The 133430-nt window shown below is 38.9% G+C and overlaps 1 protein-coding gene, 5 long non-coding RNA genes and 1 gene segment (V, D, J or C); 5 read left to right on the top strand and 2 right to left on the bottom strand.

The window, feature by feature from the left end:
• Positions 1–10952: 10952 nt before the first annotated feature.
• On the bottom strand, positions 10953–12474 carry LOC127506578 (uncharacterized). The gene is made up of 2 exons (XR_007928041.1): positions 12225–12474; positions 10953–12130 (listed from the first exon to the last, which is right to left on the bottom strand). It is a non-coding gene; the product is annotated as an uncharacterized LOC127506578 (long non-coding RNA).
• Positions 12475–23013: 10539 nt separating this feature from the next.
• On the bottom strand, positions 23014–111713 carry LOC127506549 (uncharacterized). Of its 6 annotated transcripts, XM_051883128.1 has the most exons (4): positions 28585–28780; positions 28016–28468; positions 26296–27026; positions 23014–23586 (listed from the first exon to the last, which is right to left on the bottom strand). In XM_051883128.1, the coding sequence occupies exons 3-4, from the start codon at positions 26938–26940 to the stop codon at positions 23257–23259; spliced, it is 975 nt and encodes a 324-aa protein (XP_051739088.1). In that variant the 5' UTR covers positions 26941–27026; positions 28016–28468; positions 28585–28780; the 3' UTR covers positions 23014–23256. The 6 variants fall into 6 exon arrangements, 5 of the variants coding, with proteins under 5 accessions (XP_051739088.1, XP_051739089.1, XP_051739091.1 ...); XR_007928013.1 differs by having other exon boundaries at positions 23014–23210; positions 26296–28468; positions 28585–28782; XM_051883129.1 differs by lacking the exon at positions 28585–28780 and adding an exon at positions 111229–111713 and having other exon boundaries at positions 26296–28468.
• On the top strand, positions 35721–37454 carry LOC127506595 (uncharacterized). Of its 3 annotated transcripts, none has more exons than XR_007928066.1 (5): positions 35721–35856; positions 36461–36588; positions 36694–36819; positions 36954–37080; positions 37322–37454. It is a non-coding gene; the product is annotated as an uncharacterized LOC127506595 (long non-coding RNA). The 3 variants fall into 3 exon arrangements; XR_007928067.1 differs by having other exon boundaries at positions 36901–37080; XR_007928065.1 differs by having other exon boundaries at positions 36898–37080.
• LOC127506562 (uncharacterized) lies at positions 71155–75046 on the top strand. The gene is made up of 2 exons (XR_007928021.1): positions 71155–72644; positions 73818–75046. It is a non-coding gene; the product is annotated as an uncharacterized LOC127506562 (long non-coding RNA).
• Positions 82840–128588, top strand: LOC127507692 (immunoglobulin lambda constant 7-like). The segment is given in 3 exon segments: positions 82840–82848; positions 85061–85109; positions 128094–128588. Coding segments are annotated over 3 exon segments (375 nt in total).
• On the top strand, positions 92589–93120 carry LOC127506610 (uncharacterized). Its single transcript, XR_007928091.1, has 2 exons — positions 92589–92862; positions 92965–93120. It is a non-coding gene; the product is annotated as an uncharacterized LOC127506610 (long non-coding RNA).
• On the top strand, positions 114473–116861 carry LOC127506613 (uncharacterized). The gene is made up of 2 exons (XR_007928094.1): positions 114473–115537; positions 116121–116861. It is a non-coding gene; the product is annotated as an uncharacterized LOC127506613 (long non-coding RNA).
• Positions 128589–133430: the final 4842 nt, after the last annotated feature.

The raw sequence follows: 133430 nt of genomic DNA, 5'->3' as shown, positions 1-133430 counted from the left end.
TGCACTGCTGGTTTTACAATTTATTCTGACTTCTTGTCCTGGTTGAGCTGTTAGTATCGATGGAGTCTGAGTTACAGTGTACTGTCCTCTACACTCTGAGAGGAAAGAAAAAAAAAAACAAAAAAAAAACATATTACACATTTTAAGACAATTAATAATGATTGTAAAAATTGTATTTCACAAACCTTGAGCGATCAGTGTGAGAGTCCAGATGAAGAAGGTGATTTTGTTCATTGTTGTTCTTTTGTCTTGTGTGATGATGAAGATTGTGTTCTGTTCTGCTCTCAGTCATGAAGTGTTAAACTCACAGCACTATAAACACTCTCAGAGCACTGAAGCATGTGTGACAATGCAAAGAAGTGGGCAGGATTTACAACAGTGTGTGCTGATAACAAACTAATAAACTCTACATATAAGATTTTACTTTCAGAATGTTGTTGAAACATTTAATGATTAATTGTTCATATTGATTAATTGTAAAATATTTTTGTTTATGTTTTGCAGACTGATAAGACACTAGTCTTTGACTTTATATGAACATCTGTCAGTGTGGATGAAGCATTTTCAGCTTTCAGTGCCGCTGTAGAAATAATCTATTCACTCTCATGCATGATTCATTTATGTAAGGTGAATGTTTCTGATAATATGTGACCAAGATAAAGTGAGCAGCATTCATCTGGTCATGTAATCTCAACATGGTGGCCACCATAAGGAGGGACAAAAGAAGATTTTTCTAGGCCACTGAAATGACTGGAGAATCATGAGTGCAGATCATTTTATACGTATTCGTCAAACACAATAATTATTTCGGTAACACTTTCTATGCTTACCATGCTTATAATGAATTATAGCTCCATTTATACTTATTTATAAGCAAGTATTACTATTTTATATACATATTTATAAAGACTTAAGACCTATACCACATAAGAACAGTTGTAGTTACAGTTACATTTATATTATTTTTATAATTACTTATAAGTCATGCATTTTCTATGGAAGCCCGTTTCCGCCACTAAATAAAAAAAATAAAAAGACTAATTGCGACTTTTTATCTCAGAATTCTGACTTTTTTTTCTCGCAATTAACTGACGGACAGTTTCTCTGTCTGTAACAATTCCGGACATCCAACATTTCTGGTACATCCGACGATAGCCATGCTGCCGTTCTGATGTCTGAAGCTGTTGGTGTAGAAAATGTGCCACTTCAGCTTCGTCTGTTTTATTGCGCCTCCGCCACAGCTGATTCTTATTATTATTACTATTATATTGTTATTGTGTCAAATTCATTAGTGTATCCATTCTGTTAAAAACAACTTTTATTCACCAAATACTTCCACTGTATTTGCAGAATTGCATGATTCTACCCTTGAATGCCCCCTTTTATGGAGCCACCAGACTTGAGTTGCAAAGTTACAAAGTTGATGAAACATGATAGGTATTGGTGTTTTAGTATTAAGCCCACTAGATGGCAGTAAAAGCTGTTTTTTCTCCTTGAAACGCTGTACTCATGTACAAGGTTACCGTGGAAACATGCTATATGCATATTCCTGCATAATGCATATGTCCGGAGACTAATCTTTATGTGTCTCCTCCAGTAAAATCAAAATTTCTTTATTGGTAAATCCGCGCTAAAAATAATCCTTTATAATGTCTTCCATTTTATATAGAATGATAACGAAGCAGCAATCCTGATGGTCAGTCGCAATGAAAGGAAACACAAGCAAAGTAAGAACTGTGAGAAATAAAGTCAGAATTGTGACTTTATATCACGCAATTGCGACTTTATATCTCAGAATTGTGACTTTATAACTCGCAATTGTGAGATAAAAAGTCAGAATTCTGAGATAAAAAGTCGCAATTACTCTTTATTTTTTTATTTAGTGGCGGAAACGGGCTTCCATAATTTTCCTTTTCAATGCATGTTCATAATTCATTATGCACTGATTTATAAGTATTAATTAGTCCGTCGTATGGTTCCATGAATGTATTTATAAAGATGCAGCTTGGATTGCTATAATGTTATATTATAGTTACAATGACTTCTTATTCAGATTTATTTCTGTCAAATTAGTGAATATATTGTTATTAATAGCCGTGTTGTGTTCTTATAAATACTTACTGTGAGTAATATTAGTTACTAATCTCTATAAATATATCATTGTTGGCTTTAAGTAAAGTGAAAACATAAATCAAATGTTAAGAAATCACGAATATGTGCTCATTTTACATTTTAAGTTGCTTACTTGTAAATGTAACTAATAAACAACAATTCCTGTAATAAAAAATAAATAAAAAAAATCATTAATACAAACAGTTGAAAAAAAAAAAGTATCTTTTTTAATGTTACATACTAGCAAAACACTGCAATAATATTTTTAAAGTATAATTCCAAACTGCTATAAGCAATACAAATGGCTGAGGAGATATAGAGTTTAACAAATCAAAATTACCATTCATCACCTCTAATGCAAACTTTAGCCATTAAAGACATAATAACTAGTTGATACAGCAAACAAGTGTCTCTGGAACTATTTTATATGTGATAATTTATAAATCAGTGTATAATGGCTTATGCACTGTCAGAAAAAAGGGTACGGTTGGGGTACAATTGTGAGCACTTTGGGTACAAATGCTTTGGTTGTACTCTCAATGGGTCATATTTAGAGTAGCATCTGACTGCACAACCGGAGGCTGCATTTTCAGGACCGCAGTCCTAGGACCCTAGATGTTTAGTGACAACGCCACCTACCAAATTACAGGACCAGTGACCGCATGTTTTTCTGGATGATGGATGATATTCAGAGTGTGAGTATCAAATGTGAATCAATTTTTATTTGTTTAACATTAAAAACAATTGTGATGCATTTAAGTGTGAAGTGAAGCGATCGTGAGTTGCTAAATAGTCTTGAATGCACTTTATAGCCATCATACATTAGCTTCTAATGCTGTAAAACAAATTTGTTAGCATATTCGTTTAACAAAACTGTAGCACGACTGGCAAGCTTGTGTTGACTTAGTGACTATGGTATGATTATTAATCCTAGCCAGTACAATAACCTGTAGCACGCTCGTTGTAAAAGCTTGTTAGTTACTCAATGTTTTTCCATTTTAAGTAAGTTAAAATAATCTTAATATTTTAACTGTCATGTGCGTGCTCACTGTCAGCCTGCCCAGGTCAAAAAATACTATAGTAAATACTATAGTTGTTACAACACAGAAGGGTCGGAGACAGGAGATCACAGACAAGGATGTTTATTGATACCAGCAGAGGTTAACAGCAGTGCAGGTGAGTATGTGACAACGTGAAGATGACAAACTGAAGTGAAGATAGATGATACTGTCCTTTTGTGGTTGCAGACGTGGAGATCTTGAATGGCGTTGGAATGGATGAACGTAGAACACGGAGAACACTCACACACGGACTGAAGATCACACGAGGAGAACAGGAGACGCTGGAGACTGGTAAGTAGTTTAGTAGGAGTCCTTGAGGTAAGCATACAGGTAAGTTTACATGCAAATGAGACCGGACAATGTGGCTGTGTGTGTGAGTGCTCTTTATACTGGTGTTGATGAGGTGGCGATGAGGTGCAGGTGCCGGTGATCAGTACTCGGGAGAAGTGGTGCGCTGTGATTGGTGAATGGTGGAGCCTGGCGTGTCTGTGACAGTACCCCCCCCTCCACGGCCCGCTCCTGAGGGCCGAGGACCCCGACGTCGTGGTGGCCGTCCTCTTCCACGTGGGGCAGGTCTGTCAGGATGGTTGGAGTGGAAGGCGTGAAGCAGGTTGGGGTCGAGTATGTCGTTTCTGGGGACCCAAGAGCGTTCCTCGGGGCCGTAGCCTTCCCAGTCCACAAGATACTCCAAACGACCACCACGGCGTCGGGAGTCCAGGATCTCGTGAACCTCGTATGCAGCTCCATCGTCCAGGATAAGTGGAAGGGGGGGGTTCAGCAGCTGTTACGCCAGGCCCTGTGGAGAGAGGAACAGAAGGGTGGTGAGGTTTAAGGAGAGAAACATGGAATGTGGGATGAATCCGATATTGTGGAGGTAATTGGAGTTGATACGTGACGGGGTTGATCTGCTTGATGATGGTGAACGGGCCAATGAATCTGGGACTCAGCTTCTTGCAGGGCAGATGCAGTCTGATGTCCCGTGTCGACAGCCAGACCTTCTGTCCCGGTTGGTAGGAGGTACGGAGGAAGCGGCCGATCTCCTGGATCTTCCTCTCCGTCTGCCCGTTCGACTGAGGGTGGTAGCCAGATGAGAGACTGACGGTCACACCTAGGAGCGAGAAGAAGGCCTTCCATACCCGTGATATGAACTGGGGTCCTCTGTCTGAGACGATGTCCTCGGGAATTCCGTAGTATCTGAACACGTGATTGAACATAAGTTCAGCGGTTTCCATGGCAGTGGGTAAGCCCCTCAGGGGAATCAGACGACATGACTTGGAAAATCGATCTACGATGACGAGAATGCAGGTGAATTCATCGGATGCTGGCAGGTCGGTGATAAAATCGACTCCTAGGTGTGACCAGGGTCGATTAGGAACGGGCAGAGGATGGAGCTTGCCGGATGGAAGATGGCGAGGGCTCTTGGAGATGGCGCACTCCCTACAACCCTGCACGTACCTTCTGACGTCAGCTGCCATGTTAGGCCACCAGAAGCGCTCCTTTAGCAGCGAGAGGGTTTCATTGACCCCCGGGTGGCCAGTGCCAAGTGAAGTGTGGGCAGAGTGAATGAGTGGGGTGCGTTGTGCCCTGGTGGTGTAACGCAAGCCTGGTGGACAACCCGACGGAGTGTTGGTGGAGGCATTGGAGGAGGGCAAAGTTTCCTCTGACCAGGTGATAGGACTGACGAGGATGGTTTTACGGAGAATGGTTTCTGGTTCTTCTGGTCTTTCCTCAGGAGCATGGAGACGAGATAGGGCATCCACCTTGACATTTTTGGAGCCGGGACGATAGGAGATGGAGAAGTCAAAACGGGTGAAGAATAAAGACCAGCGTGCTTGCCGAGGGTTCAGTCTTTTTGCAGCTCTTAGGTACTCCAAGTTCTTGTGGTCAGTGAGAACTATAAAGGGGTGTTTAGCTCCCTCCAACCAATGCCTCCACTCCTCAAGGGCCAACTTCACGGCCAGAAGCTCGCGGTTTCCGATGTCGTAGTTGGTCTTGCGAGAGAAGAAGGCGCATGGGTGAAGTCTACTTGGGGTCCCCTGCTGCTGAGATAGCACCGCTCCCACTCCCGTGGTGGAGGCGTCCACCTCTACTACAAAGGGCAGGTCTGGATTGGGGTGGACGAGGAGGGGAGCGGTGGTGAAGGCTTCTTTAAGGGTTTCGAAGGCGTTGGTGGCAGCCGATGTCCAGGACAGAGACTTGGGCTTATTACGGAGCAGGTTTGTGAGTGGATGGGCGATGGAACTGTAGTTTTTGATGAAACGGCGATAGAAATGAGCAAAACCAAGGAAGCGTTGGAGTTCTTTAATAGTGGAAGGAGTGGGCCAGGTCTTGATGGCTTCCACCTTCCCCTCATCCATCCGGATGCCACTGGTCGATGATGTATCCCAGAAAGTGCACTGAGGGCTGATGGAAGGAACACTTTTCAGCTTTCAAGAAAAGGTGGAATTTTCTCAGGCGTTGGAGGACCTCCGCAACGTGGTGGCGATGTTCGGCCAAGCTCCGGGAGTAGATTAAGATGTCGTCGATGTAGACTAGAACGAACTTATGGAGGAACTCCCGGAGCACCTCGTGGATGAAGTCCTGGAATACGGAGGGGGCGTTGACCAGGCCATACGGCATAACAAGGTATTCATAGTGGCCGGTAGGTGTCACGAAGGCGGTCTTCCACTCGTCCCCCTCACGTATCCGGATGAGGTTATACGCGCTGCGGAGGTCCAGCTTGGTGAACACAGTGGCACCACGGAGATGTTCCAGGGCCGCTGGGACGAGAGGAAGGGGATAGCGGAACTTGACGGTTATCTTGTTGAGTGCACGGTAGTCAATACATGGCCGCAAGCCTCCGTCCTTTTTTGCCACGAAGAAACTCGAAGCAGCAGGGGAAGTAGACTGGAAGATGTAACCTTGAGCTAGGGCCTCCTTGATGTATTCTTCCATGGCTTTCTCCTCCGGGATTGACAGGGGGTAGATCCTTCCCCTGGGCACTGACTCACCCGGAAGCAAATCGATGGCGCAGTCCCATGGCCGGTGTGGAGGCAGCTTGGAGGCTCTTTGCGGGCAGAAGACGTCACTGAAGGGGGCGTAACATGTTGGGATGTCGATGGAACGTTTCTCCACAGGACTCTCGATGGACGTGGCACAGATGGAGATTTCTTCAGAACGAGGAGACGAAGGAACTGGAACTTGGAGAGACATCTGGAGAAACAGGTTTCGCCCCACTTCAGGATCTCGCCGTTGCTCCAGGAAATGACGGGGTTATGCTGGTCCAACCAGGGACGCCCTAGGATCACGTCAGAGGTGGATTCCTCCAGAACCAGCAGATGTATGTTTTCTTGGTGCAACACTCTGGTTCGAAGCTGTATAGGGCCAACACAGCAACTCACGTGTCTTCTGCTGAGGAGTCTGCCCGTTACGGAATGAATTTGGTAGGTGGTCGGAGATGGCGTGGTCTTAAGCTTGAGTTGTCGGCAGAGGGCGCCGGAGATGAAGTTGCCGGCTGACCCTGAATCGAGGAGTGCCACCACTGGAAAGAAAACATCAGCGGCAGTAAGGTTTACTACAGTGGTGAGTGGCTTCATCTTATTCATGGAGGGAATGATAGCACTCACCATAGGACGTGGAGGACGAATTGGGCATGCAGAGATTAGATGCCCAGGGGAACCACAGTACAGACATAGATTCAGGGTCAGCCGCCGTTGTCGCTCAGCAGAAGAGAGGCGTGAATTTTCCACTTGCATGGACTCACTGGCTGGTTCTGGAGGGCTGACGGGTTCTGGCCGACGGAGGAGGGTGTTAAACAGTGACTGGCCCTGGTGTTCTTCAATACACGACTGCATACGGGAGGCAAAACGGATGGAAAGCTGGATGAAGCGCTCGAGGCCGATGGAATCCTCGTATGCAGCGAGATGCAACCGCACCCGAGGATCCAATCCTTGTCGGTAGGTGGTAATAAGGGCTTGTTCATTCCAACCACTGGAGGCAGCTAGCGTTCTAAATTGTAAAGCATATTCGTTGACAGACATAGCACCTTGTTTGAGATTGTATAATTTCTCACCGATTGACCTTCGAAGTGATGGTACTTTATGTAACATTATATAAGTTGACATTTGTGCTGGCTACTGTATACAGGCCACCAGGACACCATACAGACTTTATCAAAAAATTTGCTGATTTTCTATCGGAGTTAGTACTAGCTGCAGATAAAGTCCTTGTTGTTGGTGATTTTAATATCCATGTAGATAATGAAAAAGACGCATTAGGATTGGCATTTACAGACATTCTAAACTCTATTGGAGGTAGACAACACGTGTCAGGACCCACTCATTGTCGTAATCATACTTTAGATCTAATATTGTCACATGGAATCGATATTGATGCCGTTGAAATTCTGCAGCAGAGCGACGACATCTCAGATCATTATCTAGTCTCGTGTATACTACATTTAGTCAAGGCTGCTAAACTGCCTCCCTGCCATAAATATGGTAGAACCATCACTTCTACCACTACAGATCGCTTTATAGATAATCTTCCTGATCAGTTTCATCGTCTTAGCATACCAGACAGCTTAGAAGACCTCGATGTTGCAACAGAAACTATTGCCTCTGTCTTTTCCAGCACATTAGACTCAGTTGCTCCTTTGCATTTAAAAAAGATTAAGAAAATTAATCCAATGCCGTGGTACAATGAGCACACTCAGGCCCTAAAGGTAGCAGCCAGAAAAATGGAAGAAAACAAAACTAGAAGTTTTTCGCATTTTGTGGAGAGAGAGAATGATTGAGTACAGGAAGGCCTTAAAAACTGCTAGATCTGCCTATTTTTCAAAACTTTTAGAAGAAAATAAGCACAACCCTAGGTATTTATTTGATACAGTGGCTAAATTAACAAGAAATAAAGCTTCAACTTCTGATGTTTCCAAAGAGCACAGCAGTAATGACTTTATGAACTTCTTTACTTGCAAGATTGACAATATTAGAGAGAAAATTATAACCATGCAACCATCTACTACAGTATTGCGTCAGACAGTGCGTTGTAGTGTCCCTGAGGAAAAATTCAATTCATTTACTGCTTTAGAAGAGGAAGAATTGTCTAAATTTGTTAAATCATCAAAATCAACAACATGTATGTTAGACCCTATACCGACTAAGCTATTGAAAGAGATGCTTCCCGAGGTCATAGATCCTCTTCTTAATATCGTTAATTCATCTTTATCACTAGGATACGTACCGAAAACTTTTAAGCTGGCTATTATTAAACCTCTTATTAAAAAAACACAACTTGATCCTAGAGAATTAGTCAATTACAGGCCGATCTCAAATCTCACTTTTCTGTCAAAAATACTAGAAAAGGCAGTATCATCACAACTATGTTCCTTTTTAGAAAAAAATAGTATCTGTGAAGATTTCCAGTCAGGATTTAGACCGTACCATAGTACTGAGACTGCTCTCATTAGAGTTACTAATGATTTACTCTTATCATCAGATCGTGGTTGTATCTCTCTATTAGTGTTACTGGGTCTTAGTGCTGCATTTGACACTATTGATCACAATATTCTTTTAAATAGACTCGAAAATTATGTTGGCATTAGTGGAATTGCACTGTCATGGTTTAAATCATTCTTATCTGACCGTTATCAGTTTGTAGTAGTAAACAAAGAGATGTCATATCGATCACAAGTTCAATATGGAGTACCGCAAGGCTCAGTACTAGGACCGTTGCTGTTCACTCTGTACATGCTACCCTTGGGAGATATCATTAGGAAGCATGGCGTAGTTTTCACTGTTACGCTGATGATACTCAGCTCTATATTTCTTCGTGCCCTGACGAAACTTACCAATTCACAAAATTAACGGAATGCATAGCTGATATAAAAAATTGGATGACCAGTAATTTCCTACTACTAAATTCAGAAAAAACAGAGATTCTAATTTTTGGACCAAAAACTTTTTCACGTAATAACCTAGAATACTGTCTAACACTTGATGGCTGCTCTGTTAAGTCTTTGTCATCAGTTAGGAACCTGGGTGTGCTCTTTGATACCAATCTTTCATTTGAAGGCCATGTTTATAGCATTTGTAAAACCGCATTCTTCCATCTTAAAAATATATCTAAACTACGACATATGCTCTCAATGACAAATGCAGAACAGTTAGTTCATGCGTTCATGACCTCAAGGCTAGATTACTGTAACGCTCTACTGGGTGGTTGTTCTGCTCGCCTGTTAAACAAACTACAGCTCGTACAAAATGCAGCAGCCAGAGATCTTACTAGAACTAGGAAGTATGACCATATTAGCCCAGTTCTGTCAACACTGCATTGGCTTCCTGTTAAACATCGTATAGATTTTAAAATCTTACTAATTACTTACAAAGCACTAAATGGTTTAGCTCCCCAGTACCTGAGCGAGCTCTTAATGCATTATAGTCCTTCACGTCTATTGCGATCTCAGAATTCAGGCCAGCTGATAATACCTAGAATATGAAAATCAACTGCAGGCGGTAGATCCTTCTCCTATTTGGCACCTAAACTTTGGAACAATCTTCCTAGCATTGTTCGGGAAGCAGACACACTCTGTCAGTTTAAATCTAGACTAAAAACGCATCTCTTTAACCTGGCATACACATAACACATTATCAATTTATTTTTTCAAATCCGTTAAAGGATTACTGGGCTGCATAAATTAGGTCAGCCGGAACCGGGAACACTTCCTATAACACCAGATGTACTCATTACATCAGAAGAAGAATGGCATCTACGCTAATATTAGTCTTTCTGTTTATCCCGAAGTTTACCGTAGTCAACCGGATCCAGGCTGTATCCAGGTGAGATTGAGGACCTACGCCTTGACACGACCACAACGCACCCCTGAAGTGTCAGTAGAGATTGAGTCAACTAGATCATCCATTGTGAAGGCCTCATTGACACGACAGCCAGTGGCACAGTGAACTGAAATAAATACTTTGAATGTTGCGATCCTATCGGGCTTATGATAGCTACCTGAATCGTAACAAAGCACTGTTTGCCAGAGGAGAACTGGCCCCCTGACTAAGCCTGGTTTCTCCCAAGGTTTTTTCTCCATTTTAACACCTATTTGCCACCTGATGTCACCTGTTGGAGTTTGGGTTCCTTGCCGCTGTCGCCTTTGGCTTGCTTAGTTGGGGACACTTGACATTTGACATTTGATATTCAACAGTGCTTTGCATCTGCCTACATTGACAGCATTTTCTTTAAGAGCTGCTGTGCAGCCAAAATTATATACCATTTATCACTGTAAAGCTGCTTTGACACAATCTGCATTGTAAAAAGCGCTATATAAATAAAGGTGACTTGACTTGACTTTAAGGCAAGTCATTTCACTCGGCGGCCATCTTTGAAACGCCTCTCGCGCAGCTGTTTCAGTCGTGCAGTACAGCTCCTATCTCTTTCAATGAGGAAACATCAAATTCTCCAAAGCTGTTCACCAAGCTTATGATTAAATTGCATTTTTTAAATCGCCAATGAAATCTGAGATCAACTGTCTCATCAATTTTGCTTCTAAACGCTCAAATCATGAAAAAAAAAAAAAAAAAAAAATGTATTTTTCAGGCCGGACCAGCCAATGCACATGTGCTGTTATAAGTCTCAGAACACTGACTGTTTCTATAGCAACCGGAGCTTCTAAAGGCAGCTGCAGTGACCCAATGACTTTATCAATCAGCGATTGGCTCTTTTATTTAGAAGGCGGGACTTATTCCACCATATTTCTCTCATAGAGTGGTGCAGGTATGACATCAGAACCCAGAAGACTAAGATTTTGCAATGAGGTTTTATTATGTGTTTTTTTTTTTTGTTTTTTTGTTTTCAAAATTATGAGTAAAATAAGGTCTGTGGTAAACATAACTTGACTATAGTGTCAAAGATAAATTTCTGCTCCGTGACAAACAGAATGAACAATAAAGTTAACTTAAGCTCAGATCATTTTGACTTGTACGAATTTAAATGGACTATTTCAGACTTTGGCAAATCTGAGCAAAGTTTGAGACGATGTTGAGACATATTTGAGGAGAGCAACCCAGTCTCTGACAGTAAATCATTCAGTGGTGTGAGATTTGAAGATGTGGCTTACATTCACTGTTGAAGAGTTGAGCTTGAGAACATGTTTGGATTGAATTCAGATCATTGAATATAATTTACAGAGAAACTCAAGTGAACATCATGTGGAACAGAGAGATGATGAAAAACAGTGAAGATGGAGAAGAGACAAACACAACAGAAGAGATCCACAATCTCTACATACAACAAATGAAAACATCACTACAATCATTCTATAAAAAAATATAAAAATGTAATTAAATTATGACAATCATATTATTAAACTGGTTTTGGCAATCAGTCCTTACTATGAAACACTAATAAAACAATAACAGTCCTTACTGGAATAAAAGCCATGATCACATCAATAAAATATTCATGTTATATACAAAAATACTGATGAGCTTCAAGCAAATTTATGTTCATTTAGATGATCTAGTGTTATTAGTGTTTGTCTGTGATCAGTGTTGTGTGTGATTGTGTTGTATGAGCAGCTGCAGTATCTCTCAGCTGTATCAGTGCATCACTGTGACGTCTGACTGACCGAGGTTTTTGTACCACTCTTTATCACTGTGTGAACACATCTTTACTGTTGATCCAGTGGTAACTCTGACAGTAATAATCTCCTGTATCTTCAGTCTGGACTCCACTAATGGTCAGAGTGAAATCACTGTCAGATCCACTGCCATTGAATCTAGATGGAGTTCCAGTATAATGGATTGATGCATCATATATGAGGAGTTTAGGAGCTTCTCCAGGTTTCTGTAAGTACCAGGCTAACTCATTACCATTATACACTCTACTGTTGGTTTTACAGTTTATTCTGACTTCTTGTCCTGGTTGAGCTGTTATTATTGATGGACTCTGAATTACAGTGATCTGTCCTCTACACTCTGAGAGAAAACACAAAAAATGAAAATGATATTTGACATTTTAAAATAATTAAAAATCATTGTTAAAAACAAAACAAAACTGTATTTCACAAACCTTGAGCGATCAGTGTGAGAGTCCAGATGAAGAAGGTGATTTTGTTCATTGTTGTTCTTTTGTCTTGTGTGATGATGAAGATTGTGTTCTGTTCTGCTCTCAGTCATGAAGTGTTAAACTCACAGCACTATAAACACTCTCAGAGCACTGAAGCATGTGTGACAATGCAAGGAAGTGGGCAGGACTTATAACAGACCAACTAATTTACACTAGAGTTACAGAATGATGATTTACATTCTCACTAATGTTATTTTTAGTTATTTTGCTAGTTTATTTTTATTCTGACTACTGAGACACTGAGGATGTGCAGATGAACGTCCATCTCTGTGTCCATATTCAGTCATGTGACCATCATCACTGCTACACTTCCACTAGATGAACCTCCATCACTAAAGTAAGATCATGAATCATGAGTCTGTTCAGAAAGTATCAGGACTGATTGTGAATCTCTAATCTCTAACAGAAACATCATTATGAGAAACTCCACAACATCATCAATGATAAAAGAGGTCAAAGGTCACCTCAGAGGTCACAGATCATCAAATTTATTTCTTTAAACAGTGTAATATCAGCACACGACAAGAGAAAGAATGAGAAATATAGGATATAAAGTCAAAACAAATCATGTCTATTGTAAACAAGATCAATTAACTCTTTAAATCAGTGGTCGATCTTTATCATTGTCCCAGTAGCTCCCGAAAATAACATAAATATTAGTACAAAAATACATTATATTTCTCCAGTCTTTGTACTGTATGTTTGTATTTATTTTTCTGTTATTTTCGGGAGCTACTGGGACAGCGATAAATGTAAATAGCCCAGATCATGCCTGAGTCTGTAAACGGCTGTTAATAAAAGAAAATATAAATATTGAATTGGGGCTGAGGGGTTATATGAATGTATCTCTGAACTTACTGTCTTCAGAAAAGTTTCGAAGGCAATAGCATTATATTTTCCTCTTACCTCCGAATAAAGTAGTAGGTCTATTTATAAGCGCAGTGCTGCTTTGTTTACAGCGGTAACCAAGGAAAGGCTGTATCAATGCTCTTCCATAAGCGCCACCTGGTGTCAGATGCTGCGTCTCATTCAGTCTTGAAATTTAATCTAATTCAAATCAAAAACAACTGCTCATGTAACGTGTGTAGCATCTTTGCTTGGATCATGAGTGGTTAGCCTACCTATAATTTGAAATGGCTAGATATTTTTGTTTATAATAATAATAATAATAATAATAAAATATATGCAACCAGTATCAGAATCGGCCAGTTTGCTTGTAAAAATAAATAAATAAATCAGAATCTGAATTGGCCATGAAAAAATCCTAAATACAATCCGGGCTGTCTTTTTCTATCAATTCTTCAATAGGTAGATCTTGTCTTTCATAAAGGTCAAGGTCAGGGATCTTGGGCTTAAAAAGGTTGGTGACCAGGGGTGGTTTCTTCATTAGGGCATTAGGGCGACGCATCACCAGTGAGAAAGGGACGGATTTTTTTCAACCACAGTGTTACGCTAGCTGTCACTGCTAGGCTGTTCTGTTCTGCCTCTGGATATAGGCTATAGTCCAATCAGCCTCAAATTACGTTCTGTGGAGTACCGCCTCTTTTTGGGCGATATCACTCTGGCCGAGATTTGCCTCCAGTGCTCCCATAAACTTCCATTCAAAAATTTTTTTTTTTTTTCGAACTGCAGGCACTGCAATGCATTCTCTATGGGTTCCGGGAGGGCTAGCACTAACATGCTTTCGTCATCATACGTAACCTTAACTTGTGCAGCGATTGGTGGAAACGTCTCTCTCAGTGCATAACTTACATTTCACAGACATTTTCTCCATCTGTAATGTTAGAAAGTCAAGAAAATATTTCCATTTTGCTGTCCAGGAGACAGGAGTGGAAGCACAAACTTCCGTGAACGAGCGCTGCCGTGCGCATGCGCGCCAAACAGACGGAGCGCAATAATTCTGACTAAAATATACATTTAGCTAAAATATTTGTTGTTGATTATTTGTTTTTGTTTGCGAACATAAATGTGGCATATGTAGAATTTCGAACCTACACCTAAGTGTATTTTTATGATAGCATAACTGTAAAGTGATTATTGTAGGGTAATCATAATAGATTAATAATTAGTCTGTGCTTTTTTTATTTTCAGTTTTAGTTTAGTGAATGTAACTTCTGCTTTAAAAAGCATTATTTTGTTTTTAGATTGTAGTGTCACAATGTTAGGATGTAATTTGACCCCTTTTTTGCGCATAATATAACATAGACTACATGGTTACATTCATGTTTGTTTTCATAGCCTTCAATACGAACATTGTTTGTAGGAAAATATTGGGCAGGATATGAAATAAAAAATTTTTTTTTTTTTTTTTTTTAATTAAATACAAATTTTATATCGCCCAGCCCTATGGCATGCTTTAAATACTGAATTTTCCATGTTTTAGATAAGCAGTAGTGATACATTACATCACATTATTTAACAATTAGCCCATTCTGCATCTCTAGGCTAATTCTTTTTTTTTTTCTTTTCTTTTTTTCTTTGTGCCCCCCCAAAAAAATTTAGCACCAGCCGCCACTGTTGGTGACCACTGCTTTAAATGATCATGAAAATAATTAAACTGTTTTTCAAGCAATAGCAAACATTTTGTGTGAAAGAGTTTGTTTTTTTCTTTTTGAGAATCATTTAGTCCAAACTGAATGTTTGAGTGTTGAGAAGATCTGAGTTTCTTCTAATATCAGTGTGTTGAAGTGTTGTTTCTCTCTCTCTGCTGGAGTTTGTGTTCACTCGAGTGGAATAGAGGTTTTTGTACGACCGTTTCATTAGATTGTATCACTGTGGTGGACTTTCGGTGGAGGAACTAAACTGGTGCTCGGTAAGTCCTTTAAATTACATATTTAAAAATATATACAATTTAGATTTCAGAAAGTGTTTTACAGCTGAAACAAGAACAACATTTTTAAAGAATAATAATTATTAGATTTCGGTAAGACTTTACTTGAAGCCTTAAAGGTATTCATAATGTACATTATAATGCCTTATATCTTTTCATAAATAATTGTACCCAAAGTTGCATTATAATATTTGCAAATTTCTTGCAAATCTCTACATCTGAAATTGGTTGTTTGTCATGTTTTTTAATACATTATACATTCTAAAGGTGTAACAATTAATAGAACCGTACAAAAAAAAAAAAAAAAAAAAAATGTTGAGCTAACTTAATAATAATAATAATAATAATAATAATAATAAAGCAACCTATCCGGATTTAACTTTTTACTTTTACTTTTTACTAACTAATTTGCTCCAGTTAAAATCAACATGAAAACTTTTGTTCATCTTAATGAGTAGCAGGTAGTTTTTTGAACTGAAGACGTCTTGTCAAGACAACTAAAGAATATTTAGCATTTATCAATGCGAGCAGCTAATCCTTGTTTTTTCATCTCCATGTTTTATTTTCAAAGCTAGCTAAGTTGAAAAAAAAAAAAAAAGAGGTAATTATTATTAAAAAAGGATTATTGCTTTACATTTGCTGGCTTGATTTATGCTGCTGCTGTTGTTTTTGTTGTCAGTTATTCTGCTGTCATATGGTTCAGAGTTCATATTTTTACTGGATTATAATTGTTGATCATCACCATGTTTGAGATTTGTGTGTTGAGGTATATGTTCTTCTCACTGCAACTTTTGCAACTTGTTTGCCTGGGTGAAATTGGGTAAAATGTGTGCCTCTAGTTTTAAGAGGCAAATGATGTTCATGTCGTGTAGCTTTGACAATAAAACATGGAGATGAAAAAACAAGCAGTGCATTGCTAAATATTCTTTGACAAGAAGTTAAAAATACTACCTGTTACTCATTACATATTAGATATAATCAGAAACAAAAGTTTTTACATTGATTTTAACTGGAGCAAATTAGCTGAATGCAATAGGTTGCCTTATTTTTTTACAGTGAAACTGTGGTTACAATTATTCATGAGATCATACATTATTATAATGTGTATAACAATGCTTAATTAATACATTAAAATACTTTTAAAATGCATTGTGTATGAAGGCTTTAAGTAAAGTGTTACTGATATTGTTTTATAATTATTCAATCTAAAACAATGATATTGTCATGTATATTCATTCAGAAGAACAGCATTATTCCTTTAAAAAAAATCTACACATATTTACATAATGTATCTCACTATGAGTTTAATCTGTTTTTCTTTGTGTTTGTGAATGTGTTGTGTTTGTCTCCTGCAGCTGGTCCCACAGTGAAGCCCTCAGTGTCTCTGCTGCCGCCCTCTTCTCTGCAGATCTCTGGAGACTCAGCCGCACTGCTCTGCCTGCTCAGCTCTTACTCTCCACAGGGGGCGCTGGTGAGCTGGACACTGGACGGGTCAGAGGTCACCGAGGGGGTCGTGACCAGCGCAGAGAGCCAGCGGGACGGCCGCTACAGCCGCAGTAGCGTCCTGACCCTCAGCAAAGCACGCTGGGAAAAGGGAGAGGTGTACGTCTGCAGAGTAACACATGATGGAGCTCCTCATGAGGTCTCGTTCCACAAGAGCTCTGAGTGCTGATGTTTCTCTCCTGAAGATGAGCCGTATCTGAGTGTCCTGTGTCAGGCAGGATTCACATGAGTCTAGTGCTGCAGCTGTAGTGATTTACAACTCAATACTGAAAGAGAGCTGGCGTGTCAAAGCACTGTGTGATCTTTCAATCTGCTGTAACATTCAATAAAGCTTCTCAACAAGTTCACTTTGTGTCTGACAACATCATTCAACTAACAGATGAAGATGCAGGTGCTTTTCACAAGCTTGATGTAAATGTCAAATAAAGCTCTTGGGGTTTGAACATGGTCTCTGGAGACAGAGCTGCTCTATTCTGAGAGGATCAGAATCACTCCACCCTGACAATGCAAATGGGCTTTTCAGTCTCACTGTTTGATTGGTCACATGATCTGGACTGGAACACACCAGTTTCACTTCTGCTGAAAATGTGGTGATGAAAATATATATGAAAATGTCATGAAAATCAAATGGAAAGCATCACGTCCAGACAGCAGAAGTGACTGAATTCAGTCTGTTCAGTTTGATTGACAGGGATCATATATTACACCTAAAACATGATGATCATATTAAACACTGACTCATTCTCTTCATAAACACAAGATTGATGTTGATAATGATCTAGTGTTATTAGTGTTTGTCTGTGATCAGTGTTGTGTGTGATTGTGTTTATGAGCAGCTGCAGCTGAAAGTCATGTTTGTTGGTTGATGAAGAAGAGCTCTTGATCATGTCATGTTCAGTTCATAGAGCTATAAACACATTCAGAGCAGTGAAGCATGTGCCGCTCATGTAAAACACCCTCTGAATGCAAAAGACAGAAGAGAGATCAGGACGATATACATTCAGAGTCCAATAGTTTTACTGACAGGGTTAAAAGAAAGGCTTTACATTGCCAAAGCACAGTAACAGTAAATATACAGAGTCAGACATACACATTTACACATCATTCTCTACAGGACACAACTGAATGATTCCTGCTGTATCAGTAGTCAATGATCTTGCTGCTCAACATTCAAACACTTGTCTATTGTTTGCTGTAGCAGTGCAGTGTACTTTCAGAAACCCTCCACCTCCCCCAGCTCCACCTGTCCAGATCTGCTATGGGGTGATTCATGTTTGCTCGTACAGCAGCAGCATGTTGTGTGTGTTTTGGCAGTGGAAAGTTCTGTACTCTACAGCAGATATAATCAACAGCAGCAGACCAAACACATTAACATTGTCATATTCATTACCATGACAAACTCTCCAAGAATTGTCATGTCAGAAATCTAGTTCAGTCATGAAACTGAAGATGGCACAGGCTTCGATCGGTCCTTTACATGCAGTCTGTAAGCAATCACATCAATACCAAATGACTCAGGCTGATTGGTCTCTGCTGATCCTGCAGCCAATGAGATCCCTTGCTCAACATTTAATAGTCTGGTTCAGTGTTTGCTGTAGGCTAGTCCCGCAGCGCTATAAGAGTTCCTCAGAAATTCAGACAATTAAGATAAGTCAACAATGTTTTACCATTCCAGATACAATGTTACAAACAAAATGCAAATGTTTTATTAGGGCCCGAGCACCGATGGTGTGAGGACCCTATTGTAATTGCTCAACCAATTATTCTTATTCTCCGAAATAAATCGCATTTTTGAGGGCCTAAACGTGCTCGAAAACTCATGAAACTTTGCACACACGTCAGAAGAGGTGAAAATTTACATCTGATATGAGTTTCAGAATTAGGTGTGGCACAATGGCTCGATAGCGCCACCTACAAAATTTCAATTAAGCACCCTTCGTGCTATGTTTCACGTACAGTTATGAAATTTGGTAGACAGATGTAACAGCCCAATACCTACAAAAAAGCCCCAAAATCTGAAAACCCAACAGGAAGTGAGATATTTTGAATTTTCTCTGCTAAATTTTGGCAGTTTTTGATGTTTTCTGATATATCAATGAATATAAAGCCAAACATACACATGTTCAAAATGTTTGCTGTAGTGATGAGAGAAATTACGTTTTTGAAAACTTTATTATTATTATTATTAATTATTGATGATTATTAATTATTAATAAATCGGTTGACGAGCATAGTTCCTGCATGTGTGCTGGGTCGGGACTGTCCTCGTTCATGTCTGTGGCATGTACAGCAGAGACAGCCTGTCCAACAGCATTAAGTTCTTGTTATCAGGGACGACGTGAACCGACAGGCTTTAGATGGGAGTCTCAATCGTTCTGTTGGCACAGATGCAATCACTCGACCTGGATAACATCAGAGTATTATAATTTAGCAGAGGGATTTCTTTTAAGTTATAAAGCATAGCTGTAATTTACCAATTATGTTTTCAAAAAGAATATTAAAGAATATTACAAAACATGCAGTAGAAAAGCAATAATGCAAACAAATGTTAATAAAAAGGCTTAAATACAAACACTTTTCTCTCTTTGCTGTGGAAGTTCAGTATAAGAGGAAATGTCAGGCATCTTAGGGGGGCACTGCAGTATTGATCTGGTGAAGGAGGAGGCCATCGAGTAAAAAAGGTTGAGAAACACTACACTAGTGTCATCACATCGACACAACGTCAAAGTGACTGACAGATAGGGAACTCAGTTATGTAACAGACACGCCATCTAGTGATGAAGCATGGAAGTGCAATTAAAGTGACGGACTTTCCTGCAGTTTGATTACATTGTAATGGCAAGTTTTGCAGGGCCAGGCACCACTAACATTTATATAATATAAAGATTATGTTACATGATTAGTACATCAAAATAAATAAATAAATAATGTTTCTGAAAGGTTTGATACAATATTGTGTTGTTTGTGATCCTCCATCAGCAGCTGCAGTATCTCTCAGCTGTATCAGTGCATCACTGTGACGTCTGACTGACCGAGGTTTTTGTACCACTCTTTATCACTGTGTGAACACATATTGACTGTTTGGATAGTGTGCACTCTGACAGTAATAATCTCCTGTATCTTCAGTCTGGACTCCACTGATGGTCAGAGTGAAATCACTGCCAGATCCACTGCCACTGAATCTAGATGGAGTTCCAGTATAACGGCTTGTTGCTGCATATATGAGGAGTTTAGGAGCTTCTCCAGGTTTCTGTAAGTACCAGTGTAACTCATCACCACCATACACTCTACTGCTGGTTTTACAGTTTATTCTGACTTCTTGTCCTGGTTGAGCTGTTGTTATTGATGGACTCTGCGTTACAGTGTACTGTCCTCTACACTCTGAGAGAAAGAACAAGAAGAAGAAGAAAATAATAATAATATTACAATTATAAATTCTAAAAAAATATTATATAAAATTATAAACATTTAATATTTTAAGAGAATAATTGGAGCTGCATTACACAAACCTTGAGCGATCAGTGTGAGAGTCCAGATGAAGAAGGTGATTTTGTTCATTGTTGTTCTTTTGTCTTGTGTGATGATGAAGATTGTGTTCTGTTCTGCTCTCAGTCATGAAGTGTTAAACTCACAGCACTATAAACACTCTCAGAGCACTGAAGCATGTGTGACAATGCAAAGAAGTGGGCAGGATTTACAACAGACAAACTAATATACACTAGAGTTACAGAATGATCATTTACATTCTGACTAATGTTAGTTTTAGTTAGTTTAGTAGGTTTTTTTTTAATTTTTTTATTATTATTATTTTTTTTTTATTCTGACCACTGAGACACTGAGGATCAGTGTTGGGGGTAACATTAGTAATCAGATTACTTTTTTTCAAGTAGCTAGTAAAGTAACGCATTACTTTTAAATTTACAACAAAATTTATTTTATTTTTTCAAATAAGTTACTCAAGTTACTTGTTTTCCCATGTATTGACTGACAGCTCTCCTGTCCTCATGCTGAGAGAAATAAAGTGCAGAGGTGTTGTGTGTGAATGATGGTTATTGTACAGACTAAATGTGAATATGCATTTATTCATCTCACTTACACAAAATCAGAGTCAGTATTCCTCAAAATGAATAAAAACAGTGAAATGCAATCTTGAAATGTATTTATTTTTAAGTTTTATTGCTGAAGTAAGAGTGTTGAACTTTCTTCTCCTGCATCCTATTCTTCTGCAATCCAGAATGGCAGCACAGCCTAAAGGTTTGTTTGAGCTGCGCCCTCTACTGTACAGCTGGGAATTTGCATTTCCTTCAGTCTGAGGCTTATTAATTTCACTTTTGGTGTGAAATGAAACTTTTTTGTTGTTATTAAAAACAAGCAAGCCCAGCCCAGGTGAGAAAAGGTAACACAAAAGTAATGTAATGCATTACTTTCCACAATTAGTTACTTTTTTAGGGAGTAACGCAATATTGCAATGCTGAGGATGTGCAGATGAACGTCCATCTCTGTGTCCACATTCAGTCATGTGACCGGTTTGACTGACAGTTTGACTCCGGCTTTAATAACACAGCTGTGATTGGTTTATTTATCATCAGCACTGAGAAATTTATGAGGAATCATGTGACCAAGTCTCTGCTACATAATGTGAAATTTACATACATACTATTTACTATATCAGAATAATATTGTGACGAGCAGGGCGGGGCGAGAGCCGTGAGAGAACAGCACCAGGCCGCTGGAGTGATTGGAGTGAACGTCACCTGCGCACTGCACCGATCTCGTATCACTCATGGAGGAGCGACGACAGTGAAGGATGAGAGAGGAGGAGGCCTGGACTTTATGTTATGCTTTATTTATGTTTGTGTGGGCGGCAGTCGCCCACGAGGGACTGCCACCATTTTACTTTCGTTTTGTATTTGTTTATTTTATATTTAAGTAATGTTGAACATTTGCCGGTTCCCGCCCTCCTTCTTCCCACAACAATGAACTGTGTTACAAATATCTATGAACTTTAAGGGAGTTAACTAGTTAGCTGAGGTTCGGGAGCGGCGCCGCGCCTCAACCAATCACCTGACTTCTCAAATCCTACAGTACTGTTTGTCTTGTTCTCTTGAACCCTCCCTTCCCCTCCCTCTCTCTCATCCATTCAACCATCCTTATCATCCCCTCTTCTCTTCCTTTCTAGGTTGTATCAGGGGTCCTAATCACTCAGATCAACCTGATTACCATCCCTTTCCCTTCCCCTTCATCCTCTCCCTATTCATCCCTAACTTTCTTCAGAAAATAATTCTCCAACATTCATGGTTGTGGTGTGGTCATATTAAAATCACACTTTCAAACTCCAAAAATTACAAACAAAAAAAATTTGAATGAATGAATGAATGAATGATCATGTGTATCTCAGCAGGTTTTTATCAGATGTGCTTCAGTAATTTCCACAGTTGCTTTGGGATCATGCAAGTTTTCCTGAACTTTGGTGTGTATTACGAGGGACAAGAGAAAAAAAAAGGAAAAAGTGGATATGAAACAGATAAACAGTTCATTGTCCTTTATTGGGGTAAAACACAACTGCATCTAGCAGAAACAAACACATCCTTACTGTAATGTGGGCGACAAACCCCGCTGTTAACAAACACTAAACCTGCGACTGCTTCATCTACATTTATAACCTGATCTCCAGTAATTATTTGAGTCAGACACGACTGTTTCTTCAACATCAGACTTTTTAAAATGTGAAATGGGTTTATTTATTTATTGTTCCTTTTAGTAATAACAAGGTGTTATCTGAACTTTCCCAGTGTATCTCCAGAAACAAGAGAAGCAGTGGATTCCAGTAACATGAAGCTCCTGTGAGGACGCTGAACATCTGCTGATGGAGCTGCTCTATTCTGAGAGGAACAGAATCACCTGATGATCAAATATGAGTTTCACTGTCCACACTTTATTCTCTGAAATGAGTCAGAAGAGTTGGACTAATGGAGAGATGAGGTTTGTTCATGTTCATCAGTTTATAATGAAACACTGTCAGTGTCTGAAGCCTCTGGACTGCTGAGATCATCCTTGACTCGGTTAGAGAGTAAGAGCTCCAAGAGTTCAATCCACAAAACTATTAATGATACGCTGGATTCAGAAAACAGGTCACGTCTGTGAGCAGTTGTGTTTGTATGAATGAATGAGGGTGAGTGTGGTCTGAAACAATGACAAATTATGCAAATTTGACATAAATATGAACAATCTTTCTGTTAAACTGTTACAGATATTAAACATTTCCCATCATAAACATAAATGAATAATAAACAATCAACCATCATGTGAACTTCACTGACACTTCCACAAATATCATGTAGTGTGATAAAGTAATTGTAGCAAGGTTCAGGATTGAGGAAGGAAGAGGACAGGGTCGGCTTGACTAGTGACTGCTTTATTTGAACCAATTCACCATATACAAAAACCAAAGGGGTGCAGACAGGCACAAAGCGGTCATAAATCATTCACAATTCTCTCTCAAAAAGACATATCCAGCGGGGTAGCAGTCAGTAGTCCTTCTCTCTCTCCTCCACTCCTGTTTCTCCTGGTGTTATATACTCTCTCCACACCAATTACTGAAACAAGAGACAGGTGTTCGTCATTTGCATTTAACCCACTCACTCACCGTTCGTCTCCTGACTCTCTCTCCCGCTGCTGACTCCGCTGAACCATGCCCCCCTCGCCACATACCCCCACCGCCCGACTCAAGCCGGGGAGCCATCCCCCCCCCCACTGCAGGGGGGCATGGTCCGAACAGAGGGTGAATTTCCGTCCCAGGAGATAATAGCGGAGGGTGAGGATGGCCCACCTGATGGCAAGACACTCCTTTTCTATGGTGCTGTACTTAGTCTCTCTCTTCGAGAGCTTCCGACTAATGTACAGCACCGGCCGTTCCTCCCCCTCTATCTCCTGGGACAGGACGGCACCCAGCCCCCTGTCCGACGCGTCTGTCTGCAACAGAAAAGGGAAAGAAAAATCAGGAGAGTGTAACAACGGCCCGCCACATAAAGCAGCCTTCACTTGGGTAAAGGCCTGCTGGCACGGCTCCGTCCACTGGACCGTATCTGGTGCCTCCTTTTTAGTGAGATCAGTCAAAGGGCTGGTGAGGTCCGAATAATTAGGTACAAACCTTCTATAATATCCCGCCAGCCCTAGGAACTGTCTCACCTCCTTTTTGGTCTTGGGACGCGGACAGGTCGCAACTGCTGCCGTCTTATCAATTTGGGGACGCACCTGCCCATGTCCCAAGTGGAAGCCCAGATATCTTACTTCCACCCGCCCAATTGCACACTTCTTCGGGTTGGCCGTGAGCCCAGCCTCTCTCAGCGACCTCAAGACAGCCCTCAAATGCTGTATATGCCGCTGCCAGTCATGACTAAATATAATTATGTCATCTAAATAGGCAGCAGCATATGCAGCATGGGGCCGTAAAATCCTGTCCATGAGACGCTGAAAGGTAGCCAGAGCCCCGAACAGCCCGAACGGAAGGGTAACAAATTGGTGTAATCCAAACGGCGTAGTGAAAGCTGTCTTTTCTTTAGATAATGGAGACAAGGGGATCTGCCAATATCCCTTTGTTAAGTCCAATGTCGAATAAAACCGAGCCGTACCGAGCCTATCAAGCAGTTCGTCCACCCGTGGCATTGGATACGCGTCGAATTTCGACACAGCATTCACCTTGCGATAATCCACACAGAACCGAACCGAGCCGTCCGTTTTCGGAACTAAAACTATCGGGCTCGCCCAGTTACTGTTGGATTCTTCTATTACGCCCATGTCAAGCATTGCCCCTAATTCTGCCTGAACCACTTTTTTCTTATGTTCAGGCAAACGGTACGGCCAGCTGCGAACTACCACGCCCGGCTCTGTCTCGATATGGTGCTGAATCAAATTAGTACGGCCCGGTAGGGGTGAGAACATGTCCGCAAACTCTGCTTGTAATTTCGTTAGGTCAGTGAGCTGGGAGGGCGAGAGATGATCTCCGCCGGGGGCCAGTGCGAGAGATTGGTGTTTGGTATTCGCCTCTGGCCCGAGATCATCCTCTCCACCAATTACCATCGCCAACATCACTGCCTCTGCCTCATTCCATTTTTTAAGGAGATTGAGGTGATAAATCTGACGTGCCCCTCTCCTATCAGACTGTATAACCTCATAATCGAGATCTCCAATCTGCCGTGTGACCTCAAATGGTCCTTGCCACTTTGCTAATAATTTAGAGCTTGACGTTGGAAGCAATACAAGCACTTTCTCTCCCGGTGCGAATTTACGTAAGTTAGTTCCCCTGTTGTACAGCCGGCTCTGTCTGTCCTGGGCTTGTAACAAATTCTCCGTTGATAGCCGCCCCAAAGTGTGGAGTTTTGTTCTCAAGTCCATTACATACTGAATTTCGTTTTTACTCTGAGATGGTCCATCCTCCCAAGTTTCTGGCGTCCGTAAAGAAGCTCGAAGGGGGAAAACCCCGTGGAGGCTTGCGGGACTTCTCGCACAGCGAACAACAGGGGTTCTAACCATTTATCCCAATTTTTGGCGTCTTCGTGCACGAATTTACGAATCATGGTTTTAAGCGTGTGATTAAAACGTTCGACCAGCCCGTCAGTTTGTGGGTGAAAGACGCTGGTACGGACCGTTTTAATGCCCAATAATTCGTAAAGTTTGCATAAAGTACGTGACATAAACGCTGTGCCTTGATCGGTGAGGATTTCTTTTGGAATATCCTGAAGCCACTGCTTCAGGATATCGAGTTGCATAATCCACAATGACTAATGCAAAGCGATGTCCCCTGGCTGATCGCTCTAATGGCCCGATGAGGTCCATACCAATTCTCTCGAAGGGGACCTGCATTAATGGGAGGGGGCGCAAAGGCGCTTTTGGGGTGGCTGGTGGATTTACCAACTGACATTCACGACAAGACGCGCACCACCTGCGCACATTCTCGTGAATGCCCAGCCAAAAGAATCGGGTCATGATGCGATTTAGTGTCGTTGCCTGCCCTAAGTGTCCAGCCATTGGATTAGAATGAGCTGCTTGGAAAAGCATTTCCCTGCGGCTCCTTGGAACTAACAACTGGGTTGTATCTTCTTTTGTCTGGGTGTCTTGGGTCACCCGATACAACCGATTTTTTATAACTGCAAAATATGGATAGGTAAGCGCCCGTCCAGGCTGGAGAGGCTGACCGTCGATGGTTTGGACCTGCTCAAATGCACGTTTTAGTGTCTCATCCTGAGACTGCTCCAGGGGAAAGTCATTGCGATCCGAGAGAATTATTCTCTCAATTTCACTCTGTTCCCCTGAAGCAGCACTCAGTGGTCCCCGTTCAGTCTCTCCCGCCTGTACTTGCGCATCCCCAACCATCGCCTTTTTCCCCCAAGAGGCATCCGTGCATAAATAACCCAATAATTCAGAAAATGCTGGCCAATTTGTCCCCAAAATTAACGGATGCCGGAGGTGCGGATTAACTGCCACCTCAACGCTATGCTTTTGGCCCCTGAATTGGATAATGACCGGCACTACCGGATATACCACCACATCCCCGTGTACACACCGCACCTTAACCACGCGGCTTGTATCCAATGCCCCGGATGAAATCAGGCTTTGATGGATCGAGGTTTGGTTACAGCCTGAATCCACCAAGGCCTGATATGTACCCCCCTTGATACTCACAGGTATTTGATACCAGCCAGCTTGACCGGGGGCAGCCTGCGGGGCGTCCGGGACCCGGACCATTGTCCCAACCTCCATCACTGGGCACCTGTCCACGAAATGCTCCGGGTCCCCGCAATGCCAACAGGCTGTCCCAGACCTCCCCGCCGCCCCAGTGGCAGGGAGTGGGGTAAATGATTGGCGTGGAGAAAGCGGAGAAACAGGAGCGGGGTCCTGTCCAGCGGAAGTCAGTCCCGCCCTCCTGGGCGGGGCTCTGGGACCCCCAAACTGGCTCTGGTCAAACCCGCCCCCGGGATGGACAGGTGGGCGGGACCTGGAGAGAGGGACAGGACGAGAGAGAGGAACAGAAGGGGAAGAAGGAGAGAGAGAGAGAGATGGGAGGGGTTCGCCGACCCCTGGGCATGCCACCATATGGTCCTCCGCGAGGTGGATGGCCGAGTCCAGCGACGTGGGGCGGTGGCACTGAACCCACTCGGCTGTCCTCCGTGGGAGCCGAGTAATGAACTGCTCCAGTACCACTCGATCGACAATCTTCTCCACGTCGCTTCCCTCAGCCAACAGCCATTTGCGGCAGGAGTCCCGGAGCTGTTGGGCCAACACGAACGGCCGGACTCGCCCAGTTCCAGGGAACGGAACCGCTGGCATTGTTCTTCAGGGCTCCGGCCGACCCGCTGGAGGATGGCCCTTTTCAGGTCGTCGAAGACCAGGAGATTCTGCACCGGCATCAATTACTGAAACAAGAGACAGGTGTTCGTCATTTGCATTTAACCCACTCACTCACCGTTCGTCTCCTGACTCTTTCTCCCGCTGCTGACTCCGCTGAACCACGCCCCCCTCGCCACAGTAATCTTAATCTGAAATCACATACTCTCTTCAGTAGGCACTTATTTTGATCAAGTAATTACTTCACGATCGCTAAAAAAGTATGTTTTGTATAGTATGAGTGTGTGTATGAATGTAATCTGGACGTACTACATCTGCCATGTTGTCATTATCTTCAGTATTACTCAGAAGTCTTTCAAATATAATTAATTCGAAGTGATGGTGCTTTATGTAACGTTGTCTAGCGTACGATCCTGTTTGACATTTGTGCTGGCTACTGTTTACAGGCCACCAGAACACCATACAGACTTTATCATAGAAACATTCAGACTGTGAATTCAGACATACTTCTGTTGTCACATACTGTTTTTGACCTACTATATAGAGAATGTGAAGAATGTGATTTTGGATGCAGTCACGGTCTTAAAGGAAAGGAGTGTAGATCTCAGTTATGTTAAAGACATGTGACCCTCTAGTGGTGAAGTATAGAAGAGCAATTAAAGGGATTGACTTTCCTACAGTAAATAATACAGATAATATTGTAGTGTAAAGTTTTGCAGGGACGAGCACCACTCACATTTTCTCCAGATTTTAGTTAAGTTTAGTAAGTGATATAAGATTGTACGTTACATGTTTACTTAATAAATCATAATAAATAAAGTCTATAAAATAAAGGTTTGACACACCATTGTGTTGTCATCAGCAGCTGCAGTAACATAAAAACAAAAGTCATTATATTCTATGTAAAGCTGTGAATCTAAGCTTTCAAATGGTACCATATTAAGGCCAAAAGTGTTAAAAAATTAAGTGTAAATGTTATGACGTCACACTGCGGCCCACCCACGGGCCGGTGCGGGTTAAGAGGTTAATACATCATAATAAATAAAGTCTCTGGTACTTGAATACTGCAGTTCTTCTTTACACCATTGTGTTGTTTGTGATCCTCCATCAGCAGCTGCAGTATCTCTCAGCTGTATCAGTGCATCACTGTGACGTCTGACTGACCGAGGTTTTTGTACCACTCTTTATCACTGTGTGAACACCCATACACTGTTTGGATAGTGTAAACTCTGACAGTAATAATCTCCTGTATCTTCAGTCTGGACTCCACTGATGGTCAGAGTGAAATCACTGCCAGATCCACTGCCACTGAATCTAGATGGAGTTCCAGTATAACGGCTTGTTGCTATATATATGAGGAGTTTAGGAGCTTCTCCAGGTTTCTGTAAGTACCAGTGTAAGTAATTACCACTATACACTGCACTGCTGGTTTTACAGTTTATTCTGACTTCTTGTCCTGGTTGAGCTGTTATTGATGGTCTCTGAGTTACAGTGATCTGTCCTCTACACTCTGAGAGAAAAAAAAAAAAAAAAAAAAAAAATTATAAACGTAATATTTCAAGAGAATAATTTATATATAATATATTTTAAAGGAATTATTAATCATTAGACTATTTTACTACAAACCTTGAGCAAACAGTGAAAGAGTCCAGATGAAGAAGGTGATTTTGTTCATTGTTGTTCTTTTGTCTTGTGTGATGATGAAGATTGTGTTCTGTTCTGCTCTCAGTCATGAAGTGTTAAACTCACAGCACTATAAACACTCTCAGAGCACTGAAGCATGTGTGACAATGCAAAGAAGTGGGCAGGATTTACAACAGCGTGAGCTGCTTACAAACTAATATATGCTAGAGTTACAGAAGTAAGAAATGTAAATATTTTTTAACAGTAAGTTTTTCTTGACATTACATACATTTGTATAAATTACACTGAAAGCAGCTTCACTCCACTGTAGTCACTGTAATAAATAAATAAATAAATAAATAAATATCCTCTTCACAGTTTTATTTTTGTATCAAACAGTGTGTGATAGTTAAGGTCAGTTTGTCATGTCTGTCGCTGGTTCTTCTGTCGACTCTAAACTCTAGTCAGTCTGTCTGTGTCTCCATCTGTCTTTGGACTGTGTTTTTACTGTTTCAGGATTCTTCGAGTTTTTGTCTTTATTATTAAACTTTTGGTTTGATCTGCATTTGATAACAATATGTTAGTGAAATGTGAACTTGCCTTGCATAATTTGAGATTTTAGTATATTTTTGAATTAGAATCACAGCTCATGAAATATATTTCTTTAAACAGTGTTATATCAGCACATGATAAAAGAATGAATGAGAAATATAGGATATTTTCACAGTTAGCATGTATAAACGATCCAAAAAGAGCAGAATGCACAATGAAGATACCTTCAATGAAACAAACATTACTTCAATAGAAGATGAAGAACAGAGGAGAACTCAGGGTTTAAATACACAGAGGAAGAGAATTAACTGAAACAGAACAGTGTGTTCTTAATTAGAAACCATGGAAACAAACTAGAGCATGATCAGTAACCAAGGGAACTAACAATGAATGAGAACACAGGCAAACAGGAACAGGGGAAACCAAACTAAGGCCAAGTTTACACTACAGGATTTTAAGCCCGATTTGCAAGTTAACGAGCTCGCCGACAGGTCGGCTGTGATCGGGGGAAAATCAGCGAGTGATCGGCGCTCGCCAATCTTTATGTGTGAACTACTCAACGACGCATCGTTTATTCCATATCAGATACACATTGTGTAAGAAACTATAAAGCTCAGGACAAATGGATGAATTCACGTTATATAATATTAAGATCATTATATAGGTTTTTAAATGACAAAACACTCACTTGCACATATTTGAGAATCAGAATATCAGATAGTTGATGACATGGTGAGAAAAGCAATACATCTGTCATACAGTGTGGCCGGCTGGGCGCGGTGTGTCACGTGACAAGCATGACGCGTCGTCATGGAAACAATAGAGGGAAACGTTCTAAAATAACAGTCGCCTTAACTCTGGGAGGTCAGCCAGAATGTTTTAAACTTATTATTATATATTATTATTTTAATTTTAATTAAATTTAATTCAAAAGTTTTCAGATTTATAAAACCATGGGTACGCCAGAACCTGCGCAAAAATCCCTTTATCAAACCCAGTCAGCGGAAGATTGTGCATACATGAATCTCCACCCCGTCTCCTGCCCGAAATCACCATATATGGAGCTTACAACGCCTAGTTTTACTCTGCATTACGTCATCTGCATATCATTAGGTGTGTTCGTCATCGGCTGCGGCTGGATGTAACCGATCGGTGAGAGTATCCGTGTGCAGGCGGGGAGGAGCTGAAAACAGAGACGTGAAGTCGGACACTTTCTGCTTCTCGTAGTGACGCTCGTGCTGTGTTTGCATACTTTATCACAGCTGAAGTGAAATAAATGCAATATTGGACTAATACACTGATGTTTCAGATACATTTTAATTCAATACTTTATGAAGCTTCAGAACCCAGAAGACTAAGATTTTACAATGAGGTTTTATTATGTGTTTTTTTCTTTTTCTTTTTTTTCAAAATTATGAGTAAAATAAGGTCTGTGGTAAACATAACTTGACTATACTTTGACGTATTGTTCTACAAAGTAAATTACACACCCATAGGTGTCATTTGTGTGGGACAGGTAGAACATGTTGTCCCCACCACTTTTCTAAACATCTTGCGCCACGGATGTACTGTAATGAAACATCTCCAGTTTCAGAGCAGAATATTAATTTCATTCGTTTGTTAAATAAGAGGCTTTATTATGTGTACTCTCCATTCATTGTTATATGAGCGAACCGTCTTTCTATATCTAAAGTGTTTGTTCTAGTCAGATACATTCTGATTTTTATGTCAATTTTGATATTATTCTTAATAGTATAAAAGCTCTTGTGTCTCGTCTCTCAGCACAGCTAATAAAAATTTGTTCATATTTTGTTAAAATATGTTAAAAAAGAATGTTTTGCTAATGTTCCCATTAAGTTATTTCTGAATGTTCTCTGAACGTTAAAAATGTCCAGTTTTTAAAATGTTTTAAAAATGTAGTTATATGAATGCATATGTTACAAATGCCAGCGAAGATCCACCGGAGGTCTCACTCTCCCGAGTATTAACTGGACTACAAATCCCAGCACACACATTAGTTATTATTATTTAGTCACCACTTGTAGTACACTTATGGGTTCAAGTGTAAGCGGTAACTAAATACATTTTTTTTTTCTTAAAATACAGAGATAGTATGTTAAAAGCACATTTTAGTTTATATTCATGGTGTCTCAAAATAACAGTTGAGTACACTTAGATGTTCTTAAGATTATCTTAAGAAGTACTAAAGAAGAATTTATTAAGTACAAAATTAGTGTGCGAAAATAGAGCACTTTAAGTACATTATAAAAGTGTACTCTTTTTTTTTCACCTGGGGGAACAAGTAAGGGATATAAGATTAAATGTCATGTTTACTTAAATAAATGTATGTTTCTGAAATGTTTCATACACCATTGTGTTGTTTGTGATCCTCCATCAGCAGCTGCAGTATCTCTCAGCTGTATCAGTGCATCACTGTGACGTCTGACTGACCGAGGTTTTTGTACCACTCTTTATCACTGTGTGAACACAGCACTAGTAGGACAGTGTCTACTCAGACAGTAATAATCTCCTGTATCTTCAGTCTGGACTCCACTGATGGTCAGAGTGAAATCACTGCCAGATCCACTGCCACTGAATCTAGATGGAGTTCCAGTATAACGGCTTGTTGCTGCATATATGAGGAGTTTAGGAGCTTCTCCAGGTTTCTGTAAGTACCAGGCTAAATGATTACTACCACACACTCTACTGCTGGTTTTACAGTTTATTCTGACTTCTTGTCCTGGTTGAGCTGTTATTGATGGAGTCTGAGTTACAGTGTACTGTCCTCTACACTCTGAGAGAGAGAGAAAAAAAACTGATATATTACACATTTTAAGAGAATTAATAACCATTGTAAAAATTGTATTACACAAACCTTGAGCGATCAGAGTGAGAGTCCAGATGAAGAAGGTGATTGTGTTCATTGTTGTTCTTTTGTCTTGTGTGATGATGAAGATTGTGTTCTGTTCTGCTCTCAGTCATGAAGTGTTAAACTCACAGCACTATAAACACTCTCAGAGCACTGAAGCATGTGTGACAATGCAAAGAAGTGGGCAGGATTTACAACAGACAAACTAATATACACTAGAGTTACAGAATGATCATTTACATTTTCACTAATGTTAGTTTTAGTTAGTTCAGTAGTTTTATTTTTACTCTGACTATTGAGAAACTGATGATGTGCAGATGAACATCCATCCCATGTAGGAAGGGACGTTCTCGTGACCTTGCACACCGTTCCCTAAAAGTTCTCTAAATGTGACGGAAATCCTGAACCTTCACATTAGAGATGTTTGTAAAACATCCTCTTTTGGTAATGAAAGTGCTGCAGTTCAAGTTTCTTTATATGACTTTAGAGGGACGTTCCATATTGGTTAATCAATGGTCACATAAGATCGTTACAAAGAGGACATTTGGGACATTAACAGAACGTTCCCATACGGTTCTCTGTTAGTCAGATGGGGACGTTTCATTCGGGACCGTGCTGCTCCTGAACCTTTTTTGAAACGTCGTTTAAGAAGCACCCATTTCAGGTGAATTGAAAATTTCTCATAAAAATAATAAAAAATAAATTACATTCAAATAGTAAATCCTTACTATCTGTAATTTCCCTATATTTGTGGACCACTGGATACCTGGTGTTTCTTTAAACCAATTAAAAAGGTCCTGGGTGGCATTTACGCCCCAATGGACACAGTCACTTCCACATTTTTCCTCAGGCAGCCTATTTACATCGGCGCGGCATCGGAAGTCATTGTTTTTAATATTAATATTATGTAAAGTAGTTTTATCGCACCATAATCCATTGCTACAAACTCCTGTACAGTAGGTGGCGCTATGCACCTGATAAGTCATGATTGCAATCCGCCAAAAAACTAAAAGAAGAAGAAGAAGGAAGTCATTGTTCCTTACGCAGAGCTTTCAAAATACTTACTTCAGCTTACAAGAACATCGCTGGATTACTGTAAATGATGTTCATCATGTTGCGAGTCTGTCAGCTGTCACACCTAAATGGAGAAGATCATTAAACATTTCAAGTAACATCAACAACTTTAGGGTGAGTATTGTGCTTTGTCTACTAGCAAATCTAGTTATTAAAGTTGACTTTGACATGCTAAAACTACATTTTTTTTCAGTCATTTTACTTGATTAGCTAGATTTAAAACCTTTTCAAACTTTCAAATGCAGATTGACCACCCAAATCAAGACTAGGCCTACATGGTATATCAGCTGGTATGTAATCATATTATGGTAATATGACCATAATATGATAAATTTTATAATTGTATAAGTTATTTTTGTTAGGCTATATAAAAAGAACAAAGAAGCAAATTAGCAAATTACAAATACAATAGTAAATAGCCTAAACTCTTTTTTCAGATACAGTAGGTTTATTTAACATTTATTTAACATCTTCTGTTGTTTGATTTACATTAATGACAGACAGGTATTTAATTGGGCTGCTGAATGCATGTATGATATATACTGACACATATCCAGTTTTTACCCACCTGTTTACGTCCACCTGAGCCAGAACCGACTGTATTCACGCGAGATACTCCAGACGATGGACATTTTGACATCTCTGTGTGTGCGTGTATTTGACTATTCAGGCACAAGGAGATCTGATCGCGCGAGAGAGAGAGCACTTCTGTTGTCATTCAATGCGATTCCACCTTCACTAACTGCAAGTTAATCAATAAAGAATTGTGATTGGATTGTAATTTTGTCTTGATTGTAATTTTAATTGGCTACCTTTGATTAGGCTGTAAGCTGAAATTATATTCAACCTGCCAAAGTGGCTGTCTTACCCGCCACAGCTGAAATCTACCCACATTTGGCAGGTTGGTGGGTGTTAATGTCAAGCCCTGTGTGTATATATATATATATATATATATATATATATATATATTATTGTTTTATTGACCACAATATCATTGATGATGATTGTTGTGAGGGGCACTTTTGGTTCATTTTGAAAAAGGGCAGGGGCTCGTTATTTGAGCACATTTTCACTGAAGATTGAAGTCTGAAGCTGCAGGTTTTTCTGTGAATCATGATGATTGAGCTTCATATGAAGAACAGAAGATCATTATGAGAAACTCCACAACATCATCCATGATAAAGAGGTCAAAGGTCACCTCAGAGGTCACAGATCATCAAATATATTTCTTTAAACAGTGTTCTATCAGCACACGACAAGAGAACGAATGAGAAATATTGGATATAAAGTCAAAATGAATCATGTCTGTTGTAAATGAGATCAATAAACTCTTCAAATGATCATGAAAATAGTTACACTTGATAACAAACATTTTGAATAAAAGTGTGTTTGTTTTTCCTTTTTGAGAAGCATTTCATCCAAACTGAATGTTTGAGTGTTGAGAAGATCTGAGTTTCTTCTAATATCAGTGTGTTGAAGTGTTGTTTCTCTCTCTCTGCTGGAGTTTGTGTTCACTCGAGTGGAATAGAGGTTTTTGTACGACCGTTTCATTAGATTGTATCACTGTGGTACACATTCGGTGGAGGAACTAAACTGGTGCTCGGTAAGTCGGTCTATTTATTTCCTTTTAAACAAATATAATTTAGATTTTTAAAAAAGAACAACATTTATTAATTATAATTAGTATTAGATATTGTGGTAATGCCTTACTTGGATGCATGTTATAATGCCTGATATCTTGTCATAAAGTATTGAAAGATAAAATGCATTATAATATTTCTAGATTCCTTGTTAGATCTGAAACTGGTTGTTTGTCGTGTTTTAATGCATTATACTTTCTCAAGTCGTGACAATGAATAGATTATATTATTATGAGGTATAACGTGGTTACATTATTCACAGTATCAGACATGCATTATGATGTGTATTAAAATACATAATTCATCAAAAATACTTGGTAACATTAACTTAAAGTGCTGATATATAAAGCATTATAAACATATTCGTAATGTACATTATAATTCATTATATATTTTCATAAATAATTATAACCAAAGTTAAAATGCATTGTAATATTTGCAGATTCTGAAATTGCTTTTTTTAAAGGAATTATACTTTCTAATGGTGTGTTCAATGAATAGATAAGTTTTATAATGTATTATAAATATGGTTACAATTATTCATGAGATCAAACAGTTCATTATAAGGTGCATTAAAAAAAAAAAAAAAAAAAGTAAAGTGTTACAAAGTGTTTTATGATTATATAATCTAAACATTCAGAAATGTCATGAAAATCAAATGGAAAGCATCACGTCCAGACAGCAGAAGTGACTGAATTCAGTCTGTTCAGTTTGATTGACAGGGATCATATATTACACCTAAAACATGATGATCATATTAAACACTGACTCATTCTCTTCATAAACACAAGATTGATGTTGATTTAGATGATCTAGTGTTATTAGTGTTTGTCTGTGATCAGTGTTGTGTGTGATTGTGTTTATGAGCAGCTGCAGTATCTCTCAGCTGTATCAGTGCATCACTGTGACGTCTGACTGACCGAGGTTTTTGTACCACTCTTTATCACTGTGTGAACACCCTAGTGCTGCCTGGATAGTGTAAACTCTGACAGTAATAATCTCCTGTATCTTCAGTCTGGACTCCACTGATGGTCAGAGTGAAATCACTGCCAGATCCACTGCCACTGAATCTAGATGGAGTTCCAGTATAACGGCTTGTTGCATCATATATGAGGAGTTTAGGAGCTTCTCCAGGTTTCTGTAAGTACCAGGCTAAACGATTACCACTATACACTTCACTGCTGGTTTTACAGTTTATTCTGACTTCTTGTCCTGGTTGAGCTGCTGTTATTGATGGACTCTGAGTTACAGTGTACTGTCCTCTACACTCTGAAAGAAAGATCAAGAAGAAGAAGAAGAAGAAGAAAATAATAATTATAATAATACAATTATAAATTCTAAAAAAATATTATATAAAATTATAAACATTTAATATTTCAAGAGAATAATTGTGGAGCTGCATTACACAAACCTTGAGCAAACAGAGTGAGAGTCCAGATGAAGAAGGTGATTTTGTTCATTGTTGTTCTTTTGTCTTGTGTGATGATGAAGATTGTGTTCTGTTCTGCTCTCAGTCATTTTTAGTAGCTATTGTTGAATCCAGTGGCAGTTCAAGGGTCTCAGAGGTTACAAACATAAATGCAGTCTTTTGAAAAAAAAAAAAAAAACTCAAAGTTAATCATCATCAGAAACTCAATAGGTCTCTGGTTTCATTTAACTTATTTCCAGTCATATTTCAAATCTGAAATTTCAAATCTGTCATTTATCTTGTTTGGCTTCTGTAAATGTTTGGGTTGAACAACAGTGGAGCGTTGAAAGACCCTCATCCAGAACTATCGGATCAGGAGCTCTTCTGGGCAGTGGATCAGTATGACTTTGTCATCATGCTGTGTGCCGGAGATCTCCAGTGCTTCTGGCACTTTGCTCACTATGGTGAGAGCTTCTACTTACACTTCATGGAAGGACATTGTTCTGCATTTAAATATTAGTATGAACTTGAATAGTTTGAATGTTTCAGCTCAGTATGTGTGTGTTCAGGTCCTGCTGGTGACTGTGTGGCCCTTGATAGACATCTGTCTGTGATTGTTAATGCTCCGAGCGGATTAATAATCGGCACAGCTGACGATGAAAGTGCTCAGATTGTCTTCAGTGTTGAGGAGACTGGTGAGTCTCACCTTGATACGTGTAAAGTAAAAATTATACTAAATTGAATGAATGAATGAATGATCATGTGTATCTCAGCAGGTTTTTATCAGATGTGCTTCAGTAATTTCCACAATCGCTTTGGGATCATGCAGGTTTTCCTGAACTTTGGTGTGTATTACAAGGAAGAGAAGAAAAAGACAAGAGAAGAAAAAGGAAGAAAAGAAGAAAAAGAAAGAAGAGGATATGAAACAGATAAACAGTTCATTGTCCTTTATTGTGGTAAAACACAACTGCATCTAGCAGAAACAAACACATGCTTACTGTAATGTGGGCGACAAACCCCGCTGTTAACAAACACTAAACCTGCGACTGCTTCATCTCCATTTATAACCTGATCTCCAGTAATTATTTGAGTCAGACACGACTGTTTCTTCAACATTAGACTTTTTAAAATGTGAAATGGGTTTATTTATTTATTGTTCCTTTTAGTAATAACAAGGTGTTATCTGAACTTTCCCAGTGTATCTCCAGAAACAAGAGAAGCAGTGGATTCCAGTAACATGAAGCTCCTGTGAGGACGCTGAACATCTGCTGATGGAGCTGCTCTATTCTGAGAGGAACAGAATCACCTGATGATCAAATATGAGTTTCACTGTCCACACTTTATTCTCTGAAATGAGTCAGAAGAGTTGGACTAATGGAGAGATGAGGTTTGTTCATGTTCATCAGTTTATAATGAAACACTGTCAGTGTCTGAAGCCTCTGGACTGCTGAGATCGTCCTTGACTCGGTTAGAGAGTAAGAGCTCCAAGAGTTCAATCCACAAAACTATTAATGATACACTGGATTCAGAAAACAGGTCACGTCTGTGAGCAGTTGTGTTTGTATGAATGAATGAGGGTGAGTGTGGTCTGAAACAATGACAAATTATGCAAATTAGACACAAATATGATATATATAGTCTATATGTATAGTCCGATTGTCAAATATGTGCAAGTGGATGTGTTTTGCTGTTTAAACACCTTTATAACGATCGCGTTAGTTGAGCCGTATGCTCGATGGGCGCCGCCATGTTAGTTTGCGCCGCACAGAGAATCGGATCTGTTGGATTTACAACACGTGAATTCATCCACTTCTCCCGAAATACATGAAAGTAAGTGAGCCGGTGAACTGGGGAAGAATAGAGTAAACTTTAAAGTTACTTACACAATGTGTATCTATGAATAAAACGTGTCGTCTAATTAAAATGTAATGTAATTTACAAACTCTAAATATATTGTTTTGTTAGTACTCATGTGTATTCAAATGTCTGAAACCTAAAATAAACATTATTTGGTTGAAAACACTGCATATATGTGATATATGAAAAGCGCTGCGCACGTCCATCTCTTGTTTAACGCCAGCCAAAGTGCGCAAGCACATTTGAATTTGGCAGTTGATCACGTGAGGTACTGAACGTTCTAATCACACCGGTGTGATCGTACGATCATACGCATACGCAAAAGGTTAATATAACAATAAAGTGTATGGAGTATCAAGCACATGGGCTGCGTCTGAAATCACATACTCTCTTCAGTAGGTACTTATTTTGGGTAAGGAATTACTTAACGGCTGCTAAAAAAGTATGTTCTGTATAGTATGAGTGTGTATGAATGTAATCTGGACGTACTACATTTACCATGATGTCATTATCATGTGACCTACCAGCATCAGTTGGGTCACTTCACTTTAACAAATCCTTTCCTGTGGCCTCATGGGATAGTAAAGTGTCCATCAGATGCACAGTTCAGAATCTCACTGAAAGCAGTAGATCATCTCGGTACTTTTTGCCTGTTCTATAAATACTGTGAATTCAGACATACTTCTTTTGCCACATTATGTGATTTTTGGATGCAGCCACAGTCTTAAAGGGGACCTATTATGCCCCCATTTACAAGATGTAAAATAAGTCCCTGATGTGTGTATGTGAAGTTTTAACTTAAAATACCCCACAGATAATTTTTTATAGCATGTTAAAATTGCCACTTTTTGGGGTTGAGCAAAAACGCGCCTTTTCAGTGTGTGCCCTTTAAATGCAAATGAGCTGCTGCGCTCGGGCTAAGAGGGCGGAGCTTCAAGAGCTCGTTCTCCGGTGTCAGGATTAGTGATGGGAAGTTCGGTTCTTTTCCACGAACTGGTTCTTTCGGACAGTTCGATTCAATAAACCGGTTGAAAAAAACGGTTCACCGGTTCTTTTACGCTCCGACGTAATGACGTCATCCACAATGAAAAAACACTTAACACATTCAAATATATAAAGTCAGTAATAACATCAGTCAACTAAAACATCACTATAATCTGAAACGTTTCTTACAATTTAGTTTTGCATCTAAAGCATCCAAACACATATACAGGCAGTGATGTGCAAACAAAGTTTTACAGTTATAAAGTGAATAAATTAGTCTTCATCAGCGCAGAATCCACGATCCTCTTACATTACGATTTATTTGTAATTACATAAACTTACGTCTCGCCAGATTGGCCCCTCATTCGAGTCCTCTCATAGCATCAGTTGTCCTATTAGTTCGGATCAGACGATGGTGCTGTCACAGTCATTACTGTTCTGTAGCTTCAGATCACACGCCGAATCACGCATGCGCAATATCATCAGCTCATCGGTTCTCAAATCGGACACGTCCGAAATACGCAGTTCTCGGTTGTGTACTGGTGATCCGAAAACCGTTGCAACCGATTCTACTCCAGAACGAGATTGAGATTCGAGAACCGCGAGAGCGATTCAAAAGGAGTCGCTTGTTTGCTCGCTGTAGTTTGATTATGTCAATTTTTATCTTTATATCACCTTGTTCAGAAATTAAATAAGCTGTCCATGGATTATTTATGAAACAAATAAATGTTTAGTTTGATAGTTTTACAAACAATTAATTGTTTCCAATCTTTAAAAAAAAGAACTTGAAAGCACAGCTGCACAACTTTTACTATATTGCTTTTTAAATAACATTAATATAGAAAAATAATTTTGTAGAACTATTTCTAAACATTAGTTTGATCTGTGTACAAAATATTATGTTCTTGTTGGCACGTAGTTTATTATGTACAGTATGTACAGTATTTTTATGCTATTAATATGTTATGGTGTATTTGGAAAAGCACAATACACTTTTTGTATTTTGAATTAAGTCATAAACAATATTTTCAGTATGTTTTATATTATCACACTTTCCGATGTTCAACAAAACTTGACTAATGTACTTTTCATTCTCTTGAAAAATTACACGCATGCGCAGTATCATCAGCTCATCGGTTCTCAAATCGGACATGTCCGAAAGAAGCGGTTCTCGGTTGTGTACTGGTGATCCGAAAACCGTTGCAACCGATTCTTGACTCGAGAACGAGAACGGTGACAGGCCGTGTACGTTCGTTCGTGTGCGCCGCGCATGCGCACTCATATCAGCTGCTCTGCTGCTCGTACTCATCATCAGTTCTCTCTTTACAGCAGGTAAAGTCAGTGTACTGTTGGAGTAACTGAATAACTCCGGGATGTTGGTTTATTTCGAGAGGTAGTGTCAGGCACGTCAAAAAGTGAGTAACTTTAGTAATTTGTGGATTAGTCTTTGCTTACTGGAGATGCGAACTGTTTGGAATGATTCAGACCGATTTGATGAACTGGTTCGACCGGTTCACTGAAAAGAACCGGTTAAAAAGAACGACTCGTTCGCGAACCGGACATCACTAGTCAGGATTCAGTCAGGACACACTATAATGTCAGAAACTACGACTATATGCTGCACGGAGATAGAACAGGTATAGTTTAGTTTAATTACGGTTATAACTTATATTGTCTTCTTGTTTTTATCCACTATATTAGTACAAGCCTGTTTACCGATGAGTTTTATAACATTTATTGTACTTCACACAAAATATGAAGCGTCTGTCTTCACTCTAGAACAGGGGTGGGCAAACTCGGTCCTGGAGGACCGCTGTCCCTGCAGAGTTTAGCTGCAACCCTGATAAAACTCACCTGCGTGTAATCCTGAAGACCTTGATTAGCTGGTTCAGGTGTGTTTGATTAGGGTTGGAGCAAAACTCTGCAGGGACAGCGGCCCTCTAGGACTGAGTTTGCCCTCCCCTGCTCTAGAAAATCACTGTAAGAGCTTAATAAAACAGTGCAAGTGTGCATTAAAATATTATCCATAAATATACCACCTGCGTATATTATCCATAAATACACCACCTGCATCCAGTGTAGACGTTATATTACTGATTATAATCAATGGGTTCTATTGTCACGTCGCTTGCGTCCTGTGTAGACACAGTAGCATGCTAATCACTTACACACCAAATATACTTTAAAACAAACAATCCACCTTATTCCTGACTAGCCTACTGCGTTTCAAATTATGGGTTGCACTTCCGGTTTGGGGAACTTCCGTTTAAAAAGACTGAAATTAATCGTTTCAAATCATAAGGTTGCCCTACAAATAAAGCTTATCTGTCACTGACTGAATGAGCTGTCAATTTTTCTTTCATGTTTTATATTCAGACATCATGAGAATAACGTAACGCTTGGTATTTTAACGTAACATGTTATAACGAATATCTATGGCAAGAGCTCTTTTCATTCGCTGCTTTCTATCCTCGTGATTATTTTTCTTTTGTCCTTTTACATGCCGCTGTAATAGTATGAAAAAGGACAACATATACTGCACATTTGTGGTCTGTTCTTCCGATATAATGTACGATATATCCCATTAATGATTCAGTGGATTGCACAAAGAATCTCTCGTTCTCTTCAAAGCCTCACATCTCTTTCCAGGTTTGTTTTCACAGGTAAATACAATTTATTATCTGTAAAAATGATGGAAATCACTTTGAAATAGTATCACGCAATGCTGAAGTTCATGGACATTTTTATTAAGGCAACGTATATTACTTAATACAGATATATATCACTATAGTTATATTTAACCCGTCCGTTATTGCTGTGGAAAGAATCACGCTTTTTCATGGCCTGTTGAAAGTACCTTGTTGATGCTTTTACACTTTTAAATGTCCTTTTAATGTTCGTTGGTTGAAGGGTGAGTAGAAAAATGTCATCTCATTGTACCCAGTTTAAAAAAAAAAACGTATTATTGAGTTCATAGAGCGAGTCTTTCACTGACTGTTTACAGCTTGACGGAAGTTACACCCATAATTCCAACCTATCATATAAACACAGCTCATAAATGTTTAAGCACAGACTCGCCTCAGAAAAACAACTGCAGCTCTGTAATTGGCCAAAATGCTCTGTTCGACTTTTCTGAGACCCTCTACTCTTCCCTGTGGATGGCCTCTGACCTACTTTCTGTACGATCGGAATTTCTGCGCTTTGAATTTGCAATATTGAATATGATGTTCTGAATTTCTTCTTCATCTTGAAAACTTGAGCTGTATTTTTAAAAACTGGATATTTGCAGTCTAAAATTTCAGAACGAAAAATCTGCTGTTTGAAAATACATGTCTATAAAATTCTGCCATGAAAACATTTCAGTTGTGTTCAATTTCAAATGTTTAATATTCAAGTTTTAAAAAATCTAATTCAGAACTATGTAAAATGCCACATAATATTCAATTTTATTAAATTACACGTCCATAATTCAAATTTACACAATTCAAATTCAAATAGTATTGTCATAATCCTAGCTCCATACATAAACTCTCTCTCTCTCTTGCATTATCATCAAGATACACAGCGAAGTACACAGAAACACTCGTTACAACTAACAGTAAACAAATATATAAAGACATTATGCTATTTCAGGTGGTGCTTAATAAACTGGTAAACTCCGTAAATCAACTCTGATGACCTGTAATAAAGTGCCCTCACCTTTATTACTGCCGTGTCCAGTATCTCTCTGGAGACTGTATGTTTTGTATTGTCCCTTTGTATTGACATTCTTCACAAAGCAGTCCGGTGTGAAATGATTTGCACCGACATAAACAAATTTCGGTGGAGTTGAGGGAGCATTTTCTTCAAAAACAAAATGAATCCACCTCGTCTTCAGCGGCTCAGATTTAGGGAGTAAATGGAGAGAGCTATGTGGATTAATCCATCCAGCTACAGAACACCTAAAACTCTTGGGAGACGTTCTCGTCAGTGCAGAAATGGCGGACTGCGTAAACTCGCTGTGAACTCGCTCAGGGCAGTTCTATGTTAAAACGGCAGTGTCTGTCAACATTCGTGGGTGGGGCCTGTGGCTAATGTGACGTCACGGGATCTGGAAACGGCTTGTTCTGAGAAACTGCTTATGATTTATGGGGATAAAAAAAAAAAAAAAAAGAGGTTGGATTTTTATCATTATAGGGTGGTTGTGTTCACACACTGCCAACACATGTTTATGTCCAAACACCATGCAAACGTGAATTTGGCATAATGGGTCCTCTTTAAAGGAAAGGTGTGTAGAATTCAGTTATGTAAAAGACGTGACCCTCTAGTGAAGTATGGAAGAGCAATTAAAGGGATTGACTTTCCTACAGTAAATTAATATAAATAATATTGTAGTGTAGTTTTGCAGAGACGAGCACCACTCACATTTTCTCCAGATTTTAGTCCAGTTTAGGGATATAAGATTGTATGTTACATATTTACTAAATATGTCATAATAAATGAATAAAGTCTCTGAAAGGTTTGATACACCATTGTGTTGTTTGTGATCCTCCATCAGTATCTCTCAGCTGTATCAGTGCATCACTGTGACGTCTGACTGACCGAGGTTTTTGTACCACTCTTTATCACTGTGTGAACACAGCTTTACTGTTTGGATAGTGGAAACTCTGACAGTAATAATCTCCTGTATCTTCAGTCTGGACTCCACTGATGGTCAGAGTGAAATCACTGCCAGATCCACTGCCACTAAATCTAGATGGAGTTCCAGTATAACGGCTTGTTGCATAATATATGAGGGGTTTAGGAGCTTCTCCAGATTTCTGTAAGTACCAGTATAAGTAATTACCACTATACACTGCACTGCTGGTTTTACAGTTTATTCTGACTTCTTGTCCTGGTTGAGCTGTTATTGATGGACTCTGAGTTACAGTGTACTGTCCTCTACACTCTGAAAGAAAGAACAAGACGAAGAAGAAAATAATAATAATACAATTATAAATTCTAAAAAATTATCTAAAATTATAAACATTTAATATTTCAAGAGAATAATTGTGGAGCTGCATTACACAAACCTTGAGCAAACAGTGTGAGAGTCCAGATGAAGAAGGTGATTTTGTTCATTGTTGTTCTTTTGTCTTGTGTGATGAAGATTGTGTTTTGTTCTGCTCTCAGTCATGAAGTGTTAAACTCACAGCACTATAAACACTCTCAGAGCACTGAAGCATGTGTGACAATGCAAAGTGACTCTCTCTATTTAAATCATGTACTCTTGTGCTTTGGAGGAATGTAGCCGTTTTCACAACTCATGAAATACGTATATTTCTTTAAACTGTTATATCAGCACATGATAAAAGAACGAATTAGAAATATAGGATATTTTCACAGTTAGCATGTATAAACGATCCAAAAAGAGCAGAATGCACAATGAAGATACCTTTAACTGAAACAGAACAGAGCCGTATTTATCAAGCCTCTGAGAATTACTCACAAGAACACTGCTAAGAATTGACACACACACACACACACACACACACACATATATATATATATATATATATATATATATATATATATAATTGTTGTTATATAAAAAATACAATAGAGATACAAATCAAATAAACTTGTTTTTCAGATACAGCAGGTTTATTCACCATGTATACATTTATTTAACATCTTTTGTTGTTTTATTAACATTAATGACAGACAAATATTTAGGCTACTGTCCCTTTAAGACCGAATCCATGGATGTAATATTTAATATACTGACACATATCCTGTTTTCACCCACCTGTTTACGTCCACTTAAGCCATAACCGACTGTATTTACGTGAGATACTCTACACGACGGACATTTTGACAACTATGTGTGCATTTGACCATTCAGGCGTAATGAAAACTGATCGCGCGCTGTCCGAGAGAACTAACCCTAACCCTAACCCTAACATTTAAACTTAGACCAGATTATTAGATTACCCTTTGTCTTCATGAATACACATAAATGACAGCTTAATGATTTATTTACTTATTTATTTATTTATTTATTTATTTTTTGGTGCATTTATTTAAAGACCGCATGTACCATGTTTTTGTCACTGGCGTTATCTTAGTTCTCTAGCAATTTTAAAGTTTTTTTATGAAATATTATTTCTCAATTTTTCACCTTCACCTTCAGCTTCCTCAGCAAGGCAGTTGTCGTCTTGGCGGTGTGTTTGGGGTCATTATCATGCCGTTCAGCCCAGTTTCTGAAGGGAGGGCATTATGCTCTGCTTCAGAATGTCACAGTACATGTTGAGATCCATGTTCCCCTCAATGAACTGTAGCTCCCCAGTACCAGCAGCACTCATGCAGCCCCAGACCATGATGCTACCATCACCATGCTTGCCTGTAGGCAAGACACAGTTTTCTTGGTACTCCTCACCAGGGCATCGCCACACATGCTGGACACCATCGGGCTGTCTTGTGAGCCAGCTTCAGAAGAGGCTTCCTTCTGGGACGATGGCCATGCAAACCGTCTTGTTGCAGTGTGCGGCGTATGGTCTGAACACTGACAAGCTGACCTTCCGCTTCTGCAACCTCTAATGCAATGCTGGCAGCACTCATGCATCTGTTTTTTGAAGCCAGCTTCTGCACCTGACGCACAGCACAAGGTCTCAACTTCTTTGATTCAACTTCTGTGGCCTGTTCCAAGTGGAACCCGTCTTGGAAAACTTCTCTCTATGACCCTGGCCGTTGTGCTGTAACTCAGTTTCGGGGTGTTACAGATTTTCTTATAGCCTAGGCCATCTTTGTGGAGAGCAACAATTCTAATTCTCAAATTCTCAGAGAGTTCTTTGCCATGAGGTGCCATGTTAACATCTAGTGATCAGTATGAGAGAATTGTACTCAAAGCACCAATTTTTAACTGCTCTAATACAAGATACACACATTTGTATGGTCCTGTCAAGCAGACAAAAACATGAACATGATGAATAGGACATGTGGCTTTGCATGGTTAAACAACATACAACTGTTATCACTTAGGACAGGGGTCGGCAATTAAGTTTGGCATCGGGCCAAAAAAAAAATTCGCCACTAGATGGCGGGCTAGAACATAGTCAAAGGATAATTTAAGAAATTAATTGAAAAATGCAACTAGAATTGCCTGTGACAGAATGTAACAGTGTCTTTTGTAACTGGTATTGAGCTACTCTGTGTTAAATCCTGTACAGTCATTAACAAAAAGCCACATTTGTGTGGCGGTGTCCGGGTTTTACACTGGATAAATTAATAAAGCAGAGAAGTGACAAGTAACCTGGCAAGTATCTTCATTCACCAACTTGCAACACAGACTGCCTTGCTAAAAATAAACGTGGGAGATGCGGAATGGATAAAAATAACTTGAATAAGCCCATTGACGGCATGTTTGAGTCATGCTCTTAACGAAATGTTTTATTTCCTCTTTCCATATTGTGAATAATAAATGTGTAACATTTTAATTTGCTTGTTACACAATGGATCCTAACTTATTGTAATAATTATTTGACATAGCCTACTAAATGTTACAACACAGAAGGGTCGGAGACAGGAGATCACAGACAGGGATGTTTATTGATACCAGCAGAGTAAACAGCAGTGCAGGTGAGTATGAGGCAACGTAAAGGTGATTAACTGGAGTGAAGATAAGTGATACTGTCCTTTTGTGGTTGCAGACGTGAAGATCTTGAATGACGTTGGAGAAGATGGACGTTGAACAATGAACACTCACACACGGACTGGAGATCACACGAGGAGAACTGGAGACGCTGGAGACAGGTAAGTAGTTTGGTAGGAGTCCTTGAGGTAAGCATACAGGTAAGTTTAGATGCAAACGAGACCAGACAATGTGGCTGTGAGTGTTCTTTATACTGGTGGTGATGAGGTGCAGGTGCCGGTGATCAGAACTCAGGAGATGGAGTGCGCTGTGATTGGTGGATGGTGGAGCCTGGCGTGTCTGTGACAGTGCACCCCAAACAGAGCGTTGGTGGAGGCATTGGAGGAGGGCAAAGTTTCCTCTGACCAGGTGATAGGACTGACGAGGATGGTCTTAGGGAGTATGGTTTCTGGTTCTTCTGATCTTTCTTCAGGAGCATGGAGTCGAGATAGGGCATCCGCCTTGACGTTTTTGGAGCCGGGACGATAGGAGATGGAGAAGTCAAAACGGGTGAAGAATAATGACCAGCATGCTTGTCGAGGGTTCAATCTTTTAGCCGCTCGCAGGTACTCCAAGTTCTTGTGGTCAGTAAGAACTAGGAAGGGATGTTTAGCCCCCTCCAACCAATGCCTCCACTCTTCAAGTGCCAACTTCACGGCCAGAAGCTCGCGGTTACCGATGTCGTAGTTGGTCTCCGCCGGGTTGAGCTTGCGGGAGAAGGCACATGGATGGAGTCTACTTGGGGTCCCCTGCTGCTGAGATAGAACCGCTCCCACTCCTGTGGTGGAGGCATCCACCTCCACTACAAAGGGCAGGTCTGGATTGGGGTGGACGAGGAGGGGAGCGTTGGAGAAGGCTTCTTTGAGGGTTTCGAAGGCGTTGGTGGCAGCTGGTGTCCAGGACAGAGACTTGGGCTTATTCCGGAGAAGGTTGGTGAGTGGATGGGCAATGGAACTGTAATTCTTGATGAACCGGCGGTAGAAATTAGCAAAACCAAGGAAGCGCTGGAGTTCTTTGATGGTGGATGGAGTGGGCCAGGTCTTAATGGCTTCCACTTTCCCCTCGTCCATCCGGATGCCTCTGTGGTCGATGATATATCCCAAGAAGTGCACTGAGGGTTGGTGGAAGGAACATTTTTCAGCTTTCAAGAAGAGATGGAATTTTCTCAGGCGTTGGAGGACCTCCGCAACGTGGTGGCGATGTTCGGCCAAGCTCCGGGAGTAGATTAAGATGTCGTCGATGTAGACTAGCACGAACTTGTGGAGAAACTCCCGGAGCACCTCGTGTATGAAGTCCTGGAATACGGAGGGGGCGTTGACCAGGCCATACGGCATAACAAGATATTCATAGTGGCCGGTAGGTGTCACGAAGGCGGTCTTCCACTCGTCCCCCTCACGTATCCGGATGAGGTTATACGCGCTGCGGAGGTCCAGCTTGGTGAACACAGTGGCACCACGGAGATGTTCCAGAGCAGCTGGGACGAGGGGAAGGGGGTATCGGAACTTGACGGTGATTTTGTTGAGGGCACGGTAGTAGATACATGGCCGCAAGTAGATTCTTCCCCTGGGCACTGACTCACCCGGAAGCAGATCGATGGCGCAGTCCCATGGCCGGTGTGGAGGCAGCTTGGAGGCTCTTTGCGGGCAGAAGACGTCACTGAAGGGGGCGTAACATGATGGTATGTCGACAGAACGTTTCTCAACTGGGCTTTCGATGGAAGTGGCACAGATGGAGAGATCTTCAGAACGAGGAGACGAAGGAACTGGAAACTCGGAGATGCAGTTGGAGAAACAGGTTTCGCCCCACTTCAGGATCTCGCCGTTACTCCAGGAAATGATGGGGTTATGCTGCTCCAACCATGGGCGCCCTAGAATCACGTCAGAGGTGGATTCCTCCAGAACCAGCAGATGTATATTTTCACGGTGCAGCACTCCGACCCGAAGCTGGATAGGTCCAAGACAGCGACGTACGTGCCTTCTACTGAGGAGTCTGCCTGTTACTAAGTGGATCTGGTAGGTGGTTGGAGATGGCGAGGTCTTGAGCTTGAGTTGTCGACAGAGGGCGCCGGAGATGAAGTTGCCTGCTGACCCTGAATAAATAACCCTGACCCTGCGGCAGTAAGGTTTACGACAGTGGTGAGTGGCTTCATCTTATTCATGGAGGGAATGATGGTACTCACCATGGGACACGGAGGACGAATTGGGCATGCAGAGATTACATGCCCAGGAGAACCACAATAGAGGCATAGATTCAGGGTCAGCCGCCTTTGTCGCTCAGTAGAAGTGAGTCATGAATTTTCTATTTGCATAGGCTCGTTGGCTGGTTCTGGAGGGCTGACGGATTCTGGCCGACGGAGGAGAGTGTTGAACAGTGGCTGGCCCTGGTGTTCTTCGATACATGACTGCATACGAGAGGCAAAGCGGATGGAAAGCTGGATGAAGCGCTCTAGGCCGATGGAGTCCTCGTATGCAGCGAGATGCAACCGCACCCGAGGATCCAATCCTTGCCGGTAGGTGGTGATAAGGGCTTGTTCATTCCAACCACTTGAGGCAGCTAGCATTCTAAACTGTAAAGCATATTCATTGACAGACATTGAACCTTGTTTAAGATTGTATAACTTCTCACCGATAGACGAGTCTGAGGTCGGCTTGCCGAAGACTTCCCGGAAGTGGGCAACGAAGCTGGAATATGACTGCGTGATTGAACTGTTCTGAGACCAGATGGAATCTGCCCACTGAAGTGCTTTGCCTTGAAGTTGAGAGATTATGAACGCTACCTTAGTGGTATCGGTGGGGTACAGGTGCGGTTGCATCTCCAGGACCAGCGCACACTGCAGGAGGAAACCGCTGCAGTCCTCCGCCGAGCCAGAGTAGGGCGCTGGTTTGGCCATGGGACTGGCGTGAACAGGAGGTGAAGGAGCGGTGACGGTGTTTGCGGAAGTGATCACTGGAGGAGGTGACGATGTGCTGGAGGTGAGAGCTCGGCGCAGGGCGTCAACAAGCTCTTGGAAGGGATCCGGGTGGCTCATGCTGGTATCTGGATGTTAAGGTCCGGTCTTCTGTTACAACACAGAAGGGTCGGAGACAGGAGATCACAGACAGGGATGTTTATTGATACCAGCAGAGTAAACAGCAGTGCAGGTGAGTATGAGGCAACGTAAAGGTGATTAACTGGAGTGAAGATAAGTGATACTGTCCTTTTGTGGTTGCAGACGTGAAGATCTTGAATGGCGTTGGAGAAGATGGATGTTGAACAATGAACACTCACACACGGACTGGAGATCACACGAGGAGAACTGGAGAAACTGGAGACAGGTAAGTAGTTTGGTAGCAGTCCTTGAGGTAAGCATAGAGGTAAGTTTAGATGCAAACGAGACCGGACAATGTGGTTGTGAGTGTGAGTGTTCTTTATACTGTTGGTGATGAGGTGGTGATGAGGTGCAGGTGCTTTTTTGACATGCTATTTCATTTGTGTTACGTACTGTATTGCAATAACATGGCCTCGCCCCCTTTGTTGTGTGTTCTCGGGGACGGGGTTTATGTAAATTTTAGGGTTAGTGATGTCACCAATCCAGGAAGAAGCTCGTTGTAGTCCCTACCAGCCGTTTGTTGTAGTCCTTAAACAGAATTCTTTAAAAGAAAATATCTCCCTTTGCATTGAACTTTGAGCATCGTAACTTTGCAGATGTTGTTTATGCTCAAACAGCAACATTACACACTAACTAAAGTAAAAAAAAGTCAAATCATAATCAACCAGCCCTTTAAGAAATGTGCATTGTGCAATAAATAAATACTCCAAATAAAGTTTAATTATAATTTTATATCAGTAAGTTCTAAATGATATGTCAATAAATATGTTAATGGATGTGAAGAATACTTAGTTTGAAATAAATGTATTTTAAATAGATTTTGGTATAGGGGCAGCATGGGAAGTGGGAGTGCTGTGGACCAGCTACACCAGCACAGTTTTTCTTGATCAGTTAGACCAGGACTAAACCAGTCTGGACCAACATGGCATTCATGCTGGTTTATGCTGGATTTTTCAGCAGGGTGAGTTGACATTATCATCCCACTCTCTTATCTGTCACCTTCCTCCAGTGCATTAGTATGGAGGTGATATTAATATACTTCCCTCATAATTCAGGAATGGGTGAATTGTCAGAGCAGAAAGTGGACTTTGTCTCCATTAGAGTCCCACTTTCTTATCTGTCGCCCCTCCAGCACAAGTCAGTGATAGTGTAGACGTGGAGCTGAACTCTACAGGCCCTTCAGGAGCAGGTTTGGACACTAAACCAATGAGACAAACATTATAGTCTTTATCCACCTTGTTTTTAACATAAGAGCAGCTCGGCCATTTGTAAATTGAATGTGTCTGGCTTCAGGTGTCATTCACTTCTGAAGACTTTGGGAAGAGAAGATACAATATGCTTATTCTTTGTCATTTATTTATGAGTGTTTCATCAACTTTGGGCACCTAATATCCCAGGGGTTGAATTTTATTAAAATATAACAGATATAATCCTTTAACCAGACTATCAATGAGAAACAAGAAGTTAAATCAGACTTTATAAACATTGTATTTCAAGCTTGTCAATTCTTTGGAATATGATGGGAGGAAAAAAATAAAAATAAGTCAGTGCTTTTGCATTCGGCTGCAAACAGCAAAAGGTTTTGTGAGCGAACGCAAAATTTCTCGGGGTAACGTAAAAGCATTGTTATTCCTTCCATCTCATATTTGTTTGTCCCATGTTCCCTTTAGGGGGTCCATAGACTTCACATATGAATGCTGGGTGAGAGAAAACACATTGACACTGAATTTCCAACCTGCTTCTCCTTGGAATACCATGCAATGAAATGTTTATTTTGGGAATTGTCTTTGAAATGTCTTTGAGAGTGAGCAGCAGTCTTCAGGATAATGATTTAAATAGAAAGAGTCACTTTGCATTGTCACACATGCTTCAGTGCTCTGAGAGTGTTTATAGTGCTGTGAGTTTAACACTTCATGACTGAGAGCAGAACAGAACACAATCTTCATCATCACACAAGACAAAAGAACAACAATGAACAAAATCACCTTCTTCATCTGGACTCTGATCTGTATATCAGGTATACAGTGAAACTCTGACTTGCTTATAACTAAAAATACTAAAGTTTTATATTTTATGAATATGACATCTATTTCTAATATGACACATCATGTTCTATTGCCTTGATGTACTTTACATTTGAATATATTCATTTCTCTTCCAGTGGACAGATCACAGTTACTCGAACTCGAACTGTAGCTTATACAGTTGGACCAGGACAAACTGTTGTGATGAGATGCTCCGCCAGCACTCCTTTAACAGGCTGTAACCCACCCTGTCTGTCCTGGTACTTACAGAAACCTGGAGAAGCTCCTAAACCCATGATTTATTGGACCAACAGCCTCCAGTCAGGAACTCCATCTAGATTCAGTGGCAGTGGATCTGGCAGTGATTTCACTCTGACCATCAGTGGAGTCCAGACTGAAGATCCAGGAGATTATTACTGTCAGAGTGTACACTATCCAAACAGTGTATGGGTGTTCACACAGTGATAAAGAGTGGTACAAAAACCTCGGTCAGTCAGACGTCACAGTGATGCACTGATACAGCTGAGAGATACTGCAGCTGCTGATGGAGGATCACAAACAACACAATGGTGTAAAGAAGAACTGCAGTATTCAAGTACCAGAGACTTTATTTATTATGATGTATTAACCTCTTAACCCGCACCGGCCCGTGGGTGGGCTGCAGTGTGACGTCATAACATTTACACTTAATTTTTTAACACTTTTGGCCTCAATATGGTACCATTTGAAAACTTAGATTCTCAGCTTTACATAGAATATAATGACTTTTGCTGTTTCACATTTATCCTGTATTTGCTTTACTGTATCTTTATATCATAATCGCTGTATTTATGATGTTAGAACATTGTTAAGGGTTTCTGTCATAATGTGCATCAGTGTGATTAGTGAATTTTCCTTTAAAGTGCTGCTTTTAACCATTGAATTTTAGCATCTCATTTGCACATGTGTCTTTCTATGCAGGGATGAGAGAGTAGACCTTCTGATGTGTGTAAACTAATCTTACCTCACAGTTTATGATTATTAATTATTGATGATTATTAATTATTAATAAATCGGTTGATGAGCATAGTTCCTGCATGTGTGCTGGGTCGGGACTATCCTCGTTCATGTCCGTGGCATGTACAGCAGAGACAGCCTGTCCAACAGCATTAAGTTCTTGTTATCAGGGACGACGTGAACCGACAGGCTTTAGATGGGAGTCTCAATCGTTCTGTTGGCACAGATGCAATCACTTGACCTGGATAACATCAGAATATTCCCTGACTGCCCCAACACAGAGGGTAGTGAGGGTGGAGCTGGCAGTAAAAGATGCCTTCCACAACTTTGAGCTCCTCATGCACCTCTGGGCAGAACGCTCAGTGCAGGGTGGAGGGTCCACATGAGCACAATGTTTGCAGCAGCCCGGGCAAACACAGCAGAAATCTCAGCGTCAGACTCAGTCTGTGCAGCCACCCCTGATGGTGAGGCCCAGGTGACTCTTCCACTTCAGAAAGAAAAAAAGAAAAAGATTCCCCCGTGAAACAGTGTAATATAAAATTACCTCAGGTATCCAGTGCTAGTTTCGACAACATTGTCCTGCTTCCTTTGAAGTTGCAGTGAAAAAGACTAGGTGTTGTTTTTATTCCACTATATTGACTTTGTCAGCTAAATCCACTGTTGGATTAGATCGGCACTGCAGTTTTGATTTGGTGAAGGAGGAGGCCATCGAGTAAAAAAGGTTGAGAAACTTTTCCTGCAGTTCGATTACATTGTAGTGGCAAGTTTTGGAGGGCCAAGCACCACTAACATTTATATAATATAAAGATTATGTTACATGCTTAGTACATCAAAAAAATAAAAATAAAATAATAATAATAATAATAATATAAAATAAATAAATAATAATAGTAATGTTTTTGAAAGGTTTGATGTACCATTGTGTTGTTTGTGATCCTCCATCAGCAGCTGCAGTATCTCTCAGCTGTATCAGTGCATCACTGTGACGTCTGACTGACCGAGGTTTTTGTACCACTCTTTATCACTGTGTGAACACATCTTTACTGTTTGGATAGTGGAAACTCTGACAGTAATAATCTCCTGTATCTTCAGTCTGGACTCCACTGATGGTCAGAGTGAAATCACTGCCAGATCCACTGCCACTGAATCTAGATGGAGTTCCAGTATAACGGATTGTTGCTGCATATATGAGGAGATTAGGAGCTTCTCCAGGTTTCTGTAAGTACCAGGCTAAACCATTACCATTATACACTGCACTGCTGGTTTTACAGTTTATTCTGACTTCTTGTCCTGGTTGAACTGCTGTTATTGATGGACTCTGAGTTACAGTGTACTGTCCTCTACACTCTGAGAAAAAGAACAAGAAAAAAAAAAAAAAAAGTATATTATTTAAAATTATAAACATTTAATATTTTAAGAGAATAATTGTGGAGCTGCGTTACACAAACCTTGAGCAAACAGTGTGAGAGTCCAGATGAAGAAGGTGATTGTGTTCATTGTTGTTCTTTTGTCTTGTGTGATGATGAAGATTGTGTTCTGTTCTGCTCTCAGTCATGAAGTGTTAAACTCACAGCACTATAAACACTCTCAGAGCACTGAAGCATGTGTGACAATGCAAAGTGACTCTCTCTATTTAAATCATTATCCTGAAGACTGTAGATCAGTCACAATCACATTTTCCAACAACTTCCTCATGTTGTGAAACATGTCAAACAATTATACACACATTTCTGAAGTCTATTGACAGAATCCTGTATATTATTGATTTGGTCATTATTAATATTTTGTAAGGTCACTGAACACTTTCTATCATTCATTCTACACTGTTCTGGGCTCATTATTAGTTGATGTAATAAACTGCAGCAGCTCTTTGGTTTAATTGTGTTTCTGAATGACACAATATCAGTGTTCAGGGTGGAAGATTTCTCAGTTCTCTGGTACTGAACAACATCCATGAGCTCCAGCAGCATTAAAACACACTGTGCTCTTCTACTGTGTGGAACTGCAGTGTCAGTAATGGAGCGTCTAACAGTTTAGTTCAACAGCCTTTACTGAGATACTGCAGCTGACTGAATGTGTCGTCATGTTACAGTTCAGTCAGACTGATCAGTGATGGCATCAAAGTCATCAGTGTATTTATACACCATAGGGAAGATGTCTCTTTAAGAACAGTGTACATTTACTGCTAAATTGTATTTGCATGTACAAGAATAAGATTATTATTCATTGCCCAGTATATTATTATGGAAATGAATGGAATCATTTGCAGATTTAAGTAGTAAATATACTACGACGTGTCAAAAAATGATTGATTGCGACCTTTGACCTTTGACATGACCTTTGCCCCTCCCCCATGGGACCACCCAAATATTACCCCATCCCCCCATAGTTGACCGCTGTATGAACTCCATGACCTTGGGGTTATGGAATTTAAATGGTGGTTGACCTTTGACATGGGTTATGAATATGTCCATTGATTCTTTGCATTTTTGAAACATCTGTGGTATTGACCTTTGGGTCATTTGTAGGGTGGAACAAATGGCTGATTTTTGAACTTTGACACCATATTTGAAGTCCTGATGGTGATTTATGAACTTTCGGGGTCACACATGAGCAGATGTGTGACGGCATCCGCATTCCGGCACATAGGCTATAATCTTCCTGTGTAAGCAACAAAAATAAGATTTTTGGATCAAAATAACAAAATAAACATGGTATATTTTATAAAATAGAATACACAAACACGCGCACACACACACACACACACACACACACACACACACACACACACACACACACGCACACAAAAAGTGAAAAACATTCACATCTCCAAAAGATTGTAACATGCTGAATAATAAAAAACGGTTATTAAATTTAATAAGACTGATAATTATAGTTAAATAAAAATATAAAAAGTTTTCCTCCAGCAATGATATCTGAATGGGTTAACAATTGCTTTTAGTTTGAAATATAAATTTAAAAAATGTGTTTATATAAGTAAAAGAATATTTATTTTAACAATGTCAATGCAAAAAGGGAATTTGGACATGTTCAGACATGTTCCATGTAAAACATGCATAAGACATGGTTGTTTTTATACTGGATATTCTCTCCCCTAAACACATGTATCGTAGTAAACGTTTTCATTTTTATATTTTCAAAAATATCATTTAGTATAATTTAAAAAGGTGTTTTGCAAATGAGGGATACGTTTTGGTAGTTACATAAAAAAAAAAAAAAAAAAATATATATATATATATATATACATTTTGCTTTTAGTTTATACTGAAATCTAAAAATCTCTCACTGACTCTCTCTCTCTCTCTCTCTCTCTCTCTCTCTCTCTCTCACTCACACACACACACACACACACACACACACACACATTTCAAAAAAGAAAAACATTCTGTTCTTTGAATGAAGATGGTAATAAATAAAAGTATAACAATGTTAATAATAACAAACAGTTACTAAGCCAAAATTATTCACCAGTTATCACTGTAAAGCTGCTATGACACAATCTGCATTGTAAAAAGCGCTATATAAATAAAGGTGACTTGACTTGACTAAATTTACTGAAACCAATTATTATAGTTTTAGTTAAATGAAAATATAAAATTTCTTACTTGTTGATGTCCTTAACATGAAATGGCTTACAAACTATCTCATTGTCTCTCCAAGTGACTTGCAACAATGCATGGTAGTCACAGAGACAGAAGGGGAGAACGCAGGTCAGCGAGGGTGGATGAAACAATATTTTGTTCAAGCTAACCTTTATTTTCATAGCATAAATGTAAAAGTTTAAAATACATCTTTTAAAATTAAACATTCGTTCAAATTAAATCAAATCTTTGACATTTTATGTATCAGTGTATGTATAAAAATGTATGGGTCTCACAAGCCATCTCTCACATTGTGTAACATTTTCAATAATTCAATATGAAAATCACCAAGCATTTTCAGAGAGAAACAATGATTTCATTCAGAACCTGTGATGCTTCAGGTTAGTTCTATAAAAGGAACTTATCTCTATTTTAAATTGAAATGATTCTAAATATAAATAATATAAAATGTTACTAAAAAATTATTTAAACAATTTAAATATAGGCTAAATTAATATATAAATTAAAAATAAATATATTTTTAAAAAAAAACCTTACATTTTCAGAGAGCCAAAGTAGGTCCTTTTGCAAATGATAATAAATAAGTAAAAATGAAACAAAAAGTATTAATAAAATAAAATCATTCAGAAAACGCCCCCAGATCCTCCCAGGAACAAACTCCAATGTGAATGAGAAATGGCAGGGTGGAGTCAGACAGATGAGTCTCTGTCACAGTGTATGTTAAGACAGCTAACTCCATTCCAGAGTGAATGTTTTTGTACTAAATTTATTTCAAAGCACAATCTTAAAAGTTTAAAATAGGCTTTTAAAATTAAAATATTGTTTAAATTAAATCTTTAAAGATTTAATAAAAAATCAAATATTCTTCTTAGAAGTCTACAGAATCAGGATAACATCTGATGCCAATGGTAGAAATTATATTGCTTAAATTTAACCTAAAGTATACTTTTTATTAAACAACATCTGTTCAAAAACCTGTACATAGTCATCTTAGATCTTATTTCTCAAAGATTCAAGCAAAAGGGTTAGGGTTAAGTTTTTGAGAAAACAGCATGTTAAAAACATCATGTTAACTAGAAATATTTCATTTGAATTGATTTAAAAAAAAAAAAAAATCCAAACACGAAGGTGTCTGTGTGTTTGACTACTCACAGATGCAACTCGCACGTCCCCGTAAAAACGAGAACACTTAACTTTGCTATTATTTAGCTTAAGTTGCATCTTTAACAAAATCACTATGCATTTTCAGAGAGGGATCCTAAACAATCATTAATGATGGCCTCAGGATATAGGCTGATGAGGTGATTTACAGATCAGTCACTTCTCTGTGCTGAGGCTGTCTGTTGCTACTTACTAACCCCCACTGACCCCCAACAATTTTGCATGGGTGTTAAACACCCTACAAGTAGTCATTTATTTCAACTGTGTTAATTTCAAAACAGCATTTTTCAATAGAGTGAATCTACACATCCGAGGTCTTTCAGAGACATGACTTCAGGATCAGTGGGTCTCTTGAGAATATTTAATTGTGCTTAAAAAGATCAGGCCAAAGCCCCTACATGATAATGTCCACATCAGACTCTGTACTTGAAAATATCTTTGCTGTTAAATATGTTTAAAAAAAACCTCACATGTAAACTTACATTTTTTTAAGGTGACGCATGTCTCATAGATCTATACGATTTACTTTTCTTATTTCTATAGTTTCAATTCCTAATAAATGTAAAGTAAACCAAAAGAATAATGCTGTCAAATGTTCACTGTGATGTTTTTAACAAATAGATTACCTTATTCCAAACAGTTCCTCACACAATGAAACCATTAAGGATAGCCAAAGGCTCATGACAATGGGTGAAAACACATTACTATGTAAGATAGTTTTACCAAAAATCAAATACATTATTACATTTAAAAAAAAAAAAAAAAAAAAAAAAAAAAAAAAAAAAAAATAATATTGTTTTAAAGTTAAAATAAAAAGTTAAAAGCCAGCGTATCTTCATACCATGTCTTCTGACACAATTTTTGCTTTATAAAATTCGCGGTTGTTATTTCTAGGCTCATGCTACCATTATCAGCCTGTTAAATATGAAGTTAATACATGATGAAACAGGAGAATCATGTTACCAAATTCTTTTGACACAATGTTTTTAAGAAATATGTTTTTGTTTGCTTGTTTTTAAATACAACTAAACCAGATAACACAATGTTTTTCTTTTGACAGAGTATTAGACAACAATTATTTTCCCCAGTGGTGTTGGAACAGGTCTTATTTAAAAGTTTTGGTCATTTTCAACATGTATTATACAATATTTGTACGTTAGTATCAAGGGTCCACACCATGAGTGAAGGTTTTAGTAATGCTTTAGATCAGAATCCAGATTTTAGCAACCAACATGACATTAAATAGTTGTACCAATTTGTTTATAACAATGTTTATAACAATTTTTTTAGATTATTATTATTTTTTACTCAAATAAACAGATACTGAATATAGCTTACTGACATTGCTTTTTCCCCTACAGATAAAAGCCGAACATTTTCTATGTAGAAATTATGTGAACACACAACTCAATGAGAATATTTGATACAGTTTTTTATACAATTTATTTTCAGAAATTCAAAGGGCGCAGTTACAAAGAAAATAAATCGATAGTTCTTGTAGTGTAATTATCCATCTCTTCGATGTGGGATTGCGTGAAGCATCGACACGAATAGTAAGTCTGGTTGTTTGTGCTTGAAACGATTACAAATGAGACATATCTAACCATTGCGCTGAAAGCTATGATTTCATTCAGTTTGAGGTGGGTAAACAAAGTTACACACTGTAGTAAAGCTATAGATACATCTCAAACATGATCTTTGTACAAATTTGTACAAATTAAGTGAACACAATAAATTCGCACATCTAAATTCAAGAGGCCTAGTAACTAAGAAAGCAGCGACATTATGTAAGAAAAGTGTTATACTGCATGCAGAAGTCCACTCTTGATCTATTGTGATAGGCATTTGTACCCCCTTCACTGGTCTTAGTCACATTATAAAGACTATCAAGATCACTGGTAGCATTTTATTTGTCGGTCTGTATATGTTTTTAGCCGAATACTCCTCTCAGGTTGCTGTCAGTGTAAGTTTTTGCAAATCATCACCTGTGTGATGAACACATGAATATGACTGAACTTTTGACAAAACCAATTCTTTTTAACAGTTCATTTCTTTCAACATCCCAGCATGACGTTAAAGAATATGTGTACATATTATAGTACGCAGTTTTGTTAGAGTCTATGCCACACTGTTGTAATGCAAGCTCATTTGAGAACTATAACATTGCATATTGCATACCCTTGTAAAGAAGAAATTCAAACAAACATTATACAGGTATTATACGTACACAATTTACCATGTGTGTACGACATATAAGATACATTTAGCTATAATGTAAACATAATACAGAAAACCTCTCTTCTGATCTATTGCAAAAGATTGTAAATGCCATTTTTTTCCACTATCAGTCTATCACCCTGTTTACAATTTTTGTTAATTTATCATTTGTTAATTTTGTTAAAATACAGTTTTAGATGAAGACTGCTCTCTGAGTTTGGTCAAACATACAGCTACTCACAGGAATTAATGAAAACATGAAAGATGTAGTACTGATGTTCTTTTTGATGTTCTGATGTCGTCTTTCTGGTCTGTCTGCGGTCACAAGACACATAATGCGCTTTAAACAAGTCTTGCCGTTTTTCTGGTACATTCTGTTACATACTATCGCACTTAGTTACAGCGTGTTACAGTTGTGAAAAAATATTGTCTCTGTACTCTAAACAAGACTTCAATAAAAAGTAACTTGATTAGTTATTTTAAGTGAAAGGTTAGTTGATTCAGGCCGTTTTACGATCAAAATTGTTAAACATCTCTTAATTTTTAATATATGCTCCTGCGTAAATATTACTTGTTTTCATTTACAAAGAGGTCAGACAAAATATCTTATATATATCAAAATATCTATATATATTTATAAATAACTATGATAGTGTTACAGGTCCTAGGTACAGTCGGGTGTCTGTAAGAGAGAGCAAGAGATGATTAGGTTGTCACTCAAGACGTCCTCTGTCGTTAATAAAAAGTTTCAGCGTCATTAAGGCAAGCTCTGTAACTGTATTCGTAAATACGATGAAATAACTGTAACCATACAAATATCGGCTATGAATAACTAAAACAAAGCCTAACAACATACACACATGACTCTAACTCTTTCACAAACCAGACTGACCCCAGGTAAGGATACCTCAAATACCCAACTCGCAATAGTTAGATATCTTGACTTTATCCGCATGTTTAGGGGCGCTACGGTTCTTGTCCTCATACATTTTATGTTTCTTTGATTATATTCACTTTTTTTTTTTTTAAACAGTGTTTTAACATCTCCATTCTTCTTTTGTCTGTAATTGTAATTTTGAGCGTATTTGTTTCCATTACTGTTTTACCCATTCCATCTTGTCCGAAAATCAATGTCTTCTACACATTTAGGTGTATTGTGACGTTGAAATTGCACTCTCGCTGTTCTCTGCATCTCTTTGTTCGTAGCATTTAATTGATTTAATAAATGGGAGGTTTAACCATACTCTTACTCATTTTATGTACTGTATTATATTTTACGGTATAGAATGCGGAGCAAAGATCTTTGAAACGTAGCTTGTAAAACATTTAAATGACTTCAAACGCCATATATAGACGTTTTACCCTCCAGGGGTTAGACACAGCGGGTGTTCACATTCTCTCTAGTTAAAACCTACAGGCCCTACCTACTGAATAAGCTTTAGGAAACAGTCTGCAAATCTAGAATGGCTACTCCACAAGCTCCTGAAACTTCTGATGAAAGTTATATTAAAATGGAAGAAAATCTTTCTTACGCACGGCAGAAAAAACACAGGATTCGTTTGACCAAGATTCTTCATGAAGATGAAAATTTTGTGAAACAGGAATTTCAGATGGTCGATGTTTATGTGGGCGGCTTTGTTTTTAACAAAGCATCACGCACGGTCAAACTCTACGCTACAGAAATTTTTGAAGAAGAATTTACATCACAGACACCTTGTGTGCTTTTGCCCGCCAAGGACTGGTCATTTTTCTACAATCGTATCTGAGCCGATCTGAATGGGATCGCTGGTAAAAGCTTTTACATGAACAAGTGGGATGGAGTTGCCCCAAACGTGCGTTACAAGGTGATAAAGCCCGGTGATAACGTAACCATATCAAACTGTTGGAACAAGTCGCTTCATGACCAAAACCTCATTAAGTTGATGAAACCCTGTGAGGGATATGAAATGGACTTTTGGTCTCAAAGCAGCAACGTTTCTGACGACGAGTGGGACAGCAACTGGCCAGTTCCAGAGGACGATCCCTTCGAATGCTGCATCTCTACAAACAGTCTATATTTTGAGTGGAGCGATATACCTGCGTTACATACAGTCTTTTTAACAATAGAAAAGTTGTTTAATTCGAGCTGAATTCATTTGAAGCATTGCTAAATGTTTAATCAGTCATGGTGATGTGCCTTAATATGTATTAAAATGGTAACGTGATATAGCAAAACTTGAAATGTACAATGATATTGTAATGTATCGTGCCCTTGCTTCTGTTTTGTGTTACTTGCTCTATGTGTAATTGTTTTTGTTTAATATACTGATTGGATCCAATTTCCTTCGACTCTAAGAATCTGTATGTTACAGACATAATGGTTTATTCCAATTATGGAATTTGTTTGTATGTATATTTAAGTAAGTATTTAATATGTAAGTATGTATATTTTCAAAAAACATTAAAATAAGACCTTATTGATGTGAAGTGTTATATACAATATGTGCATTACGTTTAAAATCTTACTTGAGACAATTTAATACGACGGTGTCAATAAAAGTCTTTAATAGTAATACTAAAGTAATACTAAATTAAAGTATTTTAATATTTTAATATCTTAATCTTAACTCTTTAGTAAAAGTGAAATGTTGTCACAGACACGCCAGGCTCCACAGTCACCCAATCACATCGCACTCCCTCTCCCGAATACTAACAAGCCTCACCTGACGCCAATCCACACTCATCACCACTGCCACATAAAAGACACGCCAGTTCACTCAGTCACTGTCCGGTCTCGTTGACACTAACCTGTGTTTACTTACCTCTTGGACTCCCTTGCTATCGACTTACCTGTCTCCAGCGTCCTCCGTGATTCCCAGTGTCTCCTCGTCTCCTGTGCTTCTCCGGTGTGTCTTCGTTCCCACGTCTCCTGGTATCCACGCTCCCTAAAGAAACATTCAGACAAGTATCAGTGCCAGCTCATCTGCTCAGCGATCCATTCATCTGCATTCTCTTACCTGCATTCTGATCACGCTCTGCATTACCTTCAATAAACCTGTTAACCCGTATCTGTGTCTCCGTCCCCTTCTGTATGTAACAAATGTCTGCACAAAAAGAAATTCCATCCTATCTACATGTTATGGATCTTATTTTGAACAATTCATAAGTGCTTGTTTTTTGTTTTGTTTTTTGTTTGTTTTTGACCTCGTAACTTTTTAATCAAAATATCTGGATTGAGTGAAATGAATGAGTAAACCTCTCTCTGGTGATATATGCAGGACTTTTACATTTTGCTATTTCTGTTGCACATTGTGTCGTTAATTTTATATCATTATTTATGACTTCCTGATGGCTACCGCCTGCGGGAAGGGTGAGGGCGGACCCCAATCGACTGTCCAGATAAAAACTCTGCAAGAGAGCTCAGTTATCGCAAGCATCCTGGGTTTCCTAACCAAGGCATCTATCTCTACAATACGACATCAGCATCAGTGTGGACCGCAGTGCTACTACAACATCTCATTGATTAAAAGTCGAATGAACATTGTCTGGTTGTTATATGGCCCGCCAAAATCAACTTTCCTGATTGTCTGAGCCTGACACTTCTTCGACTCACACTTTGCGGACAAACGATCAGATCTAAGGACTCACTCACAGGAGATTCAAGAAAGTTTATATCAAAGACAAAGTTTATACTTTATACTTATACTTTGAATTGTTATTAAATACATTAAGTTATTTTGCTTAATTTGGTGTTTGTGGCTTTTCTGGATCAGGGGATTGAAGTGACCGTCAGTCATTTTCGTTTTATTTATTATTTTTATTTTATTTACAATAATTGTTACATCCTCCTACCCCTAGACAAACTGGGAGGATCGTAACATCAGTGATGCATCAAAGTCATCAGCATATACACCATAGTGAAAATGTCTCTTTAAGAACAGCGTACATTTACTGCTAAATTGTAATATATTTGCATATTCATTGCCCAGTATATTATTATGGAAATGAATGGAATCATTTGCAGATTTAGTTTAGATGTTTTATTGTTAATCACTGTTAATTCTGCAATAAGCCTCATTTTTCATCATGATCATAGTCAGTACAAATATTGCAATCATAACTGATATTTATGTTTATTTCTCTGTTTTCCACATACATCACATGTCTCATATTTAATCTCAATCATCTCCACTTACACTATTGTCTCTTAAAAAGTTGAAAATGATGCTGAAACTATATGGTCATCATTTTTGAATAATTGTTTCAGTTTATTTCACTCTTTGTTTATTAGGTCATCATAGATTTAATATGTAGTAATATTAGGATATCTTTGATGGATTTTCACAGGCTTAGACTGAATGTTTGAGTCTGGGACAAGAGTGTAAAAAATCTAAGATATAAGATAAAAACACATTTGCAAAGCAGTAAAATCTAATGATGAAGGCGTGATAAAAGGTTTCCAAGATGGTTTCTGGATTCTGCTCCATGTTGACATGATCGAATCCCATAATATCTGCAGATCTCTTATTGTACCAAAGGTTTTCTGTTGGATTCAGATCTGTGATCTTGAAGGCCACTGAAGAACATTGAACTGATTGTCAAGATCACAAAACCAGCTTGAGACGACTTCTGCTTTGACACATCATCTCACAAATACATGCAGGTCATTTGCATTTCTATTGAATTTGTGACTTTTATCTGAAAATGTCTTTTGTCAGTCTGTTTACAAAATGAAAAGAGAAATAAATCTTCAAAATCCCATTCAGTTCAAGTTTATTTATAGTGATTTAACAACACATATAAAGCAACTTTACAGAAAATGCTTGTTTCAATATTACAATTTAGTCAGAGATTAGTGTGTCAAAATAATGTCCATATGACAGTGATGAATATATATATATATATATATATCACTGTCACTGTCATTTTAATAGACAAATACTTGAGAATCTATGAATGGATCATTATTACAGTGATTATTATGTTTCTAGCATGTTATATGTTTGGCACCGGTTCTTTTACACCTTAAAGATGGAGTGTGTAGTGTTTCATTTTTTGAACAACCATGTAGGAAGACACATCATGACCATATTCCAGGATGACAATGTCAAGATTCAGCAGGGTTAAAATTGTGAAAGAATGGTTCAGAGAGCACGAAGAATCATTTTCACACATGAATCGGCACCTCTGAGTCCAGATCTTAATTTTTAAATTAAATTAGATTAAATTTCATTGAAAGCCTTTTGGAAGTGCTGGAGGAGACTTTACAGAGTGCAGGACTCTTGCATTGTCAATACAAGGTCTTGACCAAAAATTGATGCACCTCTTGATGGAAATAACATCACAACATTTATTTCCATCAAGAGGTGCATCATTTTTTGTATCATTCAGCACTCTGTAAAGTCCCAAAGACTTTCAATGAAATTAAGGTCAGTGCCAATTCATGTGTGAAAATGATTCCAACTTTTTTTTTGGCTGGGCAGTGTATAATATATATGAGGTTAGTTAATGTCACACTCAGTTGAGAAATGAATGTGTTCGTGATTCAGCAGCAATAACAACTTGTGCTCATAATGATTACAGTATAAGGTATCTGAGGTAGAATCAGGGAAGCAAAAGGAGAAGAATTAGCATAGCTGCTGTTCATAGCATTTCAGGCAGAAGATGATCATGTGACGATCATAACATTTCATCAGATACAGTATAATTGTAGTAAGTTCATGAGAAGCGTTGTGTAAATGCTTGCATAAAGAGATGTGTCTTTAATCTGAAACAGAGAGAGTGTTTCTGAGCCTCAAACATTATCAGGAAGATTTTTCCTGAGCCAAAATGTGAAAAAGCTCCTCCTTTATTAGACTTTGATATTCGTGGTTGTATCAAAAGTCCAGAGTTTTGTGACCTGAAAGAGCGTGATGGATTGTAGCATGATAGAAGATCGGTTAAACACACAGGAACTAAACGGTTTAGTGGTTTACAGGTAAGAAGCAGTATTTTATCATTTGTAGTTGAAAATATAGCCCTAAGCGGCAATCATCAGGGTCCAAGCACCAATGTCCATGTGGATGATTAACAATCCAAATGAAATGGATCTTATGATGAGGTTTTTACTGAAAAGTTTTTTTTTTCCCTCTTGCTGTATACTTTATTTCTTGTGTTCTCCATTCCTTGACTCCTGGATTCAGCACTCGGTTGAGAATGTCTTTGTGTGGTCAGTTTCATACTCCGGTTTGACTGAACTTACTCCAGACTGTGGGTTTGGAACCAGCATACCTTGGGTAAGCAAGGTTGGGTTAATCAGGGTATATTTGACGGTAAGTTAACCTTGTTTTCTGGAACAGACTCCTGGAGTAAAGAGACCCACAGTAGCTTTGCTTGGAGAGAGACTGAGGATATTTCCTCCACACAGATCTGTGTCCGGGGCCCAAAGAGTTGTTTGCCACGCTAGTTGTTTGTTGAATTGTACAGTGAAAGTGAGTTTAGTGGCTTTACTTTGAGTGTTTTTGACCTGAAATTTTTTATATTTATGTGGTATGTTTGTAGGGGGGTGGACGCCATTTTGTTTTGTGAGTATGACTTTGTTCTTCTGTCATTGCTGTGTCTCCGCCACGGCCGCCTAGGTATTCAGTATCTCTCCACTTCATCGGCTCTCCGGCTACGAGGTGGACCCCGCCATTTCTCCCGAGGTTGAGCTTGTAAACAAACAAACGTAACGTCACATTTACCTCAGAACAAACATATTCAGTAACCATAAACTCGTTAGTCAGCTAGAAAAATTAACTCTAGAGAGGAGCATTTAGCTAAATATATGCACCATATTACATAGTAATTATAATTTTTAATGTTCTCAATAGCCTATGTAATGCATTTTTCAATAAATCCGTCAAGTTGACAGCTACCATTTAAATGTTTATAAAAAAAAAGAATTAGAGTAGAAATAATTTTAAAGTTAGTAGGCCTATTATAACTTATTATTATAAAAATTCCCTTAAGTGTAATTTAAGTTTGTATACAAATCAGTTCATGTTAACCATTACCAACTGATTCCCATGTATATTATACAGCATTAGTTGAGAGATTTTTTATTTCTTGAGAAAATTTGCCATGTACTGTACCTGATATACAGTATATCTAAAATAACTTATATCGAATCGAATTGCAAGCTTGTGAAAATGTGAAAATCTGCCTGCATTGACACCGTTGTATGCGAACTGAACTGAGCTGGACGATGACATCACTGTTTTCTCCAGTGCTGATATATAGATAAATTAACTAAATTAATAACTATTGCTGGACAATGACACAATTTTCTTTAACAGCTGCTGTGCAGCCAAAATTACTTACCAGTTATGGTTCAGTTTTGTTGGATTGCTGTTCTCTGGTTGATGATATTCCTGTGGATTTATTAAAGACTGTCTGTTTCCCTTCGTGTTCATGTGTGTTAACAACACAGCGCTGTGACACACATACACACTGCCATATTTTTATTAGTGTTACACGCCCTTGCTGAAGTTGTTTAAAAGATTGAAGGTGTTGTGCTGTTTTTTCATCCTGTCACATTTAATCAGTTTCACATGATCAAGAGTGCAGTTATACTGAATATCAGCACGGCTATGATTCTACCATAGACATGAAGAGCAGCACGACTGTGAATGTCATATTACTTTTATATAACACTTCTATAAGCAAGAACTTTCTAACTTACCTTTCAGACTAAATCTGATTAGTTAATATGCATATTTCCCAACCACTGGAGAAAGAAACCGCTTCTTTAAATCCTGGAGTGAGAGAAAACACATTAAAAACAACTGCTATTTCTGCTTCACTCCACATCGATATACATTCAGAGTCCAATAGTTTTACTGACAGGGTTAAAAGAAAGGCTTTACATCACCAAAGCACAGTAACAGTAAATATACAGAGTCAGACATACACATTTATACATCATTCTCTACAGGACACACTGAATGATTCCTGCTGTATCAGTAGTCAATGATCTTGCTGCTCAACATTCAAACACTTGTCTATTGTTTGCTGTAGCAGTGCAGTGTACTTTCAGAAACCCTCCACCTCCCCCAGCTCCACCTGTCCAGATCTGCTATGGGGTGATTCATGTTTGCTCGTACAGCAGCAGCATGTTGTGTGTGTTTTGGCAGTGGAAAGTTCTGTACTCTACAGCAGATATAATCAACAGCAGCAGACCAAACACATTAACATTGTCATATTCATTACCATGACAAACTCTCCAAGAATTGTCATGTCAGAAATCTAGTTCGGTCATGAAACTGAAGATGGCACAGGCTTCGATCGGTCCTTTACATGCAGTCTGTAAGCAATCACATCAATACCAAATGACTCAGGCTGATTGGTCTCTGCTGATCCTGCAGCCAATGAGATCCCTTGCTCAACATTTAATAGTCTGGTTCAGTGTTTGCTGTAGGCTAGTCCTGCAGCGCTATAAGAGCTTCTGAGAAATTCAGACACTTAAGATGAACAATGTTTTACCATTCCAGATACAATGACCTGACCTGCATGTATCATTGCATAAAAAGCCAAACATACACATGTTCAAAATGTTTGCTGTAGTGATGGGAGAAATTACGTTTTTGAAAACTTTTTTATTATTATTATTAATTATTGATGATTATTAATGATTAATAAATCAGTTGACGAGCATAGTTCCTGCATGTGTGCTGGGTCGGGACTATCCTCGTTCATGTCTGTGGCATGTACAGCAGAGACAGCCTGTCCAACAGCATTAAGTTCTTGTTATCAGGGACGACGTGAACCGACAGGCTTTAGATGGGAGTCTCAATCGTTCTGTTGGCACAGATGCAATCACTCGACCTGGATAACATCAGAGTATTATAATTTAGCACAGGTTTCTTTTCAGATTTCTTTAAGTTATTTTCTTTAAGTTATAAAGCTATAAATTATAAATTATAAGTTGTAAATGTTTTCAAAAAGAATATTATAAAACATGCAGTAGAAGAGTAATAATCCAAACAAATGTTTTGTTAATAAAAAAGGCTTAAATACAAACATTTTTCTCTCTTTGCTGTGGAAGTTCAGTATAAGAGGAAATGTCAGGCATCTTAGGGGGGCACTGCAGTATTGATCTGGTGAAGGAGGAGGCCATCGAGTAAAAAAGGTTGAGAAACACTACACTAGTGTCATCACATCGACACAACGTCAAAGTGACTGACAGATAGAGAACTCAGTTATGTAACAGACACGCCATCTAGTGATGAAGCATGGAAGTGCAATTAAAGTGACGGACTTTTCTGCAGTTTGATTACATTGTAGTGGAAAGGTTTGCAGGGCCAAGCACCACTAACATTTATATAATATAAAGATTGTGTTACATGCTTAGTACATCCAAATAAATAAATAAATGTTTTTGAAAGGTTTGATACAACATTGTGTTGTTTGTGATCCTCCATCAGCAGCTGCAGTATCTCTCAGCTGTATCAGTGCATCACTGTGACATCTGACTGACCAAGGTTTTTGTACCACTCTTTATCACTGTGTGAACACATATTGACTGTTTGGATAGTGTAAACTCTGACAGTAATAATCTCCTGTATCTTCAGTCTGGACTCCACTGATGGTCAGAGTAAAATCACTGCCAGATCCACTGCCACTGAATCTAGATGGAGTTCCAGTATAACGGCTTGATGCATCATATATGAGGAGTTTAGGAGCTTCTCCAGGTTTCTGTAAGTACCAGTGTAACTCATCACCATCATACACTGTACTACTGGCTTTACAGTTTATTCTGACTTCTTGTCCTGGTTGAGCTGTTAGTATCGATGGACTCTGAGTTACAGTGTACTGTCCTCTACACTCTGAAAGAAAGAACAAGAAGAAAAAAATAATAAAAATAAAATTATCAATTCTAAAAATTACCATCTAAAATTATAAACATTTAATATTTCAAGAGAATAATTGGAGCTGCATTACACAAACCTTGAATAAACAGTGTGAGAGTCCAGATGAAGAAGGTGATTTTGTTCATTGTTGTTCTTTTGTCTTGTGTGATGATGAAGATTGTGTTCTGTTCTGCTCTCAGTCATGAAGTGTTAAACTCACAGCACTATAAACACTCTCAGAGCACTGAAGCATGTGTGACAATGCAAAGAAGTGGGCAGGATTTACAACAGACAAACTCATATACACTAGAGTTTAGGAGTGACCCTGAATAGTCGGCAATTCGATGCTTCGATAGGAGGAGCCTGATTCGACTACCAATCTCACAGTCGAATCTTCAGAGGTGTTATGAGAGGAGATATGGGGTGCTCAATATCTGATTTCACATAGACGTACCGGTTCTCTCCCAATAGGTTAATATACAACCTATTATGATAATGCTGTAAATAAAAATGTGAAAAGAAAGAAGCTTTTAATAAATATTTTTAATGTGTGTGAATAAATCCAACCACCCCTTTGACAGATTATGTTTAACTTTCCATGAACTGTGACCGACAGAGGAGCATCTTGGCAGCAGGGATTAAATCTTTAACAATGTCTGGGATAAGAAAATCTAAAGTGTAGAATTGGATGCACTTTGAAATGGTAAAAGATTTGAGTTGACTAGCGTGCTCTTTGAAAAGACTCAAACGGACACAGGCAGATTGGATTTTTCTCTCTCAATCAAGTGATTTCAAAACATTTCAGCTGGTTCTAATTTGTTTTTTTGGATGCTGTGAATGTTTAGCTAAAGACTGCCACTCCAGTTTAGCATTTATTGTCTCTGCAGTTAAAAAGACAATTCTGGCTATACTTTCGTTATTTTAATAATTTCTTTAATTTTAATTTATTTATTGATCACTCTGGGTTATCTAATTTAACTATTTGTGTCTTGTGTTTTGAATATATGCTCCCCTGCACTTCAGGCATTTTGCACTTGTGACTTGATTGACTATTTCATTTTTTAAATTATTTTTATTTATTAGAACGGTATATTCTGTTCTAATTCAATTCTGTAAATTAGTTTTTGATTGTTTTTCGGTGCATCGATGTTAAAGCTTGCTCGCATAGGCAATTTAGCCAATTTAATTTGATTTGCCGACGTGTGAAATGCATATCTATCTGCAGTGTGGCCTTTCTGCAGTTATTTATATATATTTTTAATGTTTTTAGATCATTTTCTTCTATATATTTGTGTGGTGTTCTGTACATCGTGGTTGTGAATTTTTATTCACATTGCCGTTCATTTTAGTTTAAAAAAAATAAAATCATTGTCAGTTTCGTCTATCACTTGACAGGCGGTTTGGTCGCTTTATTAGAAAGTTGTTTCTCTGCGCTGTGTGTGAAAGAAACACACACACACACACACACACACACACACACACGCACACGATTCGATTATTATTCGGTTATGAGCGCGAGCACATGTAAAGAGTTTTCTCTCTTTATTATTTATGATAATTTAAATATCTATCTAAAAAATAACATGCTATTGTATTGTGTGTGTATGTATATATATAGTTACAAAGTAACTAGTAACTGGCTACTTGAGTAGTTTTTTCATTGGATACTTTTTTACTCTTACTCAAGTAACTATTAAGATTATTACTTTCACTTTTACTTTGAGTAAATATTTCTATAAGTACTTGTACTTTTACTTGAGTACAGTTTTTGAATACTCTACCCACCTCTGTAATTAACCTAATTAGCTCAGGTGGAGAGGATTCAGTTAATCAACTTAACCAATGACAAGAGGTATAAATACAGCAGACTTACCTCTGTGCGTCTGACAGTTTATCAGCATCCCTCCTCCATCCCATCTGTGTAGAGAACTTTTGATTACCCGATGGGACACACTTATAGTTTTTGAATACTCTATGTTCGGGCATGATGGGATATGCTTAGCCTCGAATACCGCTTCGGATAGTGTGGGTTTAGTGTGCGTTAAGGGCACTGCACTTTGGCATTTTTAAGACATGGGACAGTCTTGCACACTCACTTCCTGTCACGTGCACGAGCTCTCAAGTGGCCAAGACCGCAAGTGTGGGTATTTGGACAAAGCATTCGGGCGCTTCTCAAATGGAAGGTTGCAAATCTCGGCTGTCACGTCATCAAACGTCGCTGAAGGCTATCTCAATCAGAAGGATCCTTGAAAGGCAGCCTTCATTTTTCATCCATCATTCATCTCATCTTGAAAGATGCTTCAGGTGTGCGTGTGGCTATGTCACAATCGAAATAATCCCTTTTACACATAATTTAAATGCATGCAAGAAAGAACAGTTTGTGTTAATTGTGTATATTAGTAAGACCTAGTCAGCTACAGTAAACGTGTTCACTGAAAACATGGAGACAGTATGATTTTTTTGTTTGTTTGTTTGTTTGTCCAGGTCCAGCACTACAGCTGAATTAATATGAGTGTTCCAGTCCTTCAGCGATTCTTTGGTGGAGAGGATACAAGGCCTGATTTTCGTCTCAGCAGGGAGGACATCAGTGAACTCCTGACAGTGCTGGAGATGGACAGGCATCATGGGTAGAGGCCGACTCTGGAAACCCTGGTGATCCTGTTTTGGTTGGCAACTGGGACATCCTACAGCTTAGTTTGCAGGGCCTTTGAATGCCCCTACCAACTGTCCCAATTGTTATATTTATAATGTATGAAAAACTATAAAATCAGCCACTTTTCTTTACATTCACAACACTGGCATACCATCAGAGTATGCACATGAATATGGACCTAGAGCTGACTTGATACACCTGATTTACAATATTGCTACACATTCTTTCTTATAACAACCAAATTATTGATCTCATTTTACCTGCAGGTGGTTGCAGCTTGTGCAATATTGCACAACATATGCATTGGTGTAGGTGACCTCTTGGAAGATGGAGATGTTCCACAGGACAACAATCAGCCTCTCCGAGGAAATAATGATGACAGCCGGAGCGGAGCAGCATGGATCATGACTACTCTTTTCAGGTAAATTTAATAAACATAAATCCAGAAAAATGCTGATGTACTTTTTACAGCAATTGTATTTATGTGTCACTTCATTGATGTGTACAAATCATACAATTGCTACATTGATCAACTGCATAGCATTTGTTAATTCATGGTTGTTGTTGTTGTTGTTTTTTGTTTTTTTTTGTCTGTCCTCAGTCCTGAATCCTGATACAGAGACTTTTTTTTTTTTTTCTTTTTTTTTCGAGTCAAAGTGACCTGTGACTTTTTTGTGTTCTTCAGTTAATATTAAACTTGACTTGCCTTGACTTGTAATAATTGCTTTAAGGAGCTCATTGATTCGGCCTAAAATAATTCATGTTAGCTAACTGCATGATTTTTATTATCTTAAACTGTACATTTCTGAAATGGACATTACTGTCACAGTCACCTCTGATAACAGATCACTCTAAATTGTGTAGACGTGTATTTTCTGTAAAGCTGCTTTGAATCAATATGTATTGTGAAATAAATGTGAATTTACACTGTTTTAATCTGTTTATTTAATATTGAACATAAAGGTTTATGCAATAAAGTATGATGTATATTTTAAAGGCTCAAGGAACAAATGTTTTCATTTGTTATTCAGTAATGTCCATTACAGAATAATATTTCTTCACATTAAAGCATAAAGAAACTAATGGCAACAAATATTATATCAGTCCTGCTTAAATTAGCTGAATATTTAACAGTTTGAGGTCAAAATAAAATATTCAAACTACATTACATCAGTCTGATTAAATTAAGGTCCCATTAGTTCACATTACTTAATGGATTAACTAACATTACCAATGAACAACACATTTGTTGCACTATTTATGAATCCTAGCTTGTTAACATTAGTTAAAATACAAAACAATAGTTAAAATACAACTGTTCCTTGTTAGGGCATGTTAGTTCAGGTCCATTAAACAATATAAATACAACATTTCATTCTAAAGAAGACAAAAATGGTATTATGTTATGTAATTGCTACACTGTAATATATGGCAGCCGTCTGTGGTCTCGTAGTGCTTTATAGCATGTGTAGTTTACCAATTTGTGATTAATTTACAACAAAACATAATTAAAACATTAACTTACATTTCATAATGAATTCGGGCGTGCTTGACGTCGACTCATTTCCCGCCATGTTTTCTGAAATGCGTGCAGAGAGGATTGTGGGTAATTGAAGGCAGCGAAGGATACGTCTGATCCATCCATCAGAACAGGCAGAATGAAGGGCGCGAAACAAAGGCTGCCTTCCAGGTCCTTCAGATTGAGATGGCCTTCAGCAGCGCTTGATGACGTCGCAGCCGAGATTTGCAGCCTTTTAATGCTGAGAGTACTAGTCTACAAGCCTCAGAAGGACTGGACTATGAAGGACGCAGTCTTCTGTTTGAGAAGCACCCAAAGTTTCTTACGCAGAGCTTTCAAAATGACAGAGGAGAAGATGACTTTTCAGCTTACAAGAACATCGCTGAATTACTGTAAATGATGTAAGTAACAGTGCTCAGTTGAAGGTGGTAGTTCACTATTAGCTAATCAGTAACTACTGTTTTTTCATTCCTCCCAGAGAACTACTAAGAACTACTATATACAGGTTCATAATTAACATGAATGATGCATAATGTATAATTAATTCTAAAGTGAAGGTCATGGTAGCCCAATAGTGATGACTGAAGTATTACCAAATCCTTTAGAAGGAATTACTAATTATTTGGATCAGTATTCTGAAGTGAGAAACATGATAACTCTCTAGTAACTACTGGAGTCATTGTAAACTTTTGAGGTTAATAGTTAATTTTACTAGTTACTAGAGTGTTAATAATGCATTACTCATTTGTTCCTGTGTAGTTATTCATTAATGAAGGATCAGTTTTCTAAAGTGTTTCCAATCAGGCAAATAAGATCACTGGACATAAACACTCACTCTAGGACTTGTTTGATCGTTTTATGAAAAAAAAAAAAAGAAAAATGTCAATTGTGATTTTTAAAGACCGTACTCACCCCCTTCACTCTGGTTTTGAAATGCTCACATCTGGGCGAAGACTCAAAATTCCTTTGGCCAGAAGTAATGTGTATAAAACATTATTTGTCCCAATGGCAGTGATTATTATAAATCACACTATTTTCTGAAATAATGCAAGAGAACGGTTGGCAATATAGCGCTTTTTAATTGATTGTTTAGATGAATTTTTATTGTTGTGGGATGTTTGGAAATATGTTAGGAATGATGTGGATAGTGTAATTCTGTTTATTTCTGTGTTTGTGTGTCAGTGTGTGTCGTGTTGTTAAGCACTTCTGTGGATGTATTTATGTATATGTATGACACCAGTGTCAAAGACAAATTTCTGCTCCGTGACAAACAGAATGAACAATAAAGTTAACTTAAGCTCAGATCATTTGGCCTTGTACGAATTTAAATGGACTTTTTCAGACTTCACAACCCAGTCTCTGACAGTAAATCATTCAGTGGTGTGAGATTTGAAGATGTGGCTTACATTCACTGTTGAAGAGTTGAGCTTGAGAACATGTTTGGATTGAATTCAGAACATTGAATATAATTTACAGAGAAACTCAAGTGAACATCATGTGGAACAGAGAGATGATGAAAAACACTGAGAGTGAAGATGGAGAAGAGACAAACACAACAGAAGAGATCCACAATCTCTACATACAACAAATGAAAACATCACTACAATCATCCTATAATAAAAATATAAAAATGTAATTAAATTATGACAATCATATTATTAAACTGGTTTTGGCAATCAGTCCTTACTATGAAACACTAATAAAACAATAACAGTCCTTACTGGAATAAAAGCCATGATCACATCAACAAAATATTCATGTTATGTGCAAAAATACTGATGAGCTTCAAGCAAATTTATGTTTATTTAGATGATCTAGTGTTATTAGTGTTTGTCTGTGATCAGTGTTGTGTGTGATTGTGTTGAATGAGCAGCTGCAGTATCTCTCAGCTGTATCAGTGCATCACTGTGACGTCTGACTGACCGAGGTTTTTGTACCACTCTTTATCACTGTGTGAACACATATTGACTGTTTGGATAGTGGAAACTCAGACAGTAATAATCTCCTGTATCTTCAGTCTGGACTCCACTGATGGTCAGAGTGAAATCACTGCCAGATCCACTGCCACTGAATCTAGATGGAGTTCCAGTATAACGGCTTGTTGCATCATATATGAGGAGTTTAGGAGCTTCTCCAGGTTTCTGTAAGTACCAGTATAAACGATTACTACTATACACTGCACTGCTGGTTTTACAGTTTATTCTGACTTCTTGTCCTGGTTGAACTGCTGTTATTGATGGACTCTGAGTTACAGTGTACTGTCCTCTACACTCTGAGAGAAAGAACAAGAAAAAAAAAAAAAATTATTTAAAATTATAAACATTTAATATTTCAAGAGAATAATTGTAGAGCTGCGTTACACAAACCTTGAGCAAACAGTGTGAGAGTCCAGATGAAGAAGGTGATTGTGTTCATTGTTGTTCTTTTGTCTTGTGTGATGATGAAGATTGTGTTCTGTTCTGCTCTCAGTCATGAAGTGTTAAACTCACAGCATTATAAACACTCTCAGAGCACTGAAGCATGTGTGACAATGCAAAGAAGTGGGCAGGATTTACAACAGTGTGTACTGATAACAAACTAATAAACTCTCTACATATAAGATTTGGTATTTCAGTGGTCTACTTTAGACATTCTACTGACTGTAAGTAACTTTACAACTACATGTCAACTTATTCTACTTAACTGAACCCAAACCTAACAGTCTACTACAGTCTACTAATACACTAATGAGAGTTAGTTGACATGTAGTTGACAAGTCACTTATAGTTAGTAGAATATCAAAAGTGGAACATCGAAATAAAGTGCAACCTAAGATTTTACAGATTGATGTTGTTTGTAATAATTGTAAATATTAATTATTGTAAAATATTTTTAATTTGAATTATAAAATGTTTTTTTTTTTGTTTGTTTGTTTATGTTTTGCAGACTGATAAGACGCTAGTCTTTGACTTTATATGAACATCTGTCAGTGTGGATGAAGCATTTTCAGCTTTCAGTGCCGCTGTAGAAATAATCTATTCACTCTCATTCATGATTAATTTATATAAGGTGAATGTTTCTGATAATATGTGACCAAGATAAAATGAGCAGCATTCAGCTGGTCATGTGATCTCAACATGGTGGCCACCACAAGGAAGAAAAATAAAAGAGTTTTTTAAGCCCCTAAAATGACTATAGTATCATGAAAGTAGATATTTTTAAACACATTTGTCAAACACAATAATTATTTATTTGTGAGTACAGTAATGTACTACATCTTTAACCTCTCTGGTACGGTGTTGCCTCCAGGCAACATGGTCTATTTTAGTTTGTTTTTAATAAAATAAGGCACCAATTGATTGATCAAACGTATCTCAGGACAGAATAACTCGAATACTAATCAATAAAAGTGCAAAAAAGACCAAAACATGACCAACAGGGGTCCATTTTGTGTCCTGTTTCAGCACATGTGCACATGTCACATGGCTCCATATTTTCTCCAGTGAAAAAGCTTTTTTCACTTGTTTGTATCCATTTAATCACCCACAAAAAATACGAGTCACCTTCACTGGCAAGTAAATAAGTATTTTCAAGAACTTTACATTATATATCATCAAATGTGTTAGAGAAAATAACAAAAAAACGTCTCAGGTTACGTATGTAACCATAGTTCCCTGAGAACCAGGGAACAAGACTCTGTGTTGATTACGCAATGGGGAACGTCACACGTGACCCGGTGTCTGAAAGCAAACTATCCAACAACTCCAATCCCTATTGGCCGGCGACAGCCTATGACGTAATATGGCGCGACCCGGAGTATAAAGGAGCGCCTGGAGAAACAGTCAGCATCTATCGTCTTGAGGGACTGTTCTGCAGGCAGGCAGACCGAAGCATGGCAAGGAAACGCAGAGTCTCGTTCCCTGGTTCTCAGGGAACTATGGTTACATACATAACCTGAGACGTTCCTTTTCGAAAGGGAACTTCAACTCTGCGTTGATTACGCAATGGGGAACGATATACCCACGCCGCCATGCTTGAGGAGAGTGCATGCCAAATAATATGGCTGACAAACGTCAAGCAGTTTTGAAGGAAACGCTTAGCAACTCACCCTCGGGTCACACCAGGCTGTCAGTGACAGCATTCCCTATGGCCAACAGCCCAAGCTGAGCCTCAAGAAGGCCTTCCGCAGAAGGCCTACCAAGGCCGCCAAAGGCATCTGGAACCAACTTTTCCGAAGAGAAAGTGGTCCCTTTTAGGGAATGTGGCCAGAGAACCGAAGGGAACCCCGGCCAGTCACTAGAGGGGAACGAAGTCACTCCCAATGCCACCAGGGAAGCCGACCTGGCCTGTCATAGGACAAACTTAGTCTTGGCCAACCCTGTCTGAGTACAGAATCTCCATAACGCATTCTTCAGAGAAGAGAGCAGGTAAGAGTGACTGCAGGAAGGCAGGAACAACTCAGATCCACGCGTAGAGACGGGCATCCTGGAGAGCACAACTCAGCTGAGTGCTATGAACCCTCGTATTGAGGGGAGTACAATCCGCTCATCCTAGGATCTACTCAGCGCTTAATTAACGCACTGAGGAGGCTGTGCGCTAAACACCTGTTCCTACAGGAGAGCACAAACCAGCCTAGGGCTGAATCTTAGAAGGAAGCCTGATTAAGGCCTACCACCATGATCAGCTTAGGGAGCTAAGCACTATTACAAACATAACCCTAAAAGGGAAGTACAAAACTCACCTAACAGGTAGACCATGCAAAGGGCACATACTCATGGAGGCCGAAGAGGGGCCTACAGCATGATAGTAGCTATATGTGAAACAGAAGTATATTCAGAAAGTGGCCTGGAGGGGCCACTCTGAACACCTGTCTTGCTGGGGCAGACAGACAACTTCAATGGCAGCATAAGAGGCTGCAAAGTGCCCGCATGACAATCCACCTAACACAATCCAACGAGCAGTGTACTCAGTAAAAGCACCTTTTACTCTTTAAAGCAAGAGGAGTACAACGTACGCCAACACGTATTAAGGAAGGCCTGGATGGGCCTATAACCTTAACAGACACGTGGCATCAGCTCGTGGCAGTGTTTTAGGCACCAAGACCGATAAATAACCAACCATAGGTTAGATTTATCACCTGGGCCTCTGGCCAACCAGAAGTGTATACAGATAATTCTCAGAGAGAAATACACGAACATACACCAGTATGTTCAAAAGGCGGCCCATAGGGCCTAGCAACCTCTAAAACATATGGCGTAAGTCTAGTGGCCGTGTAGAGACTGGCATCCTGGAGAGCAGAACTCAGCTGAATGCTATAAACCCTCGTAATGAGGGGAGTATAATCCGCTCATCCTAGGATCTACTCAGTGCTTAATTAATGCACTGAGGAGGCTGTGCGTTAAACGCCTGTAAACAGGGGAGCACAAACCAGCCTACAGGTCCTAACACAATCCAATGAGCAGTGTACTCAGTAAAAAAACACCTTTTTACTCTTTAAAGCAAGAGGAGTACAGCGTACGCCAACACGTATTAAGGAAGGCCTGGAGGGGCCTATAACCTCAACGGACACGTGGCGTCAGCTCGTGGCAGTGTTTAGGCACCAAGGACGATAGACAACCAGACAAAAAGAGGTTGGATTTATTACTTGGGCCTCTGGCCAAAGAAAGTGTACACAGAATTCTCACAGAGAAATATACACAAACATACACCAGTGTGTTCAAAAAAGGCGGCCCATAGGGCCTAGCAACCTTTAAGACACACGGCGTAAGTCTCGTGGCCGTTTCTAGGAGCACAAAAGATCCACCATAGGCGCTAGGTGGCTCTTAGCTCAACTAAAGTAGAATCAGAGTCAGGGAGGCAGCTGTAGGTTAAACCAAACCTTAGTAAGGTTTCACTACCATAATCAACCTGAGGGGCCAGCCACTCAAAATACTCGGTAAAAACACCTTGTTACTCTCATAGCGAGAGGAGTACATAACTGAACTCCACATGTTACACTGGAGGCCGAGGTAGGCCTACCTTAGTAAACACGTGGCATCAGCAAGTGGCTACCATAACCATACCAACCATCAGGTCATGCATTCAAGAATTTAGTTTCTAAAAAGAAATGCATATCATGCCACATACTCCACGAGAGGCCTGCTTAAGGCCTACTCAACAGAGGTGGGGTGTGGCCGATGGTGGTAATGGATTCACAAGCCTCCTGTCAGCATGTCAGCTAAAAAGGAGGCCTTATGGTGCCTACAATCTCAGCAACAAGCGGCGTTCAGCCCGTTTGTCCATATAAACATCAACTGTGCCAACATGTAAACTAAAAAGGAGGCCTTATTAGGGCCTACCCTAGTAAACACATGGCATCAGCCAATCCAGGACCATACTAACCGACCATGCATTCAGTGGAAAACCTTTCACGCATAATACTGAGAGAAGGAATGCATATTACGCCGCCATACTCCACAAGAGGCCTGCTTAAGGCCTACTCAACAGAGGTAGGGCGTGGCCGATGGGTGGTGTTGGACCGATGGTGGTATGGGTTCTTGGATTCCCAGGCATCCTGCCAACAAGTCAGCTAAAAAGGAGGCCTTGTGGTGCCTACAATCTCAGCAACAAGTGGCGCTCAGCCTGCTTGCAGAATAGAACACAAACTGTGCCAACATGTGAACTAGAAAGGAGGCCTGTTGAGGGCCTACCGGTCCAATGACACGTGGCTTCAGCTCGTGAATGTAAACTATGTGAGCAAACTATGATCAGCTTAACAGCACTTGTTAGAAATACAATTGCTAACTAGAAGGAGGCTAATTAACCATAAGAGCCTACAATCAAAGTTATATGCAATATAGCTGTTAACAAGATCACCAAAAAGGGAGCTAATAGAAACCAGCTTTCCTGAAAAAGTGGTTCTATACTACCCTGAGTATGCAATCCAACAGGTGATGCACTCAGTAACACCAATAAACCTACTAATGAGGAATATTAGGTCACCAATGTCTCCAATAGCGGCTACGTGAAAAAGCCTGCTATTATGAGAACAGGTGCTAACCTGTGGCAGCATAAGTAAGCTCACATATAATGTAGGGCAAAAATCTAGAACTTTAAAGCAAACACAATGCTTTGATGTATATGCTATTTCCAAAGAGGAAAATAATTTTCTCCCAACAGATTCTCAAAACTGTACTGAGCCATAGAGGACGGATGCTAAACACTAGCAACATCAACTCAAACTTGATTAAAGAAAACAAGTAGCTCAGAGGAAAAAATTTTCCATAGCATAAAAGTTCTAGAAAGTGGGGCCTAGTGTAACCCAGGTCACTGACTAGGTCACTAGTAATTATAAGTAATTTATTTTTATTAATATCTCTTTAGTATTAGTATCAAAAGAATGCAGATTCAAGTTAATTTATATTATATTATAAATTTATATCTAGAAAAAGAAATTAGCTAAAGAAAGTTTTGATTGGATAAGGTCGGAGGTTAGTCCCGCCTCCAAAAAAAAGTGAGTTGGGAGTAGAGCGCGAAGAAACGAGAGCAGCAGAGAGTGTGACGCAGGAGAAAAAAAAAGACGCGGATTGACGCGAGAGTGTATTCATGTTCATAGCTCTCAAAAGAGAACTAATCTAAAAAATAGATTATTTTTGAGAAAAATAACCTTAGAAGTCACGCTTTAAGGGTAATAGAAACCGACGGAAGAAGAGATCGAGACGAGCAGGAAAAATTAGACGCGCACATGAAAGAAGACGAAACCGATCTGGATTAAGGCCAAATCAAAAGAAAACTTTATTTTATTTTCTTCTTTCTCTTACCTTTTCCTTGGTGACTACCATTTTCGCTATATAATGTATGTATTAAGTGGTTTTGAAATATGGAGAGTTATCATTTGAAATGTAATGTGAAAGAAATGCATTTGAAAATGGTAATCTATATTTTCATAACTGCATAAATGTTTAATTGTTTAGAATATGCATATTGGTGGAAGTAGTTATTTTATTTATGAAGAAATGCGTTACATGTGACGCTAGCTGTGTACATAGGTTTCAATGTACTAAGAGCGAACATGTGGTTGATTAGCATGTATAAGTGTATGGGAAATTGGATAATGAAACGGACAATTTATTTAATTTAAACAGTTTATTGAACAGCTGAATAATTATTATTTTTTGGCTTTGTTTCTGCAAGGCCGGGTTTTTCTGTTTTTCTTTTTTTCCCCTTATTTCAACTGAACCATTGCTCTACTGAATCCTGATCTGTCCCTGCCGTGGATGCTCCGTCTGTGGTTTGGACATGGCGAGCCAATCATCTAATTGATCGTACCTGGAAGTAAAAAGAACGATCGTTTTGCTGAACTGGTAGGACAAAGCATACTCACCTTGAACTGTGCTATTTAGTTTTTTCTTTTCCTTCTGGAATTCCCTTGGATCACTCCTTCGGTTGTTTTTTTTTTTAAACATCCCAGTGCTGCCATAATTCATATGAGCACTAACGCTTATTTCATATAAAATAAATGACTACATATACATTTACATTTACTCTATTAATTAATTTTAAAAGTCTTTAGAAACTTTGCTAAACATTATCATTGTGTTGTTTGTGATCCTCCATCAGCAGCTGCAGTATCTCTCAGCTGTATCAGTGCATCACTGTGACGTCTGACTGACCGAGGTTTTTGTACCACTCTTTATCACTGTGTGAACACTGGACCACTGTGCCAACTCTGACAGTAATAATCTCCTGTATCTTCAGTCTGAACTCCACTGATGGTCAGAGTGAAATCACTGCCATAGTCAGATCCACTGCCACTGAATCTAGATGGAGTTCCTGACTGAAGGCTTCTTATGTAATAAATGAGGAGTTTAGGAGCTTCTCCAGGTTTCTGCTGATACCAAGACACACAGTTACTACAGCCAGAAATCGGCTGACTGGTTTTACAGCTGATTGTAACAGTTTCTCCTTGTTTGATGGATTTTATTGTTGGATTCTGAGTCACTGTCACTTGTCCCCAGCTCTCTGAAATTAACATATTTTAGTCATTAATGGTTATTGGACTGTAAATGAGATGTGGTTGTTTATTTTTCAAGATATTTAAAGAAGATATTTACCCTGAATGCAGAGAGTCAGAGTCCAGATGAAGAAGGTGATTTTGTTCATTGTTGTTCTTTTGTCTTGTGTGATGATGAAGATTGTGTTCTGTTCTGCTCTCAGTCATGAAGTGTTAAACTCACAGCACTATAAACACTCTCAGAGCACTGAAGCATGTGTGACAATGCAAAGAAGTGGGCAGGATTTACAACAGTGTGTGCTGCTAACAAACTAATAAACTCTACATATAAGATTTGGTATTTCAGTGGTCTACTTCAGACATTCTACTGACTGTAAGTAACTTTACAACTACATGTCAACTTATTCTACTTACCCAAACCCAAACCTATAACAGTCTACTACAGTCTACTAATACACTAATGAGAGTTAGTTGACATGTAGTTCACAAGTCACTTATAGTTAGTAGAATATCAAAAGTGACCCTCGAAATAAAGTGCAACCTAAGATTTTACAGATTGATGTTGTTTGTAATAATTGTAAATATTAATTATTGTAAAATATTTTTAATTTGAATTATAATTTTTTTTTTTTTTTTTTTATGTTTTGCAGACTGATAAGACACTAGTCTTTGACTTTATATGAACATCTGTCAGTGTGGATGAAACATTTTTAGCTTTCAGTGCCGCTGTAGAAATAATCTATTCACTCTCATTCATGATTGATTTATATAAGGTGAATGTTTCTGATAATATGTGACCAAGATTGATGCTGCGTCCCAATTCGCCTACTTATATTACGCCCTAAAAGTATGTACTCTTTCTGTGAACAAAAAGTACATACTTTAGCAAAAGAGTAGACAAGCTTTGGGACATACTATCACGTCATACAATAGCGTCTTTGCTCTCTGTCGCATCTTGTCACCGTAAACTGGCCTGTCAATCATCTTACATCCTCCACATTTCATTTAGCTAATTTCCTACCGTATCGGAGAGAAATGCAGTAGCATGTTGATCTGCAGTCGCGGGTCTTTCATGTGGAGAACTCTCCTCATATTAATGCATAATGATGCATTTAAAAGTTAATGGCCAATCGGATCTTTATAAAAGTCCACATTGGTATTGCAGATGAAATATAACACGGATAACATTAAATAAATGTTTTCTATCAGGTTGAACTGATTATTAGTCACTCAAACCTCTCAGCGTCGGTCGCGCATATCTGCCATGTTTTGTAGTTTTTTAACACTTTTTACTCGTGTTTGTAGTTCTGAACTGAATCCTCATCCAAAGCGCAATGGGTTGTGGGCAATATTAGCCTTTATAGTGTGCACGGATCCACACTTCCAAAATCTACCGGAAATAGTAGACCATCCGGGGACTTTTGGCATACTCTTTCCAACATACTATGCTTTGGGACACACTTATTTTAATCTCACATATTATTTAGGATGGATAGTATGGACATTGGGACGCAGGGAAAGTGAGCAGCATTCAGCTGGTCATGTGATCTCAAAATGGTGGCCAACTTAAGGAAGAAAAATAAAAGATTTTTTTTAAGCCCCTAAAATGACTATAGTATCATGAAAGTCAATAATTTTAAACATATTTGTCAAACACAATAATTATTTCTTTGTGAGTACAGTAATGTACTACATCTTTAAAAACATGTTAACAATGAGAAAACGTTTTACTGTATTTAGAGTAAACAAACAAAAAAAAAAGATGCATGATGGTGTTTTGATGAAGGTTGACATGTTCATCAGGACTCATAATCAGGTCATGTGACACTAGATTAAACAATGTGCATATGAAATGTTCAGAATTATTGATTAATTTATTTGAAGCTGCAGGTTTTTCTGTGAATCATGATGATTGAGCTTCATATGAACAACAGAAGATCATTATGAGAAACTCACAACATCATCCATGATAAAAGAGGTCAAAGGTCACCTCAGAGGTCACAGATCATCAGATATATTTCTTTAAACTGTTATATCAGCACAAGACTAAAGAATGAATGAGAAATATAACATATAAAGTCAAACTGAATCATGTTTTAAATAAGATTAATAAACTCTTCAGCTGATCATGAAAATAATTACACTGTTTTTGCAACAACAAACATTTTGAATGAAAGTGTGTTTGTTGTTCTTTTTTTAGAAGCATTTCATCCAAACTGAATGTTTGAGTGTTGAGAAGATCTGAGTTTCTTCTAATATCAGTGTGTTGAAGTGTTGTTTCTCTCTCTCTGCTGGAGTTTGTGTTCACTCGAGTGGAATAGAGGTTTTTGTACGACAGTTTCATTAGATTGTATCACTGTGGTACACATTCGGTGGAGGAACTAAACTGGTGCTCGGTAAGTCCTTTTAATTAACTATTTAAAAAAAACAAAACAATACAATTTAGATTTCAGAAAGTGTTTTACAGTTGAAACAAAAACATTTTTTTTAATAATAATATTGTGCTGAAACTTTACTTGAAGCATTTATGTATAATGTGTTATGAAGGTATCCATAAATAATGCCTTTTCATAAATAATTGTAACCAAAATTAAAAGCTATTATATTGACAAATTCAATGTTACATCTGAAATTGGTTGTTTGCAATTTGTTTTACCCCATTATACTTTCTAAAGGTGTAACAGTGAATAGATGATATTATAATGTGTTGTAACTGCTTAATGAATTATTCATGAGATCATACATGCAGTATAATGTGTATAATGATGCTTAATTAATGCATTAAAAATACTTTTATAATTCATTGTGTATAAAGGCTTTAAGTCTTACTGATATTGTTTTATAATTATTAAATCTAAAACAATGATATTGTCATGTTTATTCATTCAGAAGAACAGCATTATTCCTTTAAAAATAATCTAAATATTTTTCCATAATGTGTCTCACTATGAGTTTAATCAGTTTATTACTAGTTTAATTTTCCTTCATTTATTTCTACACTGTGTTCATATAGTTCATCTTTTATTGTAGATATCATGGGGGAAAAAAAGAGATCTGGCATCAGATTGTAAATGTTGATATTTTCTGTAGTTCAGTCAGTGAAACTGAATCTCTTTTGCTCATGTTAGTGTTTTTTAATACAAACAAAATATATGTATGATTCAGTTGTTTTAATTCTGTTTGAAATTGAGTTACATTTTGAGCTGAATATCTCAAGTAAAATTTAAGAACTTTATGTTCAGAGTTTAAAACTGCTGGAATTAAAGCAGTCAGTGTCTCAATATATTGAGTTTCATGTCTGAGGTTTGATTTAAATGTATATAGTGATTGTGTAGTTTGTATATTGTATATTATATCAGCTCTAGTGATGTTGAATGACATGAAGGATCAGATTGTCGTGATTTTTGCTGCTGTTGAAATGCTGTGAGTGAAACAGTGTGTTTTCTTTGTGTTTGTGAATGTGTTGTGTTTGTCTCCTGCAGCTGGTCCCACAGTGAAGCCCTCAGTGTCTCTGCTGCCGCCCTCTTCTCTGCAGATCTCTGGAGACTCAGCCGCACTGCTCTGCCTGCTCAGCTCTTACTCTCCACAGGGGGCGCTGGTGAGCTGGACACTGGACGGGTCAGAGGTCACCGAGGGGGTCGTGACCAGCGCAGAGAGCCAGCGGGACGGCCGCTACAGCCGCAGTAGCGTCCTGACCCTCAGCAAAGCACGCTGGGAAAAGGGAGAGGTGTACGTCTGCAGAGTAACACATGATGGAGCTCCTCATGAGGTCTCGTTCCACAAGAGCTCTGAGTGCTGATGTTTCTCTCCTGAAGATGAGCCGTATCTGAGTGTCCTGTGTCAGGCAGGATTCACATGAGTCTAGTGCTGCAGCTGTAGTGATTTACAACTCAATACTGAAAGAGAGCTGGCGTGTCAAAGCACTGTGTGATCTTTCAATCTGCTGTAACATTCAATAAAGCTTCTCAACAAGTTCACTTTGTGTCTGACAACATCATTCAACTAACAGATGAAGATGCAGGTGCTTTTCACAAACTTGATGTAAATGTCAAATAAAGCTCTTGGGGTTTGAACATGGTCTCTGGAGACAGAGCTGCTCTATTCTGAGAGGATCAGAATCACTCCACCCTGACAATGCAAATGGGCTTTTCAGTCTCGCTGTTTGATTGGTCACATGATCTGGACTGAAACACACCAGTTTCACTTCTGCTGAAAATGTGGTGATGAAAATATATATGAAAAATGTCATGAAAATCACAACTAAAACTAGTCATGTTTGTTGGTTGATGAAGAAGAGCTCTTGATCATGTCATGTTCAGTTCATAGAGCTATAAACACATTCAGAGCAGTGAAGCATGTGCCGCTCATGTAAAACACCCTCTGAATGCAAAAGACAGAAGAGAGATCAGGACGATATACATTCAGAGTCCAATAGTTTTACTGACAGGGTTAAAAGAAAGGCTTTACATCAGCAAAGCACAGCAACAGTAAATATACAGAGTCAGACATACACATTTACACATCATTCTCTACAGGACACAACTGAATGATTCCTGCTGTATCAGTAGTCAATGATCTTGCTGCTCAACATTCAAACACTTGTCTATTGTTTGCTGTAGCAGTGCAGTGTACTTTCAGAAACCCTCCACCTCACATTCTGATTGGGGGTCCCTGATAATATATCCATCATGAAATGTGGATAAACAGAAAAGGCTGCACCCACTTCAGCCCCTCATTTCATTGAACAGACGTGTCATATATAGATCCGCTGTGAAGTCCAAAAACCTTTTATGTTGCCTGAGGGCGACACCATGCCATAGACGAATAAAGAAACAATTCTATAATTGAGTTAACTTCAGCAAAACTTGTATGTAATGTTCTATTTTCAGTGGTTTAATCGGGAACAATTACTGGGACACCATAGGAAGATTTATTGTTTCCCCTTTAAGCATTTGTGCTCATGCTGTATGTCGACGGGGAAGCAGAGGTCGTTTTGCTGTTTCACATTTATCCTGTATTTGCTTTACTGTATCTTTATATCATAATCGCTGTATTTATGATGTTAGAACATTGTTAAGGGTTTCTGTCATAATGTGCATCAGTGATTAGTGAATTTTCCTTTAAAGTGCTGCTTTTAACCATTGAATTTTAGCATCTCATTTGCACATGTGTCTTTCTATGCAGGGATGAGAGAGTAGGCCTTCTGATGTGTGTATACTAATCTTACCTCACAGTTTATGATTATTAATTATTGATGATTATTAATTATTAATAAATCGGTACGAGCATAGTTCCTGCATGTGTGCTGGGTCAGGACTATCCTCGTTCATGTCCGTGGCATGTACAGCAGAGACAGCCTGTCCAACAGCATTAAGTTCTTGTTATCAAAGACGACGTGAACCGACAGGCTTTAGATGGGAGTCTCAATCGTTCTGTTGGCACAGATGCAATCACTCGACCTGGATAACATCAGAGTATTATAATTTAGCAGAGGTTTCTTTTCAGATTTCTTTAAGTTATTTTCTTTAAGTTATAAAGCTATAAATTATAAATTATAAGTTGTAAATGTTTTCAAAAAGAATATTAAAAAACATGCAGTAGAAGAGTAATAATCCAAACAAATGTTTTGCTAATAAAAAGGCTTAAATACAAACACTTTTCTCTCTTTGCTGTGGAAGTTCAGTATAAGTGGAAACGTCAGGCATCTTAGGGGGGCACTGCAGTATTGATCTGGTGAAGGAGGAGGCCATCGGGTAAAAAAGGTTGAGAAACACTACACTAGTGTCATCACATCGACACAACGTCAAAGTGACTGACAGATAGAGAACTCAGTTATGTAACAGACACGCCATCTAGTGATGAAGCATGGAAGTGCAGTTAAAGTGACTGAATTTCCTGTGGTTAGATTACATTGTAGTGACAATGTTTGCAGGACCAAGCACCACTAACATTTATATAATATAAAGATGATGTTACATGCTTAGTACATCAAAATAAATAAATAATGTTTCTGAAAGGTTTGATAAAACATTGTGTTGTTTGTGATCCTCCATCAGCAGCTGCAGTATCTCTCAGCTGTATCAGTGCATCACTGTGACGTCTGACTGACCGAGGTTTTTGTACCACTCTTTATCACTGTGTGAACACCCAGTTACTGTTTGGATAGTGTAAACTCTGACAGTAATAATCTCCTGTATCTTCAGTCTGGACTCCACTGATGGTCAGAGTGAAATCACTGCCAGATCCACTGCCACTGAATCTAGATGGAGTTCCAGTATAACGGCTTGTTGCTAAATATATGAGGAGTTTAGGAGCTTCTCCAGGTTTCTGTAAGTACCAGGCTAAATGATTACCATTATACACTGCACTGCTGGTTTTACAGTTTATTCTGACTTCTTGTCCTGGTTGAGCTGTTATTGATGGACTCTGAGTTACAGTGTACTGTCCTCTACACTCTGAAAGAAAAAATAAAAATAAAATTATAAACTCTAAAAATTCTTATCTAAAATTATAAACATTTAATATTTCAAGAGAATAATTTATATATAATATATTTTAAAGGAATCATTAATCATTAGGACTATTTTACTACAAACCTTGAGTGATCAGAGTGAGAGTCCAGATGAAGAAGGTGATTTTGTTCATTGTTGTTCTTTTGTCTTGTGTGATGATGAAGATTGTGTTCTGTTCTGCTCTCAGTCATGAAGTGTTAAACTCACAGCACTATAAACACTCTCAGAGCACTGAAGCATGTGTGACAATGCAAAGAAGTGGGCAGGATTTACAACAGACAAACTAATATACACTAGAGTTACAGAATATTGATTTACATTCTGACTGATGTTATTTTTAGTTAGTTCAGTAGTTTTATTTTTACTCTGACTACTGAGACACTGATGATGTGCAGATGAACGTCCATCTCACACCGTTCCCTAAAAGTGACAAAAATCCTGAACCTTTACAGAAAATTTGGGATGTTCTTAAAACATCTTCTTTTGGTAATGAAAGTGCTGCAGTTCAAGTTTCCTTATATGACTTTAAGGGGACGTTCCATATTGGTTATTCTAAGGTCACATAAGAACGTTACAAAAAGGACATTTGGGACATTAACAGAACGTTCCCATACGGTTCTCTGTTAGTCAGATGGGGATGTTTCGTTCGGGACTGTGCTGCTCCTGACCCATTTGGAAACGTTTAAGAAGTACCCTTTTCACCTATAGGTGAATTGAAATGTTTTATTAACAAAGTTCGGGAGGAGCAGGTTCAGATAATTAACCAGAGGTGGGTAGTGAAGCGGTTTCTCAGTGTTGGATGAAGTGGCAGTGGACCTACAGTCAATTAAAAGCAAATCTGCAAATGCTTCCTATTGTTTGTCAGCGATGAAGATCTTTATTAGTTGAACTGCGTATGCTGTCTGTGAACAATTCCACAGGTATCGATTTCATTTGATTTCAATTCATACAGCCAATAGCCGACATTTTACAACCAAGCAGATTATTACGTCACAATAACAAAGTATGTAGCATTTCTTGACTGTTTTTTTATGGATTTATACATTAAATAAGCTACCATTGTTCAGAGAGTATGAAATGAACACCCGCCGTCCCACGGTAATTTGTGGGTAGCTTATATTGCACAATGGCGGCGCCGGCGACCTGTTCGCTTTGAAAATGAACGCCTTTGCGTAGACACAGGCTGCGTCCGAAACCGCCTACTCAATGAGTAGGTACTTAATTTCAATAAGTACTTACTTAACAAGCGCTAAAAGAGTAGGTACTTAATAGCCAAATCTCACTGAGTATGAATGCGATCCGGACATAATCCGCCATGTTGGCGTTATCATGTGACCTACGACGTAATCACAAGCGCAACAACTTTAAAGATATGAGTGACAGGTTTAATTCATCCATCTGTAAATATCTTGATATTGATTAAACTTGCTTATTTTGTGGTCTTGTTGAAGAAACAGCTGCCCAGTAATTTTGTGATTGTAGTACAACTAATATGTTTTGGATCAATTTAAAGTTCTTATATTTTTAAATACTAATGTGACCCACAGTTTATTTTTTGTTACGAAAACCCAAATTTGCGTGAATATGTTGTTAATTTCTTCATTTTATATGCAAAAATGTTCATCCACAAGTAAAAGTGGCATAAATCTCCTTTACGTTTTCGTCTTTTTCTTGTTGAGTTAGCTCTATAGTTTCATCCCTCAGGCTTATAAATAATAAACAAACAAATACTTTTTATGCATTATGATGTATTCAAAATATTTAACCTCGTTATCATGCTTAATCTCAAACTATGATGTATACAAACCCATATTTGTTTTTTTTTGTCATTATTATTGTTCATTGTTACAGATACAACCATGGTATTTTCCCTGATCTTGTATGTAATTATAGGTCCTGCAATAAAAGTAAAGATATGAGCGACAGGTGCACTAACACCTCACAGCACCAGTAACTCCACAACCCTACCTAGTGCGGTTTTCCTCAGTGTTTGAAATGTCTGCACAAAGACGACGTCGGGCAGCTGCTCGAAGATCTCGCCTTTGAAGAAGACTGTAGATTTTATACTCAAAAAGTATAAACTACTTAAAAATTAAGATTACCCCAGAATGAATTGCATTGCTAGCCCACCCCAACACTTCTACACAATAATATTGATAAATGCTGACCAAAACTTAATTATATTACTTTTCGTTTTACTTCTTTAGTAAAACAAGCAAAATGTAAAGTTTTGTCATATGACATAGCTACGCATGAACACACACTAGACAATTACAGCTGATGTGAATACATCTCAATTTACAGTCAAGCAATGAATTAATGCATGAATTAATAAAATATATAAATTTACTGATAATAATAGCATAATTAATAAAAAAGTAAAAGAATTAATAAAAGTAACAATAACAATAAATAAATGCATATACAAGTCAACAGCACATGAAACAAAGCTTTATTCAAATTTATTGTTCTAACAATCACATATTTGTGGGCGATGATCCCCACATCCTGCTGCCATCTCAACACAGCTGTGCCCATTCTGCAGCTGACCACCGTGAACACCTTCACCTGTCTTTGTCATCCATCATGTCCCTCACTGCTGCTCTTCTCAATGGGGACATCGTTGATCCAGAGGATGAGGAAGACCATGATGATGGACCCCTGAACCCCACAAACTTGAAGCAAGAGTGGGAGAAGATGTGTGGGACAATCTGGCTGCTCTCCATCAGCATGACTAAATAAACAGATTAAAACATTTTACAATTCATGTCAGCATTCTGTTTCTTGCCATATTTCCTTTCATATTTTTACAATTACAGGCTAATTTTTGTTGTAGCTTCATTACTTTTGTGGTGTAGTGGGTTAAACCGCAGCCGTCTCCACCAGTGTGTCCTTGAGCAAGACACTTTACTCCAGGTTACTCCACGGGGATCATCCCTGTAATAAGAGCACTGTAAGTCACTTTGGATAACAGCATCTGCCAAATGGTCAAATGTAAATGTGATTTTTGAAAATCCTTTTTTGTTAGTGTCTTAGGTACAAATGCTAATTAAAGCTGCTTATTTCTTAAAGTTTACTTTTTCAAGATACTATAATATAAATGCATACATAAATTTCATACAGTTTCTATTTGGGTGCATAAAGGGTTAGTTCACCCAAACATATGAATTCAGTCATTATTTACTCGCCTTCACGCTGTTCAATCCCTGTGTTCATTTTTTTTCTTCTTCTGAACACAAAAGGTGATTTTGGTCAAGTTTGTCCTGCTGGTTTCTGTTCATACAGTATCAGTCAATCGAGCCTGACTTCCAGAAGCTTCATGACATTATTTGATGATGCTTTTGAAGCTTATGAAAGTCAGGCTCCATTGACTGATACTGTATGAACAGAAACCAGCAGGACAAACTTGACCAAAATCACATCCTCTATGTTTTTTGGTCTTTTTCTAGATGCTCTTGCTGGCTCTGGGCTCACTGAGAAAGAAGAGACCACAGCAACATCCAGTCCAGATGAGGCAGTAAGGGCAGGAGGAGTGATGGAGGGTCTCATCCATGGCTCTACACCATTCCCAGGACCTGCTGTGGCTCTCCATCCTCAGTGCTCACACCAGTCTGAGGACATTTCACATCCTACAAAAGTGCACAAACATCATACAAAAGCAGTCATTTTAACAGCATAATGTCATCTGAATTCTGTATTAGAAGTAACAAAATGATCTTACTTTATATTTTTGTTCCAGGTTTTCCCTTTTTTTCCCCACAAATGCTGCCGTCACCTTGTCTTGCAGGTCCTGCTCCACAAAAGCTCTGCAGCAAATGTACAGACATCAAGAATCAGAAAAGTGCTGTAATAACTCTGTTTGAAATTACAATAATTAAAATAAACTACAACTTAAGATCTAAGTAGATTTTTTATTCATTTCTGTAGTATCGTCACTCAAAGCCTTTGATGGCACCATTCCTTCATCAGCCTCTCTCCACCGGATAAACACACGTGATCATCTGTCCCTGTAACATCAGACAAGATTCAAGTTTCCTCTGAGATTTATGTGCTCAATACTACATTTACATGTTGAGGTAGTTGATGATCTGTTAACTCACTTTTTATATGTTCCTTAATTTATCAACAGTACTAATGGACAAATACAATAGATAACTTATGTTTATTTTAGGTAGATTTATTTATTTACATTATTTTCATTCATGTAAACAGTTTTGACAACAGTGAATTCTACATAATAGCACACATACCTCACTCATAGAACATAATCCATCACTCATAAGCCATAATACTTACAGAAGATGTTCCTGTCAGATGTTAAATAAACATTTAGTAAGCATCTTTATGATGTATATGGTTCAGAATTCATGTAAATCCACTTTGGAGATGAACGTGTGTTTACTGAAGCTCCCCTGTTATCTATACATAATAAAACGTGTTTTTACTGCAAAATCACAACTATACTAGCATCTTTGCACATTCAACAGATTACTCTACAGTAGCTCAACAAATGCGATTTTAACACAAGGAACCGTGTTTACTCACATTTGAAAGCATCCGCGCCGCTTTTCTCCTCCTTATTATTATTATTATTATTATTATTATTTTTTGTCGGATTGATAGGCTACTATTTGTATAACAATAATTGACCTACAAATACCATAAACTATAGTGTAGCAAAACTATGGTTAATTTGTGGTTACCATGGTTAACTACAATAACCATTTTCTTTTATTTGTAGTAAAACCATGGTTCATTTTTATAAGAGAGGTAAAAAATCTTTCGAGCTATTTGAATGCGTTGTTATAAGCACAGCTGCTTTGTGTACAGAGGTTACCAGGGAAACGGCTTTATTTCTTCTGTTCCAGCGCCACCTACTGTCAGAGAGTCGATTAGGCAAGGCAAGGCAATTTTATTTTGCACATTTCATACACAATGGTAATTCAAAGTGCTTTACATAAAAAGGAAACAAATACATAAGAATAAAAATGGAATGCATAAAAAAATAAAAATAACAATAAAAACAGAATACCACTATCTGGATGGAAGAGTCACATTTTACATTTTCATTCAGCCCGTTGCTGTTTTTCTGCAGACCGATGTGAAAATCGGCATGTTCTTTTCTGTTCTTTTCTTTTCTTATAAATAGCCTACATGAATACCATCAACAGATAGATTCTACATAATTAACATGCACGCACACACATCTTACATAAATCTGGGAATAGTAACAGTAAAGAAAAAGACAACTGAAGGACGGCATTATGATGGGATAAAAGCTAATAGAAAGTTGGGCTATACAAAACAAAAACAAAAAAAACCTGATGCCTTTTTGTCTGAGTCCGTTTCATCCGATGCCTTTTGGTCTGATGCCTTTTGGTCTGAGGCTGTTTCGTTCGATGCCTAATTGTAGAGACCTGACACCTGACGTCGTTTTTCCTGAGACCTGAAGACTTTCGGTCTGAGGCGCGATGCCGTTTTGTCCGATGACAGAAGCCTTTTAGTCTGAGGCATGACGCCTTTTTGTTGTATGACTGAGCTGTGAGGAAGTCCTAAAATGTACACCGTACTCCTGGGATAGAAAAGTATCCATCGAGGAACACTTCAGAATCTGGGCGGAAGCAGTAGGCCATCCGGGAACTTCTCGCCTACTCTTTTATTACTGAGGTTTAGGACATATTCGCTCGCCTACTGCTTTTCCCCTACTAAATAGTAGAGAAGTAGGCGGTTTCAGAAGCAGCCACAGTTAACCAGTTTACACGCACCTGCTGAAATATATATTGGATTACATTTTGGAGAACAGACAGAAGAAGATCCGTCAATGTGTATTTGATCATTGTTTGTGTTCAGATGTTCAGCGGTTATGAGCGTGAGCACATGTAAAGAGTTTTCTCTCTTTCTTCTTTCAAATGTAGCTGTATATGTTATTATTATACAAAGCAAAGGACATGCAATGATATTTGGGCTACAGATGCCAGAAATAAAGCTTGTCTCCTGTGTTTGTTGCAAAGATATCTATTTATGATAATTTAAATGTCTATCTAAATAATAACATGCTATTGTATTGTGTATATATATATATATATATATATATATATATATATATATATATAGTTACAAAGTAATTAGTAACTTGTTACTTGAGTAGTTTTTTCATTGGATACTTTTTTACTCTTCCTCAAGTAACTATTAAGATTATTACTTTCACTTTTACTTTGAGTAAATATTTCTGTAAGCACTTGTACTTTTACTTGAGTACAGTTTTTGGATACTCTACCCCCCTCTGTAATTAACCTAATTAGCTCAGGTGGAGAGGATTCAGTTAATCAACTTAACCAATGACAAGAGGTATAAATACAGCAGACTTACCTCTGTTCGTCTGACAGTTTATCAGCATCCCTCCTCCATCCCATCTGTGTAGAGAACTTTTGATTACCCGATGGGACACACTTATAGTGTTGCAAAAAATGCAAGTGTTTACAGAGTTTTTTTTTTATTTTTATTTTTTTTATTATTTTCAATACTTTGCATTTTAAAATAAACTTCTAAATGTCTGTTCAGTGGTCGCTATGTAACTAACAGAAGACACAATATTAAAATTGTGCTGCTCCTAATGAAGTGATAGACAGCAGTTACAAATGATGTACAAAATACACGTAGCCTACTCATCTTTGCACCAATAAAATGTGCAACACTTTATGTTTTACTACCAAATTATATGTTATATCTAATTAATTTAACTTTGAGAGGATACAAGACCTGATTTTCGTCTCAGCAGGGAGGACATAAGTGAACTCCTGACAGTGCTGGAGATGGACAGGCATCATGGGTAGAGGCCAACTCTGGAAACCCTGGTGTTCCTGTTTTGGTTGGCAACTGGGACATCCTACAGCTTAGTTTGCAGGGCCTTTGAATGCCCCTACCAACTGTTCCTATTGTTATATTTATAATGTATGAAAAACGTCTCGGGTTACGTCTGTAACCCTGGTTCCCTGAATAGGGAACGAGACGCTGCGTTGAATCGCATTGGGATCACCTCTGCGTGATTACGTCTTGAAGCACTCGTGAAATCGAACCAATAGTGTGACGGGACGTCAGAGCGGGTGACGTCACGGACCAGGAAACTATAAAGCACTCCTGAGAACAAAGAACGCCAGCTTCTGATGTGGATGAAGCAGACGCTCACAGGTGCGCAGGGAGTATGGCTGAGCAACGCAGCGTCTCGTTCCCTATTCAGGGAACCAAGGTTACAGACGTAACCAGAGACGTTCCCTTTCATGGGAACATCGACGCTGCGTTGAATCGCATTGGGAACCCTATCCCAACTAAGCCATAGGACCAAGTGCCTGTCCTGTTAACTTTGGGACGAGAGCACCGCGGACCCCGGAGTGGAGCCCAAGTGAAGGTTGTAAAACCTAATAAAGGTGTGCTGAGATGACCACCCAGCCGCATCACAGATCTCGCTAATGGGAACTCCCGAGAACAAAGCTTTTGAAGCAGCCATACCTCTGGTGGAGTGTGCCCGGACAGCCAAAGGTGAAGACTGTCCGGACGATTCATAGGCAAGAGAGATGGCCTCGACCACCCACTTGCTCATTCTCTGCTTAGACGCTGGGCCCCCTTTCTTAGGGGACCCGTAACAGACAAACAACTGATCGGTCTTGCGCCACAGGGCAGCTCTGTGGACATAAGTGTCTAAAGCCCTCACCGGGCATAGCAGATTTAGTTTCTCCTGATCCGCATCTGAAAAGGGTGGAGGACAAAAGGCCTGCAGAACAATGGGCCCCGGGACATTGGTGGGGACCTTGGGTATATACCCCGGTCTATGATGCAGGAAAGCCTTGACCATTCCAGGCGCAAATTCCAAGCATGAAGGAGCAACAGAAAGTGCTTGTAGATCTCCAATTCTTTTGAGAGATGATATAGCCAACAGAAATATAGTTTTCAGAGTGAGGAACTTTTCAGATACTTCCTCTAAAGGTTCAAAGGGAGCCGCAGCCAACCCTTCCAATACAATAGCTAAGTCCCAGGACGGAGTTCTTGTACGCACAGCAGGCCTCAGCCTCTGGGTACCACGGAGAAAACGTATGACTAGGGGGTTCTTTCCCACAGAAATGCCCCCCAAAGGTGCATGATAGGCGGAAATAGCTGCAATATAAACCTTCAATGTAGAAGGGGATAGGCCATCCGAGAATTTTTCTTGGAGAAATTGCAGTACATGACTGATGGATGAGTGGAACGGGTCCACCTGAGATCGGCTACACCAAGTAGCAAACAGCTTCCACTTATATGCATAAAGTTTTCTCGTGGACGGAGCTCTGGAGTGGAGTATGGTCTCCACAACCTCAGTTGAGAGACCGGATTCTATGAGCTCGGCCCCCTCAGAGGCCAAGCCCACAGTTTCCACAACTCCGGGCGGGGGTGAATTATTGTGCCGCCCGCTTGAGACAGGAGATCCTGCCTGATTAGAATCTCCATGGGGGAGCTCTCTAATAGGGACACTAGATCCGAGAACCATATCCGGGTCGGCCAGAATGGGGCTATTAATATGAGACGGACCCCGTCCCAGCGAACCCTCTCCAGAACTCCTGGGAGCAGAGCAATCGGGGGAAATGCGTACAGACGCAGCCTCGGCCACGCCTGTACCATGGCATCCAACCCCAGCGGGGCTGGATGGGTCAGGGAATACCACAACGGGCAATGAGAGGTCTCTTTCGAGGCAAACAGATCGACTTCTGCACGACCAAATTTTTTCCAAACGAGCTCCACCACCTCGGGGTGGAGTCTCCACTCCCCGGGCCTCGGCCCCTGTCTCGACAGGATGTCTGCCCCCACATTTTGATGCCCTGGGATATAAGCTGCTCTCAAAGAGAGAAGCTTCCCCTGGGACCACAGGAGGATCTGATGGGATAACTTGCACAGCTGGCGAGACCTCAGACCCCCCTGATGGTTGATGTAGGAAACCACCGACATGTTGTCTGTGCGAACACATGGTGGCCCCAAAGGTCTGGGAGGAAGTATTTGAGTGCTCGAAATACCGCCATCATTTCCAGCCGATTTATGTGCCAGGAATGATGATGGTCCTCCCAAAGACCCTGAGCCGAGCGACCACTCATGATCGCCCCCCAGCCCGTGAGAGACGCATCCGTCGTTAGCATTACGCGACGACTAGGAGCTCCCAGCACAGGTCCCTGGGACAAGAACCAAGGCTTCTTCCACATAACTAAGGCACAAAGGCATCGCCGCGTGACCTTGATCATGCGGAAAGGGTTTCCCCTCGGAGAAAACCCCTTGGTCCTGAGCCACCACTGTAGGGGTCTCATGTGCAGCAGGCCAAAAGGTATCACGCTGGACGCAGCTGCCATCAGACCCAACAGTCTCTGAAACTGTTTCACAGTGAGTGACTGGCCTAATTTCACCCCTTTCACGGCTGAGAGAATGGCATTCACCCGAGCAGGAGACAGATGTGCCTGCATCGTGGTGGAATCCCAGACTACTCCTAGATAATTGGTAGTTTGTGCTGGAAGAAGTACGCTCTTCTTGGCATTGAGTCTCAGCCCTAACCTTCTCATTTGTGACAGAACTACATCTCGATGTTGAACTGCTTGTTGCTCTGACTGAGCTAGAATCAACCAATCGTCGATATAATTTAGTACGCGGATGCCCTGGAGTCTCAGGGGAGCCAGAGCTGCATCCACGCACTTCGTGAAGGTGCGGGGTGAAAGAGACAGGCCGAACGGAAGAACCTTGTATTGGTAAGCTTCGCCCCCGAAAGCAAACCTGAGGAACTTCCAATGCGAAGGATGGATTGACACATGAAAGTAAGCGTCTTTCAGATCTATTGTCACAAACCAGTCCTCGGACCTGATCTGTGTAGTGATCTGTTTGAGTGTAAGCATCTTGAACTTGAGCTTTTGCACTGAACGATTTAACATGCGCAAATCTAGAATAGGACGCAACCCTCCATCCTTCTTCGGAACGATGAAGTAACGGCTGTAAAACCCTGACTGCTTGCTGGGAGGAGGAACCCTTTCTATAGCTCCTTTTTGCAAGAGTGTCATAACTTCTTGTTCCATAACCAGAGACTGCTCGGGACCCACCACTGTAGGAAGGACCCCTTTGAACTGAGGCGGGCGAAACCCGAACTGTATTTTGTAACCCTTTTCTATTGTGAGCAGCACCCATCGAGAAATATTGGGAAGACGTTTCCATTCTTCTAGAAATTCTACTAAGGGAACCAGCCTCTCGAGGCTGGCCTCTGGTGTTATTTGAGCATCTGATTCGGCGCCCTGAAGCGGCGCACCGGCAGAGAACAGCCGAATCAGACGCTGGCCGGGACCGCTGCGCCCTGAAGCACACAAGGTGGCAGGGTTGACAGAACGGCCCCTTGAGGGCACCGAAGAGGGGTTAACTTTATAGATCTTAATACAGGACCCTCTTCGGAGGGGGCTGCCCTCAGAAGTCCTGTGCCCCTGGCGTCAGGACTTCTTCGAAGCCTTCCTAGCGATAATGACAGTCCGCAGATCTGTCTTACCCTTGGAAGGCTTCGACTGCGTCGCCCGCCCCGGTCCCCAAGATCTTTGCGGGGGAGCACGGGTGGCGACACTTTGTTTTTGCTGCGCTCTATGCGCAGATGAGGAGCTGGTAGATGGCGGGGAGAGAGAGCGGCGAGGGAGGAACTTTTGAAAGGCCGCTGACTGTTTTTTGGCCTCCTGGAACCTCTCGACGACCGAGGTGACAGAATCGCCAAAGAGGCCCAGGGGAGACAGAGGCGAATCTAGCAGCACGCCTTTATCTCTTTCTCTAATGTCAGAAAGATTTAGCCATAAGTGCCTCTCCGCGGCCACCAGGGCTGCCATAGAACGGCCGATTGTTTTTGCCGTCTCCTTGGTGGCCCGGAGAGCTAAATCGGTGGCCTTTCGCAGTTCCTGGATGGTCTCAAAACTCGCCTCACCAGCGTCGGGGATTTAAGGGACGACGCGGACTCAGGCGAGAGATAGCCCGCGAGCGTCTCTTCAACCCGGGGCATCGTCCCATAACCATATTGTTTCAGCCCCACGATGTTAGAATATATAGATGTTTGGGGGCTGTAAACTCTATATTGAGCCGGCTTCTGCCACGATCTCGACACCTCGGTGTGGAGATCGGGGAAGAACGGCAATCCCCGACGCTGAGGCTGTGACCGGGCGGGCAAAAAGCGCTCATCTAACTTGCTCTTTTGCCGCATTTCAGGTCTTTCGGCTGGCCAGTCGATATTTAATTTGGCCACCGCCCGCGTCACAACCTCCAACAGCTCCTCATATGCTGGAGATGAGGATGGCGAGACCTCCTCTCCAGCCTCGACGCTCATCACATCCAACTCCTCAGAGCTGGATAGATGAAGCGCCGGTGCCTCTCTCCTGGGGGAAGAAACCGCAGCGCGTGCTTCCACAACCAGGGGAGAGACACTGGATCTGGCAGGTGAGGGCCGAGATAAGGCTGGGCCCGTCTCTAACCCCTCCACCAGATCCATTTGTGAACCCCAGGAATGAAGCCGTCGCTGTGCCTCAGCAGCAGCGGGACCCGATCCCTGGGGAACGCTCGCCGCGGCGCCTTCTTTCTCTTTGTCGAAGAACGCCCGGCGTGAACGGAGTATACGGAGAGTTAGCTTCTCACAATGCACGCAGACAGCTCCCTCGAGAGCTGCCTGGGCATGCTCCACTCCCAAGCAAGCAACGCACATCTCGTGTGTATCCCCGCCCGTGATGAAGCGAGGGCAGGGAGGAACACACTTGACAAACTGCTGCTTGCTTGTCGCCATAATAAGTGTCTTAACTTATATATATATATATTATATTATAAGTGCTTGGTGAAACGAAAAACTGCTCTTGTCCTCAGACGAAGAGATATTCGTTTTCTGTATGTATAGCAGACAGACAACACCAAATAAGACACACGAAAACACAGAGCGCTGCTGAAGACACAGAAGCTGGCGTTCTTTGTTCTCAGGAGTGCTTTATAGTTTCCTGGTCCGTGACGTCACCCGCTCTGACGTCCCGTCACACTATTGGTTCGATTTCACGAGTGCTTCAAGACGTAATCACGCAGAGGTGATCCCAATGCGATTCAACGCAGCGTCGATGTTCCCATGAAAGGGAACTATAAAATCAGCCACTTTTCTTTACATTCACAACACTGGCATACCATCAGAGTATGCACATGAATATGGACCTAGAGCTGACTTGATACACCTGATTTACAATATTGCTACACATTCTTTCTTATAACAACCAAATTATTGATCTCATTTTACCTGCAGGTGGTTGCAGCTTGTGCAATATTGCACAACATATGCATTGGTGTAGGTGACCTCTTGGAAGATGGAGATGTTCCACAGGACAACAATCAGCCTCTCCGAGGAAATAATGATGACAGCCGGAGCGGAGCAGCATGGATCATGACTACTTTTTTTCAGGAAAATTTAATAAACATAAATCCAGAAAAATGCTGATGTACTTTTTACAGCAATTGTATTTATGTGTCACTTCAATGATGTGTACAAATCATACAATTGCTACATTGATCAACTGCATAGCATTTGTTAACTCATGGTTGTTATTTTGTTTTTTTGTCTGTCCTCAGTCCTGAATCCTGATACAGAGACTTGTTTCCTTTTTTTTTTTTCTCGAGTCAAAGTGACCTGTGACTTTTTTGTGTTCTTCAGTTAATATTAAACTTTACTTGCCTTGACTTGTAATAATTGCTTTAAGGAGCTCATTGATTCGGCCTAAAATAATTCATGTTAGCTAACTGCATGATTTTTATTATCTTAAACTGTACATTTCTGAAATGGACATTACTTTCACAGTCACCTCTGATAACAGATCACTCTAAATTGTGCAGACGTGTATTTTCTGTAAAGCTGCTTTGAAACAATATGTATTGTAAAATAAATGTGAATTTACACTGTTTTAATCTGTTTATTTAATATTGAACATAAAGGTTTATGCAATAAAGTATGATGTATATTTTAAAGGCTCAAGGAACAAATGTTTTCATTTGTTATTCAGTAATGTCCATTACAGAATAATATTTCTTCACATTAAAGCATAAAGAAACTAATGGCAACAAATATAATATCAGTCCTGCTTAAATTAGCTGACTATTTAACAGTTTGAGGTAAAAATAAAATATTCAAACTACATTACATCAGTCTGATTAAATTAAGGTCCCATTAGTTAACATTACTTAATGGATTAACTAACATTACCAATGAACAACACATTTGTTGCACTATTTATGAATCCTAGCTTGTTAACATTAGTTAAAATACAAAACAATAGTTAAAATACAACTGTTCCTTGTTTACGGCATGTTAGTTCAGGTCCATTAAACAATATAAATACAACATTTCATTCTAAAGAAGACAGAAATGGTATTATGTTATGTAATTGCTACACTGTAATATATGGCAACCGTCTGTGGTCTCGTAGTGCTTTATAGCATGTGTAGTTTACCAATTTGTGATTAATTTACAACAAAAGTCTACAAGCCTCAGAAGGACTGGACTATGAAGGACGCAGTCTTCTGTTTGAGAAGCACCCAAAGTTTCTTACGCAGAGCTTTCAAAATGACAGAGGAGAAGATGACTTTTCAGCTTACAAGAACATCGCTGAATTACTGTAAATGATGTAAGTAACAGTGCTCAGTTGAAGGTGGTAGTTCACTATTAGCTAATCAGTAACTACTGTTTTTTCATTCCTCCCAGAGAACTACTAAGAACTACTATATACAGGTTCATAATTAACATGAATGATGCATAATGTATAATTAATTCTAAAGTAAAGGTCATGGTAACACACTAGTAATGACTGAAGTATTACCAAATCCTTCAGAAGGAATTACTAATTATTTGGATCAGTATTCTGAAGTAAAAAAAAAACATGATAACTCTCTAGTAACTACTGTAATCATTGTAAACTTTTGAGGTTAAGAGTGTTAATAATGCATTACTCATTTGTTCCTGTGTAGTTATTCATTAATGAAGGATCAGTATTATAAAGTGTTTCCAATCAGGCAAATAAGATCACTGGACATAAACACTCACTCTAGGACTTGTTTAATCGTTTTATGAAAAAAAAAAAAAAAAAAATGGCAATTGTGATTTTTAAAGACCGTACTCACCCCCTTCACTCTGGTTTTGAAATGCTCACATCTGGGCAGGACTCAAAATTCCTTTGGCCAGAAGTAATGCGTATAAAACATTATTTGTTCCAATGGCAGTGATTATTATAAATCACACTATTTTCTGAAATAATGCAAGAGAACGGTTGGCATTATAGCGCTTTTTAATTGATTGTTTAGATGAATTTTTATTGTTGTGGGATGTTTGGAAATATGTTAGGAATGATGTGGATAGTGTAATTCTGTTTATTTCTGTGTTTGTGTGTCAGTGTGTGTCGTGTTGTTAAGCACTTCTGTGGATGTATTTATGTATATGTATGACGCCAGTGTCAAAGACAAATTTCTGCTCCGTGACAAACAGAATGAACAATAAAGTTAACTTAAGCTCAGATCATTCGGCCTTGTACGAATTTAAATGGACTTTTTCAGACTTTGGCAAATCTGAGCAAAGTTTGAGATGATGTTGAGACATATTTGAGGAGAGCAACCCAGTCTCTGACAGTAAATCATTCAGTGGTGTGAGATTTGAAGATGTGGCTTACATTCACTGTTGAAGAGTTGAGCTTGAGAACATGTTTGGATTGAATTCAGATCATTGAATATAATTTACAGAGAAACTCAAGTGAACATCATGTGGAACAGAGAGATGATGAAAAACACTGAGAGTGAAGATGGAGAAGAGACAAACACAACAGAAGAGATCCACAATCTCTACATACAACAAATGAAAACATCACTACAATCATCCTATAAAAAAAAATATAAAAATGTAATTAAATTATGACAATCATATTATTAAACTGGTTTTGGCAATCAGTCCTTACTATGAAACACTAATAAAACAATAACAGTCCTTACTGGAATAAAAGCCATGATCACATCAACAAAATATTCATGTTATGTGCAAAAATAATGATGAGCTTCAAGCAAATTTATGTTGATTTAGATGATCTAGTGTTATTAGTGTTTGTCTGTGATCAGTGTTGTGTGTGATTGTGTTGAATGAGCAGCTGCAGTATCTCTCAGCTGTATCAGTGCATCACTGTGACGTCTGACTGACCGAGGTTTTTGTACCACTCTTTATCACTGTGTGAACACCCAGTTACTGTTTGGATAGTGTACACTCTGACAGTAATAATCTCCTGTATCTTCAGTCTGGACTCCACTGATGGTCAGAGTGAAATCACTGCCAGATCCACTGCCACTGAATCTAGATGGAGTTCCAGTATAACGTCGTGATGTCTTATATATGAGGAGTTTAGGAGCTTCTCCAGGTTTCTGTAAGTACCAGGCTAAGTCATTACCATTATACACTGCACTGCTGGTTTTACAGTTTATTCTGACTTCTTGTCCTGGTTGAGCTGCTGTTATTGATGGACTCTGAGTTACAGTGTACTGTCCTCTACACTCTGAGAGAAAACAGAAACAAAAATGAAAATGATATTCTACATTTTAAAATAATTAAAAATCATTGTTAAAAAACGAAACAAAACTGTATTTCACAAACCTTGAGCGATCAGTGTGAGAGTCCAGATGAAGAAGGTGATTTTGTTCATTGTTGTTCTTTTGTCTTGTGTGATGATGAAGATTGTGTTCTGTTCTGCTCTCAGTCATGAAGTGTTAAACTCACAGCACTATAAACACTCTCAGAGCACTGAAGCATGTGTGACAATGCAAAGTGACTCTCTCTATTTAAATCATGTACTCTTGTGCTTTGGAGGAATGTAGCAGTTTTCACAACTCATGAAATATATTTCTTTAAACAGTGTTATATCAGCACATGATAAAAGAATGAATGAGAAATATAGGATATTGTCACACTTGGGATGTATAAACGATCCAAAAAGAGCAGAATGCACAATGAAGATACCTTTAATGAAACAAACATTACTTCAGTAGAAGATGAAGAACAGAGGAACCATGGGTTCGCCAGAACCTGCGCAAAAATCCCTTTATCAAACCCAGTCAGTGGAAGATTGTGCATACATGAATCTCCACCCCGTCTCCTGCCCGAAATCACCATATATGGAGCTTACAACGCCTAGTTTAACTCTGCATTACGTCATCTGCATATCATTAGGTGTGTTCGTCATCGGCTGTGGCTGAAAACAGAGACGTGAAGTCGGACACTTTCTGCTTCTTGTAGTGACGCTCGTGCTGCGTTTGCATACTTTATCACAGCTGAAGTGAAATAAATGCAATATTGGACTAATACACTGATGTTTCAGAGACATTTTCATTCAATACTTTATGAAGCTTCTGTTTTTACAAGAATAAAGATATATATTAAATATTAAAAGATATATCTTAAAATAAAACTAATGTGTTTGTCCATAGAGTGCAAAGGAATCAAAGTCTCTTTAAAGCCCCCTGAAATCAAAATGTACGTTTTTTAGCTTTCAGTATGAATATGTTAGCCTTAAAGTTATGAATAAGCTGGTGTGTTCCAAAACAATGACAAAATTCACATTTAGGAGATATAAGCATTCAAAACTCACAGTCTCTCACTTGTGCTAAAGTGGATCAGGGATTTTCATGACATCACTGCGGACTTCAGCTTCTCGTCAGATCTTCTGTCCAATCAAATGCTCTCTATATCTAAAGCGTCCCGCCCCCTACATTATAAATAGATGCTGAAGCTGTGGCTAAAGTCAATAATTTGTTAACACATTTACTATTTTCTACATGGTGAATGGCACATAGTGCACTATATAGGGGATAGTGAACGATTAAGACAGTGTAAATATGTTTTCCATTGAGGCGAATGAAGTCTGGTTTCACATTAGTGTCACGTGACCCACCGCAGCGCGAGCACAGTCTGCTCCGGTCCAGAGACACGAGAGCACAGAGCGGATCATATGCGCGAGTCGACGCAGACCACAAAACGTATCGGACACATTTGAATTCTGCACAGAAAGCTGTATTTTAATGTGATATGGATGAGATTAGAAACTGCTAGAGATTCGTAGGTAACTGAGGCTTTACCGAGCTAACGGCTCTGGCCGAGCTGTGATATAAACAAAACACTATTGGCTATTTTAAAAAAGGGGAGGGGCTGTTTGATAAGTCCCGCCCCATCTTCCTGTTTCAGTTGAAATTACATCAACACATTGAATAATGCTGCGCGTTCCAAGGCACTTCAGTGGGCCTTTAAGGCAAGTCATTTCACTCAGCGGCCATCTTTGAAACGCCTCTCGTTCATTTTTTTCTCGTTCATTTTTTAAATCGCCAATGAAATCTGAGGTCAACTGTCTCATCAATTTTGCTTCTAAACGCTCAAATCATGACCAAAAAAAAAAAAAATCTGTATTTTTCAGGCTGGACCAGCCAATGCACATGTGCTGTTATAAGTCTCAGAACACTGACTGTTTCTATAGCAACCGGAGCTTCTAACGGCAGCTGCAGTGACCCAATGACTTTATCAATCAGTGATTGGCTCTTTTATTTAGAAGGCGGGACTTATTCCACCATATTTCTCTCATAGAGTGGTGCAGGTATGACATCAGAACCCAGAAGACTAAGATTTTACAATGAGGTTTTATTATGTGTTTTTTTCTCTTTTTTTTTTTTCAAAATTATGAGTAAAATAAGGTCTGTGGTAAACATAACTTGACTATACTTTGACGTTTTGTTCTACAAAGTAAATTACTCACCCATAGGTGTAATTTGTGTGGGACAGGTAGAACATGTTGTCCCCACCACTTTTCTAAACATCTCACGCCGCGGATGTACATAATACTAATGAAACATCTCCAGTTTCAGAGCAGAATATTAATTTCATTCGTTTGTTAAATAAGAGGCGATCTGGCTCTGGAATGTGCTGTTTTTGAAATCATGCTGAGTGTTTGTTGTCACTGTTATCAGGCTCGGGTTCAGTCTTCACACAGACGAGCGCTTCAATCTGATGATTAACGCCGTTGTGGAGACTCTAAAAAAACCTATACGAGGGCGGATTACAACCCAGAACCTCTGACACGCTTAACAAAAGTTCAACCACAGACCATGAGGGCACACAAACAGTTACAGCAGATTTATGTATTTATTCAGAGATGTGAAGAATCTCGGGACTAACAATATAGTGTATTATAGTTTCATCCTTAAAATCTACTATCACGTAAAACAGGATTTGTTGATAAATTAAACTCAATGTACAATTGAACTTGAACATGAATTATTGTATTAATACCACACACACACACAGACACACACACACACACACACTCCTTTCTCACCTGTTTTTTTTTTTTTTTAAAGCAAACTTACACCACTGCACACACCCATACTGAAAATGCAAATTTTGCAGCAGTTATGTTTATTTTATTTAAAACATATGTTTTTAATAAGTAACTAGATATGAACGTTTGGGGTGTGAAAGTGTGCAGTTTATGTTGAAGAACAAAACGTCAAAGTATCGTCAAGTTGTCTGGACTATTACTCTGATTGTTTGCTGCCTGCCCTGATCCTTTGCCCGGTTATGACTACGATTATTGTGCCTCTGACACTGTTGTTCACACTGCTGATAAGACCCCCGCCTGCCTGTACTGTGAGCTTGCTGTTACTAATAAACCGCTTATGGATCCCAATCAACCTGAGTCGTCACAGTATATATATGAATTCATGTATAAATAACATTATTAAAGACCAGATAACTTTAAACGAATGTTCTATTAATGTTACTGGAAGAACGTTTGTTCATAAAAATGTTCCCGGTTTGCTGGGAGATGGTTCACAGTCAATCAGAAAGAGCTTTAGTGCCAACTGTTCTTACTCACACTAGGAACGTTCCTTGGTAGTGGAGCTTTCAGTATATATCTCTCTCTCTCTATATATATATATATATATATATATATATATATACAGTGGGTACGGAAAGTATTCAGACCCCCTTAAATTTTTCACTCTTTGTTATATTGCAGCCATTTGCTAAAATCATTTAAGTTCATTTTTTTCCCTCATTAATGTACACACAGCACCCCATATTGACAGAAAAACACAGAATTGTTGACATTTTTGCAGATTTATTAAAAAAGAAAAACTGAAATATCACATGGTCCTAAGTATTCAGACCCTTTGCTCAGTATTTAGTAGAAGCACCCTTTTGATCTAATACAGCCATGAGTCTTTTTGGGAAAGATACAACAAGTTTTTCACACCTGGATTTGTGGATCCTCTGCCATTCCTCCTTGCAGATCCTCTCCAGTTCTGCCAGGTTGGATGGTAAACGTTGGTGGACAGCCATTTTTAGGTCTCTCCAGAGATGCTCAATTGGGTTTAAGTCAGGGCTCTGGCTGGGCCATTCAAGAACAGTCACGGAGTTGTTGTGAAGCCACTCCTTCGTTATTTTAGCTGTGTGCTTAGGGTCATTGTCTTGTTGGAAGGTAAACCTTCGGCCCAGTCTGAGGTCCTGAGCACTCTGGAGAAGGTTTTCGTCCAGGATATCCCTGTACTTGGCCGCATTCATTTTTCCCTCGATTGCAACCAGTCGTCCTGTCCCTGCAGCTGAAAAACACCCCCACAGCATGATGCTGCCACCACCATGCTTCACTGTTGGGACTGTATTGGACAGGTGATGAGCAGTGCCTGGTTTTCTCCACACATACCGCTTAGAATTAAGGCCAAAAAGTTCTATCTTGGTCTCATCAGACCAGAGAATCTTATTTCTCACCATCTTGGAGTCCTCCATGCGGGCTTTCATGTGTCTTGCACTGAGGAGAGGCTTCTGTCGGGCCACTCTGCCATAAAGCCCCGACTGGTGGAGGGCTGCAGTGATGGTTGACTTTCTACAACTTTCTCCCATCTCCCGACTGCATCTCTGGAGCTCAGCCACAGTGATCTTTGGGTTCTTCTTTACCTCTCTCACCAAGGCTCTTCTCCCCCGATAGCTCAGTTTGGCCGGACGGCCAGCTCTAGGAAGGGTTCTGGTCGTCCCAAACGTCTTCCATTTAAGGATTATGGAGGCCACTGTGCTCTTAGGAACCTTAAGTGCAGCAGAAATTTTTTTGTAACCTTGGCCAGATCTGTGCCTTGCCACAATTCTGTCTCTGAGCTCTTCAGGCAGTTCCTTTGACCTCATGATTCTCATTTGCTCTGACATGCACTGTGAGCTGTAAGGTCTTATATAGACAGGTGTGTGGCTTTCCTAATCAAGTCCAATCAGTATAATCAAACACAGCTGGACTCAAATGAAGGTGTAGAACCATCTCAAGGATGATCAGAAGAAATGGACAGCACCTGAGTTAAATATATGAGTGTCACAGCAAAGGGTCTGAATACTTAGGACCATGTGACATTTCAGTTTTTCTTTTTTAATAAATCTGCAAAAATGTCAACAATTCTGTGTTTTTCTGTCATTATGGGGTGCTGTGTGTACATTAATGAGGAAAAAAAAAATGAACTTAAATGATTTTAGCAAATGGCTGCAATATAACAAAGAGTGAAAAATTTAAGGGGGTCTGAATCCGTACCCACTGTATACACACACATAGATATATATTTAGTTACCACTTGTAGTACACTTATGGTGTAATGAAGGGTCAGCAGAATGGGGATCCATTTGCAGCTTTATTAGATTAAACACCAAGGCAGACAGGGGCAAAGGCAAAGACATAAACAGGAACAGGCAATGGTCGAGGCAGGCGGCAGGCAAACAGTAACGGGTCACAGGCAGAGATCAGGGCAGGCGGCAAGCAAACACAGTCCAGTAAACAGGCACAGTTCAGGGCAGGCAGCAGAGAATCACAACGGGTAAACAGTCCAACAGTAACAGAATAAACAGTCCACAGGAAAACGCTCAGAAATGATCACCGGGGCAAATCAAGACTTCGCGGTGAGTGTGTGTGTGTGTGCGGCTTAAATAGTGTGAGCGTGATGGGGTGCAGGTGTGTGCGCAATCAGTCCCAGGAATGAGGGCCTATGGGAAACGTAGTCCGAATGGGAACAGTCAATATTCGGGTGATGGCTCCCTCCGGTGGTGCGGAGTAGGAGGCGAGGGAGCCACATTCGTGACATATGGGTTCAAGTGTAAGCGGTAACTAAATACATTTTTTTTTTTTTATACAGAGATAGTATGTTAAAAGCACATTTTAGTTCATATACATGGTGTCTCAAAATAACAGTTGAGTACACTTAGATGTCCTTAAGATTATCTTAAGAAGTACTAAAGAAGAATTTTTAGTATATTAAGTACAAAAATTGGTGCGCAAAAATAGAGCACTTTAAGTACATGATGAAAGTACTTTTTTTTTTTCACCTGGGAGAACAAGCAAGGGATATAAGATTACATGTCACACGTTTACTTAAATAAATGTATGTTTCTGAAATGTTTGATACACCATTGTGTTGTTTGTGATCCTCCATCAGCAGCTGCAGTATCTCTCAGCTGTATCAGTGCATCACTGTGACGTCTGACTGACCGAGGTTTTTGTACCACTCTTTATCACTGTGTGAACACAGCACTACCAGAACAGTGTACACTCTGACAGTAATAATCTCCTGTATCTTCAGTCTGGACTCCACTGATGGTCAGAGTGAAATCACTGCCAGATCCACTGCCACTGAATCTAGATGGAGTTCCAGTATAACGGCTTGTTGCATAATATATGAGGAGTTTAGGAGCTTCTCCAGGTTTCTGTAAGTACCAGGCTAAACGATCACCACCACACACTCCACTGCTGGCTTTACAGTTTATTTTGACTTCTTGTCCTGGTTGAGCTGTTAGTATCGATGGAGTCTGAGTTACAGTGTACTGTCCTCTACACTCTGAGAAAGAGAGAGAAAAAAACTGATATATTACACATTTTAAGAGAATTAATAACCATTGTAAAAATTGTATTACACAAACCTTGAGCAAACAGTGTGAGAGTCCAGATGAAGAAGGTGATTTTGTTCATTGTTGTTCTTTTGTCTTGTGTGATGATGAAGATTGTGTTCTGTTCTGCTCTCAGTCATGAAGTGTTAAACTCACAGCACTATAAACACTCTCAGAGCACTGAAGCATGTGTGACAATGCAAAGAAGTGGGCAGGATTTACAACAGTGTGAGCTGCTTACAAACTAATATATGCTAGAGTTACAGAAGTAAGAAATGTAATTTTTTTTAACAGTAAGTTTTTCTTGACATTACATACATTTGTATAAATTACACTGAAAGCAGCTTCATTCCACTGTAGTCATTGTAATAAATAAATAAATAAATATCCTCTTCACAGTTTTATTTTTGTATCAAACAGTGTGTGATAGTTAAGGTCAGTTTGTCATGTCTGTCGCTGGTTCTTCTGTCGACTCTAAACTCTAGTCAGTCTGTCTGTGTCTCCATCTGTCTTTGGACTGTGTTTTTACTGTTTCAGGATTCTTCGAGTTTTTGTCTTTATTATTAAACTTTTTGGTTTGATCTGCATTTGATAACAATATGTTAGTGAAATGTGAACTTGCCTTGCATAATTTGAGATTTTTAGTATATTTTTGAATTAGAATCACAGCTCATGAAATATATTTCTTTAAACAGTGTTATATCAGCACATGACAAGAGAATGAATGAGAAATATAGGATATTGTAAATATGCTTTCCATTGAGGCGAATGAAGTCTGGTTTCACATTAGTGTCACATGACCCACCGCAGCGCGAGCACAGTCTGCTCCGGTCCAGAGACACGAGAGCACAGAGCGGATCATATGCGCGAGCTGTATTTTAATGTGATATGGAGGAGATTAGAAACTGCTAGAGATTCGTAGGTAACTGAGGCTTTACCGAGCTAACGGCTCTGGCCGAGCTGTGATATAAACGAAACGCTATTGGCTATTTTATAAAAGGGGAGGGGCTGTTTGATAAGTCCCACCCCATCTTCCTGTTTCAGTTGAAATTACATCAACACATTGAATAATGCTGCTTGTTTCAAGGCACTTCAGTGGGCCTTTAAGGCAAGTCATTTCACTCGGCGGCCATCTTTGAAACGCCTCTCGTTCATTTTTTTCTCGTTCATTTTTTAAATCGCCAATGAAATCTGAGATCAACTGTCTCATCAATTTTGCTTCTAAACGCTCAAATCATGACCAAAAAAAAAAAATCTGTATTTTTCAGGCCGGACCAGCCAATGCACATGTGCTGTTATAAGTCTCAGAACACTGACTGTTTCTATAGCAACCGGAGCTTCTAAAGGCAGCTGCAGTGACCCAATGACTTTATCAATCAGTGATTGGCTCTTTTATTTAGAAGGCGGGACTTATTCCACCATATTTCTCTCATAGAGTGGTGCAGGTATGACATCAGAACCCAGAAGACTAAGATTTTACAATGAGGTTTTATTATGTGTGTTTTTCTTTTTCTTTTTTTTTTTTCAAAATTATGAGTAAAATAAGGTCTGTGGTAAACATAACTTGACTATACTTTGACGTTTTGTTCTACAAAGTAAATTACACACCCATAGGTGTCATTTGTGTGGGACAGGTAGAACATGTTGTCCCCACCACTTTTCTAAACATCTCGCGCCGCGGATGTACATAATACTAATGAAACATCTCCAGTTTCAGAGCAGAATATTAATTTCATTTGTTTGTTAAATAAGAGGCGATCTGGCTCTGGAATGTGCTGTTTTTGAAATCATGCTGAGTGTTTGTTCATACTAAAAATAATAAGTAACTAGATATAAACGTTTGGGGTGTGAATGTGTGCAGTTTATGTTGAAGAACAAAACGTCAAAGTATCTTCAAGTTATATAAATTGAAAAACCCCATTTATAAAACCCCACAGGAAAATCCCGCAGGAACCAGAGGTGAATTAGACTTCCAGGTTCTGACGTCACACCTGCACCTCTCCATTCATAGTAATATGAGCGAACCGTCTTTCTATATCTGAAGTGTTTGTTCTAGTCAGATACATTCTGATTTTTATGTCAATGTTGATATTATTCTTAATAGTTTAAAAGCTCTTGTGTCTCGTCTCTCAGCACAGCAACAAAAATTTGTTCAAGAAAATGTTTTGTTAAAATATGTTAAAAAGAATGTTTTGCTAATGTTCCCATTAAGTTATTTCTGAATGTTCTCTGAACGTTAAAAATGTCCAGTTTTTAAAATGTTTTAAAAATGTGGTTATGTGAATGTATATGTTACAAATGCCAGCGAAGATCCCTCGATCGGCCACCGGAGGTCTCACTCTCCCGAGTATTAACTGGACTACAAATCCCAGCACACACATTAGTTATTATTATTTAGTCACCACTAGTACACTTATGGGTTCAAGTGTAAGCGGTAACTAAATACATTTTTTTTTTCTTAAAATACAGAGATAGTATGTTAAAAGCACATTTTTGTTCATTTATGGTGTCTCAAAATAACAGTTGAGTACACTTAGATGTTCTTAAGATTATCTTAAGAAGTTCTAAAGAAGAATTTATTAAGTACAAAATTAGTGTGCGAAAATAGAGCACTTTAAGTACATTATGAAAGTGTACTTTTTTTCACCTGGGGGAACAAGTAAGGGATATAAGATTAAATGTCATGTTTACTTAAATAAATGTATGTTTCTGTAATGTTTCATACACCATTGTGTTGTTTGTGATCCTCCATCAGCAGCTGCAGTATCTCTCAGCTGTATCAGTGCATCACTGTGACGTCTGACTGACCGAGGTTTTTGTACCACTCTTTATCACCGTGTGAACACATCACCACTGCTGTGGTAACTCTGACAGTAATAATCTCCTGTATCTTCAGTCTGGACTCCACTGATGGTCAGAGTGAAATCACTGCCAGATCCACTGCCACTGAATCTAGATGGAGTTCCAGTATAACGGCTTGTTGCTGCATATATGAGGAGTTTAGGAACTTCTCCAGGTTTCTGTAAGTACCAGGCTAAACGATTACTACTATACACTGCACTGCTGGTTTTACAGTTTATTCTGACTTCTTGTCCTGGTTGAGCTGCTGTTATTGATGGACTCTGAGTTACAGTGATCTGTCCTCTACACTCTGAGAGAAAACAGAAACAAAAATGAAAATATTTTAATAGAATAAAAAAAAAACAACAACAACTGTATTTCACAAACCTTGAGTAAACAGTGTCAGAGTCCAGATGAAGAAGGTGATTGTGTTCATTGTTGTTCTTTTGTCTTGTGTGATGATGAAGATTGTGTTCTGTTCTGCTCTCAGTCATGAAGTGTTAAACTCACAGCACTATAAACACTCTCAGAGCACTGAAGCATGTGTGACAATGCAAAGTGACTCTCTCTATTTAAATCACTATCCTGAAGACTGCAGCTCATGTCTCAAAGACATTTCAAAGACAATTCCCAAAATAAACATAGAAAAAAGACAAATTTCGGCCCGATATATCAGCCGACCGATACATCAGTTGACCTCTAGTTTGAACCAAATGAACTGAAAATATTTTTATATGCCTCATAATAAGGTAAATTTTGGTCTTTGTGTTTTGTGTCATTGCTTTGGCAAAGCATCTCTCAAACAAACTAAAATCAACAGCACGATGTGGCTTTGTGCCCTTATCAAATTGCAAAAGCTAATAGTTTATTAAGACTGTAGTCCGTTGCGCTTCCCGTTTCAAAGTGGAGAGCACACTTTGCTCACTCGATCATCTCGTGATCCGGTGTTTTCCACATCTCAGTTCACAGGAAATGAATGCAGTGAACTCTATCTCAACATGCATTTAGTTTAACATGCATTTGGGAACGCAACGAGCACCAGACATTACACACATTTCACATTCGCATTATTTACAAAATTTGTGTGGGCAGTTGTTTCAAGTATTTCACCTGATTTGTAATAAGATGCATTTATAAACCTATTTTCACTAAAACAGCTTAAGCGAAGAAATGAAGACAGGAGTATTGTAATGTCCTATTGTAAAATAATTTTTCATTTACAGTAGTAGTATATTTCTGTCTTGGTGATAATTCTAATAATAGTGATCCAAAAGTATTAGTTATTATTATTATTATTTTTATTTATTATTAAACAGCGTATTTGTCATGTTTCATAAATGACTTTTGAATACAGGTTAAACCGAAGATGTTCTTGTGTTTTAAAATTCTCTTTTTCATCAAGATGAGATCAGTATGATGGATCCTGATGCCAGTGATCCTGATGAAAGCATTTCTGAGGATGATGTTCCTGCTGGAGCTGCAGGCGTCGCCAGTAATGCTGGTATGTGTTAACTAAAAGGTTTATGTTTATTATTATTTTAACCCATTATTATTTTAGATTATTGCCATAAATACAATGCATAGATACAATTATATATTATAGTTCAACTATAATATATAATTGTATTTTCACGAAAGTAAATTTGTATTTTCACGAAAGAAAATGGTTTTAAGCCAGTTATTTATGTCTATTGCTGTAGTGTGTCAGGAGGAAATATCAGTTTATATTTCCAAACATTCCTTTTGCCATTAATTGTAATAATTAATGAGCAATAATCAGTTATTATATACAGAGATTTTTGCACTTATATAGTGCAACTTTTCTATAAGAATATTAATGGAATCAGGGTTGCGCCAACAATGTAAATCTGGTTGATACAAATGAGTTTATCATTTTCATGTTGGTAAAACACTTGGAGATGTTTAACAGGCTGATAATATTTCATCTCCAGAATAATATTTTGTGTCATTTGAAATTTTATTTTTTAGATATCAGGTGTATAACCAGTTTTAAGTTCTAGGTATTTGAGTATTTGAGAGTTAAATCTTAGTTTCCTGATCAGTATATAACTGATTTCTTGCAGATGTTCAGAAGATGCCCATTGGGGAAAACTGCTGAGTTTCTCAAGGTACCTGAGGTTTACGACCATCATTGTAAGTACATGAGCTCTCAAAGGAAAGGACAAAAAGTTTGCTGCTCAAATGCTGAAGTTACAGCTGTAATTGATCATTTTAAGGCACATATAACCAAAGGAAAACTGTGGACAAGACACAAGAGATTTTGTAAGAAATCAAGGAATTAGCTTGAAAAGGAAAGCACAAAATAAGTGATGTTACATTGTGTCTCATTTGATGCTGTTCTATAAGGATTATTATTTTAGTTGTTGGTTTTGTTAGTTTCATTCTATAGCATGAATATACTAAGACTTCACTCTGTAAATCTCTATAAAGTTTAACTGTTCTTTAAAGCAGTAGTTTGTCACAAAAACATGACAACTTAACATTCAACATTATTATTGATCTGACTGCATTGACACTATTGTATGAGAACTGAACTGAGCTGGACGATGACATGACCGTTGTCTTCAGAGCTGCTGCTGCTGTATAGATAAAGTGAACTAAATTAATAACCGATAAGCTTTACAACATAATTGAATCAACACTGAACTGACACAAGCTGGACTATGACACTATACTCTTCTAGAGCTGCTGTGCAGCCCAAACAATCTTTGTTGAACAACGTTCCTGTTATGAGGGCTGCTTTGAAACAATATGTAGTTTAAAAATCGCTTTATAAATAAAGGTGACTTGACTTGATTCAACAATTCTGTTTACATTTTTTCAAAGTTTTGAATGGTTGCCATTTCAATATGTCAAAACAGTAATGATGCTGTATGCTTTCTGAAAGATTACACAGTTGTGCATGTGTTATCGACCTAGTTTTTTAGTTGTGGATTTCATTTTCCCCTTAAAATGGCATGCCATGATGGTATTACATGGTTAAAACTGGAAAAACCCAATGTTTATGTTGTTATTTTAAGTCATAATTAAAGTACTTCTAAAACACACTGGTCCCTGTAATGTTGGAGTATGTCAGTTGTGTGTTGTGTTTAAGATCCAGTACTCTTTAATCACCTCAGTCTTGGTAATACACCATGTCATCAGGTTTGTGTGTTGTGTGTGGTCATGTACCATTAAACACATTGGTCCCTGTAATGTTGGAGTATGTCAGTTGTGTGTTGTTTAAGATCCGGTACTCTTTAATCACCTCAGTCTTGCTAATACAACACACAAACCTGACGATATTGTGTATATGGTCATGTACCTGTAAAACACACTGGTCCCTGTAATCCAGAGAAATGACGTGTTTTGTGTATTGTATAGTAGGTGTCCTCATAAATCAGGTCGACCAAAAAATCACAATTATGTCATAGGCGGGAACATTTTAGGATGGGCGGGAATGTCCTTGTATACCGCTGAAATATCATGTTGTCATATTTTCCGTTCTGTTGTGTGTAAAGAAACTTTAAAGCCAGATTTGTGATCTGTAGATCAAAACAACATTTTTGATGGTTTTATCATCACTGTAGGGCATCGGGAAAGGCGTGTCCCCCTAAACCACAATCCTACTGGTTTGAGCATCACAGTCCTTCTATACCACAAAAACGTGTGTGTGTGTGTGTGTGTGTGTGTGTGTGTGTTGCCTTCGCAAAGTTCAGTTTGATATCAAGTTGTAATTCTAAATTACTCTTGTGGAGTATAATTTGATTGGGTCTCTTTTGATTGCATTGAAATAAAAGTATTTCTGATGCAAATTTGTGTAAGTAATTGACTGAAATCATATATGATTTGTATATGCAGAGATATTGTAATATTGACTGAAATCATATAAGATAATTATATATAGAGATAGAAGGAATTAGGTGGAAACATATAAAACTTGAAGAATATGCACACAATTTCCCTATTAAAATCATATAAAATCTATATAAAATTCATATGAACAAAATTTAATGCAAAATTTAAATCAATCCTATATGACTCGCATATGATTCAATCAAGAATTGTAAATGATTTGTATAGGAAATTACTGATATTCATACACATTTTTTACTAAAATCATATACTATTGCATACTGTTGTCATGTAAAACTCATATAAGACTTCATATATGACCTAAAAATCCCATATGTGTGATTTTTAGTATGAAAGTGGCCATAATCGGTCTGATTTTGTATATGACATGTATTGGACTTATATGAAACACATAAGGAAATTCTGGCTGATTTGAGTAAGGAAGATATATGGTTGCTGTACGTGAAACATACAGGTTTTATTCATATGGGGGGATACAACAAACGAGCCATTAGTGCCACGAGCAGTAATAAAAACATTAGCAAAACGCTACATGCTATCAGCGCATACCTGAAACCACCGTAACAGAAAAAGGGGAGGATCCGGACGTGACGCATCCCAGGCTGAAACTAACCAGCCCTGAAATAGTGAACACTCGCTGCTGATTGGTGATCACGAGTGTCAATCACCACCCTTACCTCATTCATACGGTCACATAGTTAACAAATGAACCTTACTGTAAAGTGTTACCGTTGTTTTATATAAAAATAAATGACTATATATAAATTTATATTCACTCTATTAATTTTAAAAGTCTTTAGAAACTTTGTTAAACATTGTCATTGTGTTGTTTGTGATCCTCCATCAGCAGCTGCAGTATCTCTCAGCTGTATCAGTGCATCACTGTGACGTCTGACTGACCGAGGTTTTTGTACCACTCTTTATCACTGTGTGAACACCCAGTTACTATTGATATGGTGCCAACTCTGACAGTAATAATCTCCTGTATCTTCAGTCTGGACTCCACTGATGGTCAGAGTGAAATCTCGTCCAGTATTTGCTGTTCCACTGCCACTGAATCTAGATGGAGTTCCTGACTGGAGGCTGTTGATCTGATAAATCAGGAGTTTAGGAGCTTCTCCAGGTTTCTGCTGATACCAGGCTAACAAGCTGCTGTATATTCCTACATCTATATGACACTCTATTGTAGCTGTTTGACCCTGTTGGACAGTTTTAACTTCAGGTTGAGTCAGAGTCACTCCTCTGGATTCTGAAGAAGAGAAAAGAAAAACAATTATTGTTTAAAACTACTACCATCATATACTTTTACAAGAACACCAAAACCAGACTCAGTTTTTATCAGTCTTACCCTGAATAAAAAGAGTGAGAGTCCAGATGAAGAAGGTGATTGTGTTCATTGTTGATCTTTTGTCTTGTGTGATGATGAAGATTGTGTTCTGTTCTGCTCTCAGTCATGAAGTGTTAAACTCACAGCACTATAAACACTCTCAGAGCACTGAAGCATGTGTGACAATGCCAAGTGACTCTCTCTATTTAAATCATTATCCTGAAGACTGTAGATCAGTCACAAACACATTTTCCAACAACTTCCTCATGTTGTGAAACATGTCAAACAATTATACACACGTTTCTGAAGTCTATTGACAGAATCATGTGTATTATTGATTTGGTCATTATTAATATTTTGTAAGGTCACTGAACACTTTCTATCATTCATTCTACACTGTTCTGGGCTCATTATTAGTTGATGTAATAAACTGCAGCAGCTCTTTGGTTTAATTGTGTTTCTGAATGACACAATATCAGTGTTCAGGGTGGAAGATTTCTCAGTTCTCTGGTACTGAACAACATCCATGAGCTCCAGCAGCATTAAAACACACTGTGCTCTTCTACTGTGTGGAACTGCAGTGTCAGTAATGGAGCGTCTAACAGTTCAGTTCAACAGCCTTTACTGAGATACTGCAGCTGACTGAATGTGTCGTCATGTTACAGTTCATAACAAACTCAGTTCAACTGTCAGACTGATCAGTGATGGCATCACAGTCATCAGTGTATTTATACACCATAGTGAAGATGTCTCTTTAAGAACAGTGTACATTTACTGCTAAATTGTAATATATTTGCATGTACAGGATTATTATTCATTGTCCAGTATATTATTAGGGAAATGAATGGAATCATTTGCAGATTTAGTTTAGATGTTTTATTGTTAATCACTGTTAATTCTGCAATAAGCCTCATTTTTCATCATGATCATAATCAGTACAAATATTGCATTCATAACTGATATTTATGTTTATTTCTCTGTTTTCCACATACATCACATGTCTCATATTTAATCTCAGTCATCTCCACTGACACTATTGTCTCTTAAACAGTTGGAAATGATGCTGAAACTATATGGTCATCATTTTTAAATAATTGTTTCAGTTTATTTCACTCTTTGTTTATTTAGGTCATCATAGATTTAAAATGTAGTAATATTAGGATATCTTTTATGGATTTTCACATGCTTAGACTGAACGTTTGAGTCTGGGACAAGAGTGTAAAAATCTAAGATATAAGATAAAAACACATTTGCAAAGCAGTAAAAACTAATGATGAAGGCGCGATAAAAGGTTTCCAAGATGGTTTCTGGATTCTGCTCCATGTTGACATGATTGAATCCCATAATATCTGCAGATCTCTTATTGTACCAAAGGTTTTCTGTTGGATTCAGATCTGTGATCTTGAAGGCCACTGAAGAACATTGAACTGATTGTCAAGATCACAAAACCAGCTTGAGACGACTTCTGCTTTGACACATCATTTCACAAATACATGCAGGTCATTTGCATTTCTATATTATTTGTGTCTCTTAACTTAAAATTTCTTTTGTCACTTAAATAGTCTCTTGTTAAGTCAATATTCAGTTATCAGTCAGAGATGAGTGTGTCAAAGTAATGTCCATATGACAGTGATATACAGCTATAATATAATATATATGAGGTTAGTTAATGTCAACATTTAAATTTTGATGAAACTTACAGTCCTGGCTGTGGTGTGGGTCAGGATCTGTCTGTTCTTGTTCAAGACCATCCCCTGGTCAGTTCCTCCACCTGCACCACCCTGGACTTTCTGTTTGTTCATCCCTCTCCGGATCTCCATCCTCCACCGAAGCCTCCTCCATCCATCTGTTGGTGTGAGGTCTCACCTGTCCAGGAGGGGGCGTACTGTCACAGTCTCAGTTATTTTGGACTTTGTTTCAGTTTCCACTTTCCCCCTGTTGAGTTTGTTGTCATGGTTGTTAATTTGATTCATCATTCAGTTCAGGTGTGTATTCTTAATTATCCTTGTTTTCTGATGTAATTCAGTTCCTTTGTTTCTGTTCATTGCTGTCGGGTCTTGTCTACAATTAAGTTTTCTTTCATCCTGCCACATTTAAGCAGTTTCACATGATCAAGAGTGCAGTTATACTGAATATCTGAATGTCATATTACCTTATAACACTTCTATAAGCAAGAACTTTCTAACTTACCTTTCAGACAAAATCTGATTAGTTAGTATTATTATTATTTATTTATTTATTTTTTTCCCCACGACCACTGGTGAAAGAAACTACTTTCAATCCTGGAGTGAGAGAAAACACTTTTAAAAACACAATTTTAAAAGTTTTTAGAAACTTTGCTAAACATTATCATTGTGTTGTTTGTGATCCTCCATCAGCAGCTGCAGTATCTCTCAGCTGTATCAGTGCATCACTGTGACGTCTGACTGACCGAGGTTTTTGTACCACTCTTTATCACTGTGTGAACACCCAGTTACTCTCTGGATAGTGGTAACTCTGACAGTAATAATCTCCTGTATCTTCAGTCTGGACTCCACTGATGGTCAGAACGAAATCTCGTCCAGTATTTGCTGTTCCACTGCCACTGAATCTAGATGGAGTTCCTGACTGGAGGGTGTATATACTATGAATCAGGAGTTTAGGAGCTTCTCCAGGTTTCTGCTGATACCAGGCTAAAAAGGGGCCAAATATTCCTACATCTATATGACACTCTATTGTAGCTGTTTGACCCTGTTGGACAGTTTTAACTTCAGGTTGAGTCAGAGTCACTCCTCTGGATTCTGAAGAAGAGAAAAGAAAAACAATTATTGTTTAAAACTACTACCATCATACTTTTACAAGAACACCACAACCAGAGTCAGTTTTTATCAGTCTTACCTTGAGCGATCAGTGTGAGAGTCCAGATGAAGAAGGTGATTTTGTTCATTGTTGTTCTTTTGTCTTGTGTGATGATGAAGATTGTGTTCTGTTCTGCTCTCAGTCATGAAGTGTTAAACTCACAGCACTATAAATACTCTCAGAGCACTGAAGCATGTGTGACAATGCAAAGAAGTGGGCAGGATTTACAACAGACAAACTAATATACACTATGTTACACTATGATCATTTACATTCTGACTAATGTTATTTTTAATTAGTTTAGTAATGTGTGTATTTTTACATTTACTTACATTTTCAGACAGACAAAAACATACAATACTGATGTATTTATAGCACTAAAACGTAAAAATACACAGCATTGTTAAATTTAGAAAGATTGTGAATAGATGTTCAGTTTAGTTGGATACCAGCACATACAGGAATCTTAGGTAATGAGGAAGCTGATAAATTAGCGAAAAAAGCACTAAATCTTACTGATAAAATTGAGATTCCTCTTGGAAAAAAATGAAGGTAAAACTATAATAAAAAGTAATAATGACAAACAGTGGCAAAAATATGGGATTTAGATAATAAAGGAAGAGAATATTACAGAATTCAAAAATCAATTAAAGTTAGAACATTTAATAATACAACCCCTGGAAAAAATGATGGAATCACGACACTTAGATGATGTTCACCCAGATTTTTTACTTTATAGCATATAAACAAATCACAGATATTACACAAAATGTTATAACTTGTTCGATTTTGACTCATCCCTACTGCAGCTACACTTCTACAAAACATGTGATTTATTAAACAAAGTAACAGAACGGAGGTCTCCAGGGCGGGTCTAGAGACTCAGGCGGCCATGGCGGGTCAGGGGCCGTGGGCGGCCATGGCGGGTCAGGGGACCCACCCACAAGTTCCCCACCCACAGGTAAAATTTTCTTGGGGGATTCAGTGGTGGCAGGAAGGGATTCATGGGGTGGCTCGTGGAAGCCTGCTGGAGCGGGCTCGTGGGCAACTGGAGTAGGCCCTTGGAGAACCAGCGCTTGCTCGAGGAGAACCAGAGCTGGCTCTTGGAGAGCTGGAGCCACTGGCTCCGCCCAAAAGTCTATGAGCCAATGGTCCTCTCTAGGTGAGGGTTTAGGCTTGGCAGCAGGCTTCACTGGAGGCTCAGGTGAGGCAGCGGACATTTTCTTAGGCCGTCTGGGCCTCGTGGTGGCTTTCCTCTTGGGTAGTCTGGGCTTTGGATCTGGCAGGACCACAGGGGAATACCCACTGGAGGGGTATGCGGAGGAAACCTCTTCAATTTCAAAATCAGAACCATTTAGGAAGAGAATCAGATTAATAGACTCGACTAGGGAAAAGAAACATGCAGGTTCAATATAGCGAATCATGTCCTCGTCCAAGCCCTTCAGAAAACAGGTGTTAAGTGGAGCATCTGGCCAGTTCACCAGGCAAGAAAGCTCAGAGAATTCCTCCACGTACCTCTCCAGCGGGCGACCATCCTGTAGAAGGGCCCATAGACGGTCCACCGCTGAGCTGTATGATGTTGGGCCAGCCGGAGGGATCGGGACAATGAAGATTCCCCTCTTCTGTAGAAGTTCTCTTAGTTTGGTCTGTTCTTCTGTTATAACTCATGTAGCTGCAGCAGGGATGAGTCAAAATTGAACTTCTACAAAACATGTGATTTATTAAACAAAGTAACAGAACAGCTAACACATAAATCCAAGGTACCAAACAACAAGAACAGACAGGGAGTGCAGGGAGTGAGTCCAATATAAAGGGAGTGCTAACGATGACGAACAGGTGCAGGGAATCCGGAGAGAGTGGGAAAGCTGATGAGGAAGTGCATTCAGGTGTGGAACATGGAGGATCATGGGAAATGGAGTCCAGGGGAGATGTGAGCTGTAACACAAAAAAAGGTTTTGTTCAATAGCTTAACATTCTGGCTTCAGGAAACATACCTCAAACAAATCCACTTACATTTTTTTTCAATTAATGGAATGTCTTTTTCCAGAGCAAGTAGAGGAAAAAAGTATGGAATCACTCAATGTTGAGGAAAAAAATATGGAATCATCAACAAAAAAACAATTGTTGCTCCTCCTCTGGCTTTTGACAGCCTAGATTCTTTGAGGCATGGACTTCATTAATGACAAACAATATTCCCCATCAAGCTGGTTTCAACTTTCTCAAATAGCGTTTGACAGATCAGCTTTGCAGGGTGGAGCCTTGTCATGGACCAGTGTTTATAATTTCCACCATAAATTTTCAACTGGATTGAGATCTGGACTGTTTGCTGGCCATGTCTTTGAGTTGATATGCCTTTCCTGAAGAAAAGCTTTAACACTCTTTGCTCTGTGGCGAGATGCATTAACATCCTGAAAAATTATTTCATCATCACCAAACCTATTTTCTATCGATGGAATGAGAAAAGTGTCCACAATTTCAGTGTACACCAGTGCATTTACTGTTGAGGTAATGATTGTCATCTCCCCTGGTCCTTTACCTGACATGCACCCCCATATCATAAATGAGTTGGGGAATTTGATTGTTTTCTTCAAGCAGTCGTCTTTATCTTTTCCATCAGAACGGCACCTGACAAAAGTTCCAGCGTAATCTCCTTGGCTAATGCAGATCCGCGATTCTTCGCTGAATAACACTTTCATCCAATCATCCAGAATCCATGATCGCTTCTCTTTATCCCACTGTAACCTTGTTTTCTTTTGTTTAAGTGTTAGTACTCGTTTTCATTTGGCTTTTCTGTATGTAATCCTTTCCATTGTTTCAACTGAGAACTCTCTTCTTGGGGCCATATTTCGTTTCAATTAGCCAAGTCAAACAATCCATTAAGGTGCAAGCACTCCCTTTTAACTGCTGACTAATTAGCATTTTTAGACTTGTCCCAGTATTTGTTTAAAATGGAAATAGATGATTCCATATTTTTTTTCCTCAACATTGAGTGATTCCATACTTTTTTCCTCTACTTGCTCTGGAAAAAGACATGCCATTAATAAAAAAAAATGTAAGTGGATTTGTTTGAGGTATGTTTCCTGAAGCCAGAATGTTAAGCTATTGAACAAAACCTTTTTTGTGTCATATCTGTGATTTGTTTGTTTGCTATAAAGTAAAAAATCTGAGTGAACATCCTCTAAGTGTGGTGATTCCATTTGCCAGGGGTTGTAGAAATATAAGAGAGGAAATAATCTACACAAGACTACGGTTAGGAGTCATAAAACTAGAAGAAGAAGAAGAACCATTACGACATGGTTTACGGCACTGATATTGAACACTCATTGGTTCTCACCTGCTTCGTCACAGATTGCAACATGCCGTGTTTCAGTGGATTGACATTTGAAATGAGTGCGGGTCTTCACGGAGAGAAGCCGGATTCATATTTTCATGGATTAATAAGTTAAATTCTGCTTTGTACCCTATAAAAAACTATTACTGCCAGAGAGGACTGCGACTGCAACTCATCATCATCATTTGAACTACTTTTGGTACCACTTTTGGACATTTTCGCAATAAATAAATTTTAAGAAATGGTTATGGGTTGGTTTAGGGCTAGGTGTAGGATTAGCGGCTCAAAATATTGTTTTAATGTTATATTTTTACTAAAATTGTCATTTTCCTACACATTTCTGTCCATTATGTTTTTTTTTTTTTTTTCTTTTAACATTCTGTGTAAAATAGGTATGTTTAGGTTCGGGATGGGGTTTAGGGATCTTACATTTATCTACAAACGATACAAGGGAAATTATACATTATATATTTTTGACATGAAAGATTCGTAAATATTTTACTTTTTTCGCTGAAAAAAATATTAATATTAAAATAAGTATTTTTACATTTTAGTCCTCTAAATTCGTCAATATTGTACGTTTCAGCACCTTTCTAAACGTACAAAAGTGTTTTGTGTCTTGGAAAGTTACGTATTTATACCTGCGTATTAACAATGAGACCAGGCTGGGAGATTCATAATGAGTCCAGATACTTTTATAACAGACCTGACTATGAAAACATGCTTCACTGTGTAGAACATGCAAAATATCTTTTATATTTTCATTGTTGACTCTTTCTATTGACTTTGGCTATTCAGTAAACTCAATATTTGAACAGATTTTCACTGAAGATTGAAGTCTGAAGCTGCAGGTTTTTTGTAAATCATGATGATTGAGTTTCATATGAAGAACAGAAGATCATTATGAGAAACTCACAACATCATCCATGATAAAAGAGGTCAAAGGTCAAAGGTCACAGATCTGTTTCTTTAAACAGTGTTATATCAGCACACAACGAGAGAACGAATGAGAAATATAGGATATAAAGCCAAAATGAATCATGTCTGTTGTAAATGAGATCAATAAATGCTTGTTTGTGTGAAAAAGTGATTGTTGTTCCTTTGAGAAGCATTTTGTCCAAACTGAATGTTTGAGTGTTGAGAAGATCTGAGTTTCTTCTAATATCAGTGTGTTGAAGTGTTGTTTCTCTCTCTCTGCTGGAGTTTGTGTTCACTCGAGTGGAATAGAGGTTTTTGTACGACCGTTTCATTAGATTGTATCACTGTGGTGGACTTTCGGTGGAGGAACTAAACTGGTGGTCTGTAAGTCTGTTTTTTAATTCCTATTTAAGAAAAAAAGGTAACACTTTATTTTAAGGTGAAGAAGTTACACGTTACTACATGTACTTATTATAGTAATAACAGTAAATTATGCATAAATACAAGTAACTAACCCTGAACCAAACCCTAACTGTAACTCTATAGTAAGTACATGCAGTTAATTAATATTACTCAGTACTTATTTGATCAGTACAATGTAACTGTCAGCATACAATAAAGTGTAATAAAGAACAATTTAGAGTTAAAATGATTTAAAGTTGAAGCAAGAAAAACATTAATGGCGATTATTATTAGATATTGTTGTAACACTTTACTTGAAGCCTTAAAGGTATTCATAATGTATGTTATAATGCCTTATATGTATCTTTTCATAAATAATTGTGCATTAAAATGTGCATTATAAATGCAAAAATGCAATATAATATTTGCAAATTCGTTATTACATCTGAAAATGGTTGTTTGTCATGAGTTTTAATGCATTGTGTAACAATATAACAATGAATAGATAAGTATTATAATGTGTTATAATTGCAGTTATAATTATTCATGAGATCAAACACACATTATAATGTATAAAAGAAAGATTAATTAATGCATTAAAATACTTTTAAAATACATTGTGTATGAAGGCTTTAAGTAAAATGTTACTGATATTGTTTTATAATTATTTAATCTAAAACAATGATATTATCATGTTTATACATTCAGAAGAACAGCATTATTCCTCTCAAAAAAAAAAAAAAAAAAAAATCTCTAAATGCATTTCCATAATGAGTCTCACTGTGAGTTTAATCAGTTTATTACAGGTTTATTTTCCTTTATTTATTCCTATACTGTGTTCATTTTTATTGTAGATATCATACGTGGCAAAAAAAAATAGATCTGACATCAGAATGTAAATGTTGCTACTTTCTGTATTTCAGTCAATGATACTGAATCTCTTTTGCTCATGTTGTGCTTATAATTCAGTACTTTATAATTCAAGTACAATTTACAAATTGTATTGTTTTCTAGTTCTTATCAGTGATATAATCATCATTTGGCCTGAACTTTAGTCAAACTTTGAAACTGAGTTACATTTTGAGTTGAATATCTCACGTAAGTAAAAATGTGCTTTATCTTGGGATGCAAAAACTGCTGGAATTAAAGCAGTCAGTGTCTCAGTATATTGAGTTTCATTTCTGAGGTTTGATTTAAATGTATATAGTGATTGTGTAGTTTGTATATTGTATATTATATCAGCTCTAGTGATGTTGAATGACATGAAGGATCAGATTGTCGTGATTTTTGCTGCTGTTGAAATGCTGTGAGTGAAACAGTGTGTTTTCTTTGTGTTTGTGAATGTGTTGTGTTTGTCTCCTGCAGCTGGTCCCACAGTGAAGCCCTCAGTGTCTCTGCTGCCGCCCTCTTCTCTGCAGATCTCTGGAGACTCAGCCGCACTGCTCTGCCTGCTCAGCTCTTACTCTCCACAGGGGGCGCTGGTGAGCTGGACACTGGACGGGTCAGAGGTCACCGAGGGGGTTGTGACCAGCGCAGAGAGCCAGCGGGACGGCCGCTACAGCCGCAGTAGCGTCCTGACCCTCAGCAAAGCACGCTGGGAACAGGGAGAGGTGTACGTCTGCAGAGTAACACATGATGGAGCTCCTCATGAGGTCTCGTTCCACAAGAGCTCTGAGTGCTGATGTTTCTCTCCTGAAGATGAGCCGTATCTGAGTGTCCTGTGTCAGGCAGGATTCACATGAGTCTAGTGCTGCAGCTGTAGTGATTTACAACTCAATACTGAAAGAGAGCTAGCGTGTCAAAGCACTGTGTGATCTTTCAATCTGCTGTAACATTCAATAAAGCTTCTCAACAAGTTCACTTTGTGTCTGACAACATCATTCAACTAACAGATGAAGATGCAGGTGCTTTTCACAAGCTTGATGTAAATGTCAAATAAAGCTCTTGGGGTTTGAACATGGTCTCTGGTGACAGAGCTGCTCTATTCTGAGAGGATCAGAATCACTCCACCCTGACAATGCAAATGGGCTTTTCAGTCTCACTGTTTGATTGGTCACATGATCTGGACTGGAACACACCAGTTTCACTTCTGCTGAAAATGTGGTGATGAAAATATATATGAAAATGTCATGAAAATCAAATGGAAAGCATCACGTCCAGACAGCAGAAGTGACTGAATTCAGTCTGTTCAGTTTGATTGACAGGGATCATATATTACACCTAAAACATGATGATCATATTAAACACTGACTCATTCTCTTCATAAACACAAGATTTATGTTGATTTAGATGATCTAGTGTTATTAGTGTTTGTCTGTGATCAGTGTTGTGTGTGATTGTGTTGTATGAGCAGCTGCAGTATCTCTCAGCTGTATCAGTGCATCACTGTGACGTCTGACTGACTGAGGTTTTTGTATCACTCTTTATCACTGTGTGAACACTGGACCACTGTGGTAACTCTGACAGTAATAATCTCCTGTATCTTCAGTCTGGACTCCACTGATGGTCAGCGTGAAATCAGTTCTGGATCCACTGCCACTGAATCTAGATGGAGTTCCAGTATAACGGCTTGTTGCTGCATATATGAGGAGTTTAGGAGCTTCTCCAGGTTTCTGCTGGTACCAGGCCATACAAGTATATGAACCTGGACAGGAATCTGTCACTGCTGTGTTTGTTTTGCAGTTTATAGTGACTGATTCACCAATCTGAACCGTTTTTACAGAAGGAGTCTGAGTCACAGTCACCTGTCCACTGAAACCTGTTAGAAAAAGCAGAATATTTGTATAAGATTCACTGTTGATTATATTATTATATTTTAGCATGAAATTTTATTAAAACATTTACCTTGAATACACACAGAGAGAGTCCAGATGAAGAAGGTGATTGTGTTCATTGTTGATCTTTTGTCTTGTGTGATGATGAAGATTGTGTTCTGTTCTGCTCTCAGTCATGAAGTGTTAAACTCACAGCACTATAAACACTCTCAGAGCACTGAAGCATGTGTGACAATGCAAAGTGACTCTCTCTATTTAAATCATTATCCTGAAGACTGTAGATCAGTCACAAACACATTTTCCAACAACTTCCTCGTGTTGTGAAACATGTCAAACAATTATACACACATTTCTGAAGTCTATTGACAGAATCATGTATATTATTGATTTGGTCATTATTAATATTTTGTAAGGTCACTGAACACTTTCTATCATTCATTCTACACTGTTCTGGGCTCATTATTAGTTGATGTAATAAACTGCAGCAGCTCTTTGGTTTAATTGTGTTTCTGAATGACACAATATCAGTGTTCAGGGTGGAAGATTTCTCAGTTCTCTGGTACTGAACAACATCCATGAGCTCCAGCAGCATTAAAACACACTGTGCTCTTCTACTGTGTGGAACTGCAGTGTCAGTAATGGAGCGTCTAACAGTTCAGTTCAACAGCCTTTACTGAGATACTGCAGCTGACTGAATGTGTCGTCATGTTACAGTTTATAACAAACTCAGTTCAACTGTCAGACTGATCAGGGATGGCATCAAAGTCATCAGCTCTATTTATTAAAGGGTTCGTTCACCTAAAAATGAAATTTCTGTCATTAATTACTCACCGTCATATCGTTCCACATCCGTAAGACCTTCGTTCATCTTCGGATCACAAATTAATGAAATCCAAGAGGTTTTTTTATCCTCCATTGAAAGCAACGAAAATTTCCGTCATTCATGGTCCAGAAAGGTACTAAAGACATTGTTGAAACAGTCGATGTGACTGCAGTGGTTCAACCTTAATATTATGAAGCGACGAGAATACTTTTTGTGTTCAAAAACAAAACAAAAATAATGATTTTATTCAACAAACTCATCTCTCCCTGTCATTCTGCTACACTATTTACATTGCAGCTCTTCCAGGTTCTACGTCAGAACGCTGATTCAGTATTGGCCGGCTCCTGCGTCAGCATCACAGGCATGCGTCATGCTGCCCAATACTGAGCCGGCATTCGGACATAGACACGGAAGCTCTGCACTGCGTTCACTGTGTATGAGTCTGACAGGGTCGAGAAGAGATTGTTGAATAAAGTGGTTATTTTTGTTTTGTTTTTGCCAACAAAACAAAACAAACCTTAATGTTATGTCATTGCTTTCATTAAGGTTGCACCACTGTAGTCACGTTGACTATTTTAACGGTGTCTTTAATAATTTTCTGGACCTTGAATGACGGAAATTACGTTGCTTTCTATGGGATAAAAAAACCTCTCGAATTTCATCAAAAATATCTTAATATCTTAACATGAGGGTGAATAATTAATGACATTATTTTAATTTTTGGATGAACTAATCCTTTAATGTCACATACTCAGTTGAGGAGAAACAAATGTGTTCATGATTCGGCAGCAATTACAACTGGTGCTCATAATGATTGCAATATACGGCAGTTGTTCTGTTTCTAGTGATCTGAGTATATTGAGCTCTGTTAAATAAATATACACCGCTGCGAATAGATCTGTCCCTCGCCTTTATTACAACCGTTTGCTGAAAATGATACAGGACAATTTCAAATGAATGTGAAGAAATCATTTGCAGCTCAAAACTTTATTTATCTGAAGCATTTATCTTGAGACTCTTTTCAGTTTTATAATGTTATTCAGTTGAGCTCAAAAGTTTACATACCCCCTGCAGAATCTGCAAAAAATGTCAATCATTTTAACAAAATAAGGATCATGAAAATTGCATGTTATTTTTTATTTAGTACTGTCCCGAATAAACTATTTCACATAACAGATGTTTACATAAACTCTACAAGGTAAAAAAATAGCTGAATTTATAAAAATGACCCCGTTCAAAAGTTTGCATACCCTTGATTCTTAATACTGTGTGTGGTTACAAGAGGGGTATTGTACAAAAGCAGAATTAAGAAAGCCAGGATAACAGAAAAAGCGCAGCTTGACCTAGTTTAATCAGTAAATCCTGGCTTAGTGCAGCTATGTCAAGCCAGGTTTAGATAGTCGGGATATGTGCACGTTCACGGCATTCTTAAACAGACCACAGGATCGATCACAGAATCAATGATGCAAAAATGGATAAAACCCGTGAGCAACAGCTTCTAATGGAAACATATTGTAACGAAGCTGGACTCAGGCAGAGATCCATTTGCAAGCTTTATTAAATAAGAGCGTGGTCGTACAGGCAGGGTCAGACAGGAGCAAATAGGAACAGCAAGGGACAGGCAGAATCGTGGTCAGGATACAGGCATTAGATCAGGGCAGGCAGAAAACGTTCACAGTCCAGATAACAATAAACAGTCCAAAGGCAGGCAGCAGGGAATCATAAACAGGTAACCAGACAGGATCGATAACAGGCAGACAATAAACACAGGAAACCGCTCAGAGTTGAACACAGGGTGAATCAAGACTTCGCAATGAGGTGGTGTGTGAGTGAGTCTTAAATAGTCCAGATAATAGGCTACAGGTGTATGTGGCAACGGGTGATTGGTGTGGAGTGTGCATGTGACTGGCAGTGAGGATTATGGGAACTGTAGTCCGGGAACTGACAGGAACTGACGGTGATCATGACATAACGCCCCCCTTCCGGAAGGCGCGTCCTCGCGACGTAGATGGTATAGCTAGGGAGGGGGGGTGGGTGCACTGGAGACCTGTAGGCAGACAGGAACGGGGTCTCCAGTGCAGGTTCCAGGAACTCGGACAGCCACGGTGGGTCAGGTGCCACGGGAGGCCACGGCAGGTCAGGAGTGTCGGGAAGCCACGGTGGGTCCGGTGGCTCGGGTAACCACGACAGGTCAGGTGGCTTAGGCAGCCACGGTGGATCAGGTGACTTGGGCAGCCACGGCAGGTCAGGTGCTACGGGCAGCCACGGCGGGTCAGGTGCCACGGGCAGCCACGGCGGGTCAGGTGCCACGGGCAGCCACGGCGGGTCAGGTGGCTTGGGCAACCACGGCAGGTCAGGTGGTTCGTATAGCCACAGCAAGTCAGGTGACTTGACTCTGGAAGATCGGCGTAGACGTGACGTTGCTCTAGAAGATCAGCATGACGTGTTGTTGTTGTGGTAGCCGCCATCTTGTGAGTGTTCTCTTTAGCGGCAGCCATTACGTGATTCCGCGAGGTGTCGCATTCCTCCACGACACCCACAGTAAAGGGAGATCCGCTCAGTTGCAAAGCCAGCTCTATATATTGTTCCAACGTCCAACTGGGATCGTGCAATGGCATGACGGAACTGAGCGGATCAGACAGTCCTCCTCGGAAAAAGATCATGAGACATACCTCATCAAAACATGTTAAACGCGCCAGTCCAATAAAGTCCAGCAACAGCAAGGGACAGGCAGAACTGACAGGAACTGACGGTGATCATGACACATATGAAGAGGTGAAACATATAATCAGTGTTGCCAACTCATTTTCAGAGGAAGTTGCTAAAGGCGGGTCGATTTGTTGCTAAAAGTTGCTAAATGACGTTATGATGTCATTGCGTTTTTTTAGTATACACATAAAAAATATGATTTTGTAATATGTTCATTTAGATTTGTTCATAAAAAAATAAATATATTTTATAAGTAATTTAAACAACATCTTTATGATCAGATATTTGTATTTTTAAATTCCACATTGAATTATTGAACAATTACACATTTTTGAATAATTACATTTTATGTATTTTAATTATTTTTTTGATTTTTTTTTTTTTTTACCTGTTTAA

Source organism: Ctenopharyngodon idella, chromosome 24 (genome assembly GCF_019924925.1).
Source record: "Ctenopharyngodon idella isolate HZGC_01 chromosome 24, HZGC01, whole genome shotgun sequence".
NCBI lineage: Eukaryota > Metazoa > Chordata > Actinopteri > Cypriniformes > Xenocyprididae > Ctenopharyngodon > Ctenopharyngodon idella.
The sequence above is the reverse complement of the archived record's forward strand: the minus strand, read 5'-3'. Positions and strand labels throughout refer to the sequence as shown.

Excerpts from the sequence above, each read along its gene's own strand:
- LOC127506549 (XM_051883129.1), bottom strand. The coding sequence starts at position 26,940 with ATGCCAGCGGTTCCGTTCCCTGGAACTGGGCGAGTCCGGCCGTTCGTG. Across the intron at positions 23,587-26,295 it reads CTGGCTGGTATCAAATACCT|ACAGACGCGTCGGACAGGGG; the intron begins GTGAGTATCAAG and ends TTTCTGTTGCAG.